This window comes from Ammodytes marinus (assembly GCF_949987685.1).
Source record: "Ammodytes marinus genome assembly, chromosome: 7".
Lineage (NCBI taxonomy): Eukaryota > Metazoa > Chordata > Actinopteri > Uranoscopiformes > Ammodytidae > Ammodytes > Ammodytes marinus.
This window is the reverse complement of record NC_137211.1, coordinates 27,927,674-28,063,462: the sequence shown is the minus strand read 5'-3', so window position 1 is coordinate 28,063,462 and position 135,789 is coordinate 27,927,674. Positions and strand designations below refer to the sequence as shown.

Below are 135,789 nucleotides of genomic sequence, written 5' to 3'. Positions count from 1 at the left end.
AAACTCAGGTGCACTTGCGCCTTCGGTGCGCATCTTTCAGGCAGGTGTGAATACAGCAATCGCACTCGGGGGCGGACCAAACAAGCGCTCCGAGACCCAGCTGAAGAGGTAGTCTTGGTGCGTTTCCAAACGCACTCTGCTGCAGTTCGTTTGTGGTGTGAATTTGTCCGGACTCGATCCGACCCAAATGCAGGAAGCACTGCGCCTTTTCTTTTTTAATAAATTGCCATCAGCTTCACATTATGGGAAAGTGTTGTTGTCGCCATTGTTAGGACGATAAGTTGTGGTTTGACCTGGAGCCCAGAACAATATATTAGGCTACATTTGATCGAGAGGACGCGTAAAAATGCTGAATGTGTTCAGCGATCAGATAAGAAGAGGGGAGCATCTCGGTTCACGCTGCGCAAGAAGTGTGTTTTTATTTTGCTTCCCATGTACGGGACCGTCAATACTATCCCTGTGTCAGTCTGGAGCTGAACTGCGCCGAACTGACACCCAGCTGATACACAGCTTAATCACCTGAGTGTCGGCATGAGCCTATTCTTCTCGCGAGCCGCACGTCCAGCAGCAAAAATACAGTAAAAATGATGTTTCACATCGTAGACTACAAGCCACATAACGTGGCATTGTAATAGGGCTACATATTATAAACATATGAAACAACTATAATTAGATTTTTTTCTTCTTTATTTATAGGCTAGATGTAGACATTTTTATTAGTTTTAACCCCATATTATATCAATGATATATTTCGCAGTTTTTACTTAGTTTTTCTGCTTCTCTCCACCCCAGAATGTCTGTCCAATGAATGAATGACCTCAGATCACGTGTGGTTTTGCTTCGTAATGCTGGTTCACTTACAAAAGGGGCAATATGAAAGTGGACCACACCAAACAAAAAAAATCTAAACTCTATTTGGTCTGGACCAAAGCACGTGAACTAGCGGACTTTCCATGTGTGAATAACCTACACCCTAACGTTAGGTGGACACGGGCCCTAAGGGCCTAAGGGCCCGTGTCCACCTAACGCCTTTTTCCAGCGTTAAACGCTGGCTGTGCGCTCGGGAGTGTGTCTACTGAGCGTTTTTTTCGACCGCTTTTTTCAAGCGTTTTATGAGCTGGGAGAGAGAGTGCTGTGATCGCGGGAGAAAAAAAGCTGATCGTCACCTGTCAGTCAGACCTATGATCAACACTGGTTTAAGGCTGTTTAGGCTTGCTGTTTTCTATTTAAATCGTTACATTTTAATATGAGTAGTCTTATGAAACAGAGAATACTTTCCACCATCCTCTGTTTGGATGAGGAGTTATCGAGGCTCCTGCAAACACACACGGAGCAAGTTGTAGGCTGACGTGTGCGCATGAAATGATCCGTAGGAGATAAAAAAATATAGCGAATCAAGTGTTCGCCTAATCTGCTCCCACAAACGGGCTCTCCTCCCTCTGTTCTGGTCATTTTAAACCTGCAGTGTGTAGAATTTTGGATTTTATTTCCTAGCAGATTTTGTAGAAAGTAATTATAATATCCATTAGTACATTTAATTTAGTGCATAATAGCTGATTTTTTTTTTTTATTATTATTTTTTCCCTTAGAAAGGGTCTCATATATGTCCATATTTCTGCATATTTTGGACCAAGGCCTAGTGCCGCCATCTTGAAAGTCTCATAGTTGGAATGTCATCAGGTGCATTGTTAAAAATGTAGAATTGTTCTTGTCCTTGAAGGCCACTGTAGCTTCTGTTATTATTCGAAAGGGGTGGGGTTACCCAGGAAGCGTTGCATTCTAGAACTTTCTTGATGATGTCATATTACACACTGCACCTTTAATAAGTCACTATTTTCGTACAGTTTCGGGTAAACAGAGACGGAAATAGCAGTTTCTCTTCCGTCTTCCTTGTTGCCAAGGCGACGAGTCCCGACGATCTACTATCTGATTGGCCCTTTGAAAAAAGCCCTTTCTGAAAAGTTTAACTTTTTTCAACTGGAAAAGCTCGAAGCGGCCGCACAAAAAGGCAAAAACGCTCGGAAAAAAACGCTGGGCGCTGCGCCTTTTAGCGGCCGATTCTCATGGGAATCAATTGAAAAAAGGCGCTTGCGGTGGGAAAAAGGCGGTAGGTGGACACGGGCCCTAAGTCTTTGTGACCTTGGTGCCTTTTACAGTCAACCTTTCAGTTGGCTCAAGTCCCAGGCCTGAAGTGTCCTCTTTCTCATTTCATTTAGAATAACTCATACTGTTATACATGTCTTCAAAGAGTAAAAGGTTTAAACAGCTAAAATACTGTAGGCTAGCTACTCCATATTTTTTCGGACCCACAAAGGTCGATGTGAACTAGGCTAGTTCAAGAAAATTTGAAATTATATTGTACAGCATGTGAATGGCAATTTCCTCCACCCTAAATGTCTTTGGGCTATTGCTGGAAACCAGGTAGGCTATTCGTGAGTCATAGACAAGCCACATGCATGTAACCACGCAGGTAATAATGAAAATGAAGGTTCTACAAGAACACCTATTAAAGAGGTTGAGTCTTCTTATATTATAGCCTACAGGGGTCACCAACCTTTTTGAACCTGAGGGCTACTTCATGGGTACTGAGTCATACGAAGGGCACCCAGTTTGATACACTCTTCTTAAATAACACATCTGCTCAGTTTGCCTTTAGTTATATTATTATTAATGATTAATGATATTCATCTATGTGAATATTGAAAAAATAAATAAAGGGGTGTCTATTTTTATCTAACTAAACCTTATTTTACATTTTTACTGATGCATCACATGTATTCATATTTTTAACCCTTTTCACACAATGGAGAACTACTTTTTCTAACCCATTACAAAGACACTGATCATGTTAATGATTTCTCACAATAATGATCAACAATGACTTAAAAAAGGTGGAAACAGATTATTATGCTATTTTTAGAACAGGCCTGAGGGCGCCTCATATGGTCCTTGCGGGCTACCTGATGCCCGCGGGCACTGTGTTGGTGACCCTGTACTAGGCTATATTATTAATGTATTTAAACAATGTGTCTAATGTGAAAAGGCGGCGTATATGAATAAAGCACATTGAAAGGTACACCACAAAGATTGCAAGTAAAGTCAAGTTGTGGTATACAGGCTAATCAAATTTATACAAATGTAGGCCTATATATAAATGTATTGATACAAGTTATGATAGCCACAGAATGTAAACATTATTCAATATGGCAGTTTAACTGAGATAGGCCGACTAACAGGACTAACACAAAGCTACTGAAGGTTTCTGTGAATGTTGGCTTACTGGTTGTACGATATCGCCCCCTGCTGACACATTTTTAATGTGACCGACTTGTATTGAAAAAATGGAAGTTGTATTCTGTCACGTTATACTTGATGTGTTTTGTTCTTGCTTAAACTCTTTTTTGAATGTGTGCTCTATGCTTGATGTATTTTGTTCTTACTTGATGTATTTTGTTATTGCTTATGTAAAGCACCTTGAATGGCCTTGTGTCCGAAATGTGCTCTAAAAATAAACTTGCCTTGCCTTGCCTATATTGACTCATTCATTTATTTAGTTCATAACAAATGAAACAAGTATTCATTTGATTAAAAGGGGAAATATTGTGATATATAATGAAATTATTTTTAAACATGAAATTGCTAATTTTGCTTTTTATATTGTTTATGTTGAAACTGGAAGAAAAGTGTACTTCATCTATGATCAAAAATAAGACATGGGGGGGGGGCGCCCTTAGCTCAGTTGGTAGGGTTCGATTCCAGCCCGCGGTCGTTCTCTGCATGTCACTCTCCTCTCTGCCCCATTTCAACTCTGTCTCTACACTATCAATAAAGCATAAAAATGCCAAACAAATATCTTTAAAAAAATAAATAAAAATAAGACATGGGACTTCAGCGTAAGAGAGTTTTTTTAATGAAATACTATTTGGCTTTCCAAAACAAAGTTAACAGTATGTACCGTACATAGAGTAGTACAATGTTGAGAAGAAGTGATTAATGGTTTATCGGTGTTTTCAGATTTGTATCTGAAAGAACAAGTATGGCAACTGCAGCTTGAATGTCTTTCCTTATGCAAAGGATACCTACCTCTATAAAACACCTCTTACTTTTTACCAACACGTTACAGCGGGCTTAACACTGAAAAAAAACCATCTGATTATGCCTTGAGTGATGCAGCGGGAGGACCTAAACTAAATCTCTGTTCCAACATATAAATTAGACAATAAATTAAAGCCAGCGACAGCCCCTCAAAATAGCTTTTTCGTACACATACAAAGAGGTGCATAAACTAGTCTGTATTAAAAACGACAAAAACAAAAAAAAATGGAAAATGATCAAAGTTAATTCATCACAGTAAGGGCAAGCTCCCGGGCGGTGCCAGGATGATCCCGAACACGTAAAATAGTCCCATGAGAAGGTTGAGCTTGGCTGTTTGCTGGGGGATCTTGGCGTAGCATTGGCTGCGGAACTGCTTCTCCAGCGGGAAGGCCATGGGCAGCGTGAGCAGGGGCAGAGCCATGCTGATGGTGTAACGCGTGGCCAGGATGCAGAAGAGCACGTAGGGGACAAACAGCAGCAGGTTGTAGAGGACGTATGAGAGCGTGGGCCCCACCAGGATGGCCAGGGTGACGATGCCCGCCTGCTTGTCAGAGTCCATGTCTCTGGTGTTGTTGCTGTGGAGGATAGCCTCTGTGTTGAGCGCCAGGGGCACGGCGTAGACCAGAGGCAGCACAGACAGGTAGCCCACCTGCACCGCATGGGCAAACATGACCGCCAGGGGCCCAAAGGTGATGAGGATCACCACGTCACCCAGGGCTACGTACTTCAGGCCGATGCCTGGGGGAGGAAACACACAACTCCATCAAATACAGAGGATGCAGAGGTGATGCACAAGTTTCATGTCACGAAAGTCAGTGTTAAGGGTTTAGTACAGGGCTGTACGCTTATTTTTTTAGGTGGTAGCACTGGTGCTAGCAAGAAAAAAAAATCAGTAGCACAAAAATAAATTCAGTAGCACACAAAGTATGATCGAAAACTTGCATAACCTTAACCCATGCATTTCGCTCTAATTACCTTTTAGCCTGTCATCTTGGTCTCATTTGAAATTCTCAATTAATGTCATATCCTAGTGTGTGCAGTAATAATTGTAGAAAAATTAATAGGGGTGCACTGATTGCAATTTAGACAAAAGAATATAATCTGCCAATTGCAATTTTTTGCTGATTCAGAATTATTTCTCCCCATAAAATGAATATCTATATATTTTTTGTAAATACATATCATTATTATATTCATAATAATATTTTTTTTTGGTAAATGTCCTTCTGTTAGGCCTAATTAAAACCTAACTTTAAAACATATAGCCTATTAAATAATTAAGTATACATATTGGTACAATTTAGGATAAGTTAAATAGGTTGTTGTGAATGTGTTGGGAGTTGTTCTTCAGTGGCTTATCAGTTATTTCAAACTTTGTTTAAATAGACTACTGTTGACTGCTCTCTGCAGCTGAATGAGTTGCCTTTCAAGCTAGCGCACTGCAGGGCTGAGAAGCGCGAACTTCCTGTTCTTACCGGCTTCAAAAAAGTAAACTGACGTTTGGCTAGTAACATGCTTTTAATGTGAAGGCGCACAGGAAATGTTCTGTTTGCACACGCGCTAACATAAATGCGTGCCGTCTCTTTCTGGTTATTACCGTTGGTGAAGTTTATTAGACGCTAGAATCGCCGCTCCACAGGTCCCGAGCACACATCTTTCACCAGCCAAAGTGGAGGGTGGACTCAATAACTTACTTGCCTAAGACTACATTTACCCAAATTTGAAGAGTGTTAATGTAGAGCCCTCTAAGCAGTGTTGTGCAGCGCTCCTCTGTGTTTCAAACAGACAGCATCTGCTCATTGGCACGGTGCGAGTGGACTTGTATTCATCATCGCACGTGATCAATTTCAGTAGCAAATGCGATCAAAACTGTCGCACTGTACAGCCCTGGTTTAGTACAAAGTAAAACCTGTGTGGGGTGTGTGATGTGTGAATGAGTGAGTGAGTGAGTGAGTGAGTGAGTGAGTGAGTGAGTGAGTGAGTGAGTGAGTGAGTGAGTGAGTGAGTGAGTGAGTGAGTGAGTGAGTGAGTGAGTGAGTGAGTGAGTGAGTGAGTGAGTGAGTGAGTGAGTGAGTGAGTGACTGATACTTTATTGATCACCAAGGAAATTCTGACATGCAGTAGCAGCATTATACTCCCAACCTCCTCAAGTTTAAACGGTACACAACAAAGCAGAATTAAATTAAACTTTAATTAAAAAAGCTTCACATTAAGGCCAGAACAAACCGCTCCGACTACCCGAAAATGGAGTCTGCCGTTTCAGGCAGCTCCAGTCTGCCCGTCGCGGCCAAAAAAGTGCCAAGAACACACCAAGCCGACTACTGACTTTCCGTACGCTCTGCGCTTGCGCGGGACGTAATGTCTCCATAACAGCAGGCGGCGCTAATCTGTATTGTGGCCCAAAAAAATACAGAAGCCGGAAATGATGAGACAGCAGTCTAGTCCATAAACATAGATAGAAATACGTATTTATATCTCTGGACCATAAAGAGCACCATTTTTAGCAGAGTGTCGAGCATGGTGTCGAGCAGTCAACAAGGGTTGATGCATGCGAGTACTCGCTGAACGAAACAAACACATTAAAACAATGGCTAGCGATGCGATACTGTTGTTAGCCGTTTGTGCTACCCGCCTCACTTACGGGCTTCACTGAGTCGCTAGCCCTCCACAAATCAAATTGCTCTGACTGAAAGACTGCCCGACGACATCTACGACGGCCGACGTCACCGAACACACCAAACAGATTTCTGTCCCCGCCCCCTCCAGACTCTCCGACGGCGATTATCGGGCCGGTGTGTCCTGGCCTTTAGTCTCTCTCCCGCAGACCAGTCTGGCCTTTCTCCAATCTTTGCGGGGAGGAGCCCGGTCAAAAAGTGAATAATTGACAGCTTCATAAACCAATCAGAGGCTGCCTTCCACTAACAAATGGAAAGTGGGGAGGTACCTGTCTGACTGGAGGATAGATTGATGACTACATGAACCAATCAGGAGCTGCCTTTCACTAAGGGGCAAAGGTTAAGTCTGAACGCGCTTCCTGATTGGCCAGGTAAAGTTTTGATCGGCCTCACAAGGCTAATAAATGTGCTATTCAGGGTTCTGATTCGGAGTGTGTTCATAATTAAAAAGGGAGTATTCCAACAGTTAGCAGTTATATATGTGTAGTATCAAAGCCCAAGTTAACATAACTTAACCTTGGGACTCAGACTTGACAAAGCTTCTCCAGGGACACTGAAAATGTACAACCGTTTTCACAATATAACTTATACAAACCATGACCATGATCAGGAAAGCGACTAATGCTGGGCTTACACTACACGACTTCACGCGACAGTCGCAGACAATCTTCCAATGTCGGACTGAAATCACAGAAGTCGTGCTGTAGTTGTGGCGCGCGCACGTAATCTCAGTCGTTTGGTGTATGGTGGTCTTCTGACCCGATTTCAGCCAGTCTTCTCCCCGTCTTGACGTTCTGACATTATCAAACATGTTTGATATTATCGCTAGTCTTAGGGGGTTGGCTCAAGCGAAATGACGTAAACACTGTCACACTCTCGCATGCACCAAGCACGACACAGGAGGACTGGCATTAGTCGCGACCTGTGTCCGCCTGTGCAGGCACTTATTTCGGACACTTTTTCCTTGAAGCCTCGGCGGGAGACCCAGGCTGACAGCCGCGCAACCTTAACACTTTTCCGTCAAATACAGGGTTAGGAGTTAAAGTTATTGGGGGATGAGATCAGCAAATAAAGATGGTGGAATAACTAAAGGAAGTCCCCGGCTCGGAATATTGAATTAACTTGTTTTTAATTAAATAATCACTATCGCGTTTGCGGAAATAATATTAATCTCAAAAGGAATCTAGTTGTAGTCTTGCAATATGAGACCCCCTGTCTTTTCAAAATCACACTCTGTGACTGAAAACTAATGACTAGTTGTCTTCAGGTGTGAGTTGATTGTCTTTAGATGTAAGAGGGTTTCAGTCTTCAGTCTTTTCAAAGTCATTTAAAAGTCCTCTAGCGTAAGCCCAGCAATAAGGTAAAAACACACCAAACACAATATTAGCCTGAATCACAAAGTGAGGCTGCAACAGAACATAACATCCTATAATTAAAAAGATTCCCCCTGCTTTTCTGACTGCAATAACCCGATGGCAGGTTTGCACTGTTCCCTCATAGAAAGTGATGAATAGAAAAACTTGAGCCCCTTTCAAAAACGCACACCACTCTGTGAAGAAATGTAACACATCGGCGTCATGTTTAAAATCTACAGAGACGGCCTTAAAGCTCTCCGGTTGCCCAAAGTTCCCACACACAGGTTGACTCGTGGTTCACTTTGTAGACTCGGCAAACTTCTGCACAACAGGAATGGCCAATAAAAAGTCCAAACATTTTCCTCAGTGTCTAGCCGTGCAGATGGCTTCAGCTCATCCGTCTCTTAACACCTGCCAGAAAGGTCACATTTGACTTTCTAGTGCTTTGAGCAGCCAAAGTGAAAGTCACATTCACTTTATTAGGTGAAGGCATTTCATACGCCAAGCTCTCAAAACCTTCCAATATAAAAGCTCAAACTATGTGCTAGGAGTGGACCTGAATAGTCTAACTATTAGATGATTCCATGGAAGGAGCCCAATGACTGCCAATCTCACAGTCCAATAGTCGCAAAATGGGGTTATGAAACAAGGATTATTCTGTTCCTGCTATATGGGATACTGAATGTCTGATGTTACATGGAATTGCATAGTTTCTCCCAATAAAGCATCACCTTCATGGATCAATGAGCAGAGAAGGCAAAAACTTGATTTGACTATTAGTCGACTACAGGAAAGCTTCCACCAATCTGATTGGACGATGTAAATTCTTATTTGGGGACACCCCCTAACAAATGGGAAGGGAGGTATTTTGTGTTTTGGGTGAACTGACTACAGTGAGCAAATGTTTTTCTGCCCTTTGGTTACAACACAACAGAATAACCTTCATGGTAAACCTGGATGTGCCGTGCTTACTTTCCTGGCATCGTACCGGGGTTCCTATTTTTACAACAGCAACCTTCCGTAGAGGCACCTGGAGCCATTAGCATGTAGGGTTGCCTGGTGCAGCTTGAAGAGACCTCATCAATATGTCACTCACCTCCGGTGTATAAAAAAGAGCTGGAGAGTCCTCCGAAGTAAATGAGGGCCAGGTGTTCCAGTCTGAGCGTGGACAGGAAGTAGAGCAGCGTGGCACACAAGCAGCCCAGGGAGTACAACAAGGCTCCAAACATGACCACGTCCTGAGGAGCCAGGATCTCATCCACCAGAGTCCTGTCGTCACTCTTCTTGTGGTCGATGCCTTTGGAGAAGTCGTAGTAGGTGTTGACCAGGTTCCCCGCCCCGTGCACCACCAGCACGGCCACAGCACACACCAGCAGGATCAGCAGGTCCACAGAGCCGTCCAGCTTGTAGGCCAGGGCGCTGCCCAGGGCCACGGGGGTCAGGGAGGCGCTGAAGCTCCAGGGCCTCAGAGCCAGCACGTAGGCAGCACACTTGTGCCTCAGGTGGGAGGCCACGCGGGCCATCCTCGACGCGTGGTGGTCTGCAGCCGGAGAGGGGCCCGCTGACTGGTTCACACCTGTCACCTGCTGCCACTGTGGTTGGCCATTGAGTCCGTCGTATCCGGACAGTAGGAAGGTTTCCGCACCGCTTTGCTTCTGCTCTATGGCCATTCCTCTGCTAAGGGGGCTCTTCAGTAGCAAGCTAGCTACGCTCCCAAAATCTCACTGTGTGCTGGTTCCTGTGGCAAGAAAAGATATATCAAGGACAAGTTTGTGCTAAACTTGACACACCACAGCTGTGATGTGGACTCTTACTGATCCCCTCCATAATAGGACTAGGTTGCAAACTTCAATTCATTGGACTTATTGAAATGTGCCTGTAACATTGTAGCCTAATAGGTCTAATAAAGGAGTTTAGCATATTTTGTTAAAATTAAAATGTTAATAAAAAGGCTACATCTTTATATTTATTCGACAGCAGCAAAGATAAACATGGTTTAAGCAACATACAGACACTCAGACGGTATACATTTTTCAAAGATTAATAGCCCCAATATAATTTTAAAAAAAAGACACAAACTTATATTTGACAGTGTTCTTAATCACTGCTTTCCTTACAGAAATACACACACAGATCACACAATCTCAAATATTTCCACTGACATGGTTCTATTTTCTATAATCAGACAGTAAATGACTTGCAGACGATAAATGTCTGATGTGTTATTTCACACTTTCTCTTAAGTGGGAGTACTATGTGCATGACGAGCATTGTTGCTGCAGCCGATCAAAGCATGCACATGGGTTAGAGGTTGTTGGCAGGGGCATAGGGGGTCATCCCAATGTTACCAGGGCTGAATGTTCCTAGATGTATATGGCACAACATGGGACAATGTTATATCAATATCATATATGTTTATGTTTTTGTAGATAACATACAGTTGAAAAGTAAGCAACACTGAGTTGATCATGGCACAATCACGATGTGTTAATTGTGGCTGATTCATCCCAATGCTTGGTTGGTTGAGTTAAGTTATGCAGTAGGAAAAAAAAGTCCACTTGAAATCCTTGTGTAATAGTATGCATTTTCAGTCCACCTCCTGCTAGGAAGATAGCATCAAAAGTTGTGGACTATTTCCCCCCCCCCCCGACATATCCCATTGAGCCGTGAGAACATTGCTACGCTCCCGTCGGTAGAAATGACACAAGGTGAGTAGTAGCCTACTGCCAGACACTTTGAATTCAAGGTAAAGTGGGTGGGTTTCAACCCAACAGTGGCAAACTTTAAATGTTTAGCCTGTCGTTTCACGTGGCGTGTATTCTCAAACGCTGGAGAAGCTACTGTCTGGAGAGGAGAAGCCCTAACACTTACCACCTTCATAAGGTCGCCGTGCTGCAGGAGGGGCGACCAACCTCCGGCTAACTACTGAGATTATGGAATTAAAGCTAGCTGGCTAGCCCCCGAGCTAACGCTGCCTCCGCCGGGTCAGAGCGGAGGAAAAGAGAGGAGGACTCAGCTTCTTCACCTGTTAGGTCGTCACCGTCCACCCGCCACCGTCACACATATCTCTGCGGAGCCCGGCGTGATGAGAGCCTGTCTGTTTGTTTATTGGAGAGCTTACGTGTCAGCTTGGAGGGTACTTGACTGGTTGGCAACTGTAAACCCTGCTGCACATGACGGGCGCCATTTCCTCCAGCTGAAGTGCAACACCGAACAGAGGTTAAAGGAAACGCATCTCAAGCAATGGTTCCGACCCGTATTTTATTCCTAAACAAACGAAATGTAAAACTTTTTTATTTGTATTATTACATTTATATCAAAGTTATAAATACTACACCTTAAATTAATTATAATATTTGGTCCCTATATTATTAGAAACAATATATTGATGTAATTTGTCCAGAGCAATATAGGCTACTTTTAAATATGTAATTAGTCCTTATATCATATAAGATATAGGCTAAGCTAACATATTTTCTATTGATTATTAAAACAAGGTTTGATCGTAGTTCATATGTTTATAGTTACAGGTGCACAATGCAGTTTCAAGCGAAGGGAATTTATTTCGATTTGCAGAGCTTGCAGTTATTTTACAAAACATATTTTCTACACATGCAATTTTTGTATTGAATAATTAGATAATCATAAATCAAATAAAAATTATTTTGAAGCACCGGGAACCAAACTAAGACTAAATATGTTAAATGTGGGCCCTGCTGCTGTAAACAACAACAGTGAAACGTTAACTTTCTAGGTAGCTTTATACACATTCAAACAATGTTGCAGGGATCTAACTCACCTGAGAGGAAACTTGGTTTCTACAGCCAAGAGAATATACCTAAGAAAATGTTCACTTCTCACACCCAAAGTTACATAGCGCACCTTTAAGTATAGGTCAATAAAGGATCATGTTGTCACTCTTCCATCACATTATTTTATTCATAATTCTAGAAAAACAACCAGTCTAACCAACTATGAAATACGCCAACCAATGAATTGTTCCCACCTTGCTCTCTATGAAGACATGATCAAATGAATGATGTTGGGTGAACAAGGGAAAAAAAACAAGGACAAAATCCTAGGAGAGGGAGGGAGTTCAGAGAGAGGATATTAAGTCAGGATTATTAACATACCAGCTCTCGTGAACACAGCCTTGTAACAGTATGAATGACAAGACACGTCCATGTTGGGTTTGTATAGCCAAAGCTGAATGGTAAGACAGACATGAAAAAAAGCATGTCACATGATAACCGATGTAGATAACTTAACTCAACCTGTTCATTATTTATGCTAATTATTAATAAATCAATCAATTAATCAAAAGCATTTTGATTACCACTTACATCATTTTAATTAGGTCAGACCTTACACTCCCTATTTGATATTGATTTTTGTATCATCACCAAACATGGTGATGCTCAAACAAGACAATACCTGTAAACAAGCAAGATATCAATCAAACACTGCAAACAATGCTTACAATCTTTTAATACATTACAGCATGGTAACATCAGGGTCACACTGTCGGGGCAACAGACTGATGTTTATAGTTCCCTATTGACACCATCTATAGTGGTGGGACAAGAATACAAACTGATAAGACTAATGGATGACACTAAACTGAACCTTACTATGACCAACCTGGCTCCAAATCATTGTCACACACCCAATCATCAGGATCCACATTCTATTTGTGAGTGGACTGGGCCTACAGCATGGCTGGGCCAGAACAAGCAATACAGATTATTACCTGATAGTCTTAGGCCTACTGCATTATCTATTATTACATTTCTGAGTAATTACAACAACACTGTCGGTGCATCTGGCCTTTGGTGGACATGCATGGATTGTAAACCTTCTGTACGTCCAGGTTTTTTTCTTTGAAGTGGAATCAACAATGGAAACATTTCTTGGGATATTTCTGAGCTCCTGCGTCAGTGTTTGGGGGAGAACACCAGTTTGTATGTAAACCCTGCCATCACAGAGCTGTGATAGACTCAATAAACTTTGTGTCAACTAATTTGGCATTGGCTTGAACTTAAGAGACATTCATTTATATGGAGTAGTTACGCACTATACCTTTTAAAAAAACTGTACACAATAAAGGATGTAAATCGTTGGAATGAAGCTGCAAGGAAAATAACAGGCCTAAATACAGCTGCACTTTTATTTAGATGAAAACGTTCCAGTGTTTTTCAATTGTTTGTGCTGGTGAGTGCTTTGGACAAGACGTAGGCCTAATACTACATGTTGATGCCCTGTTTTGTTTTTTCTAAACGCTGCCCAGAAAGTGTCTGTACATCCCACAGCGGGATAGAAAGAAGAGACTAAACAACTCTTTTTTTTTCTCCCCTCTTTTGCCTTACATAAACCTTTCAAAACATATTCAAAAGAAAGCCATCTGATTCTGTTTTGACCTACAGCTGCGGTTAGGTGGAAGGGATATGATAGGCTATGCAACAAGTGGTTTGATGGACACGGAGCGCGTTTGGTTTTCATTAGATTGTCTCGACAACTGACCCCCTGCCCCATCTCTACTCCAGTAATATGAAACCAGCCCTCTGGCAGGCGCACTGTGCATGCGAGTGAAGAGACGAGCAGCACAGCCGATGCACACTTACACTACTGCACTGTCTGCACTGCTTTCACTACCTACTACCCGGTCCGCAGGCTGGACTGGACTGCTGCTGCTGCCTGCTTCTGCTGCTGCCACACACACACACACACACACACACACACACACACACACACACACACACACACACACACACACACACACACACACACACACACACACACACACACACACACACACACACACACTGACTGACACTCTACTGCTGAAACGTGCCATGGCCAATTAAGTAGCGTTCCCGGGCGGGCATAGATGGTAAAGCTGTGTGTAGGCTATAGTGTTTCGCTGACGGATCGTTGGTAGCCTGCTTTACTTGCCGGAGGTGTGTGGAGGATATCGCAGCCATGGCGAGCTGTCAGACTCCCCGGGGTTTACGCAGACGCGACTGGGGCTTGGCTCCGCTGCTGGCCGCCTCCGCCGCGCTGCTGCTGCTCAGTCTGCTGCTCGCGGGGATGCAACAGACCGCAGCGTTTCCCTCCTGGAGGCTCGAGGTAGGCTGTGAACACTGTCTGCATGATGACACGTTTATTACAGCTGTCAGTCAGTCACCGCATGTTCTGCTCTAGGCCAATAATTTGTCTCTTTGGATGATTAGGTTATATTGAATGAGCTGGTGTTTCCTTCATAATTCCAAATAGACACAATACCAAACTCCATTCAGAAGTCTGTGATAATGCATGGCTGGGACCCTTTTACCATGGATTAAAAGTCACTTTTCACTTTTATAACACGAGGCAGGACTCCGTTCAAAAGTGATTACATAGAGTAGTGGTTGGGAAAATGAGAAATTTTTAATTTAATAAAGTTACAATTCGAGGCAAGATACATATTTTAAAATCTGCCTTATCATTTGTTGTGGAATTTCTACATTTGAGAGTATGCAAATAAAATGAGAAATATCATTAGCACATCATTTCGAAAGCTTCTAATAAGGGTCCACTGTCCAAGATATTTCAATTATTTCCCAAGGTTAGTTAGACATCATCTGAAGAAATCACTCAGGTTACCCCATGGCAACGCGCATCAAATTCAATGAAGGTTTAGGTTCAGGTGGAGAAGTCAGAGGGAAACCTTAATTAGGTTAGGCCGTGTGGATTGAATCCCTGTGTGTGTGTGCTAATGTCTTCAGTGAAGTGGATAAATGTGCTCCTCCACATGACTTCTATCACTGCCACCCACCCACTGAGAGACAGTGCCTGAGGGAGGTCATTACCTTAGCCACACAATCCCATAATGTGTCAATCATTAGACTGCTGCTTGAGGATTACAGAGCATGCCTCAGATCAGCTTCCTGTTGGCATAAGTAAAAGACGCGGTAAAGGATAGAAATGTTTGTGTTTGTGAATAAAGTTCAATCTTGTTGTGTAATGCATTTCTGTATGTGTCAGAAAATGCACAAAAATCCGCAAAAAGTATTTACTATATTACTATATAACATGTAACCATCTTCTCAGATTCAGTTGCATGCTGAGTATGCTGAGTAAAGGTTAGATTGACTGTTATTAGTACATGTGTATTGTGTGTATTGGGCCTTAAACTAAGGGCCCAATTACACATGGACTCTAAATAACTCTAAAACTAAGGATGAAAAATATACCTTTTTTCAGTCTTTGGGACTGGTGTTAAAGCTACAGTGCACATCTTTTTTATATGAATGTCGGTTACATTTCAGCCATCGCCAAACGAGTTGACACAAAGTTGATTAAGCGTATCAGCTCCTCCAAACTCTCTCTGTATTCCTCAGTATGGCAGTGTTAACAAAGTGGTGTCACCCACCTGCACAGGCGCTCAGAAAAATCCCAAGCGGCAGCCAAGACATTTTTTTTAGTTAATGATTCGAATGCTAAGAAAAAACCCTGACGTACAGCAGAAGGTATAAAATCCATTCGCAATCACCTAAGGCTTACCTCATGTATGCGCCGGCAGTGTTGTTGTAATTACTCAGAACTCCTCATGGGGGCCACAGAAGTTACACACTGTAGCTTTATACTCTTCCGAACTCCCCCTAACTCTTAACCCTGGACCCTCAGGGATTTATCCTCAGCGGTTTTGCCCTCTAAATTAGCAGTTTCCAGCCTGCTTCTTCATAGTTTACAGTTTGTCTATATTTGTGCCAAAGTGTGGGATTAGATTTGGTTGTGCAGGCCTCCCTACATTACACACCTCATAAATGACTGAACACAGGACTCTGAGGTCAGGAAGGCAGCCATTGTAATGAAACATCAATGCCCAGCACATACAATGCAATACAGAAACATAACATTCTATTTAACACAGCAGTGGGGACAGTAGCCCTATGCCAGACGGCCTGCCCCTCTTTCACTGTTTTGCTACGGAAATGAAGGAAGTACTGGATCTATTTGTCTTGACCGGGCGACGCAGGAACAGGAACCAGAGGATTGGGTGTAGAATACAAAGTGAAGGGAGTGTCCTTTGATATGCATGTGCTCTCTCCATCCCTCACTATGTTTTTTCCACCAGTGAGGAAATTGCTGGAGCATATGGTTTGACGACTCAACTACAGATTAGTGAAGCTATATATGAATTAGTGTGTCTGTTCGAAAGGAAGATAAAGCATGAAAGGCCACACGTGCTGCATATGTTTCAGGTTCAGAATTCGGGGTTTCTACTTAAAACGTTACATGGTGTAGTGTCCATAAAAACCTTTATATTTCTCACAGTGCCATTGCTAAATCTCCTCTTTTCAAAGTCTGTTGGGAATGCTCCGTTTTGATGCATGTCTCTTCAAGACCCTCTTTCCAAAAAGCTGCAGAATCGACCAGCCGGTTTGAATCTTACTCCCAGTTAGAGGTATCTAGGGCGTGGCTTATCACAGGTGGAAGTAGTGCTAAGTTAGGTTGCTAATGGGGGGGGGGGGGGGGGGCTTATGATGTCATAAGGGGAGAATACCACTTACCCGATCTCAACTACATGTCTTTTGCGTGTCTTTTCTGTCTCGAATGAATTGTAGAAATTGAGAACGTTGCACATGTGTTCGTACAGTCACTGCTCGAGTGTATTCATGGTTTAACATCTTACACCTGATGTACAATATACTGTACGCTTGTCCGTCAACAACATAGTTAAGGTTAAAATAGACAATGACGTCCATAGGGAAAGATAAAGGCTAGAGAGTAAAGGGGCCACTGCGTGTTGCTTCAGCAGTTTTTGTGAATGTATGTTCCCCCAGGGATAAATAAAATGAATTCTTCTTCTAAAATGAACCAGAAAGCCTTCTCACCTCGAGCTCAGACTGCACTCCTTAGGCCAGAATCACAGCCAGACTTGGAAGTGCTGGAAAGAGGATGTATTACTTAATATCCCCATCCTCATAAAAAGTTATAGATTTTTATCAACTGGTGCGATCACTTATTATGGAATATTGCAGCCAGGGTAAACCACAGCTTTAACTTGAGACGCAGAATATTTAAGCACCCATAAAAAAACTATTTTAAAGCTATAAAAACTATAGCGGAGAGACTCCAGGTGTGATTATCTGGAGTCAATGTCGCCCATCCCCAAAAAGAGACATCCGACACAACTGTATCTGTGAAAAAGATCACACTTTATGTTTGGGAAAGCACTTTTTTTTTTTTACTGCTGACCGCTTCCCGTTTCCATGAGATGGAATGCCCTTATTGCATTAAAACCCTAATGCGTAACATTCAGATGCCAGACCCTGCAATAACAGCAATTGAGCACGGTTGTAACTGTCAAGATAACGAGTGGAGTTGATGCCTGCAGCTTTAAGAAGTCATGCCCTGCTCCATCAACAAGATTCGTTCCCCATTATTTTGCTGATTGTCCGTTGATTAGAACCCAACAATAAAGCTTTCAGGAGCCTCGAGGTTCAGTTCCTATAGCTTTTACTTCAGTGCATAGTGATTCATTCAAAGTTTTTCTTTGTCCAAGGAAGAAGCTTACACCACTGTGTTGCTCATGGGGATCCGCAAAGAGGCTCGCTCCCAAGTGCTCCATCTGTCCAGGAACAAGCGCTACACCCTGACCCCGGAGCAGCTGAAATGGGACAAGCTCAAGCTAACATACAAGTATTCAGTTGCAACTTTTTTTTCTTCTTCTAGTCAAAATATAGTACAGTCATAGAGTCAAAACAGGTTGGCAGTAAAAAAAAAACCCAAGCTCAGATATTCGTTTGGCATTGTAGACGTTTATGAGTACACGCATATGTTTGTTTCATGTGATTGGTGTCGACCAATCAAGGGACAAAGGATGCAAATTAGCACTTGCAACAATCCTGTATATTTACATGTAAATGTCTATTAATATGCAATGTCCCTTTAAATAAACTTAAACTTAAACTTAAAGATTTTGCCGTCAGACTGTTGTTGGCGTGAGTTAGCTGCCTGCTCTTTAATGAAGACACTGAGCCCACGTTAAGAGAGCTTGTCAACATCTGCTCATTTCACGTCAGTCAAGACGTCCTTTAGAAGGTTGAGTCAGCAAATCTGGAGAACGCTTGTTGTCAAAATCACTTTTTGTTGAAATCTGTGTATCTCTGTGATCCGCTTTCTGTACATACTGTGTGTGTGCGCTAACAAGAAAATCCAACGTTAATACAGGGGCCTAGGCTCTGTAAACAGGCTTGTAAACAAAGGGGGCCCGACAGAGCTAGCAACATGCCCATTTACAGAGCCTAGGCGGTGGATTAACACCAGATTTGTTTTTTCAGTGCAGACAGTTAGCAGAGCGTGAGGACATATTCACTTATTTTGACTAGACGTGATATTGACAACAAGCGTTCACCAGAATCACTGACTCCACCTTTCAGGCTGTAGGACCAACAGATGTTTAAAGTGTATTATCTGACTGTGTTCGCCCTACAGAACTCTGCTTACATTTGCCAAAGAGGAAAAATATAAGACTAAACAGTGGACGTTCACCCCTATTTACCATATAGGGATAATTGAAGGGATTGCTCTTCTTTGCTACAATATATTTGTATTGTGCTCTACAAAATTCTTTGAGAAGATCCAGTGATACTTAGGTTATAAACAGATGATCCCATTAAGTCCTTCAGAAGTGGATTGAACTTGAGAGGTTATTGATAGATGATCAATAACTGATTCTTATTCAAAGTATCCATATCAGTGTTGCCTGCTAGATTTAAGAGAATCTCACGTTTTCAGTTTTCAGAGCTGTACTTGAAGTGCGTGTGGGGCCCTGAACAGTAGCCATTGTGTTTTGGCAGATAACTGTGCTGTAGAGGAATGCGTGTAGAGAGTGTAGCGACAGTACTAATGACAGAATGTGGCTGTTTGTAGGTTGCTCTCTTTCCCCACCAACTTGATCAACGCCAGCGACACCCGTCGAGGCTTCTCCAAGGCCTTTGGCATGTGGAGCGACGTCTCTCCGTTTACCTTCAGAGAGGTGCCAGCAGACCAAGAAGCAGACATTAAGATCGGTGGGTAGTAGTAGTAGTAGTAAGGCCTATATACACTCCGCAACAGGACTGTGTTCAATCCACAACAGATGTTCCACCAGACCTTTTTTTTTTTTTTCTCTCTGTGCTGTCATCGCCAAAATGTCTCCAAACGTATTAAATCACACCACCGCGACTTTATTACCAAGCCCATGTAATCAGCAGGATTTAGAGTTTTTTTTATGAAGAAGAAAGAAAGCTCAACAACTTCCGTACAACTCATCCCATGGTGGTGGAGCGTAAATTAAACTTTTTTTTTAAAAAAGTGAATGTGTTAATTGAACACAGTTGTGGTTAAACAAGCAGATTGGGACAATTAAGAAAGAAATTATTTCTGAACCACACAGAGCCCCTTCCTTTACATTCCAAAAGTAATAGTTTTTTTTATGGATGAATTCTCTCGTACATAAATAACATTATTATTGCTCATTAGCAATAGGCTGTTGACTCAATGACAACAATTGACACAGTGTTAGCAACTGAACTTTAAACTATTAAAATACGGCGTTTCAAAGCTTTGTCATTGATTATTCTGGCTAAGAAAAAAAGTCAAATCCTCTACTGTACACAGACACTGAAGTCACCAATCAATAGGTCAATATCAATAACCATTAGTCCAAATAAACAGCCAGATTTACTTTAAATGAAACTTTTTCCGTCCCTATGGGAGCAAACTCAATGGGTCCTTCAGGAATTCTCAGTGACAGTAAGAGAGATGGTTGTCATCCGGCACAGTGAAGATGAAAAATATGCTCTGTCTATTGTAATTCATCTTCCCTGTGCTGCTGTAGTCTGTACAAAACTGATGGAGTGGGGGCTTACCTCTTGGGTCTGAAGAATCTCTCTCTCTCTCTCTGTGTCTCTCTCCCTCCATCTTGGCAGGCTTCTACCCCATCAACCACACAGACTGTCTGCAGTCCTACTTGCACCATTGTTTCGACGGCATCACAGGAGAATTGGCTCACGCTTTCTTCCCGCCAACTGGCGAGATCCACTTTGACGACCACGAATACTGGATTCTGGGAAACATGCGCTTTAGCTGGAAGAAAGGCACGTGTCCTTATCATGTTTGCTGAAAGTGCTCATATTGAAAAACACATACATATTAATATTCACATGTGAAGCACATGGGTTTTTAGACACTTTAAAGCAAAGCACCAGAGGCATATACAAAGTGATAGAACACCTGTTTGCTTGACCTTTCGATGTTGCACGCAAAGGCTGCGAGGGGGAAAACATTATGTTTAGCTTTTGGTTAAAAAAGGGATATTTTTTACCCAATTAACAATCAATACAATGTTTGTTTTGCTATGATACGTTATGGGGAACACTTTGTTTCAAAATAAAGTTAAGCTTAGTTTAGTAGGTTCTTGGCCTCCAAAGACCATGGACTATTGGCTGGTCCCTAGAAAGTTTTTACCAATATCTTCCCCTCATGGACGGCACCAACTATAAGAACTTAAGTGAAAATAACCAACGTGTGTGTGTGTGTTGCAGGGGTTTGGCTGACGGATCTTGTCCACGTGGCAACTCACGAAATCGGCCACGTCCTGGGCCTGATGCACTCCCTACACCCCAAAGCCATCATGCACCTGAACGCCACTCTGACCGGGCGCAAGCTGATCACACAGGACGAGGTGTGGGGATTGCACCGTCTGTACGGTATGTTCACAATCCCTACGTTCCTTATTTATTCTATAAGCAATTGCTCAGTCATCCGGGGCAGGGGATGTTTAGAAGTAAAGTGAATAAATAAAATGGCCCCAATTGGTCTTGAACTCATTTTGCAGTTCATGCGTGGTGAGGCTAACCACTGAAGCCTCTTGAATGAAATGAAAATATCCCCAAGCAGCGACTGCTTCCTCCTGCTGTGATCAGACTACATGATAGGCCTGATGGTCAGACCTGGCACAACCTGGACTGTCAGGAAGGAAAGTGAGCATGGGTCATATATCCCACATATTATTCCCAACAGTGTCGGAAGGCTACTGTGTGCAGGTAAAAAAAAAAAAAAATCAAGTGATAATACACAGCCTAGGCTCTGTAAACTGGTATGTAAACAAAGGGTATGCAAACAGATTTGGGCCCACTGTAGCAATCAACATGCCCGTTTACTGATCTTAAGCTGTGTATTAACACTGGATTTTTTTTTTAAGCGCACATACAGTATGGACAGGTAGCTCGGATCATGAGGAGATATTCACTGAAACAAACAGTGACTCTTGACAACTAGCATTCTCCACAATGGCTGACTCCACCTTTGAATGATGGCTTGCTTTGACACGGTGACATCTTGTAAAAGGCCACAAAAATCGTGTGCAGTCTGATCCCGGCAGTAGAAGAAGTAACATCTAGGTGTTAAACTCTTTTGAAGTAGTTAAGCTGAACCAACCCTATGACCTACTTTTGCTCCCGGACCCTCGTTGTCTCTTTAAAGGCCGACACTGAAAGCCAACGTGGCACTAATGAAAATTGTGTATAAACTACTCATGAGACATCACCGGTGTGTGTGTGTGTGTGTGTGTGTGTGTGTGTTATGGTGAGTCATTCTTCATTGCAACATTAAAAAAGCGGGTCAGAGAGTTCCAAATTCCTTTGGGTGCTGACTTGAGAGCTGACCTCTGATCCTCCTCCTCCTCTCCTGCAGGATGTTTGGACCGGTTGTTCATCTGTCCAGCCTGGGCTCGCAAAGGCTACTGCGAGAGCAAGCGCAAGCTCATGCAGAAGCACTGCCCCTCCAGCTGTGATTTCTGTTACGGTAAGACAACAGCAGACACAGCAGTATTCAAGGGAGAGAGAGAAAAAAAAAAAGTTCTCTCTCAATTGAGCAGCGCAAGAAGGAGCTGCTGTTACTGTGAACCGTTTGCCAATGGAGCAACGGGAGCCAACAGGTCCAGCCATGCAGCGCTGCAAATGAGGGCTTTTTCAAGAATGTGATTTTAAAAAGGGAGATTGCACTTGCCACTGGAAGAGTTTATGCTGTGTGTTTCTATTATACATTTTCTTCTTCTATGTTGCATTGTTGAGAGGAGCCTGGGACTTTAATTGCCAAATGACCGCTGCTGTTAATATTGTGCATATAACAATAAACCATCTAGAATCTTGCTTAGTTGTGGAGAATACAAGTGGCCCCCCCAGGCAGGTAATGTGTGTGTTCAGTGCAGGGCAGGTACCATTGTCTCTACACCTAGAATTGAACACATCATCAGCAATGTGACAGCCTCAGCCCTCTTTAGGTTCATAGCGGTCTCCTCCTCGTTACACAACAGGAAATGGCCCTCCTCCTAACCATCGCAGCTCTGTAGATTGTTGTGGCTTTCTCAAAAAAAAATTTTGTGTGTTTTTTTGTCAGCAGCGAGGGACAGTGTGTGGGGAGAGGCAAGAGGATACAGTTCCTGGCTCGCACTAATCTGTTCCTCATTGTTGATTGGGAGACGTTGTATGGGCTGTGGAAAATTCCTGAGTGACTCCAAACCGCTGGAATTTCAGACTGTGGCTTGAGGGTTAGAGACGCACAAGGTCAATTTGGATTTTTGCGGCATTAACGAGAGCGACTGTTTTTTTGTTTTGTTTTTTTTTTCTTTTAAAAGCAGACTTTGAGTTGATCTGGAGGCGGCCTGTTGTGTTGTGTGTCAGAAACCAGATGGGAGATATTAAATTGATAAGACAGCCGCGGCGCCGGCAGGTCAGGCTGCATGGGTTGGGAAAAGACTATTGAGTGTCTGGCATCATGTGGTTTGGTGTCATACAGGGTTGTTTAAGGTAATCAAGTGTTACAGCAAGGTGTCAGGTGAGGGAAAGTTGTGTCATCTCCTATGGCAAACGCTTTGAGCATTTACACCATATCCTTGATATCAGACGGCAGCTTCCTCCACTAGTTAACTAGGTGACACCAGTTTGTAAACACTACCATTCTGACTAATAGTTATGTGGGGCCGATAGGCTTATCAAGTTTGTGTCAACTGGTTTGGTGATGGCTTGAATATAACCAACATTTATTTATATGAAAAAGTTATGCACTGTTAGCCTGGCATTCCCAGACCTGCCACTAGGCGCTGGCCAATTAAATTTGCTGTGCCTGTTGGTCTGGACACTCTCCATTGAAGCTTTTTCAGAAAGACCAGAAATCCAGGCTCACGTTTCAATTGGTTCTATCTAATATGGGCGGGCCAGAGCCCTTTGTATGGTGCTCTGGGGCAGACGTAACTGGATGACGACAGTGACGTGCATGCGACGTCGAAGCCGTGATAGTAAACATCAAAGATGGCTGCGGATATGTTGTGTGAGTTTGAGACTGCTTTGGCCTCGACCCTATACGATTTGGAAGACGGCACTCAAATCTTTCATTAGCAAGTAAATGGAATGTTCTGTTTTGCCCACCGACCACGGCAAAAGTTTAATTTAACAGTTTAACAGCTGTTCGCTGAACGAACAGGGCTTAATACGTCACCTTGTGCATCGCTCTGATTGGTTGTAGTGCTATCCAATTGCGTGCAGTGGCATTTGAAATGCACGAGTAGGAGCCGCCCCTTGAGTTGGAAATTACTATTGATTGTGGCCAGACCCTCTATCGTTCAAGATATCAGGGTCTGGATTTCCAGGCTAATGCACTATGGCTTTAAATGTGTGATCTTTGCTGTGTCTTATTTTGGAGCATCCGTTTTTTAAGCATCCGTATTCCTCCTCTTCAGAGTTCCCTTTCCCCACCGTGGCTCCAACCCAAACCCCGCCCAGGACCAAAAACAAGCTGGTGGTGGAGGGTAAGACGCTCACCTTCCGCTGTGGGAAGAAGATAGCGTCCAAGAAAGGCAAAGTATAGTGAGTAGTATTCTCTCTCCCATTGGACCCACAGCGACGCTACGGTAGAATAGAATAGAGTTGTCTAACCATGTGACTTGTTTTCTCTCCAGCTGGTACAAGGACGGGGAGCTGCTGGAGTTCTCTCACCCCCACTACATCTCCCTGAAAGACGACCACATCACCATAGTGGCCAATGCCATCAACGAAGGCACCTACACCTGCGTGGTGAAGAAAAAAGACAAAGTCCTCACTAACTACTCATGGAGAGTTCGCGTGCGCTTCTGAAAAAGGGCCCCCCTCTGGCACACTGAACAGGACACATTCACACTCACACACGGTCATAATGAGACCTCATTAAATAAGGGCACATATTTGTTTTTTTTGTTTGTATTTTAACATGTCTTTCCTGTATCGTCTACATACAAGTCTATTGTTAATTGTCATTGTGGCAATGCGTTTTTTAATATGTGCAAATAAAAATGCGTTCCCCCGAGGAGTAGAATTTAAGTAAAAAAAATACTACCTCTTTATGACAGACATGGCAGTGTTGCATTTAATTTGCTGATGAAAATACCCTCGCAGCTTTTCGTCTACGCTGGATTCGTCAAGCCCTGGATGATTTCTCCAAAAACCTCTCGCTCCTTAAGGCAGTAAATGGGATCCAAGGCCACCCAGGGCTTCTTGGGATGTCACTGTTATTTTGTTTAAAAAAAAAAAAACAGCCAAGTTGGAGAACGCCTAGCAGTTACTTCACATACACAATGAACACAAGAGCTTCCACCACCACACCTCCCAGGGGGGGAAAAGTGTTCTCCAAAAAATATCCGTCCCTAATGCATTTCATTTAAGGAGCCTGGGGGAAGAAAAAAAAAAAGTTAACAGAAGCTGTGGCTTAAGATGCATGCCATTTGAATCATTTACGCACTGACCAAACCGAGCTACTCAAGCCAGAATAAGCAATGTTGTCTACAGCAGGCCTTTTTGGAACTATTTGGATCCTAAACCGCATATGGAACACCTCAGACGTCTAGCTCACTTTACTAGGGCTCTCTCTCTCTCTCTCTCTCTGTCAGTGAAGCCAGCAGTCTGCCTCCAGAGCAGGCAGTCAGCTCCACTAGCAGATCTCTGGCCAAGCTTATTCAACACATCAGGTGTAATAATCTGCACGAGGGCTGTGGTGGGGGCAGGGGGGGGAGATAAAACTGATTAATTAACATTTCCATTTGGTGCTGGCTCTATAGATGGACCAAGACAAGGCTTTTTTTCCCCCCTTCTTCTCTGCGTCTGTTCCAGTGAAAAGCAGCAAGTGGTCTTTGCAGGGAACGAAACTGTAACTGTTTATTTTGCTTGGGCTGAAAATCAAAAGAATTTATTGGTTTAATTCTGAAGTCGCAGAGCCTTCTAAAAAAACAAAGACAGAGCAAAAGTCTGGGCCCTCTTTTCCCCCCGCCGACAAAAGAACAAAGTACCGAGACAAAGTGTGCAGTGCAAAGAATGACATCACTTGTTGGACAGCGACTTCCAAGTTGGGTTCAAGGCTGGATTTTTTTTTTTTTTTTTTTTTTTTTAAGGATCATTTTGCCTTCATTTCTTTCTCCTCTGGCAGTGAGCGGTTGTGTTTGCATAGCTTGGACAGAGTTTATAAATACAGAGGAAAAACTACGTACAGTTTGAAACTTTATTTCTAGCAAAAACATCATCCCCCCCTCCCAAACCCCCACCCCCACCCCTGGTCATCAAGTGACCTGACAGACCTAAGTAAAATCTCTGACATAATGCTGGATGGAGAAAGCAGACCATTGCTGCATCATTATACAGTAGCTGAGGCAGCCCGGAAATACCAGCCATTTACTAAATCTGCTCCTCTCTCTCTCCTGATGTATACAAGGGGGAAAATAAAACAGAAAGTCAAACATGAGAGCTAAACTTCTAACAGATGTGCGCTGCTGCGTTTCCCTCTCAAAGAGCTAAAATGGCGAAAAATGGCTTTTAAAAAAAAAACATAGAGGAGAGAGGAAGCCGAGAAAGTTGATGGAAAAAATGTGTGATATTCGACATGAGCCACCAAGTCTTTGCTGTGAGACAGTCCTGACTATTTGGTAACAGTTTAATGATCAGATTCAGAGAGTGATCTGGTGCTCTGTTTGTAAGCCAGTGACACGGTCCAGTTCCAAAAAGAACAAGTCCCAGGACTCTTTGCTCACTCCCTTTCCTCCAGTGAGACAGCCAGGTGTCCCTGCAGCTCTGGCCTCAGAACTTGAGGCTGAATCCAGGGCCGACTGCAGACACTCCCTGGTTGCTGGATGTCAGATGGAAGCCTGTGTCTTTCAGGTCGTCGGCGGCCTGGAGAGGTTAAGGGAATACACAGTTAATGACCTGTCATTTCTTACATATTTATTATAGAACGGATTAATACTACACCGGTTAACCCTTAAAGCCCCTGTAAACCCAAATCAATAAAATCCTTCTATGCAATTGGGGGAGTTACGTGCAGGATAATAAGCATCTGAAAAGAGTTATAGGCATATTTATCAATCCAAGTTAAAGATATTGTCATTTAAGGTTGATAGACTTTAAAGAAATTTGGTTTCAATGAGGCGCGCTATGATCTGATTCTTATTACACACAAGGTATTTTGAACCAATCACAGCGAATCTCTGCCCGAACGTTCTATAAAAACAATGACTGTTGCCATGGAGACTGTTACTGAGATACGGCCAGAGCCTCAAAGTCCTGTACAATGGCTTAGACAGCAAAAAAGCTATTTTTTTTAACAAAGTTGTATTATATTTATGAACATTAATTAATTATCACTCACTAATTGTTGTAAAAGCTTATTGAGACACCAAACTTTGATATAATCTATTCATTTTTAATATTTTAGACCAGGTTTCCAGATACTTTAACCTGAAGGGATGCTATTGAGACATTTTGAATGTATGTAACACTCGCAAATTAAATTTGCTGTGCCTGTTGCTCTGGACGCTCTCCATTGAAGCTCATTAAATGTGTCAAGAAATCCTGATCTACCAATCAAATCGTTCTTCCCGATATGGGCGGGCCAGAGCCCTGTGTATGGGGCTCTGGGGCGGACGTAACCGGATGACGACAGTGCTGTGCATGAGCCGCCAATGCCGTAATAGTAAACAAGATGGCTGTGGATATGTTGTTTGAGTTTGCTCAACGAACGGGGCTTAATATGTCACCTTGTTCATTGCTCTGATTGGTCGTAGTGCTATCCAATTGCGTGCAGTGGCATTTGAAATGCACGCGTAGGTGCCACCCCTTACGCGTGCCACCCCTTGCGTTGGTAAGGTCTATTGATAGGGGCCAGACCCTTATATCGTTCTAGATATGGGTCTGGATTTCCAGGCTAACCAAATGGCCTAATTTGTGGGCTAGACAGCAGGAACACAAACTTTCAAACGTTGAAAAAAATAAATAAATATGAGCATCAGCCATAAGCTTCTGGGTGGGTACTAGCCCTGCTAAAAGCATTAGGGGACTAAAGGGTTGCTCATCATGGAAAACACAAGGAGGATATAACCGGACACAAAGCAGAAGCCTGTAGGCTCTGTAATCTATTTAACACACAATTGCGGAAAGCCTGGTAGCTGTATGTAATGGAGAAAGAGTAGCCTTAATGTCCTTACCAGGTGACTGTAGCCCAGGCCTCCCTCGGGGGGCGGCGGGCTGGTTCCTCTCTTGACTCTCTGCTGCTCGCTCTTAGCCGGCCAGGTGGGGAACATGGACGGGTCGATGGGCAGGGGAGACTCACGGAAATAGTCATGCTTCAGCCCCTCGTCTGATAGAATCCTCTTACTGGGGCAGTAGGTGAGGAACCTGGAAACACACAACATGATCCCAGTTCATATCCAAGGCAATATTAAAACACTTTTTGATTTAAAGTAAAGCACAGGTAGCCAGTCAGCATGGAGCGTTAAGAGAAAAGTTGTAAAAAAAGAAAAAGAAAAAGGAAAACGTTTTTTTTTTCAGAAGAAGTCAACAGTGGAAGACAGGAAATGAAGCAGCTGGGTTCTGATTTATTGTATTAGATGTGAATATTGGCCGTGGACGTACTGTGTGGAGGACTCCCCTTTAAGATTAGAACATTCCAAAGAAGAAATGTAGGCGTAGTGGTTTCACTTAAACATAGGCTTCTTATCAAAATCAGTGAGTAACTCCTCACAGTCCGCTCCCTGTCTGTACTCTGTGTGCACTGAAAAATAAATTCAGTTTTAATACAAATCTAGGCTCAGTAAACAGGCATACTGCTCGCTACGTTGGGCCCCGTTTGTTTATAGTACAGTTTAAAGAGCCTGTGCTGTGTTTTAACGCCAATTGTCTTGTACGGGTAATATATCGTGAGGCAATATTCACTCATTTTGATAAAAAGTGATTTGAACAAGCCTTCTCCAGAATGGCTGATTCCGACCTTAACTAAACTACTCATCAAGAAATACAATCTGGACACAAGACAGTGACACTACAGGGGCCATTGGGTTTGTGGAAGAAGTCCTAATTGTACATGGCAAGATCAAGACAGAATAATGGGGAGCTGCTCAATTGTGATAATTGGCTGTCTAACTGTGCCTGATTGGAACATGTGAGAGGGGGGGACTGTGGTACAAGATTAACATCAGCCTGAAAAGATTTGACTCTGTGTTTCTATGTGGAAGGAACTCCTGAGAACGGCTACTGAATGAGAGGCAGCAGACTGATAGCAGCTTTTAGACAGGTCCAATACTAGCATTCAACAAGACAATCCTCAACTTGTGTCCAAAAGAACCCTGCACCTGTAAACGGACTGCTACTCCCCTTGGGACCCAGGAGTCCTGCTGGTTTTTAAATTGGAGTCAAAGACAGGCTTGTTTTTACCTGGGACGCATGGTGACAGGGTCAGTGTCAGGGGGGGGGGGGGGGGGGGGGGAATCAGAGGGGAAGGTCCCCCACTAAATGAGTGATTGTGCGTGTGTGTTTCTGTGTTATTTTCATTTCGGAAAAGTCGACAGAAAGTGGGAAACAATTTCTTTGAAGCTAACATTGTTGTGGAGTGAGCCTGTATGAGTGAGAGGGACAGAGCAGGCAGATATCTTGCAAGAGCTTGTGCCACCCAGGGAATAGTAAATATAATAAAGCAAGTTGAGAAATCAAGCTGTGCATTGAAGCCCCTCGTCAGGTTGGAAACCACAGGGGGATGTGATATTCCAACCAGCTCTGTGATATCTACCTGCCAAACTACACCTCCTAACTTTTTACTACGCCGCTCTGTCTGTCTGTCTGTCTGTCTGTCTGTCTGCCTGTCTCTATGCATCCAGCTCTCTGCTCTATGCGTCGACCTCCTGCGGGTTCAATCCCTTCCTTGTGAGTCTTCTGACAGCTGGAAGGCTTCAGCACAGCCACTGGACACGGGCCAGACTTCCACTGAAGCGTGATCGCTCAAACACACACACACACACACACACACACACACACACACACACACACACACACACACACACACACACACACACACACACACACACACACACACACACACACACACACACACACACACACACACACACACACACACACACACACACACACACACACACAGTTACCAACCTCCACAGCTGTTGGTTAACTGAGCCTCTGCATGGTTTTGTCATTTGCAGGTGTAGGCAGAAGGCTGTGTGGGTGGCTACACAATCTGAGAAGATTCCTCGTTGCTACTTTGCAGCTGCTAAACAATGCTGATCTATCGGAATGTGCCAGAAAGAATGTATTATAAAGCCATTACTCTGTGTTAAAAAAAAATTGATTTTCCGTATTTTCTAAAACATTTTCCGGTACAGTAGTCCATGGTGTGTGTGTGTGTGTGTGTGTGCGCGTGCGCTTTTGTGTGTCTCTGTGTGTGTGTGTGTGTGTGTGTGTGTGTGTGTGTGTGTGTGTGTGTGTGTGTGAGTGCATGAGAGAAACAGAACAGGGAGATGGAACAGGACTGCTTCTAAGGCATGTTGATGAATCACTGGTCCGCTACTGTTGTCATGTTTAAAGTCAGCGTGCCAGAAATGCACTGAGTGAAAGAAAAGAGCTGGAAAAGAGAAAGAGAATTTGACAGGGTAGCAATGCCTTCATCCAAGTAAGGCCCTGTAGGAGTCATGTTGATTGCTGATGATATAAGTGGTTGAAATTTGCCTATCATTAACATTGGAGACTAGATTTGGGCAGTAATAAGGCAATACTGTATCCAGGGCCACGTAAAAATAGCAACGGTATTCCTTTAATCACTGATATTAATGTATTGTGCCAATAGACTTAATGCTTGTAACACGTGACAGCCTCTTCTCAGAAGGAAAAGATGGAAAGAAAAGACGGCCAATGCAAACGAGTTGGTGCATCCCCCCCAAAAAAATCTCCATTGTGTGTCGCATCTTAAATCTAAGAATGAAAGTGCATTTCTTGCAGTGATTTTGTTTCTTCTGTTTGGAACGTAGGTTGTATCGAGTAACACTGTGAGGTGTTCAAGCGCTGTTCAGTAAACATGTGTATTTGGTGAAGGTGACTTAATTGTGATGAGTTCAGGGTAATCTTGTTAAATGTAGTGTCAGACGAGACCCCCCAAAAAAAAAAAAAGGCTTCAGTTGAAGTAGGAATAGGTATTACTCGACAGTTATACCGTGTACCGGGATAGAATTTGGGGAAGCAGTCATAAATTGGATACTGCCCAACCCTATTGGAGACCCACATTTTTCAAACTGTGTTGACTAACAAAAATACCATTAAAGCTGATGTTAAAAAAGCTTATACCTTTCTTGTCATTTGCCTATTTTACTGGAACAATATCCAATTTTTTACTCATCATGCATTAACAGCTACAGTGGTTAGTCAAGAACATAGAGCTATCAATGCTAGAATGCTTACAGCTACACAGTCACAAGCACACACAGGTGTAAACACAAGCAGTGTGTGTTTGAGGTGTAGTGTGTGTGTGTGTGTGTGTGTGTGTGTGTGTGTGTGTGTGTGTGTGTGTGTGTGTGTGTGTGTGTGTGTGTGTGTGTGTGTGTGTGTGTGTGTGTGTGTGTGTGTGTGTGTGTGTGTGATAAGACAGTCTTGAAGAATCCTACTTGTTCATGAGGTCAAAGCCCTGGTCTGAGAGCAGCGCTCCAAAGCGTTTGCGCAGGTTGTTGTAGGGATACTCTGTGAAAGTCATCTTCTTCACAGCGGGCAGCTCGTTGTAGCCGGGCCAGATCTTCTCACTGGGTGACCCCAGATCCTACACACAACACACACACAAGGCAGCAGACAAATGAATGGTAGTGCGAGGAGAATAGGACATACGATATTCCCTCGTTGGCCAAAGTAGTCATTAGTCACAGACATAGACCAGTCCTAAGTACATTTCAATATTTGACTGTATCATTAGTGAAGGGTCCTGAATGACATCATTCCACATGTCTCTGGTGCTTTATGTCCCTCATCAGATCATCTACTTAAATACATTCTGCCAACTAAAAGGTTATTCTTTCACAGGCCCCGGTTAGTACGCTTTAGCCAAGCCATGAAGATGTGCAAGGGTCAACCCATGGCCAACACATAACCATCTCCTCCCCATCGGCTGAATACATGTGTTTATGCTGTGTGTCTTCTAACGTTTGTACTTTCAGCCTTACTTCACCACTGCGCACTGATTGATTTTTGTTTGTCATATAAGTTATAGAAGATTTAGGAGTGGTGTTATCTTTCAATAAATGGTGAATATATGGTGAGCTTCTCAGTTAATAATAATAACTCAATCAGCTGGGTTAACGTCTACAAACAGCTCTCCCTTGTGGTGCACTACAGAACTTTATGCTGACCTACTCCGATACACAACACACTAAATATTTACAGGCAGTAAACAGAAGAGCTTTTCCCCTTTATGGTGAGATTTGCTTCATTTTTATAAGGGCAAATGAGGGCGTCTACCTTGAAAATCTTGTTAATTTGGTCGATTTCAGATTTTCCAGGGAAGAGAGGTTTCTGGGTAAGGAGCTCGCCAAATATGCAGCCCACTGACCACATGTCCACAGCTGTGGAGTACTCCTGCGGAGAGAAGAACAAACAGTGGCAGTCCACAGAAACAAAGTAGACAGTCAGTCTGGCACACTTATACGTCGGAGCTTTTTTTCTTGTGTTGTGAAAGTGGATGTGCTCTGATGGGCGGCTGGCCCTCTGCCGCCTGCCTGTGTAAATCATACACTGTAAAACTCAAGTAGTGTTTCAGTGGTATTTGGCGTCTTATAAACCATATCCTTCACAGATGTTGTCTTCTCTTGGAAATGTGGGTACACCAATCAATCAAAATGATGTAACCAAATTCTATGAAAATGACATCAGCTCAATGTTTGTAGTTTTAGTTAATGCACAGGTATTTCATCTGGTGTCTTTGTGCGTGTGTGTGGAAGTAAGAGTGAAAGCTCACCTTGGCTCCGAGCAGCAGTTCTGGTGAGCGGTACCACAGTGTCACCACTACAGGGGTGTAGGGCTTGAGGGGGGAACCGTACTCCCGCGCCAAACCAAAGTCGCCAATCTACAGTTGAAGAGAGTTGGCTCACATTAACACTGGGACATTGTATTTGAGTTGAAAAACAAATGCCTCAGGATTCAAAAGGTGGAGTCATTGTTTCTGGAGAACGCTTTTCGTCAAAATACATTTCTCAAATCAGAGATTTTTCTCCTCACGATCCGCTACAAAATAAGATTTTATTACAACCAGCATTCTCCTGAATCGCTGATTCCACCTTTAACATGATTTTCCCAAAGCTGTTTATTTCAACATCCTGTCACAAGAGATCAAATGACCATATCCTCTTGTATGGAAGGGTAAAGATGACAAGATGCGGTTTGCTTCATATTTTCTATTGCAGGATTGACAGTCAGTGCGTTTACATGCAGACTCATAATCGGGTAACTAAACGAATAAGACTTCAACAGGACTTTTAAACTGCATGTAAACACCTTTATCTGATCTACTTCGCACACAAATCGGCACAATAACGGACAAGAGATGTCGGATAAGAACACCTAGATAAGTCGTTCGTTGTCGGCATTCTCTCTGCATGTATACAGGGATCGGACATCGCATATCGGACTTCTCGTTCTGTGCTTGTGTGCCTGCGCGTGATAGGCTACACCATGGGTTATTGACGGAAGAGAACCGGACGTGGCTCTTTCAACACTTGTTGACACTTGTTGAAAGCATGGTTGAAAGGGCTACAGCGCCACCTAGCATAGTGGAGACAGCCATGCATTGGACATTTATCCGATTCCTGAAAGGCCATGTAAACTCAGACAAGTGACACGGTCCGTTCGAGTGTCTAGTTCGATATATGTGATAATCCAATCTAGTTGTGCCATGGAAACGCACTGAGTGACACGTCTGTAACAAGCCGTTTTTTTTTTTGGCATTTTTATGCTATTTTTTATTGATAGAGTAGAGACAGAGGTGAAATGGGGCAGAGAGGGGAGTGACATGCAGAGAACGACCGCGGGCTGGAATCGAACCCGGGTCCGCTGCTGGCAGAGGCCCATGGGGGGGACGCCCTACCAACTGAGCTAAGGGCGCCCCCTTTTGTTTTGTTTTTTTGACACATGGACCCTGTTTGCATTTCATTTTGACAGAAATTCCTGCTATTATAGGCTTTAAGTAATCTTGTGTTGTTTGTAGGGTTGCAAAGGGGTGGAAAGTTTCCGGTAAATTACCGGAAACTTTCCGGAAACTTTCCACGGGAACCTTCGCTCGGGAATTTTGGGAATATTCAAAATTGGAAATTATAAATGTCGGTAATTTAAATGATTTTTTTTTTCATATCCAAACATAAATCTAAACATCTAAACACTATGTTTGGTCATAGACAGACATCCATGCAAAATAATACAATTAAAAATCATTACATTTGAACAGATTTATTTGTAAGAACTTTATCATGTTTTGATTATTTTATGAACAATCAACAATTTCACTGAACAACAAAAAGATGAATGTTGAGTTAAATATTACTCATCTGTCTGACCCAACCTATTCAATAAATAAAGTCAAATGCCCCCCATGTGATGGAGGAATGCACAGAGCATGTAGAGGGCATGGCCTCAGTACCCCTGCAGTAGGATGTGTGCTATGTGCAACTTGCCAAGGTTACTTGCATAAAATCTGGTTATTTTAGTCAAGATTTTGCTCAAATATATTTTCCCCAACTATATTTATAATCACTGTTTAAGCCTATGGAAACCTGGTCTAGTAAAAATCAATATATGATATCAAGTTGGGTGTCTCAATAAACTTAAAAAAAAATCTGATTTGAAATTAAATGTTCATAAATATATAACAACTTATTTGAAAAAACTGCTTTTTACAGTCTAGAACGTTTGCCTGGACTGAAATAACATAGTTAGAAGGATTTAGTGCATTTGGTTTGCTTTAAATTTAGTAAATTCCCGTTTATTCCCGTTAATTCCCAAAATTCCCGTTAATTCCCATAAATTCCCGTTAATTCCCATGGAAAGTTTCCAACTTTGAAAATTCCCGGAATTTTGCAACCCTAGTTGTTTGTCTAACTGGGTTGTATTGCTCCTAGCTTGGTGGAGCATACCTTGAGGATGCCCTTGTGGCTCAGCAGTAGATTAGACGTCTTGAGATCCCGATGGAGAATCCAGTTGTCGTGGAGATGTCGGACACCTCGGAGCAGCTGAATCATCAGAGTCTTGACTTCACCTGAAAGAGAAAACACCAAGCTGTGACCACAAAACATTTAAAAAGGTGGAGTCAGACATACTGGAGAACGCTTTTGTCAAAATCAGTGACAATCTCCTCATGATCCGCTACCTGTCTGTACTGAAAAGACAGTGTTCATACACAGCCTGGGCTCTGTAAACGGGTATATTGCTCGCTACGGTGGGTCCCCTTTGTTTGCATACCAGTTTACAGAGCCTAGGATGTTTATTAAACCCAGATTTGTTTTCAGCGCACACACACACAATACTAACAGGCAGTGGATTGTGGGGAGATTTTTGTTGATTTTGACAAAACGTGATTTTGAGAACAAGCGTTCCCCAGAATGGCTGACTGACTCCACCTTGAATGCTAAACCTTTAAAGCCTGAGAAAGACCTATTATAAATGATGTTTTCATATAGACACAACATAATATTTATCTCACTCTCACACACACACACACACACACACACACACACACACACACACACACACACACACACACACACACACACACACACACACACACACACACACACACACACACACACACACACACACACACACACACACACACACACACACACACACACACACACACACACACAATACATTACCTGGGAGGAAGGGCTGCTTCATAGTTTCCATCAGACCCTTCAGGTCATGTTCTACATAGTTCATCACGATGTAGATCTTGTCCATGTTACTCCCAACAACTATTTCCTATGCCAGGAGAGAGGGGGAAGCGAGGGTTAGCTTTGACCAGAACACTTCATAATACATAGAAGTCAATAAAAGTGTGGTCAGAAAAGCATCCTCTTACCCTTACTGTGACGATGTTTGGGTGCTGAGCTTTCAGGATCGTATTGATTTCTCTCAAAGAGGTGATGGGGAAGCCCTCCTTTTCCTTCTCCATCTTCAACCTTTTCAGGGCCACTATTTCATCTGCAAACAGGAGATAGTATTTATTATTTAGATACATTAAACACATCTGCGTATCCCAAAAAAAATCAAACGGACATCCGGTAACTTCTCCTACCCGTCTTTTTGTCCTTGGCTCTGTACACCACACCGTAGGTTCCCTCCTCTATTCGGTTCAAACACTGGAATTCCTCCACACTGCGACAACCCTGAAACACATCACAGTCTAAATCAGGGGTGTCAAACTCATTTTGGTTCGAGGGCCACATACAGCCTCTCTGATCTCAAGTGGGCCGGACCAGTAAAATAATGGCAAAATAACGTACATATGTCAAATCCAAATCTTTAGCTTTGTTTTTCAGTTATATGCTTTATAACTCATCCTACATATGTAACCTACATTATCACGGATCACAAGGGATCTCTGTAGCCCCCAGGAAATGTCTTAGTAAAGGTTGCTGCTGGCCACGGGAATAGGAGGTGCGGCGCGGAGCGCCGCAGCAAAAATGTTGGGGGTATTTTGCTCAAAGATGCCAATACGCACTAATGAAATAAACAACTGTTTATTTGAATACACAAATACAACAGGCACTGACCTTACAGTTGTCCAATTTTGTTTACTATATGTACAGGGACACATTTTGTGCAAACATGCAGACAGTACAAAATACAATTAAATAAAAGTGCAACTTCTACTGTTTTGATTTATTTTTAAACACAGAGGTTATGTGTTGTTTTGAAATACGTTTTTCCCAATTTAATTTAAATTTAATTTAACTTACTTTTTTTTTTAAATGCTCAGAAATGTGTGCTCTACAAGTCGCGGGCCGGATGTTTGACACCACTGCCTTAGACACTTGACACAATCAATCATCAATATTAGCATGCTATTTGGCCACATATATTGGCCTATTTACAGCCCTCAGAAAACTGACAGCTCTTCTTAGATGCAAGTTCATCAATGCATGGCTTAAAATCCTGAGCTGTAGAACTTTCAGCAGACATTCCTAGCTGTAAGCCACGTAAGTGTCCTAACAGTTGGGAGCGTATGCAACGTGCGGATATGGCACAGGCTCCATGAAGAAGAAAAAAAAATAAAAAATATATATATATTTTTTTTTTTTTCAGAATTGATTCAAATCGGCCGAATTGATTCGCGGGCCACATCAAAACGTGTCGCCCGCGGGCCTTGAGTTTGACACATGTGGTCTAAATGGAAGAGCTCAGCATACTGCTTGAGTGAGTTAAAGGTGGAGTCAGCGATTCTAAAAGGCTTATTGCTTGTTTTCAAGATCTAACACTTGTGTATCTAATACCTTTGTTAATACGCAGTCTACGCTCTGTAAACTGGCCTGTTGCTAGCTACAGTGGTCCCCTTTGTTAACATAACCTTTGTTTACCTACCAGTTTACAGAGCCTAGGCTGTGTATCAACACTACATTTCTTTTTTCAGCACACATACAGTACAAGCGTAGCGGATCATGAGGAGATATTCACAGATTTTGACAAAAAGTGAATGTTAAAAAAAAAAAAGGTTTACCAGAATCACAGACTCCAAATAAATAATGAGTGGCTAAGCTGGATGAACATTTGCGTTGCGTCGTCACCCACCTGTAAAGCTGGCATATATTTGGGAAGCTCCTTCTTCAGCTCCACAGGGGAGATGGGAGGGGAGTCTGGGATGTAGTTTTCTTCGGGGGTGGGTGAGCGAGAGTGAGTTTGAGACTGAGGCGTGGGGTCGCCCTCTCCTGCCTCCTCTTCCTCCTCCTCCTCTTCCTCCATGTCCTCACCACTCTCCGAGGAGTCATGGTCGAAACGGGATTCTGGCACTGTTGAGGTCAGTTTAGCATTGTTTAAGCTTCTGTAAACCCACATCCACAAAATACTTCTATGTAATTTGGGGAGTTAGTTGCAGGACAGTAAGCATCTGAAAAGAGTTATAGGCATATTTATCAAACCAAATTCAAGATATTGTCATTTACGGTTGATAAACTTTACAGAAATTAGGTTTAGATGAGGCGGGGCTATGCTCTGGATCTTATTACACAATAAGTATTTTGAACCAATCACGGCAGTTATCTGGGGAGAGTTCATGTCAACTGTGTGTTTTTTTTTTTCTACAATTTTGGTTAACGGTAACACTGTACATTTTTTTTTTTTTTCAGTCAACCTGAGGGACTTTGGAACCATGTGAATAACTTTCTAAGCTTATTCAAATTAGAAACAGGCACTTCACAGACATCAGATGACATATTGACCCACCTGCAGGGATGTGATTGCCGTTCTCCCTCTCCTCGTCAAAGTCCTCCTCTGACTGCTGGTCCTCACTCACGTCCTCTGAAAGGAGAGAGAAGGCTGCTGTGTTAAAGCTGACACACCTGACACACTCAGGCTGTGTTGGAAAAGCCCTACTAACGACCTCCCTCCTACATACTCAACATGTTTGTACTACATACTGTCTACTTAAAGATCGATTGTGTATGCGAGGTTCGACTGAAGTTTACACTGAAGTATACAGAAGCAATAAAGAATTTAAAAATGCTGCGTCGTTTGAAAAGACGCAATGCATTGTGGGGCGGTTGAGTAGGAAAAGTAACCTATCGACCCATACACAAAAACTTCCCAGGAGTAAGTATTCATCCGGGTATTTCTCGCCTACACAAACCCAAATACACATCCACAACATGCTCAAATTGACGTCAAAATGAGTATGAGTGAGTAGGCCGTTTTGGTTTGGTATGGCTCCCACTAGTGGAGCTGTTAATCACGTTCTTACCTGGACTCTGTTCAGATGGGCCCGAGCCGGAGACTGACTCCTCCCCTTCCTCTTCCTCCCCCTCACTCTGGCTGCTGGACTCCTCTTCATCGTCCTCGTCCTCTTCATCAGAGCCTGATCCTGATGCTACAAACAAAAGGCACGAGAAAATCTGTCTTTAATGATGTCATGTGTTTCGTCCACTCAGTAAAATTATTATTAGGCAAAAGGTAAATAAAAGGTCACCGTGATGTGTTCAAACATCAAGAAAGAGAAAATGTAGTTTTTGGCGAGAAAATGCGACCATTTGAATGGAATTTTGCAGCAATATAAAATAGATAGTTAAGATATGACCTGTTTAACGTCCCATCCCGAAATTCTTACCATCTTATCAATAATACCAGTTCTGTTAAAAACGTATTGCTGCCTCCTCTTTCAACCAAATAATAGAAAAGTATCGATAGTGGTATCGAGAAGACTTGAATCGTTGAGGAGTCTCGATAATGGTTTCAATATCAATAAACATTAACGATTCCCACCCCTACTCTTTAGCCATTTACAGTAATATAATAATCATCCAACCCTACTGCTGCTTTCCTAATGGTCATGTCCTCAGTGCCTTACCCATAGAGGATTCTCCTGTGCTGGTCTTCCTCTCGCTGCCACTGATGTCCTGGAGGTCTGCCAGCAGGTCTTTGTCCTCTGGCTTCTCCTCCTTCGATGCTACAAAACACAGAACACAGTGTGAGCGACGCTGACATGTATATGATGCTCTATGGGAAACTAAGTCATTGCTGAAGAAAATGGGAGTGTACAGAATGCTAGTAGAGAATAATGGTCAACTCACTTGCACTCTTCCTTGGTTCCCCTGGCTCTGCTTTGTCCCGGGGAGCGTGGGTGGGACTTCGGCTGTGGTGACTTTGTTTAGGCTTGTCATCAAACTCCTCGGGAAGCATCCGATGGTGAGAAGGCACTGGAAACAAATAAACTTTCATTTATCATAGCTGCAGATTACCATCACATAGCACAGGGTTAGGGATCAACTTTGGTTTGTCAACTTTAAAAGGAGCAGGAACATGTTTAGCCTAGCTTAGCATACAGCAAGAAGACAGAGGCAAACGGCTAGCTTGGCTCTATCCATACAGCTGTTTGTTCAAAGGCAAGTCAAGGCAAGTTTATTTCTATAGCACAATTCACACACAAGGCCATTCAAAGTGCTTTACAGGGGCATGAAATACATCAAGATTAAAACACATCAAGTATAGAAAAGACATTAGAAAAGTGAATGAAAAATATGAATAGCAATAAAGAAGGATTTGCTGACTCACCATCCCGTCGAGAGCCTCTCTCTTTGCGTCTCTCCTCGGCTCTCCTCTCTCTCTCCTTCAGCTCCCGTTGGACCTTCTGCTCTTCGCGCAGCTTTCTGTCCCGCTCACGCTGGCGCTCCATCTGTTCCAGGCGGTCCCTGTGGTCCAAAAAAAACCCAGGAGAGTCCAATCGAGGTCTGTCCAGACAACCAGAAGGTCCATCTTGTCATTGTTTGGTTATGTTTAGTATGGGTCTCTTAAAGCATAGAGTTAGTCAATAGCTGAGGGAGTGAGTGATCGACAGATGTAATCAGTGATATATAACAACACAACATATTGCTTTAACAAACCCCGACCCCGCATGAGTTTGTTATTGGGAGTTTGCTTGAGTCACTTGTTTTACATGGGCTGGATTTAATTAGCCAGAAAGTCAAAAGACATCTACAAAACTTGGCACCCAGAGTAACTACCTTGATTTTTAACAACTTGTGTTGTGGGTAACTTGCGATGCCTCGTGTAGTACAAGGCTTGTAAAGGTTGAGTCAGCTATTCTGGAGAAGGCTTGTTGTCAAAAATCAGTGAATTTCTCCTCACGATCCACTACCTGGTCATACTGTGTGTGCGCTATAAAACAAAATCCCATGTTAATACACAGCCTAGACTCTGTAAACGGGCATGTAGCTAGCCACGGTGTGCCCCTTTTGTTAACATACCATTTGTTTACGCACTAGTTAACAGAGCCTGGGCTGTGTATAAACAACAGATTTTTCTTTCCCAGCAGACACACAGTACAGAGAGGTAGCAGATAAAAAGTCATTTTGACAACAAGTGTTCTCCAGCATCACATACTCTACCTTAAAGAACAGTACCTTTAGATCTGACAAATAGAAAGAAAAAAATGTATGCTGTTCAAAGGCATCAACATCCTGACAAGGGAAGAATTAGTAGGGGACACGCTGAATACTAACTCAAACACTTGTCTATTGATGTAACTCAAGTGCTGATCCTGCTCACCTCTCTCTGCGTGAATGAGCCCTGGCCTGCTCCCGTCGCTTCTGCCTCTCCCAGTCTCGCCTGGCCTTGTCCTCTTCCCACTGACGCTTCCTGCGCTCGCTCTCTCGTTCTTTCTCTTTCTCTTTGGGTCGTTTCCCTCCTGCTGCTGCTGATGCTGCTGCTGCTGCTAAGGAGGTAAAAACCATGAGTGGAAGCAGATTGAGAAAAACAAACAGTTGAAAACATGTTGCATTTAGTTGTAATGAAGCAGCTCTATCACACCTCCTTCAGAAGAGTGACTGCGATTACGTCCTTTGTCTTTCCTCTTCTCCTCCTTTCTGTGGTGAGACTTGTCTTTCCTCGCTATTTGCTGCGGAGGCTTGATCGCTAGTGAGTCGTCTTCCTCTCCCCTGTAGAGAGAAAATAGCGTGAGACTCTTAAAAAGGTAGGAGTCGGTGAACTTTGTCAAAATCACCTTTGATCAAAATCAGTGAATATCTCCTCACGACCCGCTACATGTCCGTACTGTGTGTGTGCTGAAAAAAAATCAGACTGGCATGTAAACAAAGGGGGCCACAGTAGCTAGCAACATGCAGCTTTACAGAGCCTAGGCTGTGTATTAACACTGGATTTTTTCCCCAGCGCACACACAGTACGGACCCGTAGCGGATTGTGAGGAGATATTCACTAATTTTGACAATAATTGATTTTGACAACAAGCGTGCTCCAGAATGGCTGACTCCACCTTTAAGAGCCAGTGACATTGTGTCGCATAGAGCTCCTAAACCCTGACATACATACTTTGAAGTATGTACTTGTTCCAAGTACCTGTCCTCGGTCGAGTCGTCCCGTGTGAACGGGGAATTACGAATTGTTATTTCCATCTTTTGATCCCGTAGTTCCCCTTCCTCCGGAGTGTCTCGTTTGGCTTCCCGATCATCCGCCTGTGGAGCAAGGCCCTGTGGGAACTGTGAGGGACAACAAGGGCAGGACATGTGGCTAAAGATACAGACACATCATCAATGCAAATACCAGGACAATTGGAATGTAGCTATCACTAGTCAATGACGTTCATTTTAACACATTTCTTGATAATTAAAAAGGTGCAGTCAACAATTCTGGAGAAGCAGGGCTCTAGACTGTCACCAAAATGACATATGCAATCATTCTTTGGGAGAGTGCTTGTGTCATTTTTACCTAGTCATTTTCACCTACTTTCTGTTGGTAAAAAACGTGTGTGGGGCCGCTACTTTTGGTAGTAAGTGTATTTTTCTCATTCTGTGGAAAACCTCCATGCGTAAATGTGTGAGACACCGCTACATGTGCGTCTGTGTAAAAATAAAACGATCGATGTGAATCCAACTTGTACAAAAATGTGGCCTGCACCCAGTGATATACAGTAGGAGTGATATCGGACAATCTCAGAAAAAAAGACAGATAAAATGATCAAATTGCCCTCTCCCTCTGCCTATCATTTATGATAGATGGTGACAACGATTTCACTGTCTGTCTTTACAATATGCTGCTGCAAAACTCGGATGACAAGTACTCATCAGTAGGGGTGGGAAAAAAAATCGATTTTCCGATTAATATCGATTCTCTCTCGGACGATTCTGAATCGATTCAGAAAAGTTAATAATCGATTTTTTTTTTATATAGGGGAGAACGGGGTAATTTGTCACATGGGTTGGTTGTCACAATCGTTATATCTCAGAAACAGAAGGCGCTGTCTGTGAAATTTTGGTATGTAAATATCCAGAATTGGGATCAGAGGTCACCTACATAGTCTTCCTTGGAGTTAGACTGCTGAATTTGAGGTGAGACGACTGTTTGTGTTTTTCATGTTAAATTGAAAATATTTAGCTCCTCAGTATTTTTCTTCTAGGCTTTTACACAATGGGTTTATAACAAAACACTTGTTACCCATTCAAAGTGTGAAGGGTAAACTATAGATTAGATTGTGGTTAGCAAGCTAATTAGTTGTCAGATGGTTGTTGGCCTTGATGCTAGCAAGAAATTCAAGTTGGGGTTGGTCGTCACATTTTTTGGGGGGTTGGTTGTCACATGTTATCTCAAGGCTGCAGCCAGAAAAGGAACCCAGTAACGAAAGAAATCGTCAAGCTGTATCCTCACTGACACCCCAGAGAAGGAAAGAATAGAGCAGGAAAAGGCAGCTAGCATGCAAAAGAAAAAAGGGCAACAAAATCAAAACAACCCAGTGCATCCCAAACTAGACCAGCTGCCAAGGCTACAGTAAGTTATGTAGGCCTATTTGTCAACTTGACAATGCAATTAAACTTTCAAATTTAGTTCTACTTTCTGGCCTTCTTTTTAAGATTATTCCCATTAAGATAACATTGTGACAAACAACCCCATAGTGTTTGACAACCGACCCCTTGATGGGGTTGGTTGTCACAATGTGTAAGGGTGTCTTTGATGATTAATTTCTTCTTTATTACAATAAGATAGAAAAAGTGAGGGGTACACATTTCAAGCCAACACCTTAAGCTTCAATTTAATGTAGGAATGACTATTGAAAGATGTTTAGGTGATGAGCAATTCTCACTAGAGTAAAAAGTGTGCCTACTTACCCCATTCTCCCCTATAATTTTTTTATTTTTATTTTTTTTTATATATTTTTTTTTATATATATATATATTTTTTTTTTGTTAAATACTAATACTTCCTGCGCCATTGCGCATGCACACCACACATGTGCGAGTTGTTTCCAAAGTGGCTTCAAAAGGGCTGAGAGCAGCAAACCCATGACCTGCACCGGCTTTATCTCCGTTTACGTTTTTGTATGAGAGCTGAATTCCAAGCCATACTTTTTGTACAATGTGTTGAAATGACATAGAAAATAATAGATAATAGAATAGAAATCCTATAGAAACATGATTTACGAGATTAGAAATAAAATAAAACTGAATCGGTTTAGTTTTTACATACTTCCATATTGTGTTGAAATGCAAGCTGCATTGATTATTGCACTGTTCGTAGAAAGTCATATTTGTGACAAGAAAAGCTTTTCTCTTAATTCAATATTAGAGAAGGCAATTCATCTGTTGATTGTCTTTAATGATCATCACAAAAGTAGGAAGTGATTAGCAAACTCCGAGTAGCAAACTCAGATGTGCATATAAATATATTTTTGAAATTCACACATGGGTATGTACATAAAAAATGTTTTGCATTGAGATGCATTGAAAATCGATTTTGAATCGAATCGTTGACCTCTGAATCGGAATCGAATCGTGAGGTGCCAAGAGATTCCCACCCCTATTCATCAGCGTGCAAGTTCATTGATTAATTTAATAATAATGAATTTAACTACTGAAAAAGTTAGTCTAGAACCCAGAGAACACTTGTTGTCAAAATCAGTGACTATATCCTCACAATCCACGACCTGTCTCTGTACTGTGTGAGCTGAAAAAGAAAGCTGGTGTTAATACACAGCCTAGACTCTGTAAAGTAATCTAGTATAAAGTATCTAAACAAAGGTGCCCACCGTAGCTAGCAACATAGTGGTTTACAGAGCATAGGCTGTGGATTAAGACTGGATTTTATTTCAGTGCACACACACACACACACACACACACACACAGTACACACAGGTAGCAGATCGTGAGGAGACATTTTAATGGTGAGCTTGAATTGAAATATTCCACAACAAGGGCAATTGAAAATGAGGATATCATGAGTCAACGTGCATGCGGGTGTAATGCAGCTCTTACATTAGGTTTCAGATACATTACATTTTTCGGGGGTTTGGGATCCGTTTTCCCTTCTAACGCTCTCCTGCGTTTCTTCTCCTGTAAGATTTCGTCCAGAGTTTTAACTTTCCAGGTCTCCTTTGTGTCCCCCATCAGCGTCCACTCTGCACCGCCTGCTCCACGGCACACACAACACATAGCATGTCACTTCACTTGAGCTTCAGAAGAAAAGTCAGGCTTTCCACTGAACAAACGAACCATTAGAGATCAAATAGATTGATGTGGATAAGGAGACCCTGGTGATAGTTTCTTCCATCAGCTATATAACAGTTGAGTCAAATTAACAGGTGGAATTTATGATTTATTGTCATCGCTAATTATGAAGCCCCAATGTACTTCCTCTGGCAACACAGGGGGAAGAAAATTGAGACTTTGAACAATTTCCATTCAAAACATTGTTGTAAACATTCAATCTTTTTAAATATATGTGACATAATACCTACTATTCACTTGCAGTCCGGCATAAACCGAGTACAACAAGCAGCGATGGTTTTAACACAACGTCAAAATAATAACTCACTATACAACAGAATACATTGAGCAGAGTCGGCAGACCATCTCCAAACACTATATATACTATACTGTTATAAGGGGTGGTACGCCAAATGAAACAGTGCATAGGAGTTATTAGGAAATGGACTCTAGTCAAGCGCTAGTATTTTGTGGGAAGTTTAGCATGATGTATCACATTAAAAGGAGTTGAGCTGGAATTGAGTTTACAGTGCAGTTTATCTAGTTAACCATACAGTAAAGTTTAACCGAAGTTCGCTATATGATGCAGCACGGTGTCAAATTAGGTTATGAAACATGAGCCATAAAGGCCAGCAGTTACACAGGCGAAGATAGCCCGCTAACGTTATACCGGTCTCTGAATAGAACATCGGTTGTATTTGAAGGTAGCATCACAGCACATGATGTCAAATGGATTATTAGAGTACACACATTTAACATTCAAACCGTTGTGTTATGGCTCCAGCGTCTGATGCTAACACAATAGCTTGCTAACGTTAGCTAGCTAAAACTAGCTCGGGCAACTGTTGCTAAACAACTTCTGCAGCTAACCACATGATTTTAAAAGGAATAGTTGCTGCAGCTGGTAGAACTATACACTGGGGAACGGCTAAATGTGTCCGTAGCCTTATTTAAACGCGTATGTACAGTAAACAATAGATTAACAGGCGGGCATGTGTAATGCTTGAACATACCTGAAATATGCGCAGCGGTATTTTGGCTCACCGGAAGTCTCGACGCGTTGGATGGGGGACGTCGGTAAAAGTTCCGATGTGAAACAAAATAGATAAACCCTGCGCCTCAATCTTCCACTTTGTTAACAATACCCATACTTAGTTCCCCGCCATAGATTAAAAAAAAATCCTACATAGATGCTTCCCTATGATAAAAAATTAGAATTTAAAAATAAATTCAAAAAATATGCAGTACGATTAGAAATACCCGGATATATTGTTTAATTTATATAATCATTTGTACCCATTGAGTTCAAATTATTTGCATGAATGAGTTATACCAGTCACAAACCTCTCTATATTTGATTTTAGTGCTTATTCTATTCTGAAGGTTATACCATTACATAAGAATGGTGATGAACATTCATTTACAAATTATAGACCAGTCTCAATTTTACCACAATTTTCAAAAATTCTGGAAAAGTTATTTAACAATAGACTACTAGATGATTTAATTAATAAACATCAAATTCTTTATAACAGTCAATTTGGCTTTAGAAAGAATCATTCCACTGCGCTGGCCTTGGCTGAATCGGTAGAAATGATTAGTAATGCTATAGATCATAAATTGTACTCTATAGGAATGTTTATAGACCTCAAAAAAGCTTTCGACACTATAAATCACGACATCCTTCTCAATAAGCTTGAGAATTATGGCATTAGAGGTATAGCACGGGACTGGGTCAGAAGTTATTTACAGGACAGGAAACAATATGTGAAGTTAGGGGAGATCACATCGACATGCTTAGATATTGTTTGTGGGGTCCCTCAGGGGTCAATTTTGGGGCCGAAATTATTCCTAAATGATATATGTAAAGTTTCGAAGGTCTTAAAGTTAATTTTATTTGCTGACGACACGAACATCTTCTATTCAGGGAAAGATCTGAATAATATGGTTGAGATTGTAAACATTGAATTGACTAAGTTACATGGGTGGTTAAACCGAAATAAGTTATCACTAAATTTAGAAAAAATTAAATTTATGATGTTTGGTAGGAGAGCATCAGATGTTTCCGTGAAAATCCAGGTAAATGGGATAGATATTGAAAGGGTCAAGCAACACAAAGTCCTAGGGGTAATAATTGATGATAAGTTAAGTTGGAAACCACAAGTTAGCCATCTTAGGGGCAAAATAGCCAGGAGTATTTCTATACTTTGGAAAGCACAACATTTTTTCAATCAAAAGGCCTTACTTGTATTATACTGGAGTTTAGTTTCCCCACATCTGCATTACTGTGCCGAGGTGTGGGGAAACACTTACAAAGGTAAATTGCACCCCTTGGAGATTCTTCAAAAAAAGGCAATAAGAATTATATACCAAGCCAATTACAGGGCACACTGATAACTTCTTTATTAAAGGTAGAATTCTCAAATTACGTGACGTGGTAAATTACCACACCGTACAAATGATTTACAAGGCTTAAAAAAAAGCCTTCCTGTCAGTTTACAAGTAATGTTTGAAGAAAGAGGAGTTTCGCATGATTTAAGAAGAAAAAGAAAATTCACTGAGAAAAATATACGGACCACACTTAGATCCTTTTCGATTTCTGTAAAGGGTATTCAATTATGGAATGAACTTGATGAAGATGTCACAGGGAGTTGCAGTTTGCGCAATTTCAAAAAAAATTATGTCTCAAAAATTATGGAAAATTACAGACTGAAAGCTGAGCACATTGGGCTTACTAATAAGCTGAGCACAAGGTGAATGTCACTATCATAACATTATTGTAACGAATAATAGAGGTCAGCAGACAGACTTGTATGGGTTTGAATACTTTTGCTGATGTGTTTAGACTACCAGATATCCGGTATTGCATCTATCAAAGGAGACATCGTAAAAATGGCTACAGTGGAAAGAGAGGATAACGATGAGTAATTAAAATTAATTGGGAAAATGGAAAGCATGTCACTTGTGCAAGGTCAATGAATAATGAGAATGGAAATTGACTGTGTATTGGACTGCAGCTGCTTAACAAAAAAAAATAGCAAAATCATAAAAAAAAAAAAAAAAAAATGTGTTTTTTATTTTTTTATTTTTCTGTAACAGTAAATGTGTATCTGTGTATCTGAATCTGAATCTGATGAAAATGGGGGCGGGACCTGATAAGCCTTTGGCTTCTTCCGTCACCCTTCGGACAACACAAAGTACACTCAACAAAAATATAAACGCAACATTTTTGTTTTTGCTCCCATTTTTCATGAGATGGACTTAAAGATCTAAAATTCATTCCAGATACACAATTGTACCATTTCTCTCAAACATTGTTCACAAATCTGTCTAAATGTGTGATAGTGAGCACTTCTGCTTTGCTGAGATAATCCATCCCATCTCACAGGTGTGCCACATCAAGATGCTGATCTGACATCATGATTAGTGCACAGGTGTGCCTTAGACTGTCCACTCTGAAATGTGCATTTTTTTGCTTTATTGGGGGTCTGGGGACTCAGAACCAGTCAGTATCTGGTGTGACCACCATTTGCCTCATGCAGTGCAACACATCTTCTTCGCATAGAGTTTATCAGATTGTCAATTGTGGCCTGTGGAATGTTGGTCCACTCCTCTTCAATGGCTGTGCGAAGTTGCTGGAGACGGCTTATGGTGGAGAAATGAACATTCAATGCACGAGCAACAGATCTGGTTGACATTCCTGCTGTCAGCATGCCAATTGCACGCTCCCTCAATGCTTGTGGCATCTGTGGCATTTTGCTGTGAGACAAAACTGCACATTTCAGGGTGGCCTTTTATTGTGGACAGTCTAAGGCACACCTGTGCACTAATCATGATGTCAGATCAACATCTTGATGTGGCACACCTGTGAGGTGGGATGGATTATCTCAGCAAAGCAGAAGTGCTCACTATCACACATTTAGACAGATTTGTGAACAATGTTTGAGAGGAATGGTACAATTGTGTATCTGGAATGAATTTTAGATCTTTAAGTCCATCTCATGAAAAATGGGAGCAAAAACAAAAGTGTTGCGTTTATAATGTTGTTGAGTGTATGATGTATGATGTGAAAGAGATAATTGTGTATTGTGTGGAATTGTCCAAAACAATAATAATAAAAAAAATTAAATAAAATAAAAAAAGGCCAAAAAATAATCCAAAAATAAGTGAGTGACAGAGGTTGTTGGGTTTCTTTAAAACTACTGTCTGCACAGCACAAACACAGGTGCAGTATGCGTTTCACAATGTTTAATACAACGATGTCACATTTTCATGTAGGGCAGGGAGTATGATAAAATAAATAAACTACAACACTAAGTGCTGAGCTTTGCAATCCACTATCTGCACAGAATGTGATGAAACCAGAACCACACAGATCTTAAGGTGGCCTTTATCACACAGAGAGAGTCATATAAGTAGGGGGGGGGGGGGAGTTACGATCAAATCTATGGTTTATGACAGGCTGGGTGAACACATGAACTATGGTCTCATAGTGGGCAGGAGGGCAAGACTCTGGAGACTGTCTCAGATGTGGCTTTAACAAGCAGAGCTTTCTCTGCAGGTTGTGGACTGTTTCAGACTCGTACAGGTGAGCACTCATGACGTTAATCTGAATGTGGGGGACGTACACTGAGTTCTTTCAGATTGTTTCAGCCGCATGGTCTGATTTGACTCCTGTGCTTATTAAATAATGTAAATATTTTACTCGCATCTTTCATTGTCATTTTAATGTAAACATATTTGTACTTCACTCAAGATGCATTGTATTAATGTTATGATATTTCTTATGCTTAATGGACATTGGCGTGGCTGACCTGTAGTGTTGTGTTTCTCCATCCTCACTGTATGAGAGTGACTGTGTCCATGCTGAGCAGTGAAGCAGTGATTTTAAATGAATTAATGTTGACTTCAAGGTGCACAATGCAGTTTCAAGGGACGGGGATTTGTTTACATTTACAGAGAAGGGACGTAGTTTACAAAATATATTTTATGTTTATTTTCTGTATTTCTTTTTGTATTGAATAATTCTATTATCATGAAAACATTTTATTTTATTTGGAGGCACCGGGAATGAAAGATATAAAAACAAAATATGTTTTGTAAACCAAACTTTGGGCCATGCTGCTGTAAACAACAAAAGGGCGACAGTTACTTGTCAGGTATAGCTTTCTAACTTCGAACAGTGTTCCAGGGATCCAATTTTCCTCTAAGTATAGTTTGTTTTTTCAGTTAAAGGAATATACCTTAAAAAATCTTCACTTCTCTAACACAGCCAAAGTTAAATGGTGCAACTTTCTTTTAGCAGATAAACCTCAGAGGAGAGAAATGACTTCCCACACGGAGCCTAACGGAGCCGGCAGCGTGCAGTATGACCGCTGGAACGAGGACAACATCAACATGAACGTAGAGGCCTCACAGTCTACTATGATGAGGTGACACACAGTCACGCCTTGATCAAATAAGGTTTTCATATGCTTTAGAAATATTCAATAATAATCATTTCCTTTCACAAAATAAAAATCAGCTTTTTAACCTGACAGTAGTCAGATGCTAGTTTTCCTGCACCAGTGTCAGGGGGTGACACCAGTTTATAAAAGTTGCCATACTGAGAAATACAGAGAGAGTTTTGTGGAGCTGATAGCACCTAATTAACTTTGTTTCAACTCATTTGGCGATGGCTTGAATGTAACCAACATTCATTTATTTGAAAAACGCACTATAGCTCTGAACTATTAGTGACAATGTGGGTTAAACCAGGTCATAAAATAGAATGATCAACCAACTCCCGTTGACCTGACTATATGTGTGCCTTTGTTCCTTCTTACATTCACAGGATCTACAACAGAGTTTGTACCGGCAGCACTGGAAAACTAGTGAGGGGAATAGGAGCTTTGGCTGCACTGGCGTCCATGTACATCATAGGATACACCACAGGATACTACATCCATAAGTGTAGCTAGTGGAGGTCTGTTGAGAAAGATAAAAACAGCTCTGGAATTCTGGATGAACCACCATTTTTCTTAACCAGTTTTGTAAATAAAAAAATACCATAACAATTTGGTTGGACACTGATCTTCTGAAATTCCTTTCAGTAACAATGAGCAGCCAAATGAGAACTTTAAAGTATTTTGTATCTTTGAGTGTCAATGCAATTCTTGATGTTCATTCTTCCAGCTAAAAAGTAGGAGTTTATGTGTATCCTCCTAATGAACTGTGCCGAAAAGCAGTTGATGAAACCTGCTCGATGTGCTCTATTAAACACTCAGTTTCTGTAAACTCTTTAATAAAAACGTAAATGACTGCACAGGAGACAATGCATTTTTACAGCTTCCTTCAAAAAAAATGTAGTTAAATATAAGCATCTTGACCACTGTGTGTGTACAGCTAGAAGATTTTGCAGAGATGTTCACTGATTTTGACAAAAAGTGATTTAGACAACAAACGTTCTCCAGTATCGCTGACTCTGCCTTTAGTACTATAACAACTATGGAAACTAACTTCTGTTTTTCAAATAAATCTACCTATTCATCTCATAGACTGCCTGTGTTTTCTGTGATGCATTTCATTCACCCCATAGTAGACCTGGCCAAGATATGTTGAGATGTCTGGGTCTATTACCTCTTTGAAAAGTTCACCTCTTTGGACATGTATACTGCCACTGACATACATTCCTGCTCTGCATAAACTGTGTACAGTATGTTCTACAGCACAGACTTATCACATTTTAATATTGACTGTCCTGGAGCCAGGGGCTGTTGGTTGCCCAAACACATGAAACAGGTTTTGCTTGTTCTGTTGACTCCTGTTCATGCCGGCCGTTAAAATATCCCTTTCTAAAAAGCTCCCAGTGTAAGTGATGGGGGGGAAAAGAAAAATACATATTCCAAAGTAAAGTTTACCTGAAGAAAAAGTGGCACTTGAGCAGTCTGAGAGTATCAAATCAAGTAGACGTTAATTATTAAAAAGTTACAATAATTTTCGTCCCAAATGCATCTTTAGTTTTTGTTATTGTCTTTCCACTGCAGCTTGATGGGGAAAACATTGGCTCTTTGAAAAAACAGCGAAGATCTACTTGATAGTCAATAGTGCTAAAGCATTATTAGTTTCAGGTACATTTTGTAAAAGAACTCTTATCATATTTTTATTTCTTTTTTTTAAGATATTTTTTTGGCATTTTTATGCTTTATTGACAGTGTAGAGACAGAGTTGAAATGGGGCAGAGAGGGGAGTGACATGCAGAGAACGACCGCGGGCTGGAATCGAACCCGGGTCCGCTGCTGGCCAATGCCCTTGGGGGGACGCCCTACCAACTGAGCTAAGGGCGCCCCTTCTTATCATATTTTTGCCCAAAACACGATTGGGTCCCTTGTCATTTACGTAGAAATAGATTATTTAAAAAAAATGTATTGTCTATATGGAAAGGAATACAATGAGAATATTTTCAATCTTTTTATGGACATCTGAGTATTGTTTTCAGATGATATCTCTATTATTTTTTTTAAATCTATCCTTTATTGACAGAGAAAAGGAGAAAGAGAGAGGGAAGAAATGAACGTAACCAATACTGTATGATCACAATGTCCATGACACCTTTGCAGGTCATCAATCAGATGAATGTGTAAACATTTATAGCATATATATACCAGATCGTATATCTTACCATAAAACTAAAACATCTGTTGATATCAGCTGGGTTATTGAGTTCATTTGTCTGTAAATATCAGCCTCATTCTATCAGGTCCAAATTACTATGACAGCATATAGTTTGACAGTATCTCTTATCTGAGAGCACAGATATAGAGGAAGCAAGTATAATTACCGTCGCAATGAAACAACATTTATGTTTGTAACCGTGTCTTACCGGTCAAGTCAATCAATGGACAAACTGCAGTAAACACAATACGCACTTTGTTTTTTTCAAACAGTCTTGTGTGCCTTTTTTGATACAAGACAATTCAAACCTCTACCATGTTACAGAAGAAAAGTGTCCTCAACTTAAAATCAAATACAACACACACACACACACACACACACACACACACACACACACACACACACACACACACACACACACACACACACACACACACACACACACAATCTAATGATGTCCTCATCACTTCTTTATGTGTTTACAAAATAGGCCAAATAGCAGAAAGGTTAAGAGGTTAGGGATTTAAAAACTGACAGTCCGTTCAATTTGCAATTTAAAGTTCTGTTGATCTTGCTCCAAACTGAATCTGACTGAAACATCCTCTGTGTTTCGATGCTTGCGACAAATACTGCCCTCATGTGACCAGTCCAATCAGAAACATCCTAATCACATTGAGGAATTGTCTTGATAAAACAATGTTTTCTTCCTGCCAACAACTGGATGTAGCAATGTGGTGCATTCGACATTTTCTTCAAAATGCCACCAAGCAAAAATAATAGCATTTACATAAGAAGTTTGGCCGAAAAATCCAACTAGGTTAATTTCCGTTTAACACCATTTGTACTGTGCCCAGGGTTGGGTTTAGGGTTTAACACAGCATAGGCCTACAGCTCTGGCACACAAAAAAAAAAGACCACTTCAAATAATGAGATGCAATATCAAGATTAAATCAAATACATTTAAATTTCATTGTTCATATATTTGCATGTTATGTAAGCCTATAACCATGTACAAATTAGATAAATGTTACAGAGAATGTCTTATAATTTAGATTTAGCAAGTCAATTCCCTTAGAAGGGGTGCTGAGCTGAGGTGCTATAAAGAGTTTGTGAACAGAGCAGGTGGCCTAGCCTAAAGTGTTTCCCGTTCCCTCCATTCACAGGCCATGATACAGTAGGGATTGTCTATGAAGTTATTATTGTGCTGCTTCTGTGCTGTGCTGAACAAGGGTGACACTGACACACCTGTGAGGGGTTCACAGAAAACACTATTTCATTTTCATTTAATTTAACTTTTATTTGTCCTCGAGAGACCAATTGAGGGGTGACCCTCATTTACAATGATGTCGAGTTCAAACAAATTCAAAGGAAAAACAACAATAGCCTAAACAATATTCAATGCAAATAGGCTAAGTTGTGGCCAAAAGTTTTGAGAATGACACAAATATTACATTTTCACAGGGTCTGCTGCTTCAGGGTTTTTAGGTATTTTCGTCAGATGTGTCTATGGTATACTGAAATATAATTACAAGCATTTCATAAGTATCAAAAGCTTTTATTGACAATTACACTGAGTTCATGCAACAAGTCAATATGTGCAGTGTTGACCCTTCTTTTTCAAGACCTCTGCAATTCTCCCTGGCATGCTGTCAATCAACTTCTGGACCAAATCCTGATTGATGGCAGTCCATTCTTGCATAATCAATGCTTTGAGTTTGTGGGTTTTTGTTTGTCCACCCGCCTCTTGAGGATTGACCACAAGTTCTCAATGGGATTAAGATCTGGGGAGTTTCCTGGCCATGGACCCAAAATCTTTATGTTTTGTTCCCCGAGCCATTTAGTTATTACTTTTGCTTTATGGCAAGGTGCTCCATCATGCTGGTAAAGGCATTGTTCATCACCAAACTGCTCTTGGATGGTTGAGAGAAGTTGCTCTCGGAGAACGTTCTGGTACCATTCTTTATTCATGGCTGTGTTTTTAGGCAAGATTGTGAGCGATCCCACTCCCTTGACTGAGAAGCAACCCCACACATGAATGGTCTCAGGATGCTTCACTGTTGGCACGAGACAGGACTGATGGTAGCGCTCACCTCGTCTTCTCCGAACAACCTTTTTTCCAGATGCCCCAAACAATCGGAAAGGGGATTCATCAGAGAAAATGACTTAACCCCAGTCCTCAGCAGTCCAATTCCTGTACCTTTTGCAGAATATCAGTCTGTCCCTGATGTTTTTTTTCTGGAGAGAAGTGGCTTCTTTGCTGCCCTTCTTGACACCAGGCCTCCCTCCAAAAGTATTTGCCTCACTGTGCGTGCAGATGCACTCTCACATACCTGCTGCCATTCCTGAGCAAGCTCTGCGCTGGTGGCAGCCCGATCCCGCAGCTGAATCAACTTTAGGAGACGGTCCTGGCGCTTGCTGGACTGTCTTGGGTGCCCTGGAGCCTGTTTGACAACAACCTTTCTCCTTGAAGTTTTTGATAAAGTTCATTTTCAAGGCAAAGAGAGACTTTGCAATTAATTGCAGTTGAGCTGAACACTGTTACATTTTGGAGTATATGCCAATTGACATTATAAAAACTGAAGCAGCAGACTTTGTGAAAATGAATATTTGTGACATTCTCAAAACTTTTGGCCACAGATGTACATCAAATACACAACAACAGGTGAAGAGAAAAAAACAATTGAAACATTTACACAGTGGTGAAGAGTGGCAGCAATTAAAATGAAATGGGTGAAAGTACAATAGGCCTATAGCCTAATTAAAACAGTTAGCCTACAGGTAGAATTTGGCAGATTTAAGATAGTTTGTTTAAATTGGTTAAAGGATATGAAGGTATTTAGTTTACGTTTTCTTTTACTAGAAGACGTATTTTACTTTCTCGTAGAAATAGGCTACTGAAGTGTGTTCTTTGTTTTGTTTACGGTCTGTAATGACTCGGTGTGGGCCCCTTTCCTGATCACCTGTGTGGTGAGGGGTTTGACGCTCCGGGGGAAACCCGTCAGCGTGATGTCAAAGGCTTTCAGACGGCCGGGAGGCGGGTCTGAAGAGCCCGGGTAGTACTACAGAGGGACAGCGTGTCGGAGCAACATGAAACATGGATGAGGTCGCCCAAAGTTGGGAGGGAGCTGCTGATAGTGGGGTAAGTAATGAATGGTTCTGTATACCTTTCGTTAGAGGCGAATATTCCTTTGGTAATTTATTAGGGGTTTCTCGGATGCGGTTTGAAGTTACCGTAACGTTGTTCCATTTTAACGACTCCAACGGGCCAACAATGTGGCTAAAGCTAGTGCTAGCACCAAGGAACTTGGCGAGCTTACGTCAAGTAGCGAGACGGGCTTAACATGGACTTCGTCAGCTAGCTAGCCATGTGACGGTTGCTATTTCTGACCCATTTCGCATGAATAAGCGACCCTGTGCCAAATGACAAGCTAGCACTTGTCATTAAACTAACACAACGCGAGCTAAACCCACGGAATAAGAGATGATGTCGAAACTTAGGTTGATGTTAGCTAATGCTAAGCTAGCTACTTATTGCACGGCTAACGTGGAAAGTGTATAATACAGTTGGTTAGACTACTTATTGGCAAATAAAGACCCGTAGTGTCTCTTAAACGACCGTTTCAAATTAAATTCGGAAACATTTAGTGTCCATAATAACATATTTTTGGTCTTAAACATTGTCGCTGTTCCAAGCAAATACTAACCGAACGATACATTCATTGGACGACGATGGGCAACGCTGTTTAGTTTTACTTTCTCAAAAGGAACATACATGACTTTTCCAAAGAGATGTGTAACGTTAATATTACCGTTTATTACCCACATGTTTCATGGAATAGCCATACACTGTAGAAAAAGTGCAGCCCGTGTTTAACTGCTGTGATCGATGTCCGCTCGCAAGGCTAAATTGATGATTTCCTGTAACGTTAGTTTACCAGGCCAAATTGTTGAGCAAGTTCAGCCATAGTGGCAGGGTAGTGAGCTAGTTATGTCGCCGAATTGGCAAGTAATATTTCATGCTAACATTAGCCGCATCACGGTAGCTTGGCAGACCATCGCTAACCCCTGACGTCAGGAACGTGGCTGTGAGAGTCGGTCACGTCGCTTCCAGTTCCTTGAATTGAAGTAACGGATTTTTTTCTTTTAACATGTATTGCTGGGATTATTAATTTTTATTTATTTACCGCGATTTCAGAAATCCACCTCATCTAACCTCTTTCGCAGAAAACATAAGCCGGTTCGTGTTAGCCAGCTTGCTTAGCGCACAATGTGTTATGAATTGGCAGCTGTTCTAAACGGATGTATTAATAGCTTGTAATAGAATCCTGCTTTCCCATCACCTCTCTACCCTTTGCTTACTACCTGACGCACCTTCCTAACATTAATCTGGTCATGATGTTTGTGTACATGAACTAATGTTGGGACCCAATTTCTCTCCCGACAGGAAATGGAAAAACGGTTAGAAGAGAACCTAAGGATCTGCAATATAGAAAAGTAAGGCTTTTGAAGGTAGAATACTTGTGCCTTTTTTGTGTGCAATTATATTAAGAGCCATTCTTCAGTTCACCATACTGGTCATTACCTGATTAACCAAGAGCTCATTTATTCCAAGGGATGCACTGATTTGATACACTTTACTTGATTTACTTTTTGATTATTTATTCAATTTAATTCATTAATTTTCAAGAGCGCATCATCAAAACTCAGAAATAGTTTCAGGACACTTGGGAAAAAACTGAATTGATAATTGTTATCATCTAATGCTAAGCTATTCATTAGCACCACCTCCCCAGCTTGAAGGGGTCTGGTCTGTTGCATCACTCATTGTGCATGTACTGTGTGCTCCGCTTCTAGAGAGTCCAGTAATACTTCTCCACTAAAGACAACCATGGTGATACAGGACGACTCCCCACCAGCAGCACCCCCACCTCAGATCCGCATTCTGAAGAGACCTACAAGTAACGGCTCCCTGGGCTCGCCCTTAAATCAGAACAGACCCTCGCCACAGGTCAAGTCTCTGGCCCAGCGTGAGGCAGAGTACGCAGAGGCCAGGAAGAGAATCCTGGGCAGCGCCTGCCCTCCAGAGGAGCCGCCTCAGGACAAGCCCAACACTGACAGGTAAGAGCCAAGAGTGTTACCTTTACAGAGCGACCCTTCTTCCTCACAATAATTGTAAACAATGGCGGCAAGAAGTTAACGAGTGAGTTCCGGTGTGCTCGCGAAGTGGAGAGTTTGCTAGAAATTTGGGCCGGCGACAGTATTCAGTCGCAGCCATGGTCGCAGCTGTAAGACCCACAAAAATTCGGAGGTGTTTGGGGCAATCCGCGACTACTGTTGTTCTCCATTGTTGTTCTACATAACTCTGGAAGCGAGTATGCTTGGTGATGACGTATGAATCGTATTGCAACGTGATGAAGTATGTATGAAGGAGCAATCGTGCCTGTGCCGCGGCCTTTGGGAGCAGTGTGATCACGGGCCAGCGGGGGAGGGGGGAATCTTCCTGCAGCACGAAACAGGCAAACTTGCCTAGTGTGAGTGCCCCTAAAGGCCAGGACACACCAGCCCGATAATCGCCGTCGTCAAAAAAAAAGACGAATCTGTTTGGTGTGTGCCGTGACGTCGGCCGACGTAGAGGTCGTCGGGCTTGTTTTGAGCCTGTCGGCCGCCGATTGAACATGTTCAATCGGCGGCCGACCGTCTTTCATTTGGAGCAATTTGATTGGTGGAGGGCTAGCGAATCAGTGAAGCCCGGAAGTGAGGCGGGTAGCACAAACAGCTAACAACAGCTAGCCATCGTTTTAATGTGTTTGTTCGTTTCGTTTTGAGAGTACTCACATGCATCAACCCTTGTTGACTGCTCGACACCATGCTCGACACTCTCTGCTAAAAATTGTGCTCTTATGGTCTATAAATACGTATTTCTATCTATGTTTATGCTCTAGAGAGATGTCCAATCATTTCCGGCTTTCGTATTTTTTCGGGCCACAATACAGATTAGCGCCGCCTGCTGTTGTGGAGACATTACGTCCCGCGAGCGTACGGAAAATAAACAGTCGTCTCGGTGTGTTCTTTAGCAGCGACGGGAAGCTGGAGCTTCCTGAAACGGCCGACTCCATTTTTTTTGACGACGGCGATTATCGGGCTGGTGTGTCCTGGCCTTAAGGCTCCATTCACACCATCAGGCGGATGGCACGTAGAGGTGTTAAAAGGTCTACTGTTATGTTAATTAAGTGAAACTCCCACACTTTGGCAGAACAATGCACCGCCTGATTTGGCGTGTACACAGCCTAAGGGGCCACTCACACTAGGGCCGCGGCCCCGTGCCCAAGCTCATTTGCATACTAAAGTCTAGAACGTTTGGCTAGTGTGACCACGCCAACTTGTATTCCAGCACGGAACAGCCCCTTGGCCACGGCACACTTGGGAGAGGTGTGCCGTGGCCAAAGTACAGATGCTAATGAGATGACACGCGCACAAGCAAGCGCACAGGCGGCGTTCCTGACGTGAATTTATTAAGGATGCATAGTCCGTTAACGTCCGCTGCCTTACTAGTCGGCACCAGAATTGCCCACCACTTGGACTTGTAGCTACATAAAATGTGTGAGAATTAACGTGTGTGTAGGCCTAGGTGTGGGCTAATAAAAGAGGGAGAGAGCTAAATAGGTGAGCGCAGAAAGCAAAGCAAAAAGGTTTTTCGTGTTTACTCACGTTCGTCAGATGATTTTTTTCTTTTTCCTCCCGTCAGCTGTCATAACTGCCTTTACGCATGGCGGTGGAGACGCACCCAAAACAACACACGTGATAAGGAAACAGTAGCCTACACTAAGGTTTAACAAGAAACTTTATAAAGACACTTAAAAAAACGATATCTGCCCATACAAAAAGTTCTGACTTGGATTTGATGGAGCGATGTGTGTGTGTATAAAACCATCCGGTACGTATGGTCTGATGACGGGCCGTTATATTAATAATAAACAGCGTGCTGCACAAATATGAGACTGTCCACCGCGACCTATTACGTCAAGGCTACATTTAAAAAAAAAAAACAATAGCTTAAGGATTCTCGTTGCTCTAATGTGGAAGTGGAATATATGATGCAAATTTGGCCGGATGAAAATATTCACAAACAGTCGTATAGCCTACAAGACTACGCTCCAAATCCTAAACGTGCACGGTGACGTAGGCAAGGTGCAAACGTGCCCAGGCCACGAGCAGTGTGACCACGGGCCAGCGGGGGGAGTGGGGAGGGGGGGATCGTGCTGAATCTTCCTGCAGCACGGAACAGGCAAACGGCCCTAGTGTGAGTGCGCCCTTACAAGGCCAAGAGAGGGATTCTGTTAGTGGTCAACCCATTGCTGCTGTCTTTAATCTTGTTTTCCTGTTTCTCTGCTAGGCCAGGGCGCAATAACTCAACATTGCCTTCAGAGGAGACCCGATCAAACAATCACCCTGGGGGCCAGACAGAGGGCCCCCAAGGCTTCAGACAGCACAGATAGGTGGTCCCCCCGGGGGGGTCACCCAGCCATCCAGAGGAGAGAGATCAAGCAAACACAGCACTGTATTCTTCAAACTTCCTTTCTTCTGTTCTATCGGATAGACACTTCTGCCTAACTCTCCCCACTAGCAGTCACATAGAACAGAGAGGTGAGCGAGGAACAGAAAGGTGCTCTCTCTATCTCTCTCCGCTCCAGTCATTTTGGCACTGCGATTATAGACATGTTCTGGACTCACTGTGACGATCCCTTTAAGAGACGGCCCTCACCTCAGGAGGCAAAGACTTCAACAGACAGAAGAGTGGGCCATAGCAACACAAGATGAGCTGCTACTTGGCCAGCAGCCTTCTCCCCAGCAATAATACCACACATCACTTCTCACCCCCTTTAAATATGTTTTTAACTTTCAGAACTTGGCCGACTACATTTTTATCTTTTTTGTTTTTCTTGCTTGTGTTTTTTCTTCATCTATACTAGAGATGCTCTGATACCTACCAGGTAAAGTTAGAAGTACATCATCAAATACCAGTTCACACAATATTTAATTTAAAAATTTAAAAATAAAACATAACAAAAACCTTCAAATTTTCCACATTTGGTGGTTTTGCTATGATGGTAAAATGGTCTCAAAATACTATGTTTTGGTGCCTGCTTACAGACTCCGTGGGCCGCAGTGTGTGTGCTGTCAGATCTCCCACAGTGAACTCGCCATTAATGCTCTGTACTTAACTGCTACCTGGCTGGTAGCTGAGCTGTTACCATTATCAGTGCACCCCTAATATGTGAATCGCCATTTGTTTTTAAGAAACGGAGGGAAAGGGTCACGTGTGTCAAGTTGTATATCTGACTAATTGTTTATGCTGTTTTTTTTTTTTTTTCTGAATAAGATGTTGATCTGTCTTCCCCTGATTGTCACATCTTTATTTCTATTTAAAAGTGAAAGCAAACAAACAAAAAAGGCTTAAGAATAAGTGTTTGGATTTAAGTCCTTTTTAGGAAGCTTTTCTGCCTTTTTTTTATGGGATGGCAGCGATGTCAGAGCAGTATTTTTAATCTAAAAGAACCAAAATCCCATTTAAAAAAAAAAATCCACCCGTGTACTTATGAGTTATTTCAGATGTCATTATGTGAAGGTGGTGTATTGGCAGCAACTTAAAGGAGAGTCAGATGGGTGAATGAATCTACTGCTGTGCTACACAAGCCTCTCCGTCACATGTCCACCTCGTCAGCGGTGCGCTCCTTCCCTGACGTAGGAACTCAGGTGAACGAGAGTGAATGAATGAAATGAACTAAGATTGTATTTTTTAAAGAGGGTTTGATTTCTCAAACGACAAATGTCCGTATTGAAGCTCGAGTACGCTCGTCTTCACCATTGAATAAGAAACAGTGCTGTACAGAGTGTCAGGTAAATTTTAACTGAAGAAGATGTCCTAAGATGAATGAATGCCTTTTATTTTTTGTGCTTTATTTAGTCTGACTGTTGGCATCTTGGTCATGCAAGAAATGTATGATTGTTCAGTTCAGTAACTTATGGTCCACTGCTGAAATGAAACGGAGACAGAGCTGTATGTAAAGAAGAGAGAGGTAGGGACTACTACCTGCCTGGCTGGACCTTTGTGCCCAATAGATTAGTTTTTCTCAATTTTTTTTTTTCAAACATTGAAGAGATCTCAATAAAGCCATATACAGTGGTGCACATCATCCATTGAGAGAAACAAATAATCTTGTAATGGTTGAATTCAGCTTGTGCCTCCTGCATCTCATCTTTACTTCCCGGGTTGTAGATTTTATTACTGTACTTCAAGAAACTGAATATATCTGAGGGAGAATTCACAATACTGGTAAGAGGTTTTAGTTCAGGAAAACTAGCAGCAAAGCAGGGGACAGATGGGTTTAAACTGAGCTAGAACATAAACTGCCTGTAAATACCGGTTTAATAAAAAGATCAGCAAAAAAAAAACTTGTGGTGCATGTTCATTACTTTACATTCAATTGGCTGGAAGGTGTGTAAGTTACAACATTATTGGCTTAAATATATATTTTATTTTAAGAATTATCCTCCATTACAACATTATTGGGAAAAAGATGTTTCTGTTGAATATTTTACATGTAAGACCGGACCAGAATAAAGCGTTAACTAAGCAGTTATTAGTGGTAAGTTAATGCTTGGTAGATGTTTATAAAGCATTACCCAACAGTTAATAATGACCCCTTATTGTAAAGGATTACTTTCATTAATTAAATGCAGGTGTTATTATAGCGCACGTTGTCATAGCATCCACACATAGGTCCTTCTTATATAATTAGCATATTGTGATAAAGTTCAATATTTTCTGTAATGTACTGATAAACATTAGACTTTCATATATTTTAGATTCATTACACACAACTGAAGTAGTTCAAGCCTTTTATTGTTTTAATATTGATGATTTTGGCAAAAAATTAAAGAAAAACCAAAAATCCCTATCTCAAAAAATTTGCATATTTCAGCCGACCAATAAAAGAAAAGTGTTTTTAATACAAAAAAGTCAACCTTCAAATAATTATGTTCAGTTATGCACTCAATACTTGGTCGGGAATCCTTTCGCAGAAATGACTGCTTCAATGCGGCGTGGCATGGAGGCAATCAGCCTGTGGCACTGCTGAGGTGTTATGGAGGCCCAGGATGCTTCGATAGCGGCCTTAAGCTCATCCACAGTGTTGGGTTTGGTGTCTCTCAACTTCCTCTTCACAATATCCCACAGATTCTCTATGGGGTTCAGGTCAGGAGAGTTGGCAGGCCAATTGAGCACAGTAATACCATGGTCAGTAAACCATTTACCAGTGGTTTTGGCACTGTGAGCAGGTGCCAGGTCTTGTTGAAAAATGAAATCTTCATCTCCATAAAGCTTTTCAGCAGATGGAAGCATGAAGTGCTCCAAAATCTCCTGATAGCTAGCTGCATTGACCCTACCTTTGATAAAACACAGTGGACCAACACCAGCAGCTAACATGGCACCCCAGACCATCACTGACTGTGGGTACTTGACACTGGACTTCAGGCATTTTGGCATTTCCTTCTCCCCAGTCTTCCTCCAGACTCTGGCACCTTGATTTCCGAATGACATGCAAAATTTGCTTTCATCCGAAAAAAGTACTTTGGACCACTGAGCAACAGTCCAGTGCTGCTTCTCTGTAGCCCAGGTCAGGCGCTTCTGCCGCTGTTTCTGGTTCAAAAGTGGCTTGACCTGGGGAATGCGGCACCTGTAGCCCATTTCCTGCACACGCCTGTGCACGGTGACTCTGGATGTTTCTACTCCAGACTCAGTCCACTGCTTCCGCAGGTCCCCCAAGGTCTGGAATCGGCCCTTCTCCACAATCCTCCTCAGGGTCCGGTCACCTCTTCTGGTTGTGCAGCGTTTTCTGCCACACTTTTTCCTTCCCACAGACTTCCCACTGAGGTGCCTTGATACAGCACTCTGAGAACAGCCTATTCGCTCAGAAATTTCTTTCTGTCTTACCCTCTTGCTTGAGGGTGTCAATGATGGCCTTCTGGACAGCAGTCAGGTCGGCAGTCTTACCCATGATTGCGGTTTTGAGTAATGAACCAGGCTGGGAGTTTTTAAAAGCCTCAGGAATCTTTTGCAGGTGTTTAGAGTTAATTAGTTGATTCAGATGATTAAGTTAAGAGCTCCTTTAGAGTACCTTTTCATGATATGCTAATTTTTTGAGATAGGAATTTGGGGTTTTCATGAGCTGTATGCCAAAATCATCAGTATTAAAACAACAAAAGACCTGAAATATTTCAGTTGGTGTGCAATGAATCTAAAATATATGAAAGTTCAATTATTATCATTACATTATGGAAAATAATCAACTTTATCACAATATGCTAATTATATGAGAAGGACCTGTATACTCCCCCCGCTTCAGTCTGCTGCTATTATACCGTGGGCTGACAGAGGAAAGTAGCACTACATCTAATAGATTATGACTTTTACAATATGCACTCCACATTAAGCATGAAAATAACCGACTGATGCTCTGTGATGTAGGCAATTAGTAGAAATAGAGAGGGATCTGCATTTTTACTCGCCAAACTCTTAACAGCATTATCGTACACGTGACTTTAGTTTACAATGTATAGTGCGTTTGAGTTTTGCCTTTGTGAAGGTGAACCGAACCATCTAAAAAACAAAACAATATATCCGGTCTGAACTTGTGTGCACCAAAGAAGCAGACTATTAGGTGTGAACACAGACTAAAATCACAACCTTACTTGATAGAAGAAAAAACACACACTACAGTTTACATAAAAATAGTTTTAATGAATAGAGGAAAAAGTGTGTCAAGAGGAGGATGCGGCTCACACATCCCCAGCATTGTTTGGCGTGAGTGATTGATAAGTGTCCGACAGAGGGGGGTAAAGCAGATGCTAGCTGAGGCAGATGATTGTGTGATCTGTGGGGGAGAGGGCTTGGTTGAGGGGCGGCCATGATGGAGAGTCGGACAGAAGGACATGGAGGCGTTTATACTGTTTCTTTGACTGGCGCTTCCCACGCAGACACTGAAGACAGTTCAGGATACCCAAGTCTATCAGCATCTAGGGGGAAAAAAACAAGGGATTTAAGGAATACACCATCGCAAGAGAGTAGGAGTATGTATCAATGATGAAATAATGAGAAATGTTTGTTTTTTTCATAGCAGATGTATTGACTTGTTATAGTGTTACAAATACCATTAAAAAGGTGGAGTCAGCGATTTTAGAGAACGCCTTATCAAAATGTATTTTTGTCAAAATCAGTACATTTCTCCTCCATCCTCTACCTGCACGTATTGTGTTTGCACTGAAATAAAATCCAGTATTAATTAATACACAGCTTAGGCTCTGTTAACTAGTATGTAAACAAAGTGGGCCGACCATAGCTAGCAACATGCCTGTTAACAGAGCCTAGACTGTGTATTATTAACAGCTCGTGAGGAGATATTCACTGATTTTGACAACAAGCATTCTCCAGATTCACTGACTCCACCTTTAAAATGGGCTCCGTTTTATTCAAGCGTCCCAGTGAGGCAGTACGCACAACAGCTAAGCCCTGAAACCGATGCCGCTAAATGGAATCCTGCTATTGTCGAGCTATGGTCCCAAGAGGGAATATAAAAAGATTCATATCGTCACTCACCTCCACAAAGAAACAAATGAAGAAGTTGAGAGCAGCCACGGCGACTAGCAGCATTTTGAAATCCATATCGGAGAAGTTGAACATTTGAAGTTTTTGACAAATGAAAGGCCCGGGATACAACACCAGCCAAGACGTCAGGCCAAAGAGGACAAACAGCAGACACAGGAACAGCACTGGAAAGACAAAAGAACACGCTCCTAAATCTGTAATACACTTCACAATGAATGGCCCATCAAATCATCAGCACGGGTCTATGGGCATTACTGTTTCAACCATAAAGCATCATCATCATCTTCAGACGTTTGTGCCGACTCACCATTGTGGTACAGAGGTTTCTTGTGAGGGTAGCCCTTGGTGGCCACAACAGCCATGAAGACGTACTGGAAAGCTGACACGGCAAACACACTGGTGTTCTCCATGTTGGGCAGATTTTCTGTCCCAAACACTGTTGAATTGAGTGGAACGTACCTAAAGAGATGGTCGTATAAATATATGTATAAAACAGCACTGATAAATGTGGCTAACAGACTGTTGCTACGGACAGTGTATTGATCAATCACTTTGCGGCATATCAATGCGCTGATAAGTTAAACTACTCCTTAAAAAAAAAAAAACAATGGACTACTTTTTCAACAATACTTTGAATGTATGTGCAGAGGAGGGAACATTGGACACATGGTAAATGTGTGAAAGGATTCCAGTCAAGACCAAGTGAGTCGGGCTCCTGTTCACATTTAAGAGAGTGACCTGTTAGAATCGCTATACATTATCCCTTACATATATTTAAACGAGAGATATTGCATTTTTTTTTCTTCTCTTTTTTTTGTTGATATTTTCTGGGCATTTCCACGCTTCATTGACAGTGCAGAGAGACAGAGGTGAAATGGGGCAGAGAGGGGAGTGACATGCAGAGGACGACCGCGGGCGGGAATCGAACCCGGGTCTGCTGCTGGGCCCGGCCCGGGAGGGGGACGCCCTACCAACTGAGCTAAAGGCGCCCCGATATTGCATTTTTTAAATTTAATATAGAAACAAATATAAACATTTTCTTTCTTTCATGAAAACCTATTTTGCTGGGCGGTGAGTCTTTTCACTGACCAGTCCTGTGAGGTGGTGATGAAGAGTGCAGCTAGCTGACCCAGGATGAGCACACAGGTGTGTAAGAAGAGGCCTCCCAGGACAGGCAGGGCCAGCAGACTGGCTGGAGGCCTGCGCCGGTGCAGCTCCTCACTGGGGCCTCCCTTCCCCATCACCAGGGCCAGCAACGTCACCACAAAGATGTCACAGTACAGGAACTGCAGGTCCGCCATGCTGGTCTTCATCTGGACACAAACGTACAGAGTGGGTCTTAGAGAGTACTTCAAGCATTAACGTATCAAAATCATTTATTCAGAATTGAAGTTGCAGAGTCTGCCAGGTAAAGATCTTGCCCCCCAAAACGGTCAAGTTTAAAAAAAAAAAAGGTAATAAAAAAATAATAAAATAGCACGAAAGCACATGTGTTTATAGGGGAAAATCAAGAAGTAATCTGTAATAAAATGTCCATAAATAAAACAGAATTTTCCAATAAAATTCTGTAATTGTGGAAATGTCTGAACGACCATTGTATGATAAGTTGAAACTTGATCGTTTTATCAATTTTTTCACATATTGTTTGTTCATTATATATTTGACTTGATTTTTCAGCATGTCTTTTGCTTTAATGTATTTGATATTCTCTGGGTGTCCCATAACATCCTGAATACAAAGTGACCGGACTGAAAAACACACGATCGGCAACAAGAAAATATGGTTGCGTTCCGAATCGCATACTCTTTCTTTTATCTATTCTACATACTACATCCGACGATAAAAATAATCTAGTTAGGATGCAGTAGGCATACCATTGGGACATACTTTACTCTCTTATTTCATCATAACATTGCGCCTTGATCTTGCCTCTTGCTTTTATATCCGTCGCATCCCTGTTTGTTTTCATATGGAGGCTTCGTCGATGTGACGTCACTTCACGTGCGCACTGGATTGTGGGTCAGAATCGGCCAAATAGGATGCAGTTTTCAACACTAACAATCTTGGCCGCATGAAGTAGGACATCCGGGTACTTCTAACCATCCTAAATCTGGCCACAAGAATCGGGACATCCTAAATATTTTTTTCTACATACTATATAGTAGAAAGTATGCGATTCGGAACGCAACCTATGTCTCCTTTGAAAGTGAGGGTGTTTTGCCGAGCTCCGCTGCTACTCACTGTGTAGAGGATGAGGACGGAGCAGAACTGGATGAGGCTGTACAGGGCCATGTATCTGAAGAGACTGAAGGAGGTGACCAGGGAACAGCGGCCCTCTCTGTAACACACAAACCAGAGAAATGTGTGTCAGATATTACAGATACTGTACCACAGACATTAATGAGTGCTTTGCTTGGTTTGAATGCCTCCTACTGGCTCACCTGATAAGCAGTGGCACACAGCTGATGTTCTCAGTCTTGGAAGTGAAAGGTGAAGCGACAGAGGCCTCTGCTTCAGACAGGGAAATCCCGACGTCAGCAGCTCTCAGGGCCCCGCAGTCATTGGCCCCGTCCCCGCACATGCCCACGCGGTAGCTGGAGTGACAGAGAAAAAGCTTTTTTACTAATCTTTTGTGACCTATTTCAAGTAAAAAGTGGTATAAAATATGATAGAAATATTACAAAATAGGAAACTTGTGATTATACATTTATTGTGCAACTGTGGGAATCCCTTAAAGGTGATGTCAGCTATTCTATTCTGGAGAATGCTTGTTGTCAAAATCACTTTTTGTGAATAAATATCTGGATTTTTCTTTCTCCAGCGCACACAAAGTACTTAGAGGTAGCAAATGGTGAGGAAATATTCACTGATTTTGACAAAGGGATTTTGACAGTAAGTCCACCTTTAACTTCTGGTCAACTATATCAGGTGGATTCTACAAATACACAGGTATTCAGTATCGCACAGTACTACACAATATGCACAATGTTGACTATTTCCCCATTTCATTTTTATAGTATCAGCATACAAAGTTTGGATTTAACCAAGTAGAGCAACCATCACTGCTCATACTAAGGTGGACCTGCTCTAAGCTGCAGTTCCTCTAAAGGCCACTAGTCGGCTGATTTCCCCTTGTACTCATGGTGTTGGTGCTCTCAGTATATTTCTACTCTTTTCTGTTCTGCCTTTGCATTTCACACCTTTTTATATTCTGAGTCTGAACTCACTTGAGTTTCTGCAGCTCCTTCACCAGCTGGGTTTTCTGGTCAGGAATCATGCGTGCAAATACCGTGGCTCTCAACAAAACCTGCAGAGACAGCATGTCAAAGAAACGACCACCATGGCATGATCGGCGCACTGGTGGACTACAATCCAGTGTCACAATATTCCTGCTGGGATTACACAAAAATACATCACCTTTGGCAGATACTCAGGGAAGTGGTCGCAGAGGGCAGCAAAGGACTTGCCACCGATAGCCAAGTGATAGCCAAACCCTCCCTGGTACAGGCCCTGAGAGGAGAAGAGAGAGGCATCAATAACACCAGGCGCCAATGTACATCCTGCTAGTTTAGAAATGTAGACTATGGTTGTGTTCATAATGTGCCAGCTAATGCAATAACTACTTAGTATAGTGTGTAACTTTTTCATATACATGAATGGCGGATCAATTCAAGCCATCAACAAATGAGTTGACAGAGTATATTTAATCTCCTCGCTCACTCTCCACATGACAATATACGTCGTTACCTATTCTTACAGTCTATTGTCGTTACCATAAACATGAGTGGCTGGCAATCTTGCTTTGCTATATATTGGCAGCCGATGTAAGCTCTCTATCTCAATAATATTTGCTTATGTTGACATGTGCATAGAATATGAACAGTGCTGCCATTTCGCTCACTGCCATTTATCAGCCATGATGTTTAGTTTAGCCCGCAGACAGAAGGTGGATGGGTATGGTGAGCGCACCCACCAGCTCTCTTCTACTGCTAAGAAAAAACCTGGACGTACAGCAGGAGGTATACAATCCATGAGCGATTACTAAAGACTTACCTCATAATACTTTTACAGTTACCTCATAACCTAACAAATATTTTGGTTCTATATCCGATCTAATATATCACTGCTGTCTTTCAAGGCCCAGAAAATATGTTTAAGCAGAGAGAGCACACTTTGGCCAAAGAGCAGTGTACTGTGTAGTGCAGGGTTGTGTCTAAACAGGACCCACCTGAGTGATGACCTCCACTGAGCTTTGGCTGGCTCTTGTGTCTTCCAGGTTGAACTTGAGGGTGGGCATGGAGTGTGCAATGTGTGGGGTCGCATTGACGAATATCACCTTCTCATCAGAGCCCACCATCCCACAGCTTTTTGCTACATTGACGGCTGTTAAAAGGTTGTCCCCTGTGCAAAGAAGGACAAGACGAGATTGGACATGTTGATGGCAAATACCTAACTTCAATTAGTGTTAAGCAGCTGTGATTAAAAAGTATAGTGTGTACTATTAAAGGTATTTAGTTGCATGTAGTGGTAGGATTCCATATTTAAATAATGTTTCTATCCCCTCCCCTTGGGAGAATTTACAGAAGCTACGGTGGCCTTCAAGGAAAAGAAGCTAGTTACTAAAGATGGCATCATCCACCACTGCCTCAAGTCTTTCCACAATATCAAGTGATGAGGTGAAAATGTTTTAGTTATTTATTCTGTAGCACTTCTTCTTCGTCTTCCAGCAGGTGCATCACCTGCAGACACCCACTATATAAAAGCCAGTAAGGCGGTTATGTTAGGTAACATTTTCTATTTTATTTTCAAGCGATTATACACTTATAAAAAAAATATACTTATGAATATTATAAATAATTTCTACCAAGTCTGTTTGAAAAAGGGCAATTCATTCTACATACTGCATCTTAAACAGAACAACTGAAGGTGTCTCACCAGTGACCATGACGCTGCGTAGCTCTGCCTGTCTCAGGACACTGATGACGTCGGCACTCTGCGGCTTCACCAGGTTCTTCATCATGAGAAAACCCAGGAAGTGCACGTCTTTCTCCACCTCCCCTCTGTGAGAAAAAGGCACAAAGCTGGGTGAACACTCAACATGGTACCAACAATGAAATGAGCTTTGGAGCCAAAAAGAAGCCCGTAATACAGACTGGGTTCTCACCGTTCAATGGTCCTTAAGTCAGTGTTCCCGTCTAACGGTTTATAGGCCAGAGCAAGAACCCTCAGGCCTTCACTGGAGAAGTTGCTCAGTTTGCTGGAGAACTGCGCCGGCACTATCAAGTTTAGAATGAAATGTAATGGAAAAGATGAAGATACAATTCAATCTTCAGTTGTCTACTCTATTTCAATGATTGATCAACAGGAAATTGGTGTTCAAATCACTATAAATCCTGTACTGCAGTTCTATAAATATACATGAAACTAGTACTGTTATTAATAGTATGAATAATATTAGGCTACTGACCAGTTTCTGCAGAGCAGAGGCTAGCCACCATCTCTGGAGATCCTTTGATGAAGGCCAGAGGGGAGTGTCCGCCGGGGGCCACTGTCACCACACTCATCCTCTGCAGGGCCGAGGAGAAGGGAAACCTCTGGACTATGGCCACCGCCTCGCTCAGTGTCTGACAGGCAAGGACCAAAAAGACAAAAGACAATGTTGTGTTTACCTGGATGGATATAGGACATAGTAGGGACAGACTTAGTGAGTCAGGTAAATCAGCTTAACCCATTGATGACGGCTGCTGCGCGATGCCACATTGGCTCTCCTGCCTGATGCTGCGTCGCGCAGCATTATTACTTTATCTAATTTTCATGGCATTCCCAGCATAGAATGCACTGTCATTGGTTCAAATACACATGAGGTGTGTTTTGTTGATTTTTTTAAGACCACGTGACCACCCAAAAGTTGTGTGGTTTGCCGAAAATCATGTCAATCAAAAAAAATAAAAATAAAAAAATAAAACAAAATAATAAAAAAAATACGCCAGCTATGTCGGCGACAGAACATTTAGTGGCGTTTGGTGCGCAGAATCAAGGTCTACTATAGACTACTGACGAAAATCACACAACACATTGCATCTATTTATTAACAATATTTAATAATTTTCTAATTCATCTAATTTTGACGATTTTTAGAAATATTTGTTGGTTTGTAAGCACTAAGGGAGCATGTTTAAATAAAACCTGTGAACCTTAACTTTTAAATGTATTTTATTTCATGTTTCTATGAGCTACACAGGCTTAGATATTAAAGGCCTACTTCACCGGTTTGAATATGAAGGTGTATTGAATTCTGAGATCCTATGTAGTATAAATGTGCAAAAAAAAAAAAAATCGGTTCATCCTAGCCTGAGAAAAGGCAGAAAGAGTGTTTTTTTAACCCTATATTTCTCTTTCTCGTGACATCACAGAAAGAGAAATATAGGGTTAAAAAAAACGTACTTTGTAAATATTACTGTGATGTCACAGTAAAAGACATGACAGTAATATTTACAAAGTAAGTTTTTTTTAACCCTATAATTCTCTTTCTGTGATGTCACGAGAAAGAGAAATATAGGGTTAAAAAAAACACTCTTTCTGCCTTTTCTCAGGCTAGGATGAACCGATTTCAATTTTTTTCTCACATTTATACTACATAGGATCTCAGAATTCAATACACCTTCATATTCAAACCGGTGAAGTAGGCCTTTAAGGTTTTGGTAGACTTGACAATTCGTACTATTTTTTCAGAAAACCCTCAGGCATTAAGGACATGCATCCTAGATTGCCATAGTCATCAATGGGTTAAAAGGCCGAGGTCAACGATTCTGGAGAGCGCTTGTTGTCTAAATCATGTATGGTCATAATCAGAGAATATCTCCTCACGATCCCCCTACCTGTACGTACTGTGTGTAAGCTGGAAAACAAATCCAGTGTTTATACACATCCTAGCCTCTGTAAATGGGAATGTTGCTAGCTATGGCGGGCACCTGTTGTTCACACACACACGTTACCAGGGCCCAGAATGTGTTCTAACAACAGATTTGAGATCATGAGATATTGACTGATTTTGACAAAAAGTTATTTTGTCAGCAAGCGTTCTCCAGAATGGCTGACTCCACCTCTGCTAATTCACCCACCGTTCAATTCAGTTTGTTATTTATTTTTAAATCAGGCATTTGAAATAAACAAATTTGCCTTATTGACGAGTCTATATTCTATATGAGAGTGTTGGTGTGGACACTCACGGTTCCTTGAGCTTTGAGCTGGTCAATAGGAGGTTTCATCACAGCCAGCACTCTGTGGCCTCCAAACTCTGCATCCAGCACCTTTCCATCTCCCTCTGCCTCCTGCAGTGTCTGCAACATTACATACAATTGAAACATATCGAAATAAAAATGATGTTATAACAGAAGTCAGCAAGAATATTTAATGTGGGGGAATGTGGAGGGACCTGAGGAAGTGTGTGACTTATTACAGTTTTAACTCTATGAATCTCATTTTTAATACCAGTATTTTGCAATATCTGTTCACATTGACACATCGTCATGGCCAAAATGTAATTCACATTAGCTTTGTGTTTCGTTTATCACTGCATCGCTGGTTATACAGTATGCGAGATATTGCATACCAATTGTTTACCAGTTTCCTCTTAAGTTTTGCTGCACCCTTCTCCAATGCACCTGTCATACATGCAGGTGTGCAGAGATCATTTTGAACATTTTAAGGATCTGAAACTCAGGGCCAAAATACATGTTGGTCAGTACCACAAGTGCTGAATATACTGTATGGTTACATTTTCAAATTTTAGAATATTATTTTTAGGCAAAGTTATCAAACGCCTTTTAGGTTTAAGATAACATTTCACATCTGTAAACTTAATGTCATCAGTAGCTAAATCTAAGTGTTGTTTCTTTACTGTTATTGACAGAATTCAAACAATAACCAAGTCCTATCTCTTAAAAGTAAATTAAAAAAAAAGCGTTATGGCGTCTTACCCAACCAGTGGACTGGAGCATCTTGAGCTCCAGAGGGTCTCCTAGGGGCTGACCGTGCAGCAGGGTGACAGTGTGACAGCAGGCCAGGCCAGAGAGCATGGGGCCTGGGCGCAGGAGTCTGGGCTCTGGGACCAGCTCTGAGAAACCCTCTGGTCCCCCCTCCATCACACCCCACACATCCAGACCCTCCTCTGTAAGAGTCCCTGTCTGGAGAAACAAGAGGACGCTGGTGGAAAAGGCAACTTAAACATGCCAAGTGGTCCACCACTGTTTTTCAAGATAGGACAATAAAGCTATAGTGCGTAACTTCTGTTGCCCCCGTGAGGAATTATGAGGAATGAAAACAAACACTGTCGGAATGTCTACGCGATGTAAGCCTTCAGTGATCGCTTGTGGATTTTAATGCCTTTTGCTGTACGTCCAGGTTTTTTTTATTGCAGTAGAATCAACAACTGACATTTCTTAGGCTCTTCTTGAGCTCCTGCACCAGTGTCAGGGGGAGGGGGCACCAGTTTGTAAACGCTGCCGTACTGAGAAATACAGAGAGAGTTTTGTGGAGCTGATAAGGCTTAATCAACTTTGTGTCATAATCGTTTGGCAATGGCTTGATAAGAACCGATATTCGTTTCTATGAAAAAGTTACGCACTATAGCTTTAAACTGCGGAAAACAACGGATTCCCCCCTCACCTTGTCAAAGCAGAAGATGGACACCTTGCCGCAGATGTTGATGCGTGGTGGACTGATGCAGAAGATGCCCTTTCTCTTGAGCCGGCGCTGGGCGTACAATGTGCCGGTGGTGATGGCAGCAGGCAGGGCGGGGGGCACAGCGATGGTCACAATATCAAGACTCCTTATCACCAACTCCAGCCAGGTCACCTAGTCACATATACACGCACACACACTAGTCAATGATAGCACTTGGATTTACTGTTGGCATTGAGAATATAAACAAGACAGAAGTGATTACATTGTATAGACTTCACTTACATTGGATCGGTAGAGCACCACAAAGCTATAAATGGTCCCAAAGATAGCTGAAGCAACAACAATATTGCGTTATTGAGTTATTGGCATAAAAGAGAAGGCGTCGCAATCATAAATATGAGAAAGTCTCGTACCAATCACACCCAGGATGAGCAGGAACTTGGCAGCATCTTGGTAGAAGCGGAAGTTGGTCGGCTGGGGATACAAAATGGAGCTGACCAGGTTACCTTTGGCTGTGAAAAACCCTGGGGAAGAGATGGAAGGAAGATCAGTGTCTTGACTTAGAGATAGTAATGTAGGCTTATAGAGGTGCCCTATGGAGTCCCTCAATCGCAAACCCCCCGTATCCACCAACACAATCCAAGTTCTGGTGTGTTATTGTTTTAGTAATAGATCATTTTGAAGGGCTGGTTGTTTTCTCCATCTTTTAAGACCTGAATTATTTACATACATCTTTACTTGCTTGCAGCTTTTTTTCTAACCTGCCATTGGCACATAATTACCATCAGTTAGAAGAACATATCAAACCCTTGGCAGAAATGTGTATCCCATGACCACCAACATGTCCAGTACAAATGAAAGGAGAGCTGACTAAACAATACTCCGTAGCACTATCATTGGCCAGACAATCCCCAGGGTACTTTGAACTTGCACAATGATCACCTAATACCATCTAGTTAAAAGGTGCTCTGTGGATTATTATAAACAAACATAAGTTATGTTAATGATATAATAAAATATATTATATAATGCAAAATACACAAGCCAGGAATAAATACATTTCATTACCCCTAAAACATTTTTGAAATCACATTTTTATTTAAAGTTTGACATTTGCATGGTTTAGATTCATATCCAAGAGACAAACACAATGGGGACCAGCTCATAGAAAAGCTGCCAGAGATAAAAAAAAGAATAATATTTAAAAATAAACTCCATAGGAAACCTTTAACCGTTCATGGACACTTCATTAAATTGTTATCAACTCCACTGATCAGTTCTCTTGTACTCACCGGTGCTTGTGACAACAGCGACAGCCCCGCTGCCCCCCGGCCCCCCTCCTTTAGCCTGGATGAGCTGGGTCCCACAGAACAGGGTGTGTCTGCGCTCAGCCTCAGAGCTGTATGTGCCCTCACCAGCAGGCAGTGGGGTTTTCAACACTGGGACACTTTCACCTGAATGCAACAATGATGAGAACAGGTCGTTATTGGAATCAAATACTCAATGATTGTAATCTGAAGATAAAAAGTCCTGATACTGAATTGGATTTTTAAAAAGAACTCAAAACTATACTTAACTTTACATTTTGTTTCACTTCAGTTGTACTGAACAGTCCTGAGAGGCTAATCAGAGCTGATGTGTCAGTGGTTTGCCAAATCACAACAGTAGGTCCAGATGTAGGAGGTAAAAATGATGTAATACTGAGGGAAGACTTGTGCTATCTTTACTGTATATAGGGTCAATAAATCAAAGGCTTGCGCACGTACCTACAGCACTGAAGTTCTGAGCATACTTTTTTGATGGCCTAGCAACAATTTGCAGTCAACTTAAAGATCACTGTTGATGGTCAATATGTGACTGTAATCAGCCTGAAGTACATGCCACGTTAGTTTTCAGGCTCTTCAGCAAGACGCTCTTTCTGAAGGGGGTCCTGGCATTTCACCAACGCAAAGAGGGGTAAATCATGGTGAGGTGGTTATACAATATGACACTAACCTGTGAGCATGCTCTCGTTGACCAGACACTCCCCGGCCAGCAGGGCGGCGTCACAGGGCAGCAGCAGCCCTTCCTGAGGGACTATCAGAATGTCTCCAGGGACCAGATCCACCGAGCTCACACACTCCTCCACTGAGAAAAACACACAACTGGGATTGAGTGCTACTGTGAAGAGTTCTGGGGTTCATTTGGGTCTATATGAAACAAAATGTCTTCTCGATAAACTTTCCCCTACTTTTATTCACATTAACAACATCACGTTTTTTTTTTATCACTACATAAGACCGTGGTCATGCATGGAAACCATTAAAAAGGTGGAGTCAGCGATTCTGGAGGCTCATTGTCAAAATCACTTTTTTGTCAAACTCAGTGAGTGCCTCCTCAAGATCCGCCACCTGTCCGTACTCTGTGTGTGTGCTGAAAAAAGACTAATATATTTGCAAAAATAAACTCACCTCCTGAGTTTCTCCGTATGGTGACATTTTGGACCAATCGGGCCATGTTGCGAAGAGTGATGCTTTGCTGTGGGGTCAAATAAGGTTTGTATTATATCTACATCCGTATCCAGAGCTTCAGACGTAATACATTAGAATCAGGTTAAGGCTCACCTTGCGGATCTCATAGAGTGAAATACCAATGGACAAAATGGAGATTAGGAATATACATATGGCGTAAACATAATATTTATCAACCATCCACAGGGTGATGCTGAACAACTGGAACACATAGAATGGGTTGAGGACCTAAAGAAGCAAACAAAGAGACACAAGGGTACTGAGTGGGTTCAATTTCAATCCTCACCTAGATCTTTAATGTAATAATCACTTAAAGCTATAGTGTGTAACTTATGTCTCCATTATGAATTCTGAATTATTACAACAACACTGTCAGCACATCTACATAGGGATAGCCCTTGATGATCGTGCATGGATGTTATGCTTTCTCCTGTATGTGAATGATTTTTCTTAGCATTAACATCAACAATTGAAACCATTCGTAGGCGCTTTTGCGGATTTTTCTTAGCTCCTGGACCAGTGCCGGGGGGTGCAACACCAGTTTGTAAATGCTGCAATACTGAGATGGAACAGAAGAATTTTTTTGGAGCTCATGGGCTTAATCAACTTTGTGTCAACTCGTTTGGCGATGGCTTGAATGTGACCGACATTCATATTTATGAAAAAGTTACGCACTATAGCTTTAGAACATTCCAAACCAGCAAACAAAATCAATATAAAAGACTGAAGAAAGTTCTCTTTTCATCTCACCTCCTCAAACAGCAGTTTGATGTAAGACTTCACAGGCACATCAATAAGGTTGGGCCCATACATGCGTCTCCTGGAAGAATTCATGCCATGAATTACTCAGCAGTTAGTCCCTCGGAGATTAAAGAACATATTTATGTATTTCTCCATTCCTACCTCAAGCTCTGCTCCAGGTGACTCAGGCCCTTTTGGAAACCATACAGTTCCTTACAGGTCCAGTCCTCATTGAGGACACTACAGACATAGATGGAAAGTTTCACGATTATCGTTAATTAAAAAGGTCAAAAGGACATTTTTCTTTCTATATATGAAAATAAAATAACTTAGTATCAACATAAAGTAAAAAGTTAAGCTCACTTTCTGTACAAAATGAACTTTTCTATGGTTTTTCAACATAAATGTGGGTCCCAGATGTGTCTAGAGACTCCCAAAACATAATTTAAAAAAAAATCCTCTCTTCGCGATCCGGTGGCGTAGTGGATAGAGCGCGTAGCATATTGGCCCCCGGCATTTGTTGCAGTGGTCGTGGGTTCAAATCCAACCCATGGACCTTTACTGCATGACATCCCCCCTCTCTCTCTCTCCCTATTTCAACTCTGGTCTATCAAATCCAGCTTGAAAGTGCATACAAAAATAAAATAAATACAAATATATAGGATGAACCCAGCTGCTCAGTGGAATGTAATTGGTTCCTAGGTTTCCCCTATTTACCTAACGCGACAGAAAGCTCCTTTCCTGTCCAGCCAGATGTAACGCATTCCTTCAAACATGTAGTAGCGCAGCAGCGTTTTCTGCAACACAATAAAAGTCAATTAAGGAAGTGTGAGAAAGAAGACCACCATTATTATTATTATTCAACAAAAAAAAACACAACAAAAACCCTCCAACAATTCATGTCTTCCTCACCTTCTCCTCGTACAACTGAACTGTGTCTCTCCATTCAGTGTCCTCCAACCCTCCCAACATCCCCAAACTGAAAAGGAACAAACCCAGTAAGCAGAGCCCACAACAGTTTGTTTATTTCAGCTAAGATGATGTGCATATAGTGTTGAAAGGCTAAAAAAGGTAGTGGATAAGGATGGATAACATGTAGCTGACCTGCCCTCCTCCATCTCCTCTGTGAGGACCTCCACCACATGCTGCTGGCCAAAAATGTCCTGGAGCAAAAAACAACAAACATACCTTTGTGATTGCTGGAGATGAGGCACCGAACCAAACAAGACATGATGCTTCTAATGCAGTGAATCAGAGACTAAGGGTGCTTTCACACCTTAGAGTCCACACCAAGGTCCCAACTAAGGACTATTTTTTGAATCCCCTGTATGGATTTGATCCACTTAGGTTTGGTTTAACATTAGAGTCTTGCCAGTGCACTAAAGAACTTTCCATGAGACACACCCACGGCTATATTTATCACCTACATGGGCTGCGTCTTTGTGACTGGTGATAGCCGGCCAGGCTCATTTAAGTTTGGATCAAATGGAGAAGTCCGAAAGTCTGGACCAAACAAAAGGTAGGTGTGAAAGCCCCCTAACACAGAATAGTGCCACAGATATGGCATTGTTGGTGTGTTTAATGGTTTTCAGAAAAAGAAGTTTTTAGTACAATGCAAAAAGTATTTTTTTCATTTAGAAATTGTGGACTAAAGGGAGAGGTCACATGTTTCTCAACTTTATAGGCAGAGACGAGCACATTATAATCTGAGTTTCTCTAGTTTCAAGTGCTGCATTACATCTGACATCATCCTGTGTCTATCAGATTTAATTGGTTTCATGAAGATGGCGTTTATCAACTTGATTTGTTCAACCAGTTTTTCTTCATTGTGTTCCCATGAAAGGAGACGTCTGATGCGTCATTTTACACTTCTTCTTATGCACACATTGGAATCTATCGCTGTTGGTTACTTCACTCCAAAGGAAGAGTTTGTCAGCCATAGAGAATAAAAAAATTCTATTGCAAAACTATTGCGACGAGAGTGGTGTGCGGTCAGAAAACGTTTTTTTTCTTTTCTTTTTTTTTTTTAAGATATAGGTGAAATGGGGCAGAGAGGGGAGTGACATGCAGAGAACGACCGCAGGTGGGAATCGAACCCGGGTCTGCTGCTGGGCCCGGCCCGGGGGGTGGGGGGGGTGGGACGCCCTACCAACTGAGCTAAGGGCTCCCCCGGTCAGAAAATGTTTAAATGAATACCTTTATCGTACCACTCGTTCTCTAGACTCAACAGATTAGAACTTTACACGATGTAACTGATTTAGATACTATGTAAATACTATATTCTATATTTAAACGCTTTAGTCCCACTCGTTAATTGCATTTAGGTCTGACGCTCTCCCATAATGAAGGGTACGTGGGAATCAAACTCATTTTATTGATGATTAATTGCAATGAATAGATACCAATAGGCTAATTCATTTCAAAGCTTGTGTGTGTGAAATCTACAATGTAACAGCTTGAGTGAATCTGCAACAATGTGCGTATGTGACACCTGTCAATTGCTATTGTAGTATACTAATGTAACAAGATGTTGTCCCATAAAAAGCTCATTGTATTACCAGTGTGCAGTAATGGCAACAAGGTAACAATCCAAACATATTTAGGAGGTCACGTAGAGCAGGAACAACTTTACGAAGAGTGCTGCATACAGTTTTTTAGAGCCTTATTTTTGCATCAATAACTGAATACATGTACGCCCTAGAATCTAGGCCTATATCACTCAGACAATATCCTCAGTTCCACGGGATTTCCAATGTAGTAGATTCCTGTAGTTGCAGGTTAGCCGTGCAGCACAAGTTAATATGGTGATCTAGCAAGGTTAAAAGAAAGCCTCGTTCGTGACATTTAAAACTCTTGACTTTGGAGAAAGTAATGGATTAGTTGTCTCACTCTTATTAGGATGACGTCAGCCAGAGGCAGAGGGCAGGAGCAGCAGCGTGCGAGGACAGCCAGCCGCGGCCGCCAGTGAAACACAATCAGGAGGAGACCCAGGGACAGCAGGGCAGCCAGGCGACACGACCACACCCGCCAACGCACCCACTTATAGCCCTGCACATCCTGGTAGGGCAGAGGAATAACACACAGGTTGATTTTCATACTGAGACATAGGGTTGGGCAGCATGGTCAGAATCTCCTATCAAGGTTAAGTCATTTTATATCATGGTGATTGTCACGGTATAGTATTTTTCTCTTCTTCTGTAAATTCAAATAAAGTTGCAGTCAGCGATTCTGGAGCAAGCTTGTTGTCTAAATCACTTTGTCTCAATCAGAAGATATCTCCTCACGATCTGTTATCTGTCCATACTGTGTTTGCGCTGAAGGAAAAAAGACACTAGCTTAAATACACAGCCTAGGCCCTGTAAACAGGTCTGTTGCGAGCTGAGGTGGGCCCACTTCGTTTGCATAGCCTTTGTTTACAATCCATTACACCAGTCTGGCTTCAGTTAACCGGTGCAATACAGAGCACCACGCAAACGTTCGACAAGACAATAGACACTTTGAGAATAAACTTTGCTGAGCTTTATCATTAATTTTCCTTTGTGAAGTGGTGGATGCCCATCCATTAGCTTTCATAGTTGGCTGCTGCTTTGCGTGGATCATCTTCAAGTGGTGGAATTGATCACTCGTTTTTGTTTTATCTGCTGTTTGAATGGTTGCCAAATCTCTACCAGAAGATACATTTCTACAGTTGAACAGCATATAACTTCATACTGCCAAGTGCCCAACCCTACTGATGCTGGAGAATGTTGATTTGCATACAGTGGGTTAGGTAACTAATCAGCACCCACATTACATTATAGAAGTGGCACAGTCGAAAGCCAGGCTGTGACTTGTTCTGCTTTCAACAGTGATACCTGGGTGAAAACAACTCTGTCTTTGTAAATATAACAGGGGTTTACACAGACTACAGCTGACAGGTGTCACTGTATGTTTCACTCCCACAAGCCAGGCACATTAGCACTATTGTTTCCCCCTGTTCATCTTTTTATTTATTCATTTATTTAGTTCACCTTTAATTCTACAGGCGAGTCATTAAGAACAAGTTCGTATTTACAAAGGTGAACGTGAACGGACAAGCGAACAAAAGCCCCTATGGGGAAGGGAAGGAGGGCCATCACATAAAATACATTAGACATAAAATACAATTTAGAAAAATAGACAGCAATCAACAAGTATAACATAAGTGCACAGGTAAATGGATGAATATGAAAGGAGAAACCAAATGTGTCTTTCAACAAAGACTCTGCACATCACTTACATTCACTTTATTTCCCCCTAATTGCCTTTCTTGTCTGAATCCAACTCTTTTTATTGCAAACCTCTTTTGTCACACTTGTCCTTTTGACTTGAGGAGAAATCCTGTAGGGTTCTTCTCTTACCATGTGTGAGTCAGGGCTGAGCAGGGGGTCTCGTGGACTGGGTGAGGGGAGTCCGCTCTGCGGCTCCAACACACTGCCTGTGGATGAACCATAGATAGTATGAACAGGTCAGGAGAGTGTTAACACAATTCCTTACAACACTTAACATACACAGCAGCAGAGAACAGCCCTCAAAGTCAATATTCACAAACAAAGGAACTCTAGTCAAGCCCATGTTACAAGTTACCATAACCTTTTTTGAGTGATTTTAATGGTTAAAATCCCACTTTTTGTATGAACTTGTGGTAAAAGATAACTTTTTTTTTTAATTTATCCTCGAGAGACCAATTGAGGGGTGACCCTCATTTTCAATGACGTCGAGTCAAGGCTCTATCTGTTCAATGTGATGTCCCAGTAAACAGACACCCATTACACTTTACAGCACTTCTTTTATAGTCTGGGTCAGTGAAGTTAACACAATGTTTGTCGGATGTTCCATTCAATAAAACCCTCTGCAAAAAGCCACATAGTGATACTACTTGTACTTCTACGAACACAGCCGACATCATGGAAAATAGCCTATGTGAGACAGAGTGAGACATTCAGAGTCACCAAGCCGTAATAAGATCCCTCAACACACCTGTGTGTGACGGAAAGACTTGGAGCACCCAAAGAAACATAAGAGACTACAGGGGACAGGCAAATGACCCATTAAGTAGTATAGGCCTACGTTTAAAAACAGAAAACTAGTCTGCCTAACATAACGGAGTAGATTCTTAAAAAGGTAGAGAAAAAGGAATTGAAGGCGCAGTAAAGGCGTAAATTAGACTGTCTGTTTAACCAGATAACTGCTTTCGGCTCCAGCGTTCTACAAAAGTATTGACGAGAAGAAGAAAAAAATAAACTAACCTAACTTTTGTCATATTAAAAAGACGGAGGGAGCTGAGCTTACCTTCGACTCAAGCCCGAAAGTCACGCATGGATATTTCCCAAAAAAATAAAAGAACTTTATCAAAGCGAGTGGCTACATTTCGGTCTCTGGTTTAGCTCACCATTCCGCTGCTCGCGCGATGAGAACTAGACCTGTCTAACCGGCTTTTAACCTGAGCAGACCCCAAACCATGGGTTTTAAACTTTTAGGCACCGCAACTGTGGCATTCTCTCAGCCAAACGTGTCTATGTCCACAGCAGGCGTTGTAAACTTTCAATATATTTCACACACTGCAGTCAGTAAAACCGAGTAAGCTTAAACAATCAATAATAGGCTATAGGCTAGTCTCAACGAAGACGCGGGACAAAAGGCGTGTAATGTGTGTGTGTGTGTGTGTGTGTGTGTGTGTGTGTGCGCGCGCTGTAAAAAAAAATCCAGTGTACACATCCTATGGCTCTGTGGGCATGGTGCTAGCTACGGTGGCCCTCATTAATTACAAAAGCAGGATTAAGGACTATTTAACCGCAAACTGTACATGCCCGGTTACTGAACACTGACTTACTGCCAATGAGATTGATGCTTTGTGACTTTTTATTTTATTTTTATTTATTTTTCATTGTGTTTTGTGTCTTGTTTTAAGTGTGAAATTTTGTTTTTTAATGTGAAACTTTGATGTTTTTATGCTGCCTCCTTCTTGGCCAGGACTCTCTTGAAAAAGAGATTTTGAATCTCAATGAGTATATTCCTGGAAAAATAAAGGTTAATAAAATAAAATAAATTATTTACAAATATTGTACACAAGTTTATAGAGCCTAGGCTGTGTATTATCAACTCACATACCAGACCATGAATAGATAGTTTCACTGATTTTGATAACAAGTCCTCTCCTGAAGGAGTCCTAAGAATGGCCAGTCTTTCACAGGATATGTTTTTTTAATGCAAGTTTATCATCATAACATCAGACCAAATCATCTCATTATGTCAACTATAATGTAGATGTGTTGTTATAAGAGAGAAGAAAAGAAACACATCTCAATAATCTAGTGAGATAAGTGGATGTATTGTTATAAGCAGAAGACTGTCAGAACATGAAAGCATGTTAAAGGGACACTGTGTAACATTTTAAGTAATTCATTAGCTCAAATCAATATCCTCATTCATAAATATGTCCTCATTGGTGTAAAATCACCTCTGCCAATAATCAGAATTATCCTCCTGAGCGGAGAATTACAAATATTAATGTTACATTTTGTCCATTGAGCGGGCAAGTCGTATGGAGGAATCCATGTTTTTGGAATGTCATCAGGTGCATTGTTTAAAATGTAGAATTGTTCCTGTCCTTGAAGGCCACTGTAGCTTCTGTTATTATTCAAAAGGGTGGGGTTACCCAGGGAGCGTTGCATTCTAGAACTTTCTTGATGATGTCACATTACACAGTGTCCCTTTAAATGGCTATGTGTGGATTCTTATTGGCAGTTCAAAATGTATCCTTAGTTCCTTCAATGCTGTTTATTGCACTGAAAGCTGCAAAGGAAATCAACAAAAGGGTCATTTGTTCTTTCTTGATCTTAAAAAAAAAGACTTAAAGTGTAGCCTAAGCCTACTTGTGAAAGAATGGCCAAAAAAAAAATCAACATTGTCATTTTGATGAGAGGTGTGGACATTCCTCAGTCTGAAACCGTCTGAAACATTCCTCAGTCTGAAACCAAGACAACACCGAAGAACTGAGTCATCTGTTTTTCCATGGTGCATATGGTTGTAATGTTATCATGTGAAAGCTTATCGTGGAGAATGTCACTTTTGGGCCAAATCACATGCTTGCTCTGTTCCCTAACTAGGTTAATCTCTAGCAAAAGTAGCAACAAGGAAAGAAAATAAAAGTCTGAGCTCTGCACTGGGTTCCTGTTTAAAGACAAAGACATAGCTAGAAGCAAGTATTGCCTCAGGTCATATTAATTTGCACACCTCTTAACACACACACACAAACACACACACACACACACACACACACACACACACACACACACACACACACACACACACACACACACACACACACACACACACACACACACACACACACACACACACACACACACACACACACACACACACACACACACACACACACACACACACACACACACACACACACACACACACACACACACACACACACACACACACACACACACACACACACACGAATTTGGACCGTGCGCTGGCTATTATATCCCAACAAATATGACTTTATGAACCCTGAACTGTAGATTACCCTATGAAAGTCCATGGCTTTCAGTTTCCTCTTTTTTTATATATATATTTGTTGGCATTGTTATGCTTTATTGATAGTGTAGAGACAGAGCTGAAATGGGGCAGAGAGGGGAGTGACATGCAGAGAACGACCGCAGGCTGGAATCAAACCTGGGTCCGCTGCTGGCCGAGGCCCATGGGGGGGGGGGGGGGGGGGGACGCCCTGCCAACTGAGCTAAGGGCGCCCCTTCAGTTTCATCTTTAACGATGCATCCATTACACAGCACAAATGTTCTGCTGTCTCTAAAAAAAGGGGAAATGGGGATGCACAGATGACTAGACAGGCATGAGACAGCCATTTGAGCTGATGCTGCAAAAGAAAACTCCATAGTATATATTAATGACTTAAGCCCAACCATTACTGAATATTTAAGGCCAATATCGACACTTAAGAGTTTGACGCTGCTCTTATAAATATTTCTGTATTCTAATGGGTCACATGACAATGTTTACTGTGAAATGGCTGGCTTGTGATCATGGTCATGGCCATGGTGTCAAACCCAAGAGAGACTTAGGAATTGATTTTGCAGTTCCCCTTGAATTTGTGTCTTTCAATCAACTCATTGTTTTAGTCCAGTCTCACTGCCTTCATCTCTGTAATTTCCAGCAGTGATAAGGCAGCTTTCTCATTAACCCATGGTATGCCACCTGACCTGAGGCAGACCACACCACAGACAAAGCAAATTATTGAAAAATCTTTAAAAAAAAAACATTTCAATAAGTTCCCATCCATCACATTTGTCTTTTGAAATAATCATGACCAAGATATGTACATAGCTTTATAGTACCCGTGGTATTGTAGTGCTTGTATCTGCATCTGTATTAGCAGTAGGCTAGTGCAGTGGACGTTTAGTGAGGTAACAAGAGGTGGATAGTTCGCTGTCAACTGTGATGATTAATAAATAAATACGCTAGGCTACTTCGGTTTGGCTTGGTACCATCAGAGGTAAGAAGGTGAGAACATGTTTGCAGAAAGTTTGCATGGGAACAAATGTGGTGTAAATCAGACAATGCATGTTCATTTATGATCAAACTAAGTCAGTAGCCTAAGTAAGTTAATATTTTTAAGTAGCCTAAGTACGTTTTTGGTTTGTACATTAATTATAGGCGTATTGAATTAAGTTAAATAGCCCAATTAAATTACCTTCTCATTTGAAAGCTAGCCTGCACTGTTGAGTTTATTAGTAGCTAGCTACTGTTTTTTTTTACCGAACAAAGGTGAAATAGGCTACACTGTTTTGTAGCCGATGCAGGAGACCCATTGAACCTGCGGTCAGTCAACATTATCAGCTCCTGGCAGTCAGCTATCTCCCTCGCCTGGTTTTGGTTTTCGGCTAACGGCTAGCACATTATCTGTAGCTTTAGGCTACTGTCTGTAGGTTTCCCTCGAGAGTGGATAATTGTAATAGCATTCAGACACACTCACCGCGCCTCTCCATCCTGTGGTCACCTCCGCGTTACCTTTCATTCACACCATTCTAACTTAAAGCACAGACTGTCTCTAGCCACATCTAGTGGCTCTCTCAAAACAAGTTAGCTGTCAGACAGAGGCTACAAACTACAGCTGTCTACGGGAAGTCACGTTGTCCAAAATAGTCACGAGCGTGACTCATAGAACCACGTGTGGATACAAAGATGGACTGTATGTATAAAAGAGGTGGAGAGACCACTTTTGTCTACACTCGCAGCGACGCTGAATAAAACCCGATAATTATTCTGTATAGCGGATCATGTCTGAATAAAACATAAGATAGGCCTACTTCGTCCCATTAAAGAGTTCCTATAATGTAATGTAATTAACAAATCCTATCGGAATTATATTGATCATAGTTTTTTAATGCCATTGGCATCCTACAAATTTACTTTTACAAAGTGTGACAATTCCCAGATAATCAAACATAGGCTATTGAGATGTTCCAGCTATTGCCCTAAACTATTTACTAATGCTTTAAAGCTTCACATAGGAGCAATTTTCGGGCTGCCGGGTTGTGAATACCATTGGCTTTTATTTGCTATAGCCTACTGTAATATTAACATGAATATTGTAGAGCCCCTGTTTAAATGCTTTTCCTACACTAATTAATCAGTGTCTGCTGTGAAAGGTACATCTTCTCTTCAGACTTCCACTGGATTTTCCCAACCATAACAGTATATTGACATGTTAATATAGGCCTATAGGTGCACATGTGACAAATGCCGACAGAAATGAAAAACTTCTGCGGCCACAAAATTCCAAAGGTAGCACATGTAAAATGTTTTTCTAGGTTGACAAAAACATAGTATTCTTCATTAGCCTATATATTTCAAATAGGACTGTTACACAAGATGATGGCCTGCTTTATTTAACAAAATGTTTACTTCTTCTCTCCACACAGGTTCTTAGAAGAATTAACGAGGAGCCAAATCCTCTGGGATGCATGACGGACCATGCTGGTGTACAAGCCAATTGGTAAATCCATACACATTGCAAATAACAACATTTACAGAGCAGAATAAGGACGTCTGAGGAGGAGAACAGTAGAAGAGTAAGTTTCTCATCTTGTTATAAGAGTGAACTTACCAATATGTAAAAAACACATTTTCTTCTGTACAAACACATGATCCCAAAAGTAAAAACAATCACTCAGATTTGGAGAATAGTTTATTTACAATATAAAGCAAAAAGAATGTTTACGAAAATGTACAAAAGAGTGCTCAAAGCCATCTCAAGCCCCATTTCCACCACAGGAAATCTGTCTTTTAGCCTGAACATGCAGTCCGCTCATAGAATAGGCTGTGTTCCAAATGGCATACTTTTACCCATTCTACATACTACAGCTGATCATAAAAAGTATCTAGTGAGCATGTGTGTCTTGCTTTTTATAACACATGCCAAGGCGTGTGACTGCAGTCTGCGGGAGGCTTGGCTATCTCCATTGACTCTCATATTGACATAAAAATGGCAACATTCACTATACTTTTAACATTTCGTGTGTGTCTTTCCAAATATAACCTCCCAAGAGCGTAGGCTGCAAATGTTCGAATACATATATTTTATACACAATTAGGTATACGGATATCTGTAAAAACGGAACAATAATTAAATGTATCAAAATTAAGTGATGTGATGTGATGTGATGTGATGTGATGTGATGTGATGTGATGTGTGGGGGCGCCTTTAGCTCAGTTGGTAGGGCGTCCCCCTCCCGGGCCGGGCCCAGCAGCAGACCCGGGTTCGATTCCCACCTGCGGTCATTCTCTGCATGTCACTCCCCTCTCTGCCCCATTTCACCTCTGTCTCTCTGCACTGTCAATAAAGCATAAAAATGCCAAAAAAATATCTTTAAAAAAAAATAAAGTGATGTGCAGATACTTTTCCGTATGTCATTGGCCTGATTTGCAGGACCGTCCTGGGACTTCAGGCCACGATGGAAACACAGTCAACAATGTGCGCCGCTACATCACCAGTTGCAGTTCGAGTCCCCACAAGATTCAGCAAAATCTGTAGAACACGAAAAGAGTAATCAATTTGCGTAATGATCGTCTTCTGTTTTTCAGATGTGACAGGCATCTTGCATACCGAAGCTTTGTAAGCTGGTGTTGGGGTTACCTTGGTAGACAGGTCAGGGGCGTCATCCCGTTGTGTCCTGATCGGTCTGGTCAGCACGTTGGCTGCCTGCCGCCCCTCCACTGAATGAGGAAACCTGCCTGGAGATGAGCTCCTGTTTTGATGGTCTTTCAAGCTGTGCACAGAGGTCGTCTGGGATGGAGATCTCCTCTGTGTAGCTGAAGGGGTCCTCACCAGCCTCATCAGGTCACTGACATAGTCTGGAAAATGTTAACATGAGTGCTGTTAATAGATTTGAAAAAAATTAACAAATTAAATCTCACACTTTTCTGTAATTAATCCCGATTAATTGATCAATAAATTAATTGCGTTTAATCTAATTTTTCTATTTAAGACCAAAGCTTGTAACATATTTACTTGAGTAAAATCATGGAATTAATGTAGAAATAGGACTGGGCGATATGGGATAAATATTCTTTATAGTGCTTTCCATTGGAACAATTTGAAAACTTGCACGTGGCAAAGATTTTGCGCATTTTTATTTATTGTTCCACATCCATCACCACTCCCATACAATGGATCCGGCACTTCTGTTAATCCGTCAACTGGAACACTAATAATGACTCATTACAACCACTAACTAATTGATTATCACCAACAAAAAAAAACTGAAGATATCAGCCTCTATATCCGATTGACGACATAACTGATATCACTTTAAATAAAGAATAGGTTTTGCTCCATAATAGTGTTTTAAAATTTACTTTACGTAGACTTTTAACATAATTGTTCACAAAAAAACAGTGTGCACCTCCCTGGGTGCTGCCATGGACCTATACAGGTGAAACTCAAAAAATTAGAATATCATGCAAAAGTTCATTTATGTCAGTAATTCAACCTAAATGGTGAAACTTATATAGACTCATTACATTCAAAGTGAGATATTTCAAGCCTTTGTTATAATTGTGATTATTATGTCTTACAGCTTATGAAAACCCCAAATTCAAAATCTCAGAAAATTAGAATATTACATAAAATCAATAAAAAAGGGTTTTTAAATACAGAAATGTCGGCCCTCTAGAAAGTATAATCATGCATATGTACTTGGTTTGGGCCCCTTTTGCGCAAATTATTGCCTAAATGCGGCGTGGCATGGATGCTATCAGCCTGTGGCACTGCTGAGGTGTTATGGAAGCCCAGGTTGCTTTGATAGAGGCCTTCAGCTCGTCTGTATTGTTGGGTCTGGTGTGTCTCATCTGCCTCTTGACAATACTCCATAGTTTCTCTATTGGGTTCAGGTAAGGAGAGTTGTCTGGTCAATCAACACAGTATTACCATGGTCAGTCAACCAGTTACTTGTGGTTTTGGCACTGTGGACAGGTGTCAAGTCTAGCTGGAAAAAGCAATTCAGCATCTCCATAAAGCTTGTCAACAGACAGGAGCATGAAGTGCTCTGAAATCTCCTGGTAGACAGCTGTGGTGACTTTGGACTTGATAACACAGTGGACCAACAACATCAGATGACATGGTGCCTAAGATCATCACTGACTGTTGAAACTTGACAGTGGTCTTCAAGCCCCTTGGATGTTGTGCCCCTCCACTCTTCCTCTAGACTGTGGGACCTTGATTTCCAAATGAAACGCAACATTTAATTTGGATCAGTGATGATTTGAAGTATCATGTCATCTGCTGCTGTTGGTCCACTGTGTTATCAAGTCCAAAGTCACCACAGCTATCTACCAGAAGATTTTAGAGCACTTCATGCTTCTGTCTGTTGACAAGCTTTATGGTGATGACAATTTCCATTTCCAGCTAGACTTGGCACCTGCCCACAGTACCATAAACCACTGGTAACTGGTTGACTGACCATGGTATTACTGTGCACGAATAGCCAGACAACTCTCCTGACCATATCTCCATAGAGAAACTATGGAGTATTGTCAAGAGGCAGGTGAGACACACCAGACCCAACAATACAGAGGAGCTGAAGGCCACTATCAAAGCAACCTGGGCTTCCATAACACCTCAGCAGTGCCACAGACTGATAGCATCCATGCCACACTGCATTGAGGCAAGAATTCATGCAAAAGGGGCTCAAACCAAGTACTTAGTACATATGCATGATTGTACTTTATAGAGGGCCGACATTTCTGTATTTAAAAACCTTTTTTTTTATCGATTTTATGTAATATTCTAAGATTTTGAATTTGGGGTTTTTATAAACTGTAAGCCATAATAATCACAATTATAACAAATAAAGGCTTCACATATCTCACTTTGCATGTAATGAGTCTGTATAAGATATTATTTTCACCTTTAAAGTTGAATTACTGAAATAAATGAACTTTTGCACGATATTCTAATTTTTCTAGTTTCACCTGTATATTAAGACGCTTCTGCCCCTAATAAATGTGCTGCTGTGGTTGTGTGACATCGGACCAAAGACTCTATGAAGTCAGAGTAATGGTCCTATCCCGCTCATTCGCCTGTGTAGCCTACCTCTCATAAGGACCAGGCTGTGTAGGGTGGTGTTTTCACATAGCGGTGAGGCTGTCCCTCTTATCTCCACCAACTGCGATGTTGCCGTGCTGTTTCAAATGCTGAAACAATGTCTGCGGATCCTTTTTCCCCCATTTGTGATTCATGGCAGGTTCAAGGTAATTCCAGGCATGCCTCCTGAAGTCGTCATATTGACACACCTGGACCATTCATGGCTTTGAACATCTGCATTAAAAAAAGTGAACAAACAATTGAGAAATTTTCATATGAATCAAACCCAATGCTTGTGTGTTCATGCTACACAGTCTCTCCAGTACCTTGTCCACTTGGAATGAAGGATCCAGCAGTGAAGTAAGCAGCCATCAGACATTTAGAGGTTTCCCACAGGGGTGTTTCCCCTCATTGGCTGGCTCTGCCATTCTTTGGTGTAAAGGCATTTCGGGCAAAGCTGGGTTAAGGTCACGCATGTCCCCAGTCTCTGCCGCTGCACCTCACAGCCCCACTTGCACACCGGACAGGTTTGGAAGAGTTCAGTCAGAAAGCTCTCAGACACACTGAACTTCGGCTCATCGTAGTCCGTGGTTGAATCCATCCCACTATCAGGAAACCACAAATATATATATAGCAATTCCTAGATTACTCATTTCAATGGACAGAACTGATGTTGAGAATTGTAAGCCATGAGAGCAACTTACCTCATTTCAGATGGCTCTGTAAGAGCGTCAACAGGTACACACCAGGTTGATTTGTTGACAATGAACTTCGACTCATCGTAGTCCGTGGTTGAATCCATCCCACTATCAGGAAACCACAAATAGCAATTCCTAGATTACTCATTTGAATAGACAGAACTGATGTTGAGAATTGTAAAGGTGCCAACGCAGAAGTTGAAAATATTGAACTTTTCGCCGCCGGCCGCGCCGCGATAGCCAATCAGCGTTGAGCTCCTCCCGACGTCACTCGCTTCGGGACGACGGACAGAGGAAATTAAGATGGATGAAAACATAATAGTCACAGTTTGCTCCCATAAGTTCTGTGAATAGCCTCTGTGTCTGTTGCCTGCTGTGTACAGCTATCAGTTTTGCTTTATGAACCAAGTTAGCACTGGTTAGCTTGGGTAAAGCACCATCAGCACAGCAGACTGGTGCTCTCAGCACCGGTTAGCACCAGCGCCAGCATATCCCCAGAGTAGAGAAGGCTACTTTGGTCGGGCGGCGGACACAATATGACCCAATATGATCACGCGGTGCGTAACCTGCGATTCGCGCTGCCAACCGCCGCGCCGCGGAGTGCAGTGTGTTCGTACCTTAAGCCATGAGAGCAACTTACCTCATTTCAGATGGCTCTGTAAGAGCGTCAACAGGTACACACCAGGTTGATTCATTGACAATGAACTTCGGCTCATCGTAGTCCGTGGTTGAATCCATCCCACTATCAGGAAACCACAAATATATATATAGCAATTCCTAGATTACTCATTTCAATGGACAGAACTGATGTTGAGAATTGTAAGCCATGAGAGCAACTTACCTCATTTCAGATGGCTCTGTAAGAGCGTCAACAGGTGCACACCAGGTTGATTCGTGTGGCTGTGAAACAAGAGTGTCCTCTCGTTCTTTCTCCTCATCATCATCATCATCTTCCTCTTCCTCCTCATCTTCCTCCTCCCCCTCCGACTTCTCTAGCAACTCAAGGCAAGCTCTTTTAGCTGCTCTGACACCCAGGGAAGAGGATGCCAACCCCGTCACTGATGTGGAAGAACATTCTTGCCCCTTTTCTTGCACAAAGGTCTGTGTGCCAACCTTCTGGTATGATACAGTGGCCTGTGAACCTGATTATAAGGAAACATGAGAAAGAACTTCAGTCAAATCTTTAGTTAATAATGATACTGTAATGTTTATATTTCTAAGGGCTATGACTGATGTCTGTTGACCACATCACATACACACCTTTGCTTCTCACGTGATTCTGAAGTGTAGCAAGGGACAACTGTGTGGCTACAGTTTTGGTAGATCGAGACCGCATGCTTGTGCCAACAGATGATGTTCCCACATTGCGGAGGAGTGTCTGTGTTACACTAGACCGTGTATCTATAAATGTTTGACATTCTATGTCTCTGCATGTTGCACCGCTCAGGCTCTGGCGCGTTGTATTCTAATTGAGAAAAGACATTGATACATTGTTTTACTTAAGTTGTCACACATGGTGCGTTTGCTTGAACAACACATTGGTCCTTACGCACACTGCAACATTATGTTCAATTAGCAAGTTTGATGACAATGAATACTTTGTCATTTGCATACATACATACATACACACATACAGGTTACACATTTGGAGGCTGGAATCACTCTCCTCTATCAGCTCCATTGTGATTAATGAGAAAGTCTGCAGACACTGATTAGCTAGTAATTAGCATACATACATGCATGCAGGTGACACATTTGGGGAAAGTCACATATTGAGACGGACCACAACACTCCTGTCTAGCTTAGTTATTTGGTAAAGACACGGTTAAACATATCACTGCATCGAGGAGCGTATATAATCACGGTGCAGCAGCATTGTACCCCATGCACTCTATCCACGGACACTTCTATCCGAATACTGACACACAATAAACACAAGTTGGACCCTGATCAAATGTTACTCACAACTTGAGCTTCGGACTCTTCAACACGGCCGGGTATTGTTGGAACACAGCCATCATACAGCACCAATCTATTCGCTAATCCAATCTTGTATTGGCCATAGTTTGTGAAACAGTCCGGTGTGAAGTGCCGTTGACAAACGTGCAGGTTGTTCTCTTGTTCTTCGAGAATCAGCGCCTCTAACCACCTTCGCCTGGTGCGTGGGTCTTTAGGAATGCCAAAGAAAGATAACTTTCCCTCACAACCAAACATACATTTGGGACGCATTTTTCCACCAACGTGCTAGGGCTAGGCTAAACTACACAGTGAAGTGGAAAAGAGTGGACTTGAGCAGGCAGGTTGGGGCGTGGCAAGAGAGTGCCTGAGCGTGTAGCAGCCAGCCATAGATAGGCTAGTCTAAAAGCATTTCCGTACATGGAAGGTCCGGCTTTTTTCAACGTCACGCGATCCAGGAAATTTGAACAAATCAATCGAGGCCGAGCGTCCTGTCCCTACCCCATGGTACCTACCCCCTCCCATGGACCTATAAAAAGGTCACCATCTACCTAGTCTCGCAAAGCCAGACCAAACTACAGCACGTACCATCTACCCTACGTTCAAATCAATACCCATAGCCTACTATCTACTGTTTAGTAGGTAGGGTAGAAAAAAGATTTAGGACGTCCCGATTCTTGTGGCCAGATTTAGTAGCCTATAGTTAGAAATAGCCCTATGTCTACATCCGGCTGCGATTTTTAGTGTTGAAAACCGGCGATTCTGACCCACAATCCATTGCAAAACGGAAGTGAAGTTACATGAGGGACCCTCCCATGGATGCAACCTTTCTTTATAGGTCCATAGACACTACGGATATAAAAGCTGAGGCAAGAAATAAAGAAGTAAAAGTATGTCCCAAGTATATGCCTACTGCATCATAGATTATTTTTATGATCAGATGTAGGCTAGTAGCCTATGTAGAATAGAAAAAATAAAGAGTATGCGATTTGGAACGCAGTGTGTAGAGAATGCAGAAAGCCAGATGACAGCAAGAGTCTCCCAACAATCTACAATTGTTCTTATTGCAGATATAAGCGTTGAGTTATCATGCAATATTTGCAATTACAGCCTACATGCAGGTCTCAGGAGGCTAGAATTGCTCTCCTCTATTAGCTCCATTGTGTTCAATTAGCATATCTACATACACTGAATAGCTTGTAATTAGCAAGCATGACATATTTGGGGGCAAGTCACATATGACGGACCACAACACTCTGTCTATCTTATTTATTGGATAAAAACATGGTTACAAATATCACTGCATTGAGGAGCGCATAATCACGGTGCACTGCAGACAAATGTATCTACGTGTAGCCTATATGTAGCAACACCGCAACTGCAATATAACCAAACGGGTAACCATGGCATCCAGACAAACAAATTTTCTTTCTGCAGCTATGCAGCGCGCGCATCCGCCGTGTTGATAAACAGATAAGGGGTCTATACACGGACACTTTTATCCGAATAATGACACATAATAAACACAAGTCGGACACTGATAAAATGTGACTTACATCTAGAGCTTGTGACTCATCAAGACGGCCGAGGATTGTTGGAACAGAGTCGGCATTGAGCAAAGGTCTTGGTGCTAATTCAGCCTTGTATTGGCCCAGGTTCCAGAAGCAGTCCGGTAGGAAGTGTCTTTGACAAACCCACACGTCCTTCTGTTGTTGTCCAGGATTCAGCGTATCTAGCCATTTTTGCCTGGTACTTTGGTCTTTCGGAAAACCATAGAAATACAAAATCTTTCCCTTAGGCTTACAACGAAAAAAACATTTCTTGATAGGCATTGTTCTACCAACTCGCTAGGCTACACTGAAGTGAAAAGTGACTTTCAGTGTGCGCGCCGGCAGATTTGAAGCGATTTGAAGAGGAAGGTGGGGGCCTGCCAGCAGCTTGCCTGAGTAGCAGGCTGCAGCATTACCATACATGGAAACATCCGGGGACATGACTCTCGCTACCCGTACATTTGAACAAGTTATTTCTCGACCGGCTGCCATAGGTTCATAGACGGATTATGAGATAATGGGCCCCTGGGCACAAACTCTTAAAGGGCCCCCCACTTGTCCCTATCCAGTCAGGTACACTGACTTTTCCGCACCGATACATACAATTAATGGCAAAAACATATTAAGGAAGTCAGTGTTTCCCACAGGAGTTTGGGATACTGTTGGAGGGACCCTGTACCTTGTTGGGGGGTCCGGGGGTACTTTTGACCTTTTAAAAGTAAAATGCATCAATCTGGTGCACTTTGAGAGGACATTTTAGAGACTATATCAAATCCTGAGATGCAGAAGGAACATTATTTTTCAGATTTTTCTTAAACAGGCAGCACTCTTTACTCTGCAACTGTAAAAACAGTACAGTGGTCTGCAGACCCATGTTATATGATGGAGGGGCCCATTTCAATAGATAAAGGGTGGATAGCTACTTTTCCTGAACAATTTAGAATTCACACATAGAAAGCTTATTTCTGTATGTGTGAGGCCTTCAAGGCCCCTCATGGAGCCCCTTACACAGAGCTAGTAATGCTGTTGTTTTTAACTTGCTTTTGTATTTCTCCCCTACTAGTTGAGAGGCCCATGATGATTTCTATTTTGTTAAATCTAATAAGTTTCCTTATATTTAGGCTATTCCTTTTTGGACCTGTTTGTTATTGACATGAGTGACTGAGCTCTTTGTCTATGCAACATGAAACGTGGGCCCCCCTGAGCCCATGGGCCTGTGCCCGTGCAGTAATCCACCCCTGCATAGGTTGCGTTCCGAATCGCATACTTTCTACTATATAGTATGTAGAAAAAAGATTTAGGATGTCCCGATTCTTGTGGCCAGATTTAGGATGGTTAGAAGTACCCAGATGTCCTACTTCATGCGGCCAAGATTGTTAGTGTTGAAAACTGCATCCTATTTGGCCGATTCTGACCCACAATCCAGTGCGCACGTGAAGTGACGTAACATCGACGAAGCCTCCATATGAAAACAAACAGGATGAACAACGGATATAAAAGCAAGAGGCAAGATCAAGGCGCAATGTTATGATGAAATAAGAGAGTAAAGTATGTCCCAATAGTATGCCTACTGCATCCTAACTAGATTCTTTTTATCGTCGGATGTAGTATGTAGAATAGAAAACAAGAAAGAGTATGCGATTCGGAACACAACCATAGTCTTTAGTGCTCTGCATAGCTACCCCAGGCGGTCAGCAGGGAATACGTCGAAATGCATGTACGTAATTATTTGATACGCTAGTATGGTTAAACATGACTATAAATCATTATAACAACGTTTATAGGTCATAAAAGTCGATAAGTAACATAGGTCCTCTTTAATGAACAACACATATTTAAATATTTACAGTAAGTTTGATGAGCTTCTTCCCCTAATAGCAAAATCAATAGAGCCTTCACTGTGCAGACAAATAGCAGAAATGTGGTCCAACATGTTGCATCACACAAAATATTTTGCTTAACGGTTCTTTCCAGCACCTTTTTTCTTACGCTTTCTTGTCTTTTTCAGTCCCTTTTACAGTCACACTCACACACATCCACACACTCATGTCTCACACACACACACACACACACACGCACACACACTTGAAGGTGCTGATGATGGCAAATGTTCCACGATGACCCTCTTCTTCCTCTTAACTTAGCGCAAGGTATAATGTTAGGGGATGTTGAGCCAGCCAAGCTTGCTTTCAGACGTTCAGTGTAGCTTTCTTTTCCTTGTAAGTCGCCATCATTTTCTTGATCTCCGCAATGGCCTTTCCCGGGTTGAGACCCTGTGGAGCAAGTGTGTCAAACAAACAGTGAGAAACTTAAACTGTGTGTGTGTGTGTGTGTGTGTGCGTGCGTGCGTGCGTGCGTGCGTGTGCGTGCGTGCGTGTGTGTGTGTGTGTGTGTGTGTGTGTGAGAACGTTCTTTGTAGTACCTTGGGGCAAGTCTTAGTGCAGTTCATGATAGTGTGGCAGCGGTAGAGAGAGAAGGGGTCCTGAAGTTTGGACAGCCGTTCCTCAGTGAATTCATCACGGGAGTCAATCATCCACCGGTAGGCCTGTCGCATGATAACATTGTTGTTAGCTGGTTGTTTGCTACATTAAACATCAGTTTTAGTATTCATTTGTAATGCTGGGTCGGGTCAATTAGTCACAAGTTAGTCAGTGTGAGGTGTAGAACAAAAAACTAAACCAAAAACACTAATTAGAATGTATGTTCTCTAAGCGTCTTCACCCACCTGCATTAGGACAGCAGGTCCCAGGTATTTGTCTCCGTTCCACCAGTAGCTGGGACAGCTGGTGCTGCAGCAGGCACAGAGGATGCACTCATACAGGCCGTCCTGTGGGGTCAAGGAGGACAGCTTAAGGTAGGCACACACACAGTACACGACTCCCAATGCATCAGAGTGCCGTTAGGTTCACACAACACAACTTTCTGCATTGTAATGGTGCGTCTTGCATCGCGGCGGTTTACACAATACGTGACTGATAGGACACAGGGGGTGGGGCTGGGGGGGGGGGGGGTCACACATCATGACAGGACGCATCCCCACCAAGTCTGTCTGCTCTCCAAACTGCGTTAGGTCACTAAATCATACATGACAGGTGACACAGGAAATGACTGCTTGAGACTGCAGGTTGAGATCTTTTTTCCTTAGAATCTACAAGGGGTTTATGCCCTGATGTGCAGCAGAAAAATCAACGAAAATGTAAAGGATTTTGGTGAGTGTGTTTGTACAGTTCACACATTGTGATCCAAACTCACTGGAGTGTGCGTTGATTTGTCTATTGTCTCTGGCTTTTCTCAGTGATTTCCAAAACCTGGAAAAATCTTGCTGTCTGAACTAGGCTTAAGTGTGACAGTCTCTGTGGTGATCTGTGACCGCACTGGGAAATCATCAGTGCTATCATTAAAAGTGTGGTATCTCAATGAGTAATACATGTAAGCCAGCTATAATCCTAGTGGGGTGATATGATCACTATGGCCAAGATATGAAGTCTTCAAGTATGGCTGCCAGAGGGTGTGTGTTGAATCATCAGTGAGTGGTCTGTATTTCAAACAGTAAGAAGCTATTTACCAGTTTTTGCCTGTCATCCACCGACTGGAAGTACTGCTCCTTCCCTTCTTGAGCTTCATCCTTCTTCTTCAGGTAGGGCTCGATGGACTTGTACTGTGCGTAGAAGTTGCTCATATCCTGGTGGAGAACACACGAGAGGGCAAGACATTACAGGCAAGAATAAAGGCACAACATACAATTTTGTTATCCTTTTTTTTATATATATATATATAATATTCATGCTATTTTTTATGTTCTCTAAAAGAAAATCCATAAATAAAGTATTTAAAAAATATATTGATGCTATTTTTAAACTTGTTTCAGTCACCATAGTAATTATGAAACATGGCCACACTTAGCTGTACTTACAGGCACCAGATCTTTGACCACATACATGTGTGGGAGCGGGTAGATTTTGGTGGGCTTGCTCATGTTGGTGTCGATTTTGTTGAGGCAGGCCAGCGTGTTGCCTCCATTGATGTTCATGGCGCATGAACCGCAGATACCTGAAGTGATACACAATCAATGGGTCACTGACTGACATGCGGCACAGAGGATCACTTAAAGGTGGAGTCAGCGATTCTGGAGAATGCCTGTTTTTCAAAATGACTCGTTGTTAAAATCAGTAAATATCTCCTCACAATGAATTCACACCTAAAACAGTGCATGTAGACAATGTTGCTAGCAACATGCCCGTTCACAGAGCCTAGGCTGTGTTTTTTAGAACACACAGTACGTACAGGTAGCTGATCATGAGGAGATATTCACTCATGTAAACAAAGAAGTAAGTCTTCTCCAGAATTGTGACTTGATTTGCATGTTGCTTACGTTGTGTTTTTTTTGTTTCTTACCCTCACGGCAGGAGCGCCTGAATGTGAGCGTGGGGTCCATCTCATTCTTGATCTTGATGAGGGCATCCAGAACCATTGGACCACAGCTACATATACAGGGACATGTTAACACATTATGAAAAAAACATTGAAAAAGAAAATACTGCTCGACTGTGTTCCGTTTGTGTTTGTGACTTACGCATTGAGGTCGATGTCATAGGTCTGCATGCGTGGTTTGTCTCCGGCGCTGTCAGGGTCCCAGCGGTAGATCTGGAACTTCTTGATCCTGGGTTCAGGGGCCGGGGCGGCCGCAGTCTGAGCATAACGCACCATCTGTATCACACACAATACACAATTAGAGTTTCTACACTGTAAGTATTCTTCATTTATTGTTTTCCTTTTTAACATAACTATTTATCTCAGGCTAGCAAGAGTTTTTAGGAGAATCTTTAGGGTGACCTAACCACTGGCTACTTCACCCCCGGCTAAACTAAGAAGCACTTGGTAATTCTATCCTGTAACACCATAGCATACTATTAGTAGGCTACTTATACGATACAACAACACTTTAGTTGTTTTTGTACAAATATACAAGAATTTTAATGTGTACTTTGCAGTAGAATGAAGAGAACAACAGATGTTTTAAAAACAAAAAGGTACCATAAGATCAAAACAAACACACCAATAAAAAAATGGCCTTTAAAAGGCTATTTCATTCATTTTACCAATCGTAATATAGCTTTACTATTTAAATCTTTGAGGCACACTTTCATGTTAGAAATGAATATGTTTACACAGTATGATGTTTTGGACCGAGTAGGCTATGTTCATATTATAGTAGGCCTATAATACCGTTGACTGCTTTTGCATAAGACGGTATGGAGGCTCCCCCTAGCGGTAGTTTGGATGAATTGACTAGATAGTGTTACATCACGGTGCAGTCGTCGGTTACCTAACTGACTTTTTAAGGACAATGAAAGGACTTAGAACGATAACTTAGATGTTTACTTCATAGTATTGAGAAGTACATGGATATATGTTTAGAAAAAAGCTTTCAGTAGGGTTAATTAAGTATTTTATAGGAGGTAGGAGTTGCACAATAGCTCAACTCACAGTTTTATGCTACTAAACATACCATGCTCTGTTGATTATGAAATTTGGACTAAATTGCTTAATGTAAATCCCTACTAATTCCATACACATTTCACATTGAAGAAGATAGAGCCACAACAGGCTTATCCAATGCTCTGCTCACATGTACACAGACGTAGTCTTAGATCTGAGGGTGTTATTTCGGGTACTTTCATGACAAAGCTAGAACTACACAATTTTGGGCTGATACTGTAGCCTAGCATAAACATGACGGTTAATACAACATAAACAACTAGCTATTAGCACAGGCTACACATTTGTAAATGTCAGCTATGTATGTCTATTATAAAAATCTAACAATAGCTTATTGTAAAAACTGTTTTACTTACCACCATGGTGCCAGAATTCCTAATAGCCAACACATTTCGACTCAAAGCAACACAAGCCGCCGACATTTTTCTGACCGACTGTGAGTGTGACAATAAAAACTTCACTTGATTAGAGACAAGTCCGTGTAGCTCACTTTTACCTCAACTACCTTGAGTGGAAACCAAAGCTTTTCCCTCTATATGCCTTCACGTGACGTAAGCATAGGACGTAAGGCCATGCGCATTGGACAGGCTACGTCATGGTTGATGCCGGTTGATGCCTTCACGTCCTCGCGCCCTGCTCTTCCACCAGGCTATCAGACCGCTAATTGGCACACGGGTGGGCCTATTTAGTGCTGCAGCTGTATGCGAGTGTGGATAGGCCAAAGCAAGCGTCAAATGTGAAAAGCCTATGCCACCTTGTATGTCTCCATATAAAAACACACGCTTTACTTAATTTGTTTGATAGGCCTAATACATGTACACCTAAGCCATGAGAATATATCCGATAGCACCTGAAGGCACCATATGTTAGAGCCTCTTTCACAACTCTCATTGCTTTCAACGAGGGTCAGTTACATATTTTTCTGCAGGCTAACTGAAAACATAAAGAGCCATGACAGTGGTGTGATCAATTAGGTCTGATTTAAACGTCGTCACCATTATAGTGATTGTTTGGTTTTTAGCTCCATTTATTGAGTCATGACTCAATTTCGTTCTTTCTTTATTGTGACGACAAGTGCTTTAGACTTTACTGACTTGAAAACAAATCTTCATCTACTTTATCACTGAATGTATTCAGTTTGTGGTATTATAACATGCTATACATTTTTCTTATACGATAAGTCTTTGTGTCATGTAATATTTCAATATCTCCTTGACCCATCAATTGTTATACTCGTTATGAAACATAGTGCATGCTCCAGGGCGTTGTTTTCTTCTGCTTAAGTCAAATTTTCCGTAAAAGAAATCATTTAGGTGCAGTCTAAAGCCTTATTAAGTTTAAGTTAGGTAATGAAGGTCAATATGAGCTACTCTATGTGTTTGTATTGTGTCTTTTTCTTATCTATGTATCATAGTGATGTCCTTTGTTAGTTCATAATGGCTGCCCTCTGTTCTCATTTAATATGCATGCCATCCCCAGGACATGCACAATAAGCTATTCTGATGGTAATGCCTTTGAAGGTCGAGGGGAAAAACCTATGTACTTGTGTAGATTTTAATGTATTCAATTTTCTTTCTTCACTTTGTCAATACAACCAGACATTCACTACTGACTCTCCATTAGAATCAAGTGTACTTTCCTCTGTGATGATGCCAAGTGTAAACATCCTGAGGGCCTCAAACAGATACAGATACAGATACTTTACTTTACTTTACTTTACTTTAGATAGCCTCAAAGTTATAGCCTATGTTGCATTCTTATTTTGCCATAAAATAAAATGTTGTCTATTGTATATGTGAGTTGTAAAACTGTATATTTTCCTATCGATCACCAAAATATATTTTTGGTGATAAATCATAGAGTTTAAGGAGATTAGGACATCAGACGGTATACTTTTCAGCTTTTCAGAATGAAAGGAATAATAAAGCTATCCACTCAACAAACACATATAGGTTGACATTGACCTTTCTGTGTAGAAGTGATGTATTTTTCTTTTCTTTTTAGCAGCAGGGAATGAATATCAGGCCATACAATGCTCCACTATTTACTCTCCTGTTATGTTCCGGGTCAAATTGACCCGTTTCAAAGTTTGAAGATCTGGGAAAAAAAGTTAAAATTATTTTTTCAGTATGAAACTTCTTCTGCTTGCCTTAATTAGTGTGATCAACATATAATATGAAAATATTTCATCTCACACATTTGCAACCACCCCCTGCATGTTTATATCACATAGATACTGTTCGGGTCAATTTGACCCGGCAGTAAAACTGGAGGTAAAAGGGTGTCAGAAATGTAAGACTATTTCTTTCTTTACAACTGTGAGACATATTTCACCCAAATCTCACACACACACACACACATACACACGCCCACGCACGCATGCACACACACACACGCACGCACGCACACACACACACACACACACACACACACACACACACACACACACACACACACACAAACACACACACCCACCCACCCCCACACACACACACACACACACACACACACACACACACACACACACACACACACACACACACACACACACACACACAAACAAACACACACACACACACAGTTGCAAGTGTTATGACTTTTGTTCCCTTGGGAAACTCCACCCACATTCAGTAGACACTCAACAGGGGAGGGGCAAAACATATAAAATATTCTCTGCATGGGAGTCCTACCAACATTACACTCTGTCAGGCAGACCTTTACAAAATGAGAAGCAGAAACAAAAGGATGACAGTCCAGGAGGCTCTGGAAGTCATCATTGATCATGACAGTGAAATAGAGGAGGATGTATTTTGAGCTAAATTCTGATTCTAATGATTCTGATTTTGAACCAGATGAGGGAATTGCTATTCCTATTCCTCCAAGCAAGACATTCATGTCAAAAAATTGTGAAATTCATCCCCAAATATGTGTCAGGCAAACCTGTCTGCAGAAAACATACAGGTGAAACTCATATAATTAGAATATCATGGAAAATGAATTGGATTTGAGGTAAGAATTCATGCAAAATGGACCCAAACCAAGTACTGAGTACACATGCATGATTATACTTTATAGAGGGCTGATATTTCTGTATTAAAAATCCCTTTTTTATTGATTTCATGTAATATTCAAATTTTCTGAGATTTTTAATTTGGGGTTTTCATAAGCTGTGTAAACCACAATAATCTAAATTATAACAAATAAAGGCTTTGAATATCTCACCTTTCATGTAATGGGTCTATATACTTTCACCTTTTGAGTCAAATTACTGAAATAAATGAACTTTTGCACGATATTCTAATTTTTCCAGTTTCACCTTAAAGACAGTGCCAGGGCCCACTAGGATGGCACTGACTCGTGTGACTGACATCAAGTCAGCTTTTGAGCTGGTCATGCCAGATTCAATACAGAAAATCATTCTGGAAATCACTAATCTAGAAGGGAGGTGTGTTTTTGGGGAAAAGTGGAAGGAGCTGGACAAAACACATTTAGATGCGTATTTGGGGCTACTCATCCTGGCTGGGGTCGAAGGATGAATCGACAGCCAGTATGTGGGATGCAGAGACAGGCTGGCAGGGCTATATTTCAAGCCACAATGTCTCTGGAGACTTTTCACATTTTCTCCAGTGTTTCAAAAGTAATAAAGTGGTGAAACATTACAAAAAAAGTTTGAACATGTATTTTTTTAATGAAAAACAAGTGAATTATCCTTATTGAACCATTACCTGTTAGAGGTAAGGAACACTAAATTGCACTAAATATTGATAGAATAGTTAGTAATGGAGTTGGTAATGACATGTTCACACTGCTTGTTAGGAATTTTTTCGGTTTAGGACATCTTTTAGAGATTTAAACAAATGAACATAACAGGGAAGATTTTGTAGAATTAATAATTTGAACATCATTAAAGAAAGAGGGGGAGAAATGGATTAGGTTTGTTTTGCTTGTGTTTTCAATGTGCATATCCACTTGACATTTTGTTAACCTGTGACAGGAGTTAGCCTACTTTACCTTAGTTTACCTATCAGTATCAACCTATGAGCTGTTATCTATGATTTGCGAATGAGATGATTTATTTTATAATTACATTTTTTTGTCAGTGTATTTATTATTGTTGCTTTTTCCTTGTTGTATATATATTTCTTTTTGTATTTTAATGGTTTGTGTAGGCCTAGCCTTTGTATATGTTTATAAAAAAAATGCTAATAAAACAATGATATATTTTGATGATCCATAGCCTAATAAATGTTATAGGCCTATAATATTTTGAAAGTTTTAACCGGAACTCATCTTTTGGATTCGGTCCAACCGATGGTCCAACCCCCCTCCCTCAAGCATGTGCAGAATGGAATAGGCTTCCAGTGTGGAGACTGATGATCCATGTACAGCAGTAGCAGCCTCAGCCTGTAGTTCAGACACTGTTGAAGCAGCAGCTGCAGCATGTCGTGGCTGTTCGGCTGGGGAAGGGGCTCCTCGTCCCCGCCGCAGGAGGAGCAGGCAGCGGGCGATGGGGCTGGAGGCACCGGGGGAGCACCGGGAGGTTCGGGGGGGAAATCACCTGGGGACAAGTGGAGCAACTTTGACCCAACCGGGCTGGAGAGAGCTGCAAAAGCTGCAAAGGAGCTCGACAGATCACGTGCGTACCTTACTAAATGTACCCATAGACCTATTGAATGTACCCTAGCATTTAACAAAAGAGTGCACGCTTTCTTTGATTATTTATTTGCTACTTTTTAAGTCCAGCACTTAAATTAACGGAGTGGACAAACTTTTCTCGGGTTGGCACGTTCTGTTCTTTTCGGTCGAGGGTCCCCTCACGCCGGATTCCATACAAAATACCAAGATGAAAGTTTGAAGTGTCTCATTGACAAATGTGCACATGTTGAAACATTATGTTATAATTGCATTACTACACTGTCGGTGTCATTCTTTAATTCGGCATTTATTCATTCATTCATCTATCAGATTGAGCAGCACTAGATTATATTTCAACTTTTTAAAGTGGTTTAGGTCCACACGGTTTACAAAAGCAGTGCAGACCAACATTTGTTTGATTTCAGCGCAGTTCGGATGTCTTTGTGATAACATTTCTCGATAGTAAAGCGGTTCAGGGGGTCTAGTGTTCCATAACATTTCATGGGATCTGAGCTCTTTGTACTCCGAGTGGCGTGGTGGGCGTGTCATGGTGCGAAGAGGAACAAAGTGTTCTTGCTGGCCTGGCTCAGACCCTCACCTGTCTGCTATAGCATGACCTTCATGTCAGCATGTGCACACGAACATGCGTATATGTCAATCACAGTACAGGCCAACATGTTTGTTTTTAACCAGGGGTCACTCAGTTCACCCTCTGCTGCTCTCTACACACACACAGTGACACACAGGCTCAGCTCAACATTACCTTGTGGTGGATGTTTTAAACTATTTCTTACCCAAAAGTGTTGTTGTCCTGGCTGGTGGTTAGCATGTAGGCTAATAAGTTGACACTTCAGGTGAATAGGGTAAAAAAAATGACTGCCAATTACTAACATTAAAACAATTGTTTTTGTATTGTAATTTTTTCAGCAATATTTCAATAGATATGTATAAGGAGATATCTAACTAATTAGGCATACATTTGCATCTCTTTAAAACCAAAAATCTAGATAAAGCCAGAGTTCAATATATTTTATGTGTCCATAGTTTTTACATAACAGATTTTGCATACAGCCTTTTTTCATTTTAAAAATCAAAAAATACAATGTACAGCTCTTAAAAATGCCTTTTCGGTATGATTTTAAGACGAACATGTTTCATAAAAAAGAATAGTGCTCAGAGTGATTATGGAACATGTAGTTGATGTTAGTACTTTAGAAGTTGAGATCTTTTGGTCAGAGTATTGGAGAAAAAAAAATCTTGGCAATATGATAGGGCTGTATAGGAGAAATACACAAACACAAACTGAAGTTTTTTTTGGACCTTTTTATTCAAACTAGTATGAAAGAAGACACACATTATGCAACCGAATAAGACAAACATCTCCAAATTGACCAGTGCTTGAAAAAAATCACAATGTTTTTGCTAGCAGTGCCTCACCTTAATTAAAGCCCCATCACTCACACCGTCTTGGCTTTTCTTTCCACAGGACATGCTAAAGAAGCGCTGGATCTGGCTCGTATGCAGGAGCAGACTGCACAGCTGGAGCAGCAGGGCAAAGTCAAAGTATGTGTGGGTGGTGGATTAGGGCTCTGTTGGGGTGGGGTGGGGTGGGGGGGGGGGGTAACTAACTACTAATAAACCCTGATATCAGTTGCCTTAACACCAGTCCTGATGTCCCCTACAGGAGTATGAGGCGGCTTTGGAGCAGCTGAAGGGCGAGCAGATCCAACTGCAAGGCGAGGAGCGACGCAAAACACTCGTAGAGGAGACCAAGCAAAACCAGGCCGTATGGAATTAACACTGCACTCATACACCTCAATATTCTGACATTGAAGGTGGAGCAAGCGATTCTGGGAAATGCTCGTAGTCAAAAATCAGAGAATATCTCCTTGTGATCCGCTACCTGTTCGTACTGTGTGTGCGCTGATAAGAAATCCAGTGTTCACACACAGCCTTGGCTCTGTAAACTAGGCTCTGTTTCTGGCTATGGTGGGCCACTTTGTTTACATGAATTTACAGACAACTAGGCTGTGTGTTAACACTGGATTTTTTTCCAGCGCACACACAGTACGTATCGTAAGGAGATATTCACAGATTTTTTTGACAATATGATTTTGACAACAAGCGTTCTTTAGAATCACTGACTCCTCCTTTTTAAAACAACACTTTCCCCTATAAATGTGTGTTTGACATGTGAATGTAATGATTGCTTTCCTGTATTCGCCTCTAGAGGGCACAATACCAAGACAAACTGGCCAGGCAGAGGTATGACGATCAGCTCCGGCAACAGGTAAACATTTTTCTTAATGGACACTTGAAATGAAAACTAGAATACCTCAACACAGAGTTCCTCATGTACCCTCTCCCCCCCCCCCCCCTTCTTTTTATCTACAGAAATCCCTAACAGAGGAGAACCTTCGCAGACAAGAGGAATCGGTTACGAAGCAAGAGGCCATGAGAAAAGGTTGAGGATAAAACCAGATGCGCCCTTGCATTTATATATAATTCATCAACTCATTATGTCATACACATACTGTTTTCTCCCCCCGGTGCTTGTACTCTGTGCTGAATGAGAGCTACACAACCCAGCTTAATTTAGCGACAAAAAAAGACACAGAGAGACCTTTTGTAATGGTGTCTTAACAAGTATTTATAAAAAAATAAAAAGCAAATGCATGAATGAATGGTGTAGTAGGGGGATGTACAGTCATTATAATAGAAACAAAATGTTCTTTTTGTTTTAGATGCTTCTTCTTCAGCCCTTAAACTCAAAACTATCAGAAATACCAGAGACATTGTTACAAGGAAATAAAAGACAATACACAAGGAGCAGGTGTACTCAAAACACCAGAAAGATTTGTTTGCGTTTCTTTAGAACCATTTTATATCACAAGTTAGAAAATTCCAATGTCTGTCTCCTTTAGTGTCAGTTACAAGCCTAAAGCTTATGAAAATCATATTACTTAAATCCAAAGGGTTTAATATTGGAAGAGCCAATAAGTAAAATGGAACTGTATCTTTAAACCAGTTCCATCTAGATTTCACTAAGTTAAACCATGCTGACATGAAGTAGGTCAAAGGCTCAGCCATGTCAGAAGTGCTCACTAGCATGTAGGTATTAATACCTTCTTCTTTTCCCCCCCTAGCTACCATAGAACATGAAATGGATCTGAGACTCAAGAATGACATGCTTCGCATTGAAGCCGAGTCCAAGGCTCGTGCCCAGGTGGAGCGGGAGAACGCAGACCTGATCAGGGAACAGATCCGCCTGAAGGCAGCTGAGCACAGACAAACTGTCCTGGAATCTATAAAGTGAGCTCAGAAATGACTTTCTGCTTTCCTTAATCCTCAGGGTAACTGACATGTTATCTTCTAGTATCTCCCTTGGCTCTAAGTAGCTGTTAAACAAAAGTCCCAGAGGTTGTGTCTGTGTGTGTGTGTGTGTCTGTGTGTGTCTGTGTGTATTTGTGTGTATCTGTGTGTGTGTATCTGTGTGTGTGTGCCACAGCGAAGGCAGCCACTGTGATAATTGTGTTTTGTCCCTGGCAGGACGGCAGGAGTGGTGTTCGGGGAGGGATTCAGGGCCTTCATCTCTGACTGGGACAAACTCACAGCCACGGTAAATCCATGTCAGACCTGTCACGCTTTGTCACACATTCACAAGAGGAGGAGAGCAGAGGATTATGGGAAGCGGCGGTCTTCATGTTTGAAATGTGGAACAGTCTGTTTGAGGATGTGTGTTCTTTTCCTCCATACACACACAGGTAGCTGGGCTGACCCTGTTGGCGGCAGGTGTGTATACCTCCAGGAATGCAACAGGGGTGGCAGCGCGCTACATCGAGTCTCGTCTGGGCAAACCCTCACTGGTCCGAGAGACCTCCAGGATAACTGTTGCAGAGGCCTTCAAACACCCAATCAAGGTCTGACTTCATCCCAATTTTCCAGTTTATTGTGTGCTCAGTGGCCTGCTGATGAAATCCAACTAACATCTGGGATACATTCAGTACAATAATTCTGTACTTAATGTTTCAAGTAGTTTTTTTTTTTGGATTTTGCCATAACATCTCCATAATAGACGGACATTTGAATTTGTCCATAGCGGAGCAGACAAGTCACTTATTTGGTGAAAAAGTGTAACTGTTATATGATTTTTCACAATGCAACTCCCTCTGGTTTCCTGAATTTCAGACAACAAGGCGTCTGCGAAGCCGACCTCAGGATGCCTTGGAGGGCGTGGTGCTCAGTGTAAGTTATTGTTTTTGTCTAGTTGGTAACTTCTGAATCCAGCATTAACAAAACCTATATCTCTTTACTTTGTGAAAAATGCCAAATGCTGTCATTGTGCTCCGGATCACACAGGCGGGTTTGGAGACGCGTGTGAGGGATATTGCCATCGCCACTCGTAACACCAGGCAGAACAAAGGCTTGTACAGAAACATCCTTATGTATGGACCCCCTGGAACTGGAAAAACACTCTTCGCCAAGGTATGGTTGGGTAAAACAGGCCATAACAGGCTTAACACTAAGGTCAGATATGCCTTGTCTGGAAAAATCTTTGCCCATTTGAGGAGACATCCCTTTTTAATGGTTCGATTTGAATCCATATAAAAATGTATTAACAGCATGTGCAGATGCTGAACCAATAAATTCCGTACCAATAAATTCACTGTTTGTGAATCATTCCACAACAAAACTTAAGAGATTTTACAGATATCCCTTTTTAAATGTGTAGCAATATTAACAATATTTTGATACATTCATTTCATGCATTGGAGATGCAGTTCAGTAATAAACCATTATAATTTCTATTTAATTAGCTTGTTACGTAATATTTTTAAGACTATTGAAAATTTCCATTTTTTTTTTTTTTTTTTTTTTCCTGTTTCCTTTTTGAACAAAGCTCTTTTTATGACCTTTTTAGAAACTGGCTCTCCACTCAGGAATGGACTTTGCCATCATGACAGGTGGGGATGTAGCACCCTTGGGGCGGGATGGAGTCACTGCCATGCACAAGGTGTTTGACTGGGCCGGCACCAGTAGGCGAGGGTAAGGACCTTTGTCCATTGACAGTCAATGAAGTAGTGCTTTAATGTGTATGTACTATCAAATATTGATTCTAAAGGCTGAACTGTTCATTAAACTGTATTTTGTGATACAAACTGAGTCGCTGTTTTTTCACTTGGTAATTACTAACAGCATTAAAATAAATGGCAGTTCTTTTGCTCAATCTCTTTGATGTTCTCTGTTTCAGTGTCTTGCTGTTTGTAGATGAAGCTGATGCATTCCTGCGTAAGCGATCCACAGTGAGTTCAGTTGCAATGCATGGTGATGCAATATACAGTGTGTGTGATTGTGTATGGTAATATTCCCTGATACCTGATACATGGTTTTTTGCATTACAGGAGAAAATTAGTGAGGACCTCAGAGCTGCCCTCAATGCATTCCTCTACCGCACTGGAGAGCAGAGCAACAAGTTAGTATCTTCCATTATTCACTGTGCATGGCTGGGAATGAAAAGGTCATTGCCATGATTGAAAAGGTCACTGGTTGTATCTAAGTATTCCCATGTTCTCTCCTCAGGTTCATGCTGGTGCTTGCTAGTAACCAGCCAGAACAGTTTGACTGGGCTATCAATGACCGCATTGATGAAATCGTAAACTTTGCTTTACCGGGTCTGGAAGAGAGGGAAAGATTGGTACGAATGTACTTTGACAAATTTGTGCTGGGTCCTGCCACTACCGGGAGACAGTGAGTACACCTTTTTGTATTTTTCAATAACAGCTACTGTTGCTGCTCCCTAGCACAGGTGATTTACTACTGCCTCGTAAGCTCAAGTTGCATAATCTATCCAGTCCCAAAATCAAAAGTGGTGTCTTGAGTCTTTACTGATTGCTTTTAAGAAATGGTGTTTAAGCCCTCAGGAGATGTAATACAGACACCATAGTGGAGTGTATTGGTCAGTTTACACCAGCATACATATGAATGATCAATACGATGTGAAACAACTTTCTTGTGCTTTTACCCAACAGGAGATTAAAGTTGGCCCAGTTCGACTATGGACAGAAGTGTTCGGACATTGCAAAGCAAGCAGAGGGCATGTCCGGTCGTGAAATCTCCAAACTTGGTGTGGCCTGGCAGGTAAATAGAGAAATATGTTTACACAAAAATATGAATTTACATCAAAGCAAATCCAAAGCCAACCATTTTATTTAATTTTTTTCCCGGAAGGCTGCAGCATATTCTTCTGAAGATGGAGTTTTGACCGAAGCGATGATTAACTCAAGAGTGGAGGATGCCATCAAGCAGCATGCACAGAAAATGGACTGGCTGCTGATGGAACAAGGTGCGGGGGTTGGCAAGGTCGGCGTAGTCCTCCCCAAGGAAATGGCTGCAGAAGTCACAGCCCAGGAATCTGCCACACTTGCACAAACTGAAGATGCAGCCCCGACCATACAACAAGTCCTTCCACTTATCGAGGTTGTGAGCAACGCTGTTCAGGCAGAGGCAGCCACACTACCTTTAGAAGTGGAGGCAGAGGGTATCCTCAAGGAGGCAACCACTTTGGTTAAAGAGAGTGAGGTTGTTGCTGAGACAGCAGTGGAAACCCTTGTTGATACAGCACCTGCGTCCCCATTGGTGCAGGAGGTAGAGGTCATCAAGGACCTTACTGAGGAGGTTGTAGGCACAACTGCAGCAACAGAGGCACTTGTTCCTGAAGTGAAAGATATAGTCACTGAGGTTAAAGAGGCTGAGGGTGTACCAGCTTCCACTGTCCAAGAAACGGCCGCTGTGAGTAAAGAAGAGCCAACTACTGAGGCAATTGTCCAGGATTCAGCAACCCTGTCTGTTGATAGTGTAGAAACTGTAGCCACTGATGCTGTGAAGGTGGTAGAGGAAATCGCAAGCGATGTAGCTCAAGTGACCGAGTCCGTGGCAAACATTGTAAAAGAGGCTGAAGCCATAGCTACTGATGTGGCCAAGGTGACTGAAACCGTGGCAACCATCGCAGAAGAGATTGAGGCAGGAGTGGTCAAGGAAGTGGAAGCGGTAGAAAGTGCTGTCGTCAGTGAAGTTGTAGCGGAAACATCAGAGGTTACTAAAGAGGTTGAAGCGGTAGCGACAGAAGTGGTCAAGGAGACCGAGAGCACTGCTGCAGAGGCACAGGCGGTTGAACCTGCGATGACTGAGACCGCTGCCAAGGATGCTGAGGCCATCCAAACAGAGATTGCCGTTGAAGGCGTGGAACCCAAGGAGCCTCAGATGACTGCCACTGAGGTTGTTGCAGATGGTCAGACCCTGGCATCAGAGACAGAGGTCTCCAAGGAAGCAGAAGTCATCTCAGCAGAAGTCACCAAGGAAGCAGAAGTGATCGAAACAGAGGTTTCCAAGGAAGCGGAAGTCACCCCAACCGAAGTTTCCATGGAAGCAGAAGTCATCCCTACAGAGGTTTCTAAGGAAGCAGAAGTCATCCCAACAGAGGTTTCTAAGGAAGCAGAAGTCATCCCAACAGAAGCTATCAAGGAAGCAGAAGTCATCCCAACAGAGGCTATCAAGGAAGCAGAAGTCATCCCAACAGAAGTTTCCATGGAAGCGGAAGTCGTCCCAACAGAAGCTATCAAGGAAGCGGAAGTCCCGATAACCAAGGAGGCTGAGACTGTGGCCAAGGAAGATGTGAAACTTGAGAGTCCAACCACTGAGACTTCAGCTGCTCCTCAGACCCCCGTCACAGAAGAAGCCGAACCCAGTCAAACTGAGAAGCCCTCTGCCAGCAAACAGAGTAAAGATGACAAACCAAAAGTCAAGCCTTAGTCCAACAAAAAATCACTCCGAATCTTGATGAAAGGCTATTGGAAATGAAGTGCTGTTCTAAGGACATAAAACGTCCTAATAACCAAGGAGGCTGACACTGTGGCTACAGAGGAGGTTAAACTTGAGTCCAACCACCGAGACTTAAGCCACCCCTCAGACTCCCATCCCAGAGAAAGTTGAACCCAGTCAAACTGAAAAGCACTCTTCCAACAGAGTGATGACAAACCCAAAGCCATGCCTTAGTCTAACGAAATAATCACTCTGACTCTTGATTAAATGCTATTGTGAATGAAGAGCTGTTGTAAGTCGTGTAACTGAAACATTCACCTTGAATTCTTGTTGTGATCTCTTCTATCAATGTTTGTAACTCAGTTGCTGTGAATGCCAAGATTTTAAAATAATAGTTTGATTGTGTCTTGTAGGTTTGCAGTAGAATGAGTAAAACGATGTGTGGACCACTGACCATTGTCTTGACTATTGCATTCTGCTTTCTTTCTATTCTCTCTCCTGGTCGTCATTGCCTATTTTGAAAGTCTATGTCTGTCTGACATTTTGAGAATGTGTCCTCTAAAGGGGATGTTCTTTCATGTATGCTGACCAGTTCTGGCAAGAGTTCAACTACACGTCTGCAAAATGTCCGTTACGAACATCTCTTCTCTGGCACATAGTTAGCAAGAGCGCCGATGCAGTTCAGACCTGTCCTTGACAAATACTTTTTTAAGCCCTTCATTGAATGACTGTGGGGTTGTGCCAGACTCATTTAAATGTAGTTTGGAGATACTTTCTCGGTCTGACAATGTGACACCATATGTCCACAGTAACTCAGCATCCCCATTAATAACGTTTTACATCAGGTGTTACAGTTGTGTTGTGTCCTATCCTGCTATGCATACAGGTCTTTTACGCACACTGTGCTTTACATCCAGGTGGCTTTATGACATTCCTTGCACAGAATCCCCCCCAAAATGCAGTACGTTCATACAGTTTATATTGGTGTAAAAACCATCAACTAAATCAATTAAAGGTATAGTCAGACATGGGACAGAAGAACTCTTGATATTTGACGCTCTTAGACTGCTCGTCAAACAGTAGCCTATACATTTTCTTACGTTGTCAACTTAAGCTTTAGAAAATTGTTTTGCATATTTGATAGGTGGATCACGGACTCTGAAAGATACTGTACTTAAGAGATAACAATAATATTTAGTTTCAGCAGTAGAATACCTGTTGCAGGTCATATTTGAGGATATTCATTAGAGATGGTGCACATGTGTTTGTGTATGGAAAATATCTTTCAAAATGTCACATGTCACATATTGCGCCATGCAGTGAATCATTTTGAAGGGCTTTTCTCAGTGGCGTCAGGATGTCATTGGCATTGTTAGTCATTTCAGAAGTGCTTAACAACACTCCTGAAATGACTAACAATGCCACAGCGCTTGTAAAATTTCTATTTCAATTATACTAAACCGAACTGAAGTCTCCGGCAGGACCTCTCTCAGTATAATCTCTGTGTTGCTGCTGCTCTGAAGTAGCCCCTCACTATTAGAACGCGTTCTCATCCCCACTCATATGATTGGACTGACACAATCAAACATCAGAGGTCACTGTTGTGCTTCAATGGCACTTTTAATAAAACAGACATTTCATCCTCACAACAGCAATGTCTGGACGGAGAGGACGAGAGGGGGGGGCCGGGCGAGGGTTCCCTCTGCTGATAGGCTGGTTGCTCCTGATAAGTGAGAGGGAATTGGATAAAGAAAATTGAACTGTGCGGTTAAGCACAGCGTGGGGAAGATGGAGGGGTGTGTGTGTGTGTGTTCAGATCGAACTGACTCATCTTGGCTGGCATTTATTTCTCCTCCAGTGTCTATACTAAAGAATGATAATATAGCAAAGAGAACCCCGACCACAACCGGACACGCTCCCCTCCCCCTCACATATTTACAGGAAAAAAATGAATACATTCAGTTAATTCACTAAGTAACAAAGCTAATTAATCTGTGTTTTTAGCAGAAATCACACGGTTTCACATCCAGTTTTTCAAACAAACTCGTCTTGCTGTCCCATTCCTATAGTCTTTACACACACAGTCCCGTCATTAGGTTTTCCAATTGATAAACGACTCACGCAAATATCCCCCCCACACCACGCATCCCCCTTTTCAAGGCTGTTCAATCCCACTTGCCCGTATTTATAACTATTTACAGAAGCAGCAATCTAACCATCACAAAAAACCCACCCACCCCAGCGGTCTCATTCGCCCCTCCCTCGACGCCAGCAATGTCACACTCCCACCCAATGGAGAAAATAAATATCCAGACACCCGTCTTGCCGCCCCGTTCCATACACTGCCCCACATCTTACCCTGTTCTAAAAGAGCATGCCAAGTTTTAACAATAAACACAGAAAATGTCTCTATACAGAAAAAACACCCTTAAAAATGTTTTTTTTTCTTCTTCTCCTCCCTCCTCCCACAATGGTCAACATGGACATAAGACAAGATTTCAGTGGCAACAAATAATCGTCGTCTTGCTCCATTTTGAGATTTTTTTTTCTTTTAGTTTTTAGTGCTGACAGGGTCATAAGAAAGTCCTGTCACGTGGGGGTTTAATGGGTGTGGGGGGGGGGGGGGGTCATGTTATGAACAGAGGGAGGGCAGTTTTCCAGGGTCTCTGAGGCAACAGTTGGCCAGGGGGTGGTTTTTGGTAAGGGGGAAGAGGGGTTTTCCGAGGAGAAGGGATTTTTTTTTAGGGGATGGGGGTTCTTGGGTTTATTTTGTTGTTTTTTTTGGGGGTGTTTTTTAGAGTCAGAGGTGTCGGGGACTAGGGTGGCCGTTGTGGTAGAGCTTCTGCTTGATGTGGACCATGTTGCCGCTGGAGTCTTCCAGCTGTCTGAGCGTGGCCCGGCGACGCAGGTCTCGAAGGTTGCAGAACTGGGGCAGCCAGGACCAGGAAGGGGTATCTGGAGGAAGGAGAACACAGATATAGAGACAGGTGTTAGTGCGTTAGGGCCTGTATCGGCCTTTCCTTTCATTCAGTCTGTGGGTGCAATAACATAGGCCTAAGTATTGACAGATGTATTTACTCGATAATTGGTTGTCTGTTTGGAGTCGATACCTTGATCTTTTGTTTAAATGCCACATTTGAATTCCTCAAAATGGGTCATGGAATCACAGGGTAACTCATTGATTGATAAATTACAAATGACAAGAAAAACAATACCTAAAGAGGAAAATATAGTCTTCAAGCTGCAAAAAATTACTAATATACTATACAAACAAAGCAGGAAAGGGAACATGTAGTGCATTTATTGAGTGAGTTATAAAGGGCTTTCAGTTAAATAGAATTTTTTTAGACAATTGAGATTTTTTTTAGTCTTGAAAGACCGCTGTATCCAGGATTTAACCAATATTACCGTTATGACTCCTTTATGCAGCTTTTCATTTGTCTATTGCCAAGTTTCGCATTAAAGAAATATTAAAAACGAGACTCTTGTAATTATTAACTCATCTATTCCATGCATTCAAAAGTGACATAACGACTGCAAGCATCGGAACCTAGAAAGCAGGTCCCTATAACGTAAACAGAAAATATTTATTTTATTAAGCAATTATGGCATCTGAGGTAACTGTTTTCTCTGAACCACATCATAAATATTAAAGGATTGATGATAGACTATATGAAGCCAAATGCTGTAAAAGGATCTAGCATACTGGGGTAGCATCGGCCCTGAACAATGTGTACAAAAGCCAGAATAAGCTCTTTAGGGCTTATTGTTTGGCATTTTGTCTTTATTTGACATTTGGCAGCAGAAGCACATAGGAAACATATTGTATAGGGGAATTTGAATGGGGGGAATTAGGATTACATTGTGTGCCTTAGAAGACAGTTATATCAGGGCAACAACAGCAAAGCATCGGAGGATTTTAAACAGGGAAAAACATGAATGCGTGCTCAAATTTCAGTGATGAAACGACAAAGGGGTTCAAATATCTGCTGGAAAGAAGTAAAAAAAAGTGTCTGAATGGATCTTGTACACGGTGATACTGAGGCCAGAGCATCCATATTTTGTCATGATCACAATACTGAGCATTTCCTTCACTCCACCCGGTCTCCTATAAGTATTCAAAGACTTTCTCTGATGACACAGCTAGACGACACACTTGTGGGATCAGGATGAACAATAGTGTAAAATCCTTCTTGGCTTTGCTTTTTCTGGCTCTCAATGCGGCTAGAGGCAGACACGACACGACACATAAACAAGCAGCAACACAGAGGACCGCTGCCTGTCTGTGCAGTAAAATGTCCTTTTTGGTAATATATAATATAAAGTGAATGAGTCCTTTTGGCATTCATCTTCTCCTGTAATACTGTATGCATTAGTCTAGAGTTAAACCAACTCAGTAGTTTAACTCATACTGACTTGTCATTTTGACGATTGCAGGTCATGTATCTCAAAATCATGGCTTCTATTCAACAGTTAGGCTGCATTCCAATACCCCCACACTTTCCTGCTATTTAGTATGGTAGAAAAATATTTAGAATGTTCCAAAACATGTGGTCGGATACAGCATGCTCAAGAATACCAAGATGTCTTACTACATCCGGGTTGTGATTTTAAGTATGGAAAACAGTTCTGACCCCAAATTCACTGCACACTGAAGTTACATCACATCAACTGAGCCTCAGAGTGAAAACAACCAGCGATGAGACCATATATGGTATATATGAGAGGATGAGACATATAAGCAAAGGGCAATGAATGCAATGTTATTTTGAATATGCCTACTGGAAGCAAACAACTTGTATGTACTATTTATGATCAGCTGTAGTAGGCCTATGTACAATAGTACAAAGGAAGAGCAGGCTATGTTATTGGGAACACAGGGTGAGTGTTCTTAAAACCAAGAAATGACCCAGAATCAGATGCATTCAGGTTTGGTAATGGTAGTGGCACAGCATAAAAGTGAATTATGAGCTCCACACACAGACCTCAGACAGTGAGAAGCTAATGTTTGATATGTCTCTTAGCCCCACCGATCTTCATAATGGCTCCAACAACTTTTAATTCTGGGAAGTAGGGGCAAGCTTCTTCTTTTTTTTTCTTTTTTACAGTGAGTGCAGAGTGACAGAGACGACAGATAAAAGATTGCACTGAAATATTGGACGGTATAAACGACATCAATCGCTTCAAGTGCACCCGTGGCGTTGTCCTTGAGTCGTTACATTTCACGTTTGGGTTTGCCGAACACGTGACCGCGCCTCCCGGCATTGTTTTTATCTACGATCAGGAGGGATTTGACAGGTGAGATTACAGCTGAACCACCTTGTTTTTTTTTTTTTTTGTAACACAGCGTCAAATGCAACCATCCGTGTTTGACCATTTAGCGGCTGCCACGCTGCACACAGACACACACGCACAGACACACACGCACGCACGCACGCACGCACACACACACACACACACACACACACACACACACAGGTTATGTGACGGAAAGGCTGACCTGCTGCAAAACGAAGTGGGATTTTAATGAATGTCAGGTGTATTGCGTGGGTGGCACAGCAGACATTGGTGATTGTGAGGTTATACACTGTAGCTGGCAGCAGGCATAGGCCAATACATTTCGGGGTGGAATGGATGCAGGGAATATGAAAAATATATAGTATATACATTTGTCCTCCAAACAGATAACAGTTCAGGGGCTGGAAAAGTCTATAGGCTATCTCAGTATATCCTTCTTAAATATTTCCTATATCTTTTTAAACTATTTCAGACACCCCTAAAGTGGGACATTTATTCCATTATATTTGTGTCACCGGCGGGTACCTGAATGTTGTCTTTTCCTATACAGAAAAAAAAATACATTTCCACCATAAATTGATGCAGGAGAGGCACAAGTTGGTGCATAAAAATTCACCGAAATGCAAGAAATGAAGTGTTTGTGTGAGGTCCACAGAGACAGCAGAGAGAGAGAGAGAAGGGGAGAGCCCCAGACAAGCAAAACCCAGTATAGCAAATGGCCCTGTTGGGGGATGAGCGAGAGGGGGAGAGGTGGTGGTGGTGTTGGACTTGGGGAGGAGGGGAGTGAGGTGTTGGGGGGGTTGAGGGGGAGAGCAGAGCAGAGCCAGTGAGTTATTTATAGCCGTGAATGGGTATGCTGTCCACAAGGACTGCTCTGAAGGGTATCCAAAGGAAAAGGGGCAACCAAGACATGTTTCTCTCATTTGAATAAAAGGATGGGGATGGGGAGAGAGAGAGAGAGGGGGGGGGGGGGGCGGTGGAGTCGGTAGAAATTATAATATGAGGCAAAGGAAAATAAGGGGCGAAGGGCAAAAGTGTCCCTTTTAGAGGAGACTGATTGTACATAGGGGTGGGGGGTAAATGGCAAATCATCAATTCCTGACCCCCCCCCCTTCCCCTCCCCCCCTTTGAGAGGTGGTTTTAGTGTTTCTGGTATCAGACATCCAGCACATCAACGATAAGAAAGGGGGAAAAAGTAGTTGCAGCAGGAAGCATTGTAAAGGAAATGGCCACAAGGAGATTCAATAAGTGGATAGGGAGGGACTAGAGATAGAATTAGGAGGGGGGGGGGGGGAAGCAATGGGAATCAATGTGCATCTCAATGCACCGTGTGTGTGTGTGTGTGTGTGTGTGTGTGTGTGTGTGTGTGTGTGTGTGTGTGGGTTTCTCACTTGCCATTCCAGCTGCTCTCTCGCATTCTATTTATAGCTCTGGAGGAGAGAGTTTGGTGTGTGTGTGTGTGTGTGTGTGTGTGTGTGTGTGTAAGTGGGGGGTTGGGATGTGACAGCCTCTCCATCCTGAACCCATATTGCACACACACACACACACACACACACACACACACACACACACACCCACGCGCAAACACACACACACACACACACACACACACACACACACACCCATCCCTGCTCTGTCAGCCTCACCTTCACTCCTCATCTTGGGGAGGCTAAACGAGTCAGACCTAAGCGTCAACGTGACAGCCGACTCACACACACACACACACACACACACACACACACACACACACACACACACACACACACACACACACACACACACACACACACACACAGTCACAAAGAGGCGAGGGGCTTTCCCTCCCTCCACAAAAGAAGAATCCTATATCTCTCCACTGCATAACTGCTGCTAATGAATATGGATGTCCCCTCCTCTCTGGGTGTTTTTTTTTTCAATTTTTTATGATGATGTATTTTACACGTTTGCACAAATTCCCTTGGAGAAAAACAGCGTTATCTCACTGGCCTCTAAAACTCTCAACACAATTTCTTTTTTTGCATCCTTAAAACCCCCTCATTAGTGCACCTTGAATTCCATTTCAAATCCCTTTTAGCCCCTAACACTCATCTTTAGATCGTGCATCGATGCTTTCCCCATCCTGCCCCGGAGGAGCTTTTTCCTAGACGGTCCCAAGTATCCAGGTTAACATTTCACCTACTTTTTAGTTTTATCCTTTAAAAAAACACAAGGAACCAGGTCACCCCTCCACAATACAGGCCGGTATGACCCAACACTGAGCACCTTGAAGCAGACCGCAGAATGTTCAACCCAAATTGCCTTCCGAATCCTGCTGTTAAAAGCTTTGTCGCAGTATTGTTTTATCTTTAAATTCAGCTCATTTGGGCCAAATGACTGCAAACACTTCAGAAGCCCTCTCCCCCCCCGCCCCCCCAGAGAGTTTGATCCTGGCTGGGTGGAAAAGCCTGTGAAAACGCCATGACCGTAAATAAAACATGGATGCTGCCTTTTCTCCAGCTCATCAGTGTCACTGCGTCTAATAGCTGCTCAGTTTTAGTTATCCCCAACTTGATCGGAGCCCAATAAGCGACACATGTTTTCCCACTTATTCTGTTAATAACAACAGATCCATGATAGCTCAGTACCAAAAACCCTACCATATTTGGTTGACTTTATACTGACAGTTGTGGCACATTTTATCCAGAAACAAAGTGTATATTAAACAGAGATTTAAGAGAGACATTAATATATTGTAGTTTTTGTTCTATATACCCCATAGAATGGTGTAATTTCTGGAAAAATCTATATTTGAAAATATTGACCATAGCTTTTAATTTATTGCGCAGAGATGTCTTGTTTAGACTTCTGATTCAGATCCAAAAAATACATTTACTCAATCCAGAATACTACTAAGCAAAAACGAAATGAAAACTGTAAGTACTTAACATTATGTTAAATGACTTTACGTAAACCTCAATCCCCCCACCCCATAGCATTCTCATTTGTGTTTATTAGGTCAATTAAGACCTTTGTAATTGCTCTGTAGGCACTAAAAATAGTCTCAATAAAGAAAGAAAGAAAAAAGATGCTTAAAATAAACTTTGCATGGTGCCTGCAAACAGCCAAAGGCCGTTGTCCGTTGACTACACAACACATGTTCATGTCTCATTAAAATCTGCAGCATTGCTTTTCCTGCTGCTAGAGTATCATGCATCCTTCATCTGTCACTGAGGAGATGGTGGGAGAAATGAAAGAGATATTTCAGCAAAAGTGCGCTGACAGGAGACAGGAAATGAAGGAGCAACTATTACATTCAGTTGGATTCAAACACATGGTATGTGGTGGGGACGCAGCTTTCACTACAACACCGCAGATGGTGGGAGTAAAGTCGTTTTTTCAATCTCCGTTTTTATCCAACCTGGTTTGAACCAGTCCTGGTAACTGCTGCATGAGTCTATTCATACTTTTGTTTCATTATTTGTCACGCGAAAAACAACAGCTTGGCCAGATTTGCTCATTAGACATTGAATTGTCAGCTATTGTACTGCACACTTACACATCCACGCACCAACGCTCTCTATGTATCTATCTGTGGCTTTCTAAGAAAAAACTCAAATATAATTGTAGGTTTATGATCTCCAATTTACATTTCCTGTTTAGTAGCATTTGCCTAGACTGTCTGTCTTTGGACTTTAACTGTGACAACATTCAGGGAACATTCACATACTCTATACAGAGAGTCAAAGGGCCAGAGTTCAAACCAGGACCCATCTTGCAGTGACGTGACCGTGCTAACCCCTGAACCAAAATGCAATCATAATGGAATGAGAGATTGGACATTTATGGATCATGCAGCAAGTAATATCGTTAGTTTAGTTTAAGGATCTGCAGAGCCATGGTCAACCAACACAGGTGATGTGATTAATGGGCACGTGTAAAGCCTGTGATTGATTGTGACATCCTCCTGACTCTCCTGTTGGCTTTGTTAGGTCGGAGATATTAACACCTCTCTACCGGTAGGGTGTGGTTTTCCACTCCATTTTAATTAGATATGCAAATGTCATGTGCCGACTCGAATTGACAGCTGTGTGCGACAAGAAAGCAAAATAGCATGTGTGCCAACAATACATACCAAAAAAAATACAACACATATTCCATGGGCTTGTTTTTGAAGTGAAAAAAGGGGAAGTAGGCTACTTTCTCTGCCGATAGTTAGGAGCTGTGAAAAGATAATGAAATGTTCTGATATAGAGATATTTAACATCATATCTGCTGCCTCATGTGCCCAAAAGGGCCCAAAATCAAAGTTTCCCCTCAGCAACTAAAGAAGATCAAAACCGAGACCTGCAGGTGGGTATCTTAATGGAAACCGCTGACATGGCTCTGTCCAAAGCTCAAAAATACACCTACCAACACTTCTAAAAAACTTAGTTTCAATATCTGGCTGTATCCCGTTTGGTACATCTGTACATCTTAACATGATCAGTGGTGGTTTTACAGTGATGGATCCATTTATTGGCCAGGTGTAGTGATCGGTGTCTCATCGGTACTGGGAGGTTTCTGGGTCAAAGCTCCTGAAACGATTTCTGTTATTCTTCCCCTGTCCTCAACCCGGATTATCACATATATATATTTTTTTCTAAGATATTTTTGGCATTTCATTTTTATGCTTTATTGATAGTGTAGAGACAGAGTTGAAATGGGGCAGAGAGGGGAGTGACATGCAGAGAACGACCGCGGGCTGGAATCGAACCCGGGTCCGCTGCTGGCCGAGGCCCATGGGGGGGACGCCCTACCAACTGAGCTAAGGGCGCCCCCATTTCATTTTGAATCAATTCTCTGAAAAGCTTTTTGGCCCTCTCGGAGATGGTGCAAGACATGTTAACCTCATCTCTGATAAAACGCCTGTCTTCCATTGAATTTGATGGTCCCCTCTCTCTTGGAGTCCTCCAAGGGTCTATCCTGGGTCCCTGAATATTATTATTTATTATTCTCTCATTGGAGTATATCCACTCTATACTTTTTAATTGTTGTAAATGTACACTGTCCAATGAAAATAAATGGATCGTTGAGATGCTGTTAAAGTTTGTTTATTGAAAGGATCACCAGCAGATGATGAGGCAGTTGTACCCTACACTTCCTGGGGTCCACACTGCACATACAATACATATATATTTAAGTTTTGAAGTCCAATAGAGCCTTCTATTCTAGATTCATCCTGCATTATATCATGTATCCTGCATGTATATCATGTCTCTCAAGAAACAAGCGATGGGTGTCGAAAATTCAGACTCAAGTCAGAGATCCTAACAAGTAGCCCTGCTGGTCCCTGCACTGTGCTATGCATGACCTTGTGTTTAGGTTGGAACATTAGTCTAAACATTAGGCCAGAAGCCCATTAATCTCAAAGTTCTTTATCGTCATGCGCTTGACAATTACAAAAAGCGGTCTTTGTCAATTCTGTTCTTCGTACTCAGACTCTCTTCAACAGTCCAACAGACATGAACAGTGCAAGTCAAATAGGCCTAAAGGACGTCTCTGTCGTTAGATAGACAATTGCCCGTGATTGTCTTATATATTCAATTAGGGCACATCGCTTTAATGAGATTTTTGTTTTCTTTCATTTCGTTGGACTGAAGAAGGTCACTGGTGCATTTACCTCCTCCAGGCTTGATTGCTGTGACATACTTGTGTTTCTTAGCGGGAGAAATATCAACATGCTACAGTTAATTCAGAAGGCTGCTCCCATGCTAATCTCATTCTCCAAGGGGAAACGGATCACCTTACCTATATCCTTGTCTCTCCCTGCACAGACTCTGCCTGTCCGTTGGAGGAGTGATTTGAACTTGGCTTGTTTGAGTTTCTATTTTAACCCAAAGAGAGCCCTGATTGCCGCTCATCAGATCCCACTTTCAGCTTCTAGTGACTGGCAACTCCCCCTCATCACCATGGGAGCCCTACACTGACTCTCCAGAACCCCTCGGCTGTGGAAGTGAGTGCCTCGACGATCTCAGGCTTGCTAAAGTGTCTAGCATTCTCCGATTTTCTATTTATAATTTTCTTCTATCATATCCATATTTAACAAATATTTCCTTAAGATAACTCTCAATTGTTAACCCTAGACTTTAATTCCCCTATAATGTAAAGTGAGATGTAAAGTTTGCTCATCCAAAATTCAAACATTATTAGCCTACAACCACCAAAAAAAAGTAAGCGATAAGCCCCACATGTTTAGCCTGGCTCCGCCCGCCTACCTACTTCCGCCCAAATTTAATTTTCCCTTCAGTAGTCAGTCTGGGGCTGTGGTGAATTCACGTGTTTGAGCTAAGGAAAATTTTCGGCCGTCCAATCAGCGAACAGAGCGAGTGGCTGAGAACGATGACGTCGAAGTCGCGCTCCAGTTTCAGTTGAATGCTGCGACCAAACGTTATGCGATTGGTTGGCTGATCCAGAGTGGCACTGGGCAGATCCAATAGTTTTAAATTTCAACAGACACCCGCCTCTAAGTGAGTGAACGTTTGCCAAATAGAGCAGTTCCAGACCACCTGTACAAATGAAATGAAGTACGATGGTCTGGTAGCACCAGGCTACCACAGGTTATGATTACGAATATAAATTGAGGAAATTGATTACATTTTTGAATTCCTATTAATATTCTATTTCACCCTACTGCACTGCCTTGCTATTTAACATGTTTAACTAAGCATAATGCAGTGGTGCACAGAAGCTATAGTAAGCATATGTTGTGTCATCCAAACCATTGCTGAGGAGTGATTTTGTTTGACATCAGCTGTCACAAGGACATTGACTTTCCTGTTCGGTTCAACACTAACACACCATTTAGGCCAACGGGCAAAACCTGAATGGAGCATATAGTGATGACACTACTGTATGCCATCAAAATGAACTGGAGCACATTACAGTCAAGTGAATATCAGAGGGGAATTCATTGTGAATCAGCAGTTTGGGAAAGAATCAAGAAAAAAAGGAGTATTTCAAACGTATTATTGTGTTGAGATTTGTTTTTTCAATAAGGCCTACTGATATAAAAATTAAGGTTTAACACGCTTTTATCTCCCTTTTTCTTTTTGAGAATCTATTATATCTCAGTTCACACAGTTCACCATGAGTCAATGTTGTATTATTTGAAAACAAATTAATAGGATTATTAGTGAAATAAGGTCCCCCCCCCAAAAAATCATTATGATTCATTATGAATCATCACACAGTGGGAAGGGTAAGCTGTGACTTTCCAAGAGGTTCCCGTAAACTGGGATTTAAAAAAAAACAAAAAACAGTGAGAGCCAAAAATGGGCCAAGTAATGGGGGCAGAGCGGAGGTCATCTATCTACCAGAGCTCAGCAACCGCTGGGTTTAGCCGGCAAGTGCTGGCACATGCACATACTGTACATGGCGGGAAGTTACAGACACATACATCTCTGCACACAAGCCATTTGCCACCACAAACTCTGCTTTGAAATACAAGATACTTTTAGTTGTAGTGGTAGTTCCTATCCTAACCTCATCTATAATGACCATAGGATTTCTCGGGTCTGAATCCCAATTCTGAAATTAGGGAGTAAAAAATTCCAATAACCGATATATCAGCCAATTAAATTTGAGATTTTTCAAAAATATATATAAAAATAAATAACCTACTTTTTTGATCCCTGATAGGTATTGTTCAAACAGATATGAATTGAAGAAAAAATATTACTGTTTTAGAAGACTTTAACACCTCCACCACACCTCATAGATGAAAGGGCAGGCCGGTGAACCCGACCTCGCTGTCTGCTCTTTTAACATCCACGTCTCTGTCTCTGTTTATGTGAAAACAAATCACTGACTCATTCAGGAGTGTCTCCAAGTCAGGGATAGACTTTAAAAAATGAAGTGTCAAATATGTCTAGAGTTTGTCTTAGGGCATTCTGAAACTCAGACATTAAGCATTTTTCTTACTGCAATGCATGTCAACGTGAATAAAGCTTATATTTACAAATCTATACATGTATTACTATCTTTATATTTAGTTAATAGGTATGTTTATAAGCAATATTGTAAGTGTGTAAGCAAGTACCATCAGGTCAAGTCCGATTTAGGCAGATTAACCGGTCAGGCTCTAGTTCACACCTCAGCACACACAACCCACATTACCAGAGAAAGATTTGTGTGATATTTATGGGGATTTCTGAGCTCTGGTTGAAGCTGTGTGTGTGTGTGTGTGTGTGTGTGTGTGTGTGTGTGTGTGTGTGTGTGTGTGTGTGTGTGTGTTTGCATTAGACTACATCCATGCTTACCGTAGTAGCGGCTGGCCCTCCATGCCCTGACAGCACAGTGTAGCACTCCGTCCAGCCACAGCAGCAGCCAGCTGATGCAGAAGCCCAGCAGCAGCCCCAGCATCAAGTCCATCTCCTGCTTGGTCACGCTGTCACTCACAAAGTAGTTCTCTGACGAGTCCACCAAGGAATGGTCCCCATCGTACGGGATTACATAGTGGACATGATGTCTGGTGGAGGACAAACAGGGAAGAGTTAGATATACAGTAAGTAAACCATTGCTTTATATTGTGAGAAGGGTTATGAAGGACGAACCAACATCCTCCCATTCTGTGTTAAAGCATTTGTTCACCCATGTATTAATTCAGGTGTTTTGTTTAAAGCTGTAGTGCGTAACTTCTGTTGGCCCCCTCCCCTCCCCCCAGAGGAATTCTAAGGAATTACAACTACACTGTCGGCGCACCCACATGCACGAGGTAAGCCTTCTAATAAACATTTCTTAGGTCCCTCTTGGTGTTTTCATGGGCTCCTGCGCCAGTGTTGGGGGGGGGGCAACACCAGTTTGTAAACGCTGCCATACAGAGACATACAGATAGAGTTTTTGTGGAGCTGATAGGCTTAATCAACTTTATGTCAGCTCGTTTGGGGCTTGAATGTAGCGGACATTCGTTTACATGAAAAAGTCACACACTATAGCTTTAATGTGGCAATCGTCTGTACAAACTTACTCTGAGTAAGGACTTTCCAAATGTCCCTGTTCCTGTGGACCACACATGGACACTGTTTGACAAGATTTAGTGTGTTGAAGCCATGCACACTTAAACGCTAAGACTGTGCTGTCTGCCTTACAAATGGCCTTTTTAAATATTTCATATAATCATTCTAAGTGGGATGAGGTCTAATCAAACTGCACTCATCTCCACTTTGCTGAAAAACCCCCCCAAGCCCTCTAACGGACCCTCGGCTGTCCCCAGGCTGCACTTTAGGCAGCTATGGCTAAAGACGTTTAAAGGAGGCTTGTTGTTGCTTGCTTATGAGGATTTTCAGAAAAAGCTGAAGGCCTAAAATAATAATAAGAACTTTAACACTAGAAAACCTAGCACAATAACACTCAGGGGCCAATCCTTTAGTAAATAGCGTTACGGTGCCCTTTAGCAAGGCATTAATATCCTAACAAGCAATGGCCATACCTGCTTAGTAAGATACATTTCCGCATTAATTGAATTTTACCTTATACCTCAACTGAAATGCACTGAAGCTATATAGTGCATTACCTCTGTGGCCCCCCATGAGTAATTCTGAATAATTACATTAACATTCAGGCATCTACATGAGGTTATCCTTCAATGATCGCGCATGGATGCTTCTTGGTATTTTTCTGAGCTCCTGCGCCAGTGTCAGGGGGGCGACACCAGTTTGTAAATGCTGCCATACTGAGAAATACAGAGAGAGTTTATTGGAGCTGAAAGGCTTAATGAACTTTGTAACCGACATTCATTCCTTTGAAAAAGTAACACACTATAGCTTTAAGAGTGCAAGTGTAGTTCTTAAGTTATCCATCAACTCATATGAGCTCATGTAAAATAAGATCTTAACAGGTTCTAAGAAGAAAGTCTCTTACAAAAAAAAATCCAATTACATTAGACAAGATGAAGATATGAATACAATTTTAATATTTTTTCCCACATATCCACAGAGTGTGTGAGTGCTGCTGATCAGATGTTTGTGTTTCATAGGAGGTAATGATAGAACACATACGTAGAGGCCAGTGCTGTCCTGTAGTCGCTGAGTACACACATGACTCTTACAATCAATTCTTTGACACGTTGCCCCGACATTGACTCCGCTCCATTGTGAAACAGATACATTCACTTGATACGGAAGTCTCGCCAGTATTACCTGCCCTCCTCAGGGTGGTTGAAGGCTTTTTTCAATATAATAACACAGGCAGTTATCTGACACACACACACACACATAGCTAATGCAAAGAGATTGAAAGATGAGCACAGATACACACCGCTTCTCAAATGCTTTGGGACATTGATTGATAAAAGTTCTGTACTGGTGCAGGTTTTAGTTTACAATGCAAGGTGAATGTACTACTTTATTTGTATACTTACTACACTTACTTCACTTTGTATACATGTTAAGGATGTAAGAGATAACAGATTAAGTAAAAAAGGAAAAGTAGCACTGATAAATCCTCACTTTTAGTCTTAAGTATGTACTATCTTTCTCTATCGCTGACTGACGTACACCTAATTAATGAACGCTGCTTACTCTTAACACCCAGCGACTATTGGCTCTTGACTCATACATGATGCGTTGGGAATGAATTGGAAGTTTCACTGATGTGTGTCCGACTCATTTCGTCGTAAATTGAGTGAGCTTGGTGAGCAGCTGTGGACAAAGAGTCAAATCTCCACCAGCAGAAAAATGCAATTTCCATTAACAGAAAAATCCAAGCAGTGTTGATGGATAGACAGACGATTGGTTGGGAAGTGCAGTGCAGACACAACACAGCACTAAGCACTTAATATGGAGGGAGAAAAAGAAAGGGATCTTGTGGATTAGCGGAGTAAGTATCAAACTGAAGGAGTAGTAGTAGTAGTAGGAGAGTGCACTTTGGGGATCAAACCCAGGTGCAGTCAGGAGCAAGATTTTGCCTTCAATTTACTCATAGTTTATTTCTGTTTGTTTTTCAAGGGAAATGCTTTGGCTTTAAAGGTGGAGTCTGTGTTTCTAGAGAATGCTTGTTGTCAAAATCACTTTTTCTCAAAATGAGTGAATATCTCCTCACGATCCGCTAACTGTCCGTAATACGTGTGTGCTGAAAAAAAAACTGGTGTGAATACACAACCCTGGCTCTGTAAATGGGTAAGTAAACAAAGGGTACGTAAACTAAGGGGGCCCACTTGCCAGTTTACAGAGCCTAGACTGTGTATTAATACTGTGTATTAGTATCAGCTCACACACAGTACCGACAACTAATGGATTGTGAGGAGATATTCACTGACTTTGACAAAAAGTGATTTTGGCAACAAGCTTCAGAATGACTGACTCTGCCTTTAAAGTTAAAGCATTTCTTTAAAAACAAACAAAGCTAAACTATAAGTAAATGTAAGCGCAAATCTGCCTCCATGTTTCTTTCTTTGAACCCGAGGAAGGCTTTTGCCCAAAGGCCTGCAAATGAAACAGAGGAGTATTGTCTGCTGCTTGCACACCTTCAACACTGAAAAAAGTCCTGTTCACCTGCACCCTGCAAATCTATAGTGTTTCTATAAGAGTATAGCCAGGTTTAAAAATGCCACAATAAGAGCATTTCTGTCATCTTAGGAAAACCATTGTGCAACTTCTCACAACAGCCACCCACCAGCACACACAGCCCACTCTTCCTAGCTCTCCTCCCTGCCACGGAGGCATGCTACCGTGGGCTCTGGCCTCGGTCCGTCAGAGAAGCTATACAACTACATCCAAAATCGGCGCACAGAGGCTGCCAAATAAAACTGACACCGGCTGTGTCCTCAAGCCTCATAAAGGTGAGCGCTGTGTGGGCGTCACAACAGCCCCAGACCCGCTCTGCTCTTTTTACCATCCACATATCCCTGCTATTGATGTGAAAACAAATGACTGGCTCTCATTCAGGGAGTGTCTCCAGGTTAGGGAAAGATGCTGTGTGTGTGTGTGTGTGTGTGTGTGTGTGTGTGTGTGTGTGTGTGTGTGTGTGTGTGTGTGTGTGTGTGTGTGTGTGTGTGTGTGTGTGTGTGTGTGTGTGTGTGTGTGTGTGTGTGTGTGTGTGTGGGTGTGCTATACTAACTTTGAGGTTTGACTGTGCATGCTGTGTCTAGTGGTTTGGAGTTTTGCCATTTTATCCGTGGCTTAATAGGTTCTTGCATTGCAGAAGAAGGATCATTTTGCCATTAGAAATATTAGGAATCACTTCTTTATAGTGCTTTACAAATCCTGATTTTTGGAGCAGCCTTTCTTTGTATAGCACAGATGACATGATGAACAAAATATCACAAAATAAAACAATCAGTGACATCATCATCTCGTAAAAAAAATTAACTAACAGAAAACTGTCTTTTTTTTTGTCTTGATTAGTCCACACAACTCACATCAGTCAGAGTGTGCCAGAAGCTTTTTCCAAAACTTTCACTCAGATTATCCCTCTCTGGCAGACACAGTACAGCACCTGATGATGACCCATATCTGGATTTACAGGCTTAAAAACACACAGTGGCACTGGCCTCTTAATTAATGCTACTAATCTTGTACACCAAACCTTTTACTGCAGTATGCTGTTTTGTTTTTTTAATGTGCATCTGTTCAGCTCGCACCAACATTATCAGACAGTGACATTTCCCCTGATCTGTCCCCTCGGCTTTGCCTGCAGTACACTGGCTCAATCTGGATCTAATATGTGAGGACAGCATAGGTGTGAATCTATTGGATGAAAAGGACTCTTACTTGAAATCTTGCTCCAACAACACTGTTGCCATATAGCTTTACCCCCAGGCACTGTATAGTCTTTAAGACCAGAAGACAACCAGAGGCCCACTTTATGTGTCTCTGCTCATCCACACAACCTGTATAGCATTGCTGTAACACATGCATACGCTACAAAGTTAATGGCAAATGCATAATATAACGCTGATTAAATTTCGAATTAATTTATTAATGAGTGTCTTGCTGCTGTTTTTCTCCACTACCAACCCTGCTCTCCCCGTGACAGCACACAGCAGGTAGGGCTGATGAGCAAACAGCCCCATATACTGTGGCACTTCTTAAGTCACATAATAACCACTTCACTTCACTTATAGGCTCGATTCATTATATTGGCCCCGCATGGCTTATATTGTCGGCGACACCGTGTATTATAGGCCTGCGTGTGAATCGCACCGCGCACTTGATGCTCAGATTGTTTTTTTCTGAACGGCCTTATGTTGCTCATAGTTCATTACCTATTTATGGCTCCGACGCACACCTTCGTAAATGCAGCAAAAAGCAACAATTCTCGCAGGATCTTATCCCGATAATATAGACTATAGCTATACAAAAAAAAAAAAAAAACACTCGTTGACCATTGAACGTGTCATCGTGCTATCTGTTAGACCGAATAATGAAAGACATCCGCCGCTATGTGAGAACAGAAGGGGCTGATTGAAGCTTGTGCTTTTGCGGGGCTTCATCGCCAGAAATCTTCGAGGCCCTCTTCTTCAACAATTAAGAATTGACGTGTAAAAAAAAAAAAAAAAAAAAAGGAAAAATAAAAATAAAATCACACAACACCATGTTTATCTCAAATATGCTATACGATGGATGATGGCATTTACCTTCCACAGTTGCAGTGACAGACGCGGTCCTCCCCTCGCAGATGCGGTAAGATGTAGTTGTGAAAGCGATCCAGTAGCGCGTTCATGTCCATTAAACAGGCTATCGCCTGCAAAGAAGCATGCAAGTCAGCTGGGACATGTCAAGCAATGGGCAGCAAGGCTACATCCCTACAGGCAGGCACCGACTGATTCTCCCCCATTATCAGCCAAATAAATAACAACAACAAGGATCGTAAATGGCGAGGAGAGAAAATAAATATATAGCCTTGGCAGATCCTCCCCATTCTAAAAGGGGGACTCTTGCCTTATAACGGACACGGATTATTTATTTATGACAGCAGGTAATTATAGGTATAGGCTAACCTACTTCCACATGTCATTCATAGCAGGCCTGGTGTAAAGTGGGAAAAAAACTGATAGGCCTACATGTATGGCACGTTTGTAATGATATGATAAAATAGGGCTATAGCCGGCAGGGTGAGAAAATCAGAACACCTTATACTGGCAGAGGGAGGGTGAAGATGTCTTACCATAACAACTGAAGCACCAAGAATCATAAAAATCATGGTGGTTGTGATCATATGCATCAAAACTTCCAAACTGGCCGCCGTCCTGTATAGCCCGGGCTTTTATTTTATTTTACCCGCGGCGGTGGAGACGCTCTCTGTCCCGGCAGGAGCCACTCATGGAGCCGCCGAGCCGCTCCTGGCTCCCCGGTGCCCCCTCCGTCCCCCTCCTACACACGGCGAGCCGCTCTCTCTCTCTGTCAGCTCCTCAATGCGCCCTCTACATCCAAGAATCCCTTTCGGTCAGTCGGTCGGATGGATGCGGCGGCCGCTCGCTCCAATTGGGAGGCGTGATCCGTTCTCCCAGGTGCCCTTTCTATCTTTATCCCAGTTTAAAAAACCATTAAGAAAACAAGTGACGGGGCTCCCTCGATATCCTCCTCCTCTAAGGGGGTTCCTCCGTATCTCCCCTCTCCCCCCTTTTCAAGTTATTCCAAACCGCGGGGCTGCGCTTTCTTAGCCTGATACCGGCGAATTCATGTCCTCCATCATCGGTGAAAACAGTCGAATTCTCTCGTTTCAAAGAGCTGCACCGGCGTCTCCTCTCACGGCCATCGCCCTCTCGTCATTCTCGGATCGCTTGATAACATCGACATGAGGAGATCCAGATACTGTAGCTCCAGACAGTCAAGGGAACTAGACCCACCCTGCGCCCCGAGTCCAGGCCCGATCTTCCCGCAAAGGCAGCTGCATCAACGCCCGGAGCCAGACACGCATGATTATCCCATCCTGGCTTCCAGCAAGCAAGCTTCACGAGCAGTGCACCCACTCCCACCTCTTGTGCGTGTGCGCGAGCGTGTGTCTGTGCAGGGCAGGCGCGCGCGTGTGTGTGTGTGTGTTTGTGTGTGTGTGTGTGTGTGTGAGAGAGAGAGAGAGAGAGAGTGTGTGTGTGTGTGTAGTGGGCGGTATGAGAGGGGGGAACTGCAAACTGCCTTTATGGCATCGGCCTACAGGCTCATTATTTATAGTGGATACCTGCAGATGCACTGGACCTGGCTTCAAGAATGGCACTTTTCAAGATGATTTAACCCTCCTTTTCTTCCGAAGTTTAACCCCTTATTTCCCCTTAATACCGCCACTTGGACACACACGCACACACACACACACACACACACACACACACACACACACACACACACACACACACACACACACACACACACACACACACACACACACACACACACACACACACACACACACACACACACACACACACACACACACACACACACACACACACACACACACACACACACGCCCTTGCTTTCTATTTCTCTCCCAGACATTGCGGCTCTTCACTTTCACAATTCTGCGCCATTCCTCTACTCCTACTATCCTGCATATTTGATTTCGAGGCGAGTCTCTGTAAAGACTGACACAAATGATACACTCTAAAGCTGTTTCTGGAAAACAAGGCTTGTGCTTTTATTTTATTTTTAACTAAGCGGCCACAAGGGGGACAATTCAGAAATCCATCACTGCTCTAACATCATGTCTGAACAGAGAAACACTTTTAAAAGTACAAAGGAGGATGCGTCTAGTTACACTACAAACCCGTGCATACATTACAATAATCCTCGTGCAGCTTCACGCAACCCTTACCTATTCTCACCAAACTACAAACTGACCAATACAGTGTGAACCTGAGGAGAAATGTCAAATGTCAAATCATAGGCAGACATCTCCTGAATGCATGAAGCAAAGCCAACCAACCAGCCTCACTAAACAAGATAACAAAAACAAAGGAGACACATTTTTTAGTCAATCTGCATAATCCCTGGGATCACCACTGACAAACTTTGGTTCAGCACCATGGACAGCGGCCATTCAGAAGCCTGCATTCAGAAGGCAGCACACTGCAATACGTTTTCTGATAGGTTGTAAAACTAATCATTTGACATACATATTAGTCTAACTAATAAAATGAAAACATTGTGAAAAATAATCAATAACTAATAGCTTATGTTATTCTTTATAAAGTGAACGTTGCTATACAGACTTGTACTCATCTGCTGTGGTCACATGGCCCACTGTGGTGTTACTTCATTTCAGCCACCCCCAGTGAAGAAACACAGCCATGCTGGACGCCAGTGTAGCAGACTCTAATTAAAAACTACAGGCGGTAGAATGGAGGCAATGTAAACAGTTAATAGTAAAAGGACTAGAAAACCAAAACAATCACACACTGATGGTGTTTGGATGCCAAGTACCTCGAGCTTAACTTTCTTTTGAACCAAAATGTCCACTATAACTTAGCATTAAAACTTTTATTAATGGTTACTTGAATCAAATGTTTCATATTTCATCCAGAAAACCTAAACATTGGAAGAGCTGTTTTTTTCCCACCCTCGTAGCCTTCTCGCGCAACATCAAAGTTCAACCAAGCAAGCGTTCTATAATCGCTATGTGCAGTATGTGCGTCTGGTTCCTGGCTTTAATTTGTCTTAACCACATATGCTTCATGTATACATGTGACTTCTTATGTAAAATGCAGCCAGTTGTTGAGGTTAAGCTTGAATTGATGATTGAATGCCATTTTTATCTTAGTCTTTAGAGGTGTCTTTGTCATTTTCCCCTTGAACTGAATAATTGATACATTTCATAAACTTGATTCATTTCTAGCTAGATGTTCTCTGCCTAATGCCTGTTCACAATGGCATGGTCCAATCTTTTATTTGATATCCCAGTACACATAAACAGTAAGTGACCATTTAACGACTGGGTCACTGAATTAGTCGCTGTAAGTGTAGCATATCTTTGTTGACCTGGGGGGTGGGGGACTGGTACCTTGCCTTAATGTGTTTTAAACCCGTGCTTCAGATAACATGTCAAGTGACTTATACTATAAAGACAAGCAGTTGTCATAAGTTATTATTCCATTGGTGATGGAATCCAGTTTTTATATTAGTTGTTTTCTGTGTTTTTTTTAATTCCTTGAACTTTGGAGATATGTTCTAATGCTTGCTCAAATTAGTCCTATACTATATTTTATTTCCCAGTTCACCAATACAGAATATGATCATGTATACATCATCCCCATGTGTTTCTTTGTTATATTTTGGAAGAATGACGATGCATTTAATAGTCCCAATATCTTATCTGTGTGTGTTTCTGTGTGTGTGTGTGTGTGTGTGTGTGTGAGTGGCTGGGTGGGTCCTTCCATCATGTTGCCCCCTTTCTTCTCGTTCACCTCTCTCCATATGTACATGTGTTTATATAGGAATCAGGGCACGCACACGCATTGATACGACAAGTAAAGTATGAGTAAATTGGGCCTATTGACTGGACCTTTTTCATGGGCCCAGCCATTTGGGTGGGTGGGCCTGGCTAGCAGTGAGTCAGAAAATGCTGCTTTTTCAATTGGGGGGAAATTACCCCTTTAAAGTCCCTTTTCGTGTGTACCTACATTTATTTTGTCTACCTTCTATGGATGACTTACCTGCGTTAAAATCTCAGAATCTACCATAAATGCAACTCTATTCACCTTAGGTTATACACAAAAGCTTCAGCTGGGAGGACATATATTCCACAAACCCTAACATATTGGCTGTTATTAAATGCAGTAGAGTTTGTCTTGGTTTGGTAGAAATAGGATATCATATTTCTAA

General features: G+C 42.0%; 9 protein-coding genes across 19 annotated transcripts; 3 read left to right on the top strand and 6 right to left on the bottom strand.

Annotated features, from left to right (window-relative positions):
* Positions 1–3,907: 3,907 nt before the first annotated feature.
* On the bottom strand, positions 3,908–11,312 carry ubiad1 (UbiA prenyltransferase domain containing 1). Of its 2 annotated transcripts, none has more exons than XM_080030618.1 (3): positions 11,151–11,312; positions 9,222–9,863; positions 3,908–4,833 (listed from the first exon to the last, which is right to left on the bottom strand). In XM_080030618.1, exons 2-3 carry the CDS (start codon positions 9,793–9,795, stop codon positions 4,346–4,348), a joined length of 1,062 nt encoding a protein of 353 aa, XP_079886744.1. In that variant the 5' UTR covers positions 9,796–9,863; positions 11,151–11,312; the 3' UTR covers positions 3,908–4,345. The 2 variants fall into 2 exon arrangements, with proteins under 2 accessions (XP_079886744.1, XP_079886745.1); XM_080030619.1 differs by lacking the exon at positions 11,151–11,312 and adding an exon at positions 10,997–11,119.
* A 2,456-nt stretch (positions 11,313–13,768) lies between these two features.
* mmp23ba (matrix metallopeptidase 23ba) lies at positions 13,769–25,252 on the top strand. The gene is made up of 8 exons (XM_080031245.1): positions 13,769–14,251; positions 17,673–17,809; positions 19,043–19,182; positions 20,083–20,250; positions 20,698–20,862; positions 21,848–21,958; positions 23,892–24,018; positions 24,111–25,252. The coding sequence occupies exons 1-8, from the start codon at positions 14,105–14,107 to the stop codon at positions 24,283–24,285; spliced, it is 1,170 nt and encodes a 389-aa protein (XP_079887371.1). The 5' UTR covers positions 13,769–14,104; the 3' UTR covers positions 24,286–25,252.
* A 478-nt stretch (positions 25,253–25,730) lies between these two features.
* On the bottom strand, positions 25,731–45,710 carry cdk11b (cyclin dependent kinase 11B). 7 transcript variants are annotated; one of them, XM_080031238.1, is made up of 20 exons: positions 45,689–45,710; positions 44,445–44,596; positions 41,512–41,678; positions 40,993–41,120; positions 40,732–40,897; positions 39,739–39,914; positions 39,258–39,383; positions 39,035–39,133; positions 38,432–38,557; positions 37,918–37,992; positions 37,267–37,484; positions 35,774–35,864; positions 35,558–35,679; positions 35,352–35,457; positions 34,614–34,735; positions 32,447–32,554; positions 31,951–32,067; positions 31,110–31,258; positions 27,654–27,843; positions 25,731–26,343 (listed from the first exon to the last, which is right to left on the bottom strand). In XM_080031238.1, the coding sequence occupies exons 2-20, from the start codon at positions 44,574–44,576 to the stop codon at positions 26,251–26,253; spliced, it is 2,511 nt and encodes an 836-aa protein (XP_079887364.1). In that variant the 5' UTR covers positions 44,577–44,596; positions 45,689–45,710; the 3' UTR covers positions 25,731–26,250. The 7 variants fall into 7 exon arrangements, with proteins under 7 accessions (XP_079887364.1, XP_079887368.1, XP_079887365.1 ...); XM_080031242.1 differs by having other exon boundaries at positions 39,739–39,875; XM_080031239.1 differs by having other exon boundaries at positions 40,732–40,894.
* Positions 45,711–55,358: 9,648 nt separating this feature from the next.
* Positions 55,359–61,769, top strand: szrd1 (SUZ RNA binding domain containing 1). The gene is made up of 4 exons (XM_080031590.1): positions 55,359–55,467; positions 56,773–56,822; positions 57,183–57,446; positions 59,722–61,769. The coding sequence occupies exons 1-4, from the start codon at positions 55,423–55,425 to the stop codon at positions 59,822–59,824; spliced, it is 462 nt and encodes a 153-aa protein (XP_079887716.1). The 5' UTR covers positions 55,359–55,422; the 3' UTR covers positions 59,825–61,769.
* A 2,184-nt stretch (positions 61,770–63,953) lies between these two features.
* Positions 63,954–86,085, bottom strand: atp13a2 (ATPase cation transporting 13A2). Of its 2 annotated transcripts, none has more exons than XM_080031588.1 (29): positions 85,957–86,085; positions 81,308–81,384; positions 79,818–79,985; positions 78,033–78,091; positions 77,841–77,907; positions 77,646–77,725; positions 77,091–77,168; positions 76,938–77,007; positions 76,281–76,415; positions 76,128–76,194; positions 75,673–75,804; positions 74,970–75,131; positions 74,091–74,201; positions 73,960–74,006; positions 73,660–73,848; positions 72,972–73,178; positions 72,222–72,332; positions 70,460–70,616; positions 70,157–70,268; positions 69,928–70,052; positions 69,221–69,393; positions 68,410–68,502; positions 68,220–68,299; positions 67,434–67,586; positions 67,234–67,330; positions 66,082–66,305; positions 65,300–65,451; positions 64,984–65,156; positions 63,954–64,403 (listed from the first exon to the last, which is right to left on the bottom strand). In XM_080031588.1, the coding sequence occupies exons 1-29, from the start codon at positions 85,967–85,969 to the stop codon at positions 64,236–64,238; spliced, it is 3,480 nt and encodes a 1,159-aa protein (XP_079887714.1). In that variant the 5' UTR covers positions 85,970–86,085; the 3' UTR covers positions 63,954–64,235. The 2 variants fall into 2 exon arrangements, with proteins under 2 accessions (XP_079887714.1, XP_079887715.1); XM_080031589.1 differs by lacking the exon at positions 85,957–86,085 and adding an exon at positions 82,239–82,503 and having other exon boundaries at positions 63,955–64,403.
* Positions 86,086–87,245: 1,160 nt separating this feature from the next.
* Positions 87,246–95,193, bottom strand: LOC307253669 (uncharacterized protein). 3 transcript variants are annotated; one of them, XM_080031794.1, is made up of 9 exons: positions 94,778–95,193; positions 92,526–92,730; positions 92,107–92,407; positions 91,906–92,007; positions 91,272–91,373; positions 90,894–91,172; positions 90,577–90,801; positions 88,120–88,337; positions 87,246–88,011 (listed from the first exon to the last, which is right to left on the bottom strand). In XM_080031794.1, exons 1-6 carry the CDS (start codon positions 95,051–95,053, stop codon positions 90,947–90,949), a joined length of 1,212 nt encoding a protein of 403 aa, XP_079887920.1. In that variant the 5' UTR covers positions 95,054–95,193; the 3' UTR covers positions 87,246–88,011; positions 88,120–88,337; positions 90,577–90,801; positions 90,894–90,946. The 3 variants fall into 3 exon arrangements, with proteins under 3 accessions (XP_079887920.1, XP_079887921.1, XP_079887922.1); XM_080031795.1 differs by lacking the exon at positions 94,778–95,193 and adding an exon at positions 93,231–93,521; XM_080031796.1 differs by lacking the exons at positions 87,246–88,011; positions 88,120–88,337; positions 90,577–90,801 and having other exon boundaries at positions 91,046–91,172; positions 91,268–91,373.
* A 1,380-nt stretch (positions 95,194–96,573) lies between these two features.
* LOC307253095 (succinate dehydrogenase [ubiquinone] iron-sulfur subunit, mitochondrial) lies at positions 96,574–100,795 on the bottom strand. Its single transcript, XM_080030964.1, has 8 exons — positions 100,627–100,795; positions 99,345–99,478; positions 99,167–99,252; positions 98,685–98,821; positions 98,337–98,453; positions 97,497–97,598; positions 97,194–97,316; positions 96,574–97,044 (listed from the first exon to the last, which is right to left on the bottom strand). The coding sequence occupies exons 1-8, from the start codon at positions 100,690–100,692 to the stop codon at positions 96,961–96,963; spliced, it is 849 nt and encodes a 282-aa protein (XP_079887090.1). The 5' UTR covers positions 100,693–100,795; the 3' UTR covers positions 96,574–96,960.
* Positions 100,796–104,710: 3,915 nt separating this feature from the next.
* On the top strand, positions 104,711–113,097 carry LOC307253697 (ATPase family AAA domain-containing protein 3-A-like; the record flags this gene model as incomplete). Its single annotated transcript, XM_080031831.1, has 16 exons — positions 104,711–104,906; positions 106,392–106,468; positions 106,590–106,691; positions 107,136–107,195; positions 107,300–107,369; positions 108,052–108,217; positions 108,455–108,524; positions 108,670–108,825; positions 109,094–109,150; positions 109,265–109,390; positions 109,827–109,951; positions 110,157–110,208; positions 110,308–110,378; positions 110,486–110,653; positions 110,935–111,043; positions 111,134–113,097. 16 exons carry the CDS (start codon positions 104,711–104,713, stop codon positions 112,712–112,714), a joined length of 3,186 nt encoding a protein of 1,061 aa, XP_079887957.1. The 3' UTR covers positions 112,715–113,097.
* Positions 113,098–115,523: 2,426 nt separating this feature from the next.
* On the bottom strand, positions 115,524–132,199 carry tmem240a (transmembrane protein 240a; the record flags this gene model as incomplete). Its single annotated transcript, XM_080031314.1, has 4 exons — positions 115,524–115,678; positions 126,298–126,506; positions 131,613–131,719; positions 132,143–132,199. 4 exons carry the CDS (start codon positions 132,197–132,199, stop codon positions 115,524–115,526), a joined length of 528 nt encoding a protein of 175 aa, XP_079887440.1.
* Between the last annotated feature and the right edge of the window lie 3,590 nt (positions 132,200–135,789).

Coding starts and splice junctions, on each gene's coding strand:
- szrd1 (XM_080031590.1), top strand. CDS start 55,423: ATGGATGAGGTCGCCCAAAGTTGGGAGGGAGCTGCTGATAGTGGG. Junction 56,823..57,182: donor AGGATCTGCAATATAGAAAA/GTAAGGCTTTTG, acceptor CTCCGCTTCTAG/AGAGTCCAGTAATACTTCTC. Junction 57,447..59,721: donor GACAAGCCCAACACTGACAG/GTAAGAGCCAAG, acceptor TTTCTCTGCTAG/GCCAGGGCGCAATAACTCAA.
- LOC307253669 (XM_080031794.1), bottom strand. CDS start 95,053: ATGCCTATCAAGAAATGTTTTTTTCGTTGTAAGCCTAAGGGAAAGATT. Junction 92,408..92,525: donor GAATCACGTGAGAAGCAAAG/GTGTGTATGTGA, acceptor CCTTATAATCAG/GTTCACAGGCCACTGTATCA. Junction 91,173..91,271: donor ACAGAGCCATCTGAAATGAG/GTAAGTTGCTCT, acceptor GTTTCCTGATAG/TGGGATGGATTCAACCACGG.
- mmp23ba (XM_080031245.1), top strand. CDS start 14,105: ATGGCGAGCTGTCAGACTCCCCGGGGTTTACGCAGACGCGACTGGGGC. Junction 20,863..21,847: donor GGGATTGCACCGTCTGTACG/GTATGTTCACAA, acceptor CCTCTCCTGCAG/GATGTTTGGACCGGTTGTTC. Junction 24,019..24,110: donor TCCAAGAAAGGCAAAGTATA/GTGAGTAGTATT, acceptor TTTTCTCTCCAG/CTGGTACAAGGACGGGGAGC.
- ubiad1 (XM_080030618.1), bottom strand. CDS start 9,795: ATGGCCATAGAGCAGAAGCAAAGCGGTGCGGAAACCTTCCTACTGTCC. Junction 4,834..9,221: donor CTCTTTTTTATACACCGGAG/GTGAGTGACATA, acceptor TTCCTCCCCCAG/GCATCGGCCTGAAGTACGTA.
- atp13a2 (XM_080031588.1), bottom strand. Junction 76,416..76,937: donor TCAAACTGCTGTTTGAGGAG/GTGAGATGAAAA, acceptor TTGCTTCTTTAG/GTCCTCAACCCATTCTATGT. Junction 69,394..69,927: donor ACGCAGCGTCATGGTCACTG/GTGAGACACCTT, acceptor TTCTTTGCACAG/GGGACAACCTTTTAACAGCC.
- LOC307253095 (XM_080030964.1), bottom strand. CDS start 100,692: ATGTCGGCGGCTTGTGTTGCTTTGAGTCGAAATGTGTTGGCTATTAGG. Junction 97,317..97,496: donor GACCTGCTGTCCTAATGCAG/GTGGGTGAAGAC, acceptor ATCATGCGACAG/GCCTACCGGTGGATGATTGA. Junction 97,045..97,193: donor GCACTAAGACTTGCCCCAAG/GTACTACAAAGA, acceptor CTTGCTCCACAG/GGTCTCAACCCGGGAAAGGC.
- cdk11b (XM_080031238.1), bottom strand. CDS start 44,576: ATGGGGGACACAAAGGAGACCTGGAAAGTTAAAACTCTGGACGAAATC. Junction 41,121..41,511: donor GAACAAGTACATACTTCAAA/GTATGTATGTCA, acceptor TTCTCTCTACAG/GGGAGAGGAAGACGACTCAC. Junction 31,259..31,950: donor AAATTAACAAGATTTTCAAG/GTAGACGCCCTC, acceptor TGTTGTGTGTAG/GATCTGGGGTCACCCAGTGA.